Source organism: Candoia aspera, chromosome 2 (genome assembly GCF_035149785.1).
Source record: "Candoia aspera isolate rCanAsp1 chromosome 2, rCanAsp1.hap2, whole genome shotgun sequence".
In the NCBI taxonomy this organism is placed as follows: Eukaryota; Metazoa; Chordata; class Lepidosauria; order Squamata; family Boidae; genus Candoia; species Candoia aspera.
This window is the reverse complement of record NC_086154.1, coordinates 10,336,859-10,479,522: the sequence shown is the minus strand read 5'-3', so window position 1 is coordinate 10,479,522 and position 142,664 is coordinate 10,336,859. Positions and strand designations below refer to the sequence as shown.

The 142,664-nt window shown below is 46.2% G+C and overlaps 5 protein-coding genes across 5 annotated transcripts; 2 read left to right on the top strand and 3 right to left on the bottom strand.

Annotated features, from left to right (window-relative positions):
* Positions 1–66,336: 66,336 nt before the first annotated feature.
* Positions 66,337–77,218, bottom strand: LOC134492092 (zinc finger protein 397-like). Its single transcript, XM_063296234.1, has 3 exons — positions 76,220–77,218; positions 72,723–72,828; positions 66,337–71,390 (listed from the first exon to the last, which is right to left on the bottom strand). The coding sequence occupies exons 1-3, from the start codon at positions 77,012–77,014 to the stop codon at positions 70,372–70,374; spliced, it is 1,920 nt and encodes a 639-aa protein (XP_063152304.1). The 5' UTR covers positions 77,015–77,218; the 3' UTR covers positions 66,337–70,371.
* A 6,479-nt stretch (positions 77,219–83,697) lies between these two features.
* LOC134489854 (zinc finger protein 316-like) lies at positions 83,698–93,751 on the top strand. Its single transcript, XM_063292727.1, has 6 exons — positions 83,698–83,778; positions 85,694–85,778; positions 85,877–86,006; positions 89,366–89,479; positions 91,999–92,685; positions 93,555–93,751. Exons 2-6 carry the CDS (start codon positions 85,704–85,706, stop codon positions 93,749–93,751), a joined length of 1,203 nt encoding a protein of 400 aa, XP_063148797.1. The 5' UTR covers positions 83,698–83,778; positions 85,694–85,703.
* A 483-nt stretch (positions 93,752–94,234) lies between these two features.
* Positions 94,235–104,252, top strand: LOC134489853 (zinc finger protein 22-like). The gene is made up of 5 exons (XM_063292726.1): positions 94,235–94,316; positions 95,527–96,165; positions 99,431–99,655; positions 102,530–102,700; positions 103,477–104,252. Exons 1-4 carry the CDS (start codon positions 94,235–94,237, stop codon positions 102,673–102,675), a joined length of 1,092 nt encoding a protein of 363 aa, XP_063148796.1. The 3' UTR covers positions 102,676–102,700; positions 103,477–104,252.
* An 8,299-nt stretch (positions 104,253–112,551) lies between these two features.
* On the bottom strand, positions 112,552–118,866 carry LOC134492107 (zinc finger protein with KRAB and SCAN domains 1-like). The gene is made up of 3 exons (XM_063296267.1): positions 117,712–118,866; positions 114,450–114,711; positions 112,552–113,793 (listed from the first exon to the last, which is right to left on the bottom strand). Exons 1-3 carry the CDS (start codon positions 118,510–118,512, stop codon positions 113,111–113,113), a joined length of 1,746 nt encoding a protein of 581 aa, XP_063152337.1. The 5' UTR covers positions 118,513–118,866; the 3' UTR covers positions 112,552–113,110.
* Positions 118,867–129,544: 10,678 nt separating this feature from the next.
* LOC134492123 (zinc finger and SCAN domain-containing protein 16-like) lies at positions 129,545–136,267 on the bottom strand. Its single transcript, XM_063296290.1, has 4 exons — positions 136,067–136,267; positions 135,113–135,816; positions 132,907–133,009; positions 129,545–131,046 (listed from the first exon to the last, which is right to left on the bottom strand). Exons 2-4 carry the CDS (start codon positions 135,803–135,805, stop codon positions 130,358–130,360), a joined length of 1,485 nt encoding a protein of 494 aa, XP_063152360.1. The 5' UTR covers positions 135,806–135,816; positions 136,067–136,267; the 3' UTR covers positions 129,545–130,357.
* Positions 136,268–142,664: the final 6,397 nt, after the last annotated feature.

The following is a 142,664-nucleotide window of genomic DNA, read 5'->3' as shown; positions in this document are numbered from 1 at the left end:
ATCGGAGTACAGTTCCCATAATCAGCAGTTCTGAAGGTCAAGGATGATGTGAGTTGCAGTCTAACACAGTTGGAGGGCACCAGGTTGGGGAAGGCTGCCCATGATCATTTTAATTGCCCTTTCCTGCAGAAGTCCCTGCCTTTGCAGACGTGCACACGGTGGGGATTTAAAGCAAAGCTCAGAAAAGTTTATCTTTGGCAATATTTCAAATTAGACTGCAGGGGGAAAAAGCAGTGTTATTTTAGGAATATTTGTTGTGGTTACTTTTCAGGCATCAGAATAACTATAGCAATGTAAATAATATGAGCCAAACAGTCAACCCCTCCCCAGCCCAATAGGGACCTTCAGCAGCTTAAAGAATGCCCGTTTAATTCATTTATAATGATGCCTACTCAGACCAGATTAGAGGGGACAGAAGCAGCCTTCCCTTTTAATTCATGGCTTGGCACCGATCGTGTGTCAGACAAGAGGCAGAAGTCTGTTTCTTTAGTGGGTCTTGGTGAAGGGTGCTAAATTTCCCCTCTGCCTTGATGGCATGTCGAATCCCTGCAGGCGCTTTTTATCCATCCTGCGTCTGGGTGGACTGGGGGAGAACATGGCATGATGCAGATTTGGTATCTCTCCTTGGGGCCTTCAGCAGCGACTGGGATTGACATGCCCTGGCAGGCCCATTGGCCTAAGGAACTGCTGCCTTCTCCTCAAAAACTACCAGCAATTCCTCGCTGCTACTGAACCCACTGGTGCTGGAGATCACGCAATTTGACTGGGTTTATGCTACGGCAATAGACCAGACTAGGAAAATCTTGTAAATCAGGGACCATGTTTTACTCCAGGATGATATTGGGAAAGGAAATCAGAGTGGGGTCCATCCTCTGAAAGTCTGCTGTGACCCAAATTTGCTGTCAGCCCTACAAGGTAGGCCAGACTAAGAAACCCATGCCATGTAGGGCAGGACTACTTTTATTGTAACAACTATAGTAACAGAAACTTGCACGTCTGAATGTGTTTCCCCCCTCCCTTTATCTTTGTGTGAACTAGGAAAGGGCCTGTCTGAAATGTTTTCTCAAGTTACTTTCTTGGCCTGGGCTCAAGCCCCTCTTATCTGACCTTTGCCTTGGTACCAGGTCTTCCTCCTGTCCTTCAAAGCCATTCCCTCTTCCCTCTACATTTTCTGACCACTAGAATAAGAATTTAAAAAAAAGAAAGGAGAGCATAGTGGGTCCTCCCCCCGCTTAACTTGCTCCATCGCTTCAACAAATTGCTAAAGAGAATTGATGTTCATGAATCCTGGCCAAGATAAAGCTACTGGCATTTTTTTTAACCTCAAGTTATTTCCCTAAAGACAGTTCCTCTATAGAGGTGTGGAGTCCCCATCCCTGTCCCAGCACCTAGACAGGATACATTGGTAAAAAAGCAAGCTCCTGCCCCATGCCATTTGGAAAATAAATTGGACACCAGCCGTTTTTTAGAAGCCAAGTTTGTGTGTTCCTATGGGCCAGTTCTGGCCGTTATGGGGCTGGCCGAGTCTCTGCTTTCTGTAGGGCCAGGGTGAGGAGAAGAAAGGCCCAAGTGAGAAGGGAGAAATGGTTTCTCTGTCCCCAGCGGCAGCCTGGCAGGCTTTCCAAAAATTGCCCTTCACGGAATGTGACGTTTTCTTTGGCCAGAGAATGGGGTCAACACAGACATTTGGGGGCCTGTGAACCAGCAGTCTCCTAGACTCAGTCACCTTGTAAACTAGAGAAAAGGAAGGTACTATTAGTGGGCCAGTGATAATTATTAGGGAGCGGGGGGTGGTGCAAAAAGACCAGGGAACAAATTTGAAAAAGAAAATGCTGAAAGAATCCCGTATAATAACGTTCTTTCATTCTGTATTTCTCTCCCTCCTGAACGTTCTTAATTTTAAATCACCGACTTTGAGGGAACGCAAGTGTCCAGTTTCCCATTTCTCCCCTCTAAACCCTGAGGAGTTCCCAAAGATGCTGGTCCTATGGAGTCTCAGATCATATCTTAATCCCAGTCTTGGTGTGTTCTCCAGACTTCTCCCGTGCTCCCTGTCTCTTGATTCACTGACCTTCCCTCCCTTTCATCAGCGACACGGATCCAACTGGACTCCTGACAGTTGGACCCGGAATGCTTTCTCCTGCTCCAGATCCCAGGAATATACAACAGGAGCTGAGGTCATGGATAAAAATACGTCCACGAGTCCTCGGGGAAAAGGCAAGCAAGAAAACAAGTGTGAGAAAGGGAAAGTTCAGTTGCAGGCTGGAAATGGAAGTGGGGCATAAGAACTTGAAGAGGAGGAGTGGGGGTCTTGACCAAGCAGCAGAGAGCTGTGGTGAAGTTTAAGAAGGGACCAACGTTTCAGAATATGGTGGACTGTTTCTCTTCCTTGGAAACTCTGTCTCTAAACCTCAGATTTACAGTATCTCGATTAATTTTTGCAATAGGAAAAGTACTTTTCCTATTTTTTGTTCCTGATGCTGTAGACCTCTTTTTATTTATATTTTTAATGGAGAGAATTGTATGGTCACAGGGTGTAGAGGGCAAAGGGAATGGCCTTGAGCCCAGGCCAAGAAAGTAACTCGAAAAAAACCTCTCAGACAGGCCCCTCCCTAGTTCACACGAAAATAAAGGGAATGAGGGGAGAAGCACATTCAGACTTGTAGATTCTGTTACTAGAGCTTTACAACGAAAGTAGTGCTGACCTACATGACGCTGGTTTCGTAGTCTGGTCTAACTTGAAGAGCTGACACAGGGGAGCAGTTAGGTTGTTTTGCCTGTAGCCTCATCTTCTTATTTTCTGCTGGGCAGACAACTATTAAAGGAACAAGTTAGCTAATGTGAGGTGAGTTTTGGACAAGAAGCAGTGCCAGTCCTACCATTAGGCAGGCTGAGGTGGTGGTTAGTCTCAAGAAGATGATTCTTGGTGTCATTTAAGTGTAGAACATGGAAACTGAACTGTATCATTAATACCTGGAAGAGGGAATTATATTTAGGGGATTTTCTGCTTCAGGTGCCAAGATATCTTGGTTGGTTGTGGTTGGTTGGTGGGGAAGATGATGATTTGCAAACCCTTGGGTGCCAAACCCAACCAGGAATGAAGATCTTGCTTTCAACGTTTCCTTGAGTCATAAAGTTCTTCGGTGACCTTGGGCCAGTCATTGTCTCTCTCCTAGCCTACTTCACAGGACTATCGTGAGAAGAAAATGCTGTCCTTGAGGCTCCTTGAAGGAAAGACGGAAGAGATCCACCAAACAATGAAAATCAGAGGGGGATGTCCTCCCGAGGGTACCTCATATGCTAATAGGTTTTGAGGTGACCCTACAATCCCAGTTGTAGGATTTGCTCTTTATGCCATTATGGGTGGCACCAAGCTTTCTAAATCCCTAAAGTGATACCCCCAGGTTTAGGGCTAACCCTTTTCAGCTGTGCATTTCTGTCTGGATGATATTTTCCTTTGTTCATGGAGAACAGGATTATGGCAGTGGTTCTCAACCCTGGCCACTTTAAGATGGGTGGACGTCAACTCCCAGAATTCCCTAGCCAGCAAGGAGTTCTGGGAGTTGAAGTCCACACATCTTAAAGTGGCCAGAGTTGAGAAACACTGCATTACGATTTTGAATGTATGTTTTTACATACCTGTCATGCTCTTTGCTTTCGGGGTAGGCCACGTTTAGCAGAGTGTAAAAAAGGAGTAAGGAACAGCAAGCCAAAGAAAATAAAAGCAAGAGATAAGGAAAAGAAGCAGCAGCATAATTACAACCAGTTTATGCCAACTCCATTCACTATATCTTTCCTAATCTTTCTGTCTTTGCAAACCACTTTGACTTCAACCCCATCCATGCACTGCTTCATATGTTGCCTTAAAAAAACTTACCACCTTTCTCTCTCCTTAAGTATCTCATCAGCTTCATCTACTCAAGATGAAGTCCCTCTTTGGGGGGAGATGGGCGGCAGCAAAATTTGAATAATAAATAAGAATAAATAAATAAAGATGTGCTCAAGGTTGTCTCCATTCTCAGTGATCCTTCCACTGCTCCATCGTATACAGTATTTGTTTTGCAATTTGATCCTCATTCATTTTTTTAATATAACCAAACAGCCTCAACTCCTTTCTTTCATACTGGTCACTCAGTTTTGTATTCAGTCCACATTCATCTATCTTAGTGACCACGTAGATAGCTTTTCTCTCTCTGTCTATATGGTCTATCTAAGATCTATCTATCTATGTGGTTGCTAAGAGTCAGCAATGACTTGATGGCATGTCGTCGTCATCGTCATCATCATCCACATTCATTCATCGCCCATTCATTCTTGACACTATTTCTTCTTGTTTTACAATACATACTTCTTAAGAGACCCATTCTCACTTCATTCTGTTTATTTACGTTTCTCCTGCCATATCCAGTTCTCGTTTCCCAGAACAAACTGGGCAGAAGGATCTTCTTATATACAACCATTTTGGGCTGTTTGATGAACCACCAGTCTTCACAACAGACCACACATTTCCCACTACATTGCTACCAGCACTTGCACATGTCAACATTTCTCCATCCCGTTTCTCATCTTTAGTAAGCATTCCACCAAGGTATACAAATTCATCTAATTCCTCTATTTTATCTCCGTTTATGTATAACTCGCAATTGTTCTTCCCACTTCCCTTCTCAAATGCAACTAATGCGGTCTCTGATACGCTACTTTTCAGGTGCATATTCTTTGTTGCATTATACAGTCTGTCTAATATTTGCTGCAAATCATTCATGTTCTCAGCCAACAATGCACATTGTTTGCGGACAAATATGCGCATGTATTCACATATCTGTTCAAAAGGAGCACAGCTTGTGGTATCAGGGAGCAATGCTGCTTTTGCCAGGTTGATAACAGTGTTGGATCCTGCAGCCAGTTCTATGTTATACTGGATCTTTTTCTCCTTTTTCTTCTTTTTTTGCAGCAAACACACTTTTCATTCTTTTCATTTATCTTCTATCTTCTCTTTTTCATACTTCTCATTAATGTCACTCTACAAACTTCTTGGGATGTCATTAATTCTTTTAATTTATTTCTTGTATTCACAGACCCTCAGCAGTTTGCATTCTGCACCAAGCAGCTTTTGCATCCTCTCTCCTGCTTCTTCACTTCCCTGCAGATGGTCATGCATCAAAGATCAGACCAGCTTCCTCCAGATCTATTACCCCTTTCCCCTTTCTCCTTACATCTCAGGCCCACAAAGCATCCATGTTTCTTCCTGTCTTTTCATTCATTAATTTGTGCTGTTTACGCTTCTTACATTCCAACTTGCAGTCTTCCATAGAACTGAACTGAATTGAATTGAATTGAAACTTTAATTAATATTTAATTTGACTTGATTTGATTTAAATTTGATTTAATTCTGTAAGCTGCCCGGAGTCACCGTGTGTGAGTTGGGCGGCCATATACATTTGTCTAATAAATAAATGAATAGGCTGTGGTCATCACTAGCTGGGGCCATAGATACTCATGTTATTCTATGCAAGCTGAGACATCTGCACTACAGTCTACCAGGCAAGCCAACATCCTACTGCCTGCATGCCACCAACTAGGAGATATAGACAGTGTCCTGACACACTTGGTCCCAATATATCTTGTGGAGGTTTTTAAAATCGCATTAATTGTTTTCATGGTGATTTTTTAAAAACAATTGACCTGCATCTCTCCCCACCCCTTTGCGACTGTTAGTAAAGAATCAAAGGGTGGGATATCCAGTTTTTAAAGAAAGAGATATGATTAAATCCGTTCCAACCAGAAGGAGCAAAGACGGGGGAGGACCCTCATCAGAGCCAGCTTTGGGTCTAGGGGACCCCACTCTTCAAATGTCAGTAGCCAAAGCCCACAAGTTTCCAAGTTTGTTTCCATGGCAACAGAAAGGCCACCAGGTGGCATGGAAGCCGGCTGTTTTCTGTTCATCCAGACGGGTTGTTGCTGAGTGACCTTTTCCTTGCTCATCGTCAGCTTCTTGGAAGGCCCACGGTGTCCCCGTGGGAGCCTTGTCTGGGGAAAACATGAAGGGAAGGCTCATGTTTTATTGGTCTTGACTAGCCGTCTGACACTGTCTGAGGCCTCTCCTTTCAGAGGATACCTCCACAGTGGGGGGAATGGACTTTTAAGCCAGCATTCCTGGCTTGGATCTTTTGGGAGGTGTCCCAGCACGCATCTCGCCAGGAAGAGTCAAGAATTGGTGAAGCCAGCAGGATAATCCACCCAGGAGGCTGCAGAGTTGCCATTCATGCTGGCGGGGTCCCAAGGAAGGGAGAGAAGAAAAGTAGTCGAGCCACGGGAACTGGGAGAGTCTTCCAGCGCAGGAGGGGCTCCCTCTGGGGGTCACACTTGCAATCTGTTCAGCAAAGCTGCCTTCCAAGCTGCAAGGCAGCCGTTTCCCAAACATTTCGCCCTTCAGGGAATGTCTTTGGGGCTCCATTTGTCTTGGAAGTAGTTCTGGACAACTTCCTCACCGGAGAAAAAAGAAGCTATATATATACAGAAGGAGATCCCAACTGGAAATATTAAGAAATCTCTGGATCGGGAGAGCTCTTGAGCAACAGAACAGCTTGCCTCCCGAAGTCCATCCCTGGAAGTTTTCAGGGAAAGACTGGCCAGGCTGAGCCTGGAATGGTAGGAGGTTTCCTGCCCTGGCCAGCGGGTTGGACTAGATGACCTCTAAAATCCCCTAACCCTATCATTTCTGATGCTATGATTCGATAAGATTTACTGATTCTGTGATTCAGTCAGGTTTACTCATGAGCATGCATAGGATTGAATCTTAAAGTGGTTAGGTCCAAATGCTGTAACTGCTTGTAACCCTGGGGTTTTGTTGGCTTCACTAGAGAAGGCAGTCTAGTGCAAGGCACCTCTCTATACACCAGTGTTTCTCAACCTCAACCACCTTAAGATGTGTGGACTTCAACTCCCAGAATTCCCCAGCCAGCCATGCTGGCTGGGGAATTCTGGGAGTTGAAGTCCACACACCTTAAAGTGGTTGAGGTTGAGAAACACTGCTATACAGCCATAGGCCCTGCAGCTATAATGCCTTTTGAAATGGGCCCCATGTAGGCTAATAGCAGCTGGAAGAAGCCTTTTAAACAGGGAAGCAGCGGAGGAAATTATTTCTCCTTTCCGGCATATTAGTTGGATACTTTTTCGAAGACAAACTCCTTTTTGAAAGCATTCTCCATTTGAAAGACCACCCAGTCCAAGTGTAGTTTTGGTTTTTTTTAAAATCCCCACACCATTTTTTCTGGCTGGCTAGTGATGAAGGTGAACAAGCAATTCCTTGATTAAGGGTGAAGGTTCCTTTAAGGCCAACAGCTGAATGAATTTTTCTGGACATTTTCACAGGCGTTTGAAGGATCAACAGTTCTCTGTCTCTGCTGCCTTAATGGAATGTAGGGCTGCCTGCGTTTGAAAACAACACAAAGCAGGCTCATTTATCTCAACCTGCCTGCTTTTTAAATCACTTCTCATGTTGGGGAGAAATCTGTGGCTTTTCTGATTAAAATGAGGCCAAGGTGGAAGAGGCCAAATGCTGAAAATTGCCATGCCGAGGAACACAGAAAGGTCACCGAGAGTTGTATGAGTTTGTTGATTTAGGAAAAGGGAATGAAAACAACAAATCAGCTCAAATCAGAATGCTTGTGCAAAACTTTGGCCACATAATGAGAAGACAGGACACCCTGGAGAAGATGCTGATGCTGGGCAGAGTGGAGGGCAAAAGGAAGAGGGGCCGACCAAGGGCAAGGTGGATGGATGATATTCTAGAGGTGACGGACTCGTCCCTGGGGGAGCTGGGGGTGTTGACGACCGACAGGAAGCTCTGGCGTGGGCTGGTCCATGAAGTCACGAAGAGTCGGAAGCGACTGAACGAATAAACAACAACAACAGAATGCTTGCAGATTTTAGGCCTAAACAAGAATTGCACAGAGTTCTCTTGTGTGCTGGCCAGGCTGTTTTAGCTGCACCGGGCTCTGCCTTCTCATCAGGGGGAGGGTGAAAGACTGTTAAGGACCCTTTGACTGAACTATCTGCCATTAATTTATCTAATCCTTTAAAAAATCCATGTGGGATCACAGTGGCTTTACAGTGCATCCCTCCATGCTATATTATTTTTGAATAACGCCAGTATTTGCTGGAGTAATTTTTCTGTCATCCTGTTTATCCTGTAACATACAGAGATCATCGATCAAAATATCCCCAGAGTTGAACTATATCCTAAAAAGTCAAGAGTGGCAGGAAATTAAAACAAAAATCTTTACTTGTGTAATTTGTTCTGAGAACAACATTTGGCTCTTTGCAACTTCAGAAGAACCTGGCTGGATCCAAAGCTTGCCGTCAGTCATAAATTATGCAAGGAATATCATCCCCCCTCCCCAGAAGAAACAAAAAAGAAAAAAATATGTATACACATACATAATTTATTCTGACAACATTTGGCTGGAGATAGGCTGTGGGATTTGCTGCCAAAATTATAAAGGGCAACAAGGAAAAAATAAATGATTCAGAGAAAGGAGAGGGAAAAGAGGCTGCGGAGCAAAGATTGCAAAGACAAAACGGAGCTGCCCCTGTAGAACTAAGGGTGAAGAAGAACTCTAGAGAAGCTGCAGTCTGGGTTTCTGAATTTAATCCCTCTGCATTTCCCAGTATTGCTCCACAAACAATAAGTGGTAGAAATGTACCATCTGTTTGGAACCCAGCTTTATCTGCCTGTCTGTCTACTTGTCTGCCTGCCGGCCTGCCTGCCTGCCTCATCTCTCTCTCTCTCATCTATCTATCTATCTATCTATCTATCTATCTATCTATCTATCTATCTATCTATCTATCTATCTATCTATCTATCTATCTATCTATCTATCTCTCTATCATCTGCCTGCCTGCCTGCCTGCCTATCTTTATCAACAACTATCTATCATCTTTTAGCTTTACTTCCTCCTCCTGTCCAGTCTAAATCCTGACTGCAAGCATCTCATAGTTCGCGTTTTTTAGTCCGTGAAGTGCCATACACACATTCAGGGTGCAATATAAGCAACAGCAAAGTTTTCAGCATCTATGAATGAGGTTTCCACATTGTGAGGTGGGGGTGAGTTTCGCGAATGTTCAATCACCTTGGGAAGTGTTTGTTATCTTGCCAACTTGCAATCAGCTACACGCTCAACAGGCTCTGTCAGCCTGGATATCCATACTGCCCTTTCACCTCTCCTCCTGTGGTCAAAATTATTTCCTAAGGTTGTGGATTTTGGAACAGGCTTCTTCTGCTACCCCAAGAATACGAGTAAGATGATTGTGGATGCATAAATCAGCTTTATTATACCAAGTCAAGCCATGATCTAAAAGGCTAGAGAACATTTACTTTTACAAGAAGAGGAATTTCCTTTCTGTTTTGACTCCTAATCCCATCTTCACGGAGGCATCCCAAGGCACTCACAATAAAACAGCTCTATGGATTCATTTCTCCCTGTAAGGTCCCAGTTCAGGGGTCCCCACCCTCTTCAGCTCTTCTACCCCTTCATGAAGTTTCAGATTCTTCATCAACCCCCAAACATTTATTATATGAAAATAATTTAATAAGTACTACTTTAACTAATAGTACTATGAAGAAAAATAATAATAATAATAGCCACAACTGAAGGCCGCTCTCGCTGGTGGCTGACCATCCAACCCTGGGTCACACGCTGGCCACTAGCCACATCACCTTCAGGACTAAGGACAGGCATGGAGCTCTGCAGAGACCCCAAAGATGAATTGACCCCAATTGATCTTCCATCATCTATCAACTGCCTATTGACCCCAGACATTTACTGACCTCCTTTTGGCCCCCAGACATTTATCAACCCCTTGCCTAGTCCCATCAACCCTTGGTGGTCGATATTGACCATTTTGGGGGACCCTGGCCTAGTCTCAAGTTGGAGTTTGTCTATTATCAGGTCCTTTCAAACCCTTGACTATCTGCCCCAGTACCTACTATCTTAGAAGAGAAAACAGGTTTTCTTTTAGAAAACCGGTCCCTCACTGTGCCCATTCCAGCAAATCTTAGTTTTTTAATAAGAAAAAGGTAATTCTTCAGCCACATATCTCTGTGTTAGTGATAATAGTTGGTAACACAGAAATTGGCCCTCCCTGGATATCTGATGGGCCATCACCATATAGTGTTCTTCAGAAGGATCCTTGCTTCTTCATCCCAGACTTGGGGATCTAGATTTGAACTTCCAATTTATTTGCAGCAGTTGTGAACTGGATGACAGCAGCAATTCTCCCCTACTACAATTTCGACTTTGTGGGATCACTCCCTGAAACCCGCCACCTCACCAACAACCTTCTTGACAGAGTTCCCATTGCTAGATATTTTTTGAACAGCCACCCCATTTCAGCTTTCTGTGTTTGTCAGACATTATCGATTGGAACTTTAATCCTGGTCAGATGCCTTCTTTGGACAAGCCTTAATTCTACACCAGATCTAATCTGCTCATCTGCAGGTCAGAAGTGCTCATTAATCACATACAGGTGTCAATCAGACAGACCACAATGAAGAACTGGCTACCTACGCTTAACTGTGGTTCTTCAGATGGCCCACTCTGAATTTAAAAATCTGCGTGGATTTGAGGATAGAAACCTTGATGTTCAGGCTGTAGTAGTGGTCCCTGGAATTAAGGAAGCAACAGCTGGTTCCCAGACTGATAAAGATTCAGGAGACTGTTTTTTACACAACTGTCAACTGTCTCCTTGATGGATCATAGGCTGTTAGAGAGAATATCAAACACAGGGATTTATTGTTATTATTATTATTGTTATTATTATTTATTAAATTTATATCACCGCCAATCTCCCCCAGTGGGGGACTCTGGGCGGTTTACAATAAAATAGCACTAAAAACATAACCACATAAAAATTACCATTACATTATCAAAAAAAATTTACCAAAATTACCAAAAATTACCATATATTGACTCTAAAGGGGAAGTAGTTCACTTGCAGAAATCCTTGTGACCCCATCCCTTTCATCTCAGTAAATCTTGCCAAAGAGAATTCTAAGAATCTTACTTGGAAACAAATCACTTTTGATTTTAGGCAGCCACCACCAACAGAAGGATGTTGAGGGATCCCCAGCCTCATATAGGGTACTCTGAAGAAAGGCAGGTCTCCTGCCCAAAATCTAGACCTCTGCATAGACTCATAATCCATCTTTATAAATTCACCAGGAGTTCCATCATGATGCAGTCGGCAAGGAGGGGAGCCTCCCCCAACCTCAAGGCTCTCCAGAAATGTAGATTTCAGCAGACAGAATCCATCACAAAGACCACACTAGATGAGAAATGAGGGGAGCTGAAATCTTTACCTCTGAAGGCAGATGTGTTTTCTGGGAGCGGGATGAAAAAAATTAGCTGCCTGATCAAGGCCCTGCCCCTTTCATATGTACATCGACATTGCATTTATATAAAAAGAGACAGGGCTTGGCTTGCACCCTTATGACCATCATCTTGACATTTTTGACCATCATGGATATGTTGTCTGAAAAGTCCCAGGTTGGGGAAAATTGAAGTAGAGAATTCCTGATAGACAATTATCTAGTTTCCGCTTACAGTAAATGCCTCCACTCCCTGGAAACCGAGCAAGGCATCCGAGAACCCCTGGACCAAACTAACAAAATTTGCTTTCCCTTGAGAATTCCACCAGTGATTCTAAATGTCAGATCTGCAAAACTTTAAACAAAGCGGTCTGTCCTCCCCTGAAAACACAGTGTCCTGTGAGCTGGGCATCGGTCACACTAACTGAATGTAAATTCCTGGGAAATGAAAAACATCAGGGCAGAGGGTTGAATGATCTGCCTGGCCTCTTTTCTGAGATGAAGGTGATGGAATGGTTTCGGATGAAACAGGAGGGAGGTTTGCATGGGAATGACAGAGATACAGTATGTCGAAGGCTGGAATGTTGGCAGGGAAAACGGAGTGGAAAGTTGCAAGTTATGCATATGCGCAAAAAAAAAAAGAACCCACCAGGGCAACCAGATGAATTTGTGTATCTTGGCAGAAAGTTTACTAAGTATGAGGAAATGGAGGGAGAATTTTAAGACATGTAAGTGCTTGTCGAAAGGTATGTGGTAGCATTTGTTGAACGAAGCAAACTGGCTCCGTGTTACTGCCCACTTTGATCTATGGTGACCAAGAGTCGGGTATGTCAGAAACATGAGTGTAGGTAAGCAAGCGAGTTTGTTTGCTTGTTTATTTGTTGTTTGATTTTTTAACTTCTCAGCGGTTATGTCAGAGCAGAAACAACAACAGGATATAAACAAACGAAGGAGAGAAAAATAATTAGTTCAACAAGAGGTGTGGGTGATGTTATTCAAACGTTCTTTGGAAACACTCCATTTTTAATATCTTCCTAAAAGCTAGCAGGGAAGGGCCAGCCTGATCTCAGTGCAGAGCCCGCTCCGTAGTGTTGGTGCTGCCATGGAGAAGCAAAACCTTGCAGCTTCGGCTCCCTGACATCCAGGAGATGTGGCTCAGGGAGGGCCCCTGTAATGGCTGGCACACTCGACTTCCCATTTCATTACGACTCACAAGCTTTTGCTTAGAAATCTGTTTCAATGGTGCAAAGCATTCAGTACAGAGGAAGACAGTTGCACATGAAAATTCCCGCACACTTCTACAATTAAAATATCGCTGGAGTCAAATTCTCCCCCACTGCCCCCTTAGGTATGCGCCCCCTCCTTCTTGTGCCAGCAGATGGTTGTAACGGTTCTCCGTGATGCTGGAAGAGAGTCCAAACAAAATGCTTCCTACTCCAACCCAGCTCCCTCTCCCTGCTAATCGACACGCAGGTCGACACGCGTTGCACCAAAATGGATGCGAGTACAATAAGGTGTTCTGGGAACATTTGACTGGGGAGCATGACAGCCCCCTCCCTACATAACGTAACTCGCCAGACCAAATCCACTGGAGGAAACCATCCCATAAATATCTAGGTGCCAAGCCATGAACAACCTTATAGCACCAACTTTAAACTGTACTTGGTACTAACAGGGCCGCAACTAGGGTCTGTGTCACCCGGGGCAAACATGGATTCCGTGCCCGTTTTGGCACCCCACCAGCATGGCGCCTGGGGCACATGCCCCGGTTGCCCCCCAGTTGCGGCCCTGGGTACTAAACCAATAACCAGTGTAGCCCCACTAGGTAGACCAGACTAAGAAATCAATTCCACGGGAAGACTAAAAGTACTTTTGTTAAGATTGGCTAAAGTAACAGAATTTTACAAGTCTGATTGTGCTTTGCCTCCTCCCCCTCCTACACTCAAGTGAATTAGGGAGGTGTCTGTCTGAGATGTTTTTGCATATCTTCTGCATGTTTTGGGCTTAAGCCATGTTTTTCTCCTCATTGCAACGGATCTCACCTATCTCTGTCCAAGTCATGCTCCCAGATCAAATGTTCACAGAACATTCGATTGGACTCGCATGCATGTTTCAGTTAACACATGTATCATTCTTGCGAGTCAAAGGCACGGGAGGGGGAACATCGTTGGAGTGTGAAATCATCTTGTTTGGACTATCCCACAATACCAAGGTTGTTTGAGAGGAGCCGTTAGAGACAGCCGCAGATTCCTACAGTAACTGGCACGAGAGGGAGGGGCGCATACCTGAGATGGGGAGCGGGGGGGGGGGTTGAATTCACTGAAGATGCTTAATGGGGAAAAGCGCGGGATTTTTCCATTCACAATTTTTTCATCGTACTGAATGCTACACACCATTAAAAAGAATTCTAAGTAAATACTTATGAGTCGGATTTAATGGGAAGTTGAGTATTCCAGTCATCACAGTCCAGGTCATCCTTTTTACTCTCTACAGCCCACAACATAAACGAAAGAACCAGGTACAACACAAGCTGCTGCATTCTGCACCAATTTAGTTCCCAGATAGTCTTTAAAGGCAGCTACTGTCATGTTCATCATTTCAATGTTCGGTTAACATCGTAACGTTTCTCATGTCAAACCTGACAAACCTCTAATCCGTGTATTACATGCTTGCACGTTTGCGGGTATTTTCCATTTCTGCTGTGTTCTTTATCTTGCTACTTCGGAATGTATGTTTGGGTTAGTGACTCCTTTCAAGGTTATTTTCCCAGGCGCATGTAACGATTGCTAGCACCTGGGGGGGGGGTTGCTAACGAGCATTGGGGGCGGGACCGGTTCGGACGCAAGGCTTTTAAGTTTGTATTTGGTGGGCTTTTGCTCATTCTCAGCTTTCTCGGTATTTGCATACTATTCCTTTAATAAATCAGTTATCTTTAAGCCCGGGCTTGTGAGACTGAGTATTTGGGATTAGGCAACCATTACAGCTACTTAATTGTCTCTGCAAGTGGTGATGAGAGCATGCATTACTATTGCTAATTGAGGATGCAACTGGTGCACCAGCCAAAGCTGTGCAAAAGCCCCCTTAGCCATGACTTCTATCTGCTCTTCAAGCAGGGACCGCACATTCAGAAGCACCCCAAATCCTGAACCATCTCCTGGAGAGGTAGTGCCTGTCTGCCCAGGAATAACACTGGCCCTCTGTCCTTGCTAGGGACCAATCTGAATCTATTCTCTCCCGTCTAGACACTCATAGCCTCTAGGCACCAGGATAGAACATCAACAGCATCTCCCCCACAACCTGGGTTAGTGATGGGTTGTTAGCTGGGTTGTTAGCAATCATCAGCATACTGAAGACACTGCAACCCAGTCATCTGATGACCTCCCCCACAGGTTTTGTATACAGTTGCCCACCCTGCCCTCCCATGGACACCCACTTGTTTTGTTATATTGCCAGCAAATAGCTTATGATGTTGAGATGATTGGTTATTGGAACTGTCAATCAGAGCATGGTACACAGGGCACCTCCTACCAGTTTATATTCCAGAGGGAGGGAAGAACTGAGAGGGATTTGGGAGGTGAGGGGGGAAAGATGGGTCTCAGGGGAATTTTGGATTCCTAACCCAAGAAAATCTTCCATCAGTCACATGGAGGAGATTGACTGATTGATTGATTGATTGATTTGCCAGGAAAGGCTAGGATTGGCTGCCTAAGGATATGTTGTAATTTTAAGGAACAATATAATTTAACATAAAACATTCATTTGATTCCTGATTTGAAAGTTTAAAAAGTTGAAGCTGTTCTGTATCTTCTTTATGGTCAGTTAAGTCTTATTATGTCTGACATATATAAAGAAATTTGAGGAGAAAACCAAAGAATTTCCAAACCAGGTAAAAGTTCGGCAACAGTAGCAAAACCAATAGGAAAACCCTTCGAAATCTCCCAGGGTTAATGGGATTACATTTTGATTCAGCAGAAAGGAAGAAAAATAAGAAAACAACCCACACCACAGAGGGAGCATGTGACAGATGTTGACAGCTGGAGTCTGTTTCCTTGTCATTTGCCCTGTCCACATGCAACTTGGAAATAAGTCCCACCATACTCAGTGGGATTTTACTCCTTGCAGTCTGTAAAGGAGAGCAGCTTCAATCAAATTGTACGATTTAAGATTTCATTGGCTTCCCAAAGATCTCTGTTTGGCTTAATGTGCTAGAAAGTGCTGGATTGATCCAGAAGGAGTCTGTGAATTCTACAGTTCAGTTCATCTCCCCCGATCTGGAGCCCTCTAAGTATATTGGAAGAATAACAAGAATTCCGGCAGATCTGGAGGGAACCAGATCGTAGAGGGCTGCTAATGAAAGATGTTTGGGACTCAGATCAAAGTTACAGAGCTTATCTTATGCAATAAATCTAATGTAGAATCTAGAAAAAAAAATAGCGTGATTATTGAATTTCTTCCATCTGGCACCTATTCCACTTAACTGGAGGGTTGATGCTGCTTTATCAGTACCATTCATAAAGAATAAAAATGAATAAAGGCCTTAAAATATATGCCTTTTATTTGAACTTTGTTGCAGTGACACAATAAAGCAGTGTTTCTCAACCTCAGCAACTTGAAGATGCGTGGACTTCAACTCCCAGAGTTCCCCAGCTGGCTCGGGAATTCTGGGAGTTGAAGTCCATGCATCTTAAAGTTGTTAAAGTTGAGAAACGCTGCAAAAGAGAATATCTGTAAGAATGATAGGATCAGATCTGTGGCACCTGATGTAACCCGGTTCAATGGGAGGCGACTGAACAAAATTACCATCAAAACAATAATCCCCTAGTTTCCTTTTATTTCAGTTTTCCCACTTTACAACAAGAAAAATATTGACTAACAGTGTTGGTGTTCCTCCGTGATTGACCACATCTCCTTGTTTCTCCCCACTTAGAAACCAAATTGCTCTCCCAAACAGCTGAATTTGTATTTAAGAGAATTTGTATATTTGTATATAAGAGACAGTATGGATAAAAAAGAAGAATAGTAAATAGTGAAGGAAGAAAATAGAAAAAGAAATAGAAAAGGAAGGGAAGGGAAGGGAAGGGAAAAGAAAAGAAAGATTATGCAGAAGCGGCTTCCAATTTTCTTGATAGCAGTTATAGATACATTTATATTTTACCCTCTCTCTCTAAGGTTACATCATAGTTTCCTTCTTTCCATAAGCTACCCTTTCTAGTCGTCAAACCCATAAATCACAAGCTCACTTTTCTCCTCTTTAAGCAAAAAGTCCATAAGTTCTGGATGGGGTTGCACTGCCCCAGACAGACCCGGTGCGTAACTTGGGGGTCCTCTTGGACTCACAACACCTGCTCTTCGAGTAGTCGTGGCCAGAAGGGTCTTTGCGCAACTTCGTGTTGTGCACCAGTTACACCCCTTCCTGGAGCGAGAGGCCCTTCGGACAGTCACTCATGCCCTGGTCATCTCCCATATAGACTACTGTAATGCGCTCTACATGGGGCTACCCTTGAAGAGTATCCGGAAGCTACAGCTGGTCCAAAATGCGGCTGTGCTGATGATTTTAGGTGCTTCAAGATCAGCACATATAACTCCGCTGCTCTGAGAGCTGTATTGGGTGCCAGTTTGCTTCCGGGTCCAATTCAAGGTGTTGGTTACCACCTTTAAAGCCCTATATGGCACGGGTCCAGGCTACCTAAGGGACCATCTCATCCACACTACATCAACCCGTCCCACCCAGTCATGCAGAGAGGGCATGCTACGGACCCCGTCTGCAAGAGAACTCCACCTGGTGGGGTCCAGGAGGCGGGCCTTCTATGGAGCAGCTCCCGCCCTTTGGAATATCCTTCCCCAGGAGGTGAGGTTGGCCTCCTCCCTTCTGGACTTCAGAAAACAGTTGAAAACCTGGTTCTGTCATCATGCTTGGAGTAGGGAGAGGAAAAGCCATTCTTGGGGCTGGTTAGTTCCCTAGACCTGCAGGGACCAGCTTCATCCCTTTGTGGGCTGAATTTGATCTGCCCTTATTTGGATTTTATTGTATTTTATATTTATTGAAATATTGGTATGATTTATAATTTTATTGAATTTTAAATTGTTTTTACTGTGAACCGCCCAGGGTCCCCCATGTGGGGGAGATGGGCGGTGCTAAAAATACGATAGATAGATAGATAGATAGATAGATAGATAGATAGATAGATAGATAGATAGATAAAGGGCTCCCAGTCTTTCCATTCTTCTGCATACAATAGTCTTGCAGCAGTAATCATATATATAAAAAAATCATCTATAAAAATAATCTTCCATGGTTCTTTTCTAATTGGCCATCCATTAATCCCAGCAAGAAAAATTCTGGTTCTTTCTTATCTTTTTTCCAAAGGGATCTTTTTGACAAGATTGCTGGCTTTTGTATTCTCTGCGAATGTGCTTGATTCATTTTCAGATTGCAATTGAAATGGTCACTGTCAGCCTTGTCTCACATTTTCTCCCAGGTCAAAGTGCACCCAGTTCTCTCTCCCTTCCCATGTAAAAGCGATGTAGGTCATGTACACGGAGCATTGGGCAGACACAACAGTCCTGGGATCTAAAGCTGCGTCTGGTAGCAAAATAGGACCTGGGAATTGGCACAACCGACAGCCCTCGCAGGCGTGCCAACTCTTATGCACACGCCAGATGTGAGACTTGTACATCAGCATGTACAAAACAAAGGCTATGTTCAGGAATGATTGCCATAGCCAGTTCTTGCCTAATTTTAGATTGCACTTCTGGGTATACGTTGTAGGAAGAGCACTGTGGTAGCCAAAAATCAGAAGGAGCCTGGTAACATTTTCTCAGAGTAACACATTTTTATTAAAAGACCTAAGTTTTCTTGCAGCACAGCTCCCGTCATTAGAATCATGGACTATAATGAATGGTTGGTGTAAACTAGGTTTAATTAGATTTTTTTTTCTGTTTTCTCTCCCCTTGAATATTTTTGCCTAATGCTTCTCGCTCTTTATCTGTGCTTTGCATAATGTAGCTTACTCCAAAAGGAAAGATCATGATAAGTAGGCATGGATGTTGTGCTTCAAGTAGGCACGGATGCCATCCTTCTTCTAGTGCAGCCTTTCTCAACCTTTTGACCCTGGAGGAACCCTTGAAATATTTCCAGGCCTCAGGGAACCCCTGCACATTCAGGCTCAAATATAGGCCAAAAGTTACAAAATTATATTTGTTTCATGCGTAGGGCTGTATATATGCGTTAACAGTGTTCTTAAACTGAAAATAAAGCATGAAACTGACCTCTTTAATGTGAAGTTGCCTGAATTGGAAATCATTTTTTAAATAAATTGTGATCTCCCAAGAAACCCCTAGTGACCTCTTGCAGAATCCGAGGGTGCCACGGGACCCTGGTTGAGAAACCCTGGTCTAGTGTGTCTACAGTGGAGATCAAAAAAGTCAAGATGGTGTTTGCAAGCATACCATTGAAGATCCAGCCTTGTAAACTGTGCATTGGGTAAAGGGAGGGCTTCAACAGTCACAGCTATCGTCTTGACTTTTTTTAGTTTGTATTAGCTTTTATCTTGTTAATTGTAACATTTAATAAAATTATTATTTAAAAAAACAGCTGCCACCTTGACTTTTTCACACACACACACACACAGAGTCACCACTGCTCTTTTCTCAAAATGTTTTGGAAGTTATCAGATATCCCTCCTTTTTACTTATTTTAATTTTAATTGAGTTCTATAATCAGGTTTTCAAGAAAAGATTGGACAACCATTTGTCCAAGATAGTATGGGACTCCTGGCCTTGGGCAGGCGGTTGGACTGGAAGACCTCCGAGGTCCCTTCCAACCCTATGATTCTAAATAATCGTAACTGAAAGCAACATGTATTATTTTCATTCCAAACTGTTCAACAGCTATATATTGAAAAAAGAAAATGAAATAATACAAACCAAAAAGAAGAGGGGGGAAAAAGGAACAAAACATAGGAACAGTAAAAAGAAAAAGAACAATGCATTAGTATAATAAAATATTTCTACATTTCTACGGCAGTAAAAACAGTAATGTCATGATGATTGAAATCACGGCAATTCAGTTTGTAAGCCACAGAGTTAAACCTGGATATTCACCCAGTCCGATCCTCTACGGCAGGGTTCCTCAACCTTGGCAACTCTAAGCTGTGCAGACTTCAACTCCCAAAGCTGGCTGGGGAATTCTGGGAGTTGAAGTCCGCACAGCTTAGAGTCGCCAAGGTTGAGGAACCCTGCTCTATGGAAAAAGAGCCACTTCAAAGGCTCAGAGCTGACAAATAATGAAATTTGTCAGCCTAGCAGTCTTCTAGTAGCCTAGACAGGAAACAGTAGACTCTAGGAACAAGAATCTAAAAGCTCTGATAATTATTATTATTCCAAGGGTTACGCCCCTTCGTTTGTGAGCATTGCTGGGTTTTTCCTTTTATCTGTTATGACAACTAGTCTTGGCTGGCTCCCTGAACAGCAACTTAATAATAGCAATGGCAATTTAGCCGTCTTTTGTACAAATAGGGGACCTCTCCCGTCCCGCATTATGCCAAATAAGGACTGCTATGTGTGGGTAATTATGCATGGCTGCCTTAGCTCATCTTCAGTCTTTAGGGAGGTTTTAGTCTTTGGCCACCCAGAATGGTAGAAAACTTTTTAGCCAATGACAAACAGTTCTCATAGTTTCCTGGCCACGGAAGGGCAACAACGAAACATCATGGAAGAACTGGATTTCTTGCCACTTCTGCCCCAGGGAGTTCTGATGAAAACACAACAGAATTAGATCACAAGACAAGAATCTCCCCAGCTGGACAACAGTGAAACCCGCAACCTGGCAGGCGTGACTTGATGACAAGGTAGACCTGTATGGACAGAACGTGCCTTTCATTCTTCAGCCCCTGGGAACATCCAGCTCGCCAGGCTATCTGAGACAGCTTTGCAGGCAATCAAACTACTGGTCCGCCTAGCTCGGGACCAGCTGCCAGAACTGAGTTATCTCCCAGGAGAAGTTGGTTGGCTCTTTGGTGCAAAATTCAGACAGTAAATAAAGCACGTCTGTTTGTGTGGGTGTTGGGAATAATAGTTCTGCAGGAATCAAAATAAATGGCTGCCCGTTGTGAATGCAGCTCTAGGGGTAAGAGCTTCTGTTTGGACTGGGTGCTTTGAGGGTTACTTACTTCAACTTCGCAGATTTGTGCACCGCTCCGGACTCTTTCAGTAGGAAAGGTTGGATATAGAGAGGAGGAGGAGGATTGGGGAGGAGGAAGAGGATGGATAAGGATAGATAAGGAGGAGGAGGACGACACTCTGGCTGAGAGCACCTCTCCAGATTCTCTAGCAGAGACTCCTTCCCGTCACCCACCACCGGCCCATTTCAACTGGAGATAACAGGGATCAAATCAGGGACCTTCTGTGAGTAAACCACTGTGCTCTACCACTAAGCTGACAGACCCTTTTGAAAAACCCTGAAAGGATCAACCAGTCTTGCCCTGATCCAGGCATCCCAAATAGCTTTGTTTCGGGTTCTCAAGCCAGGACCTGTTAAATCCTAGAAGAAAAAGACATGTTAGATTGTCTCCTAATGTCACTTGCCTCTACTTGAGGTTGAAGTTCTTTTCTCTTTAGCTTTACCCATGTCCCTAGAAATTAGGCAGGCCATCTAGTATCACCTGGAGGTCTTAGACTAGCTTTCACAACCCTTTGTCTCTGGCCAGGCTGGCTGAAGCTGATGCGACATAAGCCCGAACCTTCTAGACCCCAAAACATGGGATTTTGTAACATTTTCCAGTCTGAAAGCTGAATTTGGCCTTTGAGTAGCCTGTTGGGGGCTGAACTCCAGACAGTAGTTCATGGAGCCAGGACAAAAATGATTGTGGCTTCATTAAATATGGTTATTCACTATCACATACTTAATTCATTCCCCATGCTGGCTGGGGAATTCTGGGAGTTGAAGTCCACACATCTTCAAGCTGCCAAGGTTGATAAACACTGCTCTAGAGAGAGAGGTTAATATATAATTGTACTAATACTGCTGAGAAGATTGGAAGCCACTTCTTTATACTTATTTTTTCCTTACTTTCTTTTGTTTTCCTTCTGCTTTGTCTTTTTTTTGTTTTTGTTTTCTTTTCCTGCACTTTTTAATCCTTATTTCTCTCTATCATTTGCTTTATTTCCCTTTTTTACTTTTTAATGTTGGTATTAGTTCTTATCGTACTTGTTAAGTTCTTAATAAATTTACTATTAAAAAAAGATAAATAAATAATCTCACAAGCTTCTTGTCCAGTTCATCAAGCTGGGGAATAATTTCAATAATCCGATCCCACCCCATCTGGCTAGATGGTGCCTTTAAGCAGTACGCTCAAAAGGAGTAACAAGAATTATGACACCGAATCTAGATCAAATGTGAGCAACTTTACCTTCAAAATGTACCACAAATTTATAGAAGCTGTTGCAATGGAGAGTGGAAGGCAAAAGGAAGAGGGGCCGACCAAGGGCAAGGTGGATGGATGATATTCCAGAGGTGACGGACTTGTCCCTGGGGGAGCTGGGGGTGTTGACAACCGACAGGAAGCTCTGGCGTGGGCTGGTCCATGAAGTTACGAAGAGTCGGAAGTGACTGAAGGAATAAACAACAGCAACAACAAGACTACTGAATGTTCAGCTGAGCCTGCTATAACACTAGCCCTGAGCAGCCTAGGCATCATCACAGAAAGCTCTGTTTGTTTGGGCAACCAAACATCTGCATTGTGCCTCCAGCTGTTGCAACATCCAGATCCCATAGCAATGGGATGAGGCAATGCGCACTGAGGTTACAATCATGGGGGAGAGGTAAGTCCTCTTCACTAGAACATCTTACACATGGGAGGCACGATTGAGGACTCTACCCTACGCTTGGTCAAACTCATGCTGAGATTTCTACTGTATGTGATCAAGTCACATTGTGGCCCACTTCACTGTCAAGGGTTGCTTGATACACCAAGGGCATTCTAAGCAACCTCCAACCAGACAATGCTCAAAGGGGTGGGGGTAATATCAGTGGCCTTTCCCAGGTCACTTTTCCAGACTGAGACTAAGACCTCCATAAAATTACCAATCATTACACTGGAATACCCTGCTGAGCATTTAGGAATCCCTTCAATTCCATTTATCTCTGTGGACAGACCATCCAAATTTTTACTGTAAACCACCCAGAGTCCCCCTTTTGGGGGGAGATGGGTGGTAATAGAAATTTGATAGATAGATGATAGATAGATAGATAGATAGATAGATAGATAGATAGATAGATAGATAGATAGATACCTGTAGATACCTTGCAGGGGAGATCATCTAAAGCCAGCTCCCAACTTCCCAAGAAGCGATTGGACCATGGCAATGGAATACCCCAACTCACGAATTTACAGATTCTCTGCCAACCCAACCTGTCCTATTGATTGAAACTGGCCAGATTTCCTTGCAATTTGTATTGGTGTGGAGCGTAAGGAAGATGGCTTTGATGGAGATCTGCAGGTGCTATTACCTAGGCAAAAGGGGCTGAACCATTTTTTAAGTCCAGAGCAACAAGATAACATTCGGTAGTAGCTCAGGCAGACGCTTCCCTGATTCACTGGAGAATAAGAAGGAGGAGGTACAGCTCAGTCAGACGTGTAAGATTCTGTTCTTATAGCCAATCTCAATAAAAAAAATAGTTTTAACCTTCCTGGGGAGTTTATTTCTTAGTCTGGTCTACCTTGTGGGGCTGACAGCTAGCTTCTTAACTGCTGGCATGCACTGAGCAAAGAGCTCAGAAGCTCTGCCTTCCAAAGGCTCCTTCTGGGTTGATTTTCAGTCCATCAGATCAAGAGTATTATTTATTGGTTTCTTTGTCTGTTTGTCATATTTGTCTACCGCCCATCTTGTATGCTCTGGGCAGCTTGTGAAGGTGTGAAAGGTCCCCTGTGCAAGCACCGAGTCGTGTCTGACCCTTTGGGGGGACGCCGCCTTCATGACGTTTTCTTGGCAGACTACAGTGGGGTGGTTTGCCATTGCCTTCCCCGGTTGTCACCTTCCCCAGCAAGCTGGGTGCTCATTTTACCGACCTCAGAAGGACAGTGTCCTGAGTGAGGATGGCGAGCAGGAGGCTCCCATCCAGGCTGTAAAGCGCATGCGTAGTACTGAGGAATTAGGTGGCCATTCAAAGAGACACAGATCGGGCCCGCCTTAGTCTTTGGGGTTTATATGTCTGGGTTTTCCCACGCTTCTTCAGTTTGTTAGGATTCTCTGTTATGTAGCAGCAATAAAACACTAGAGACCTACTCCTTGTCTCAGCGTGGTTCCTGGCTGTTAGGACATCAATCCTAACAAACTCCTACTCCCATCGAAAGAGGGAGGAACAAAGAATTTGAAGGGGAGACATTTGGAAATGTCTTCAGAAAACCAAGAAATTCGGCTCACCGTCCTCACTCATGACAGACGGAAGGCTGAGTCGTCCTGCGCCGGCTACCCGAGAGAGAATCCAGATTCCGCTGGGATTGAACCCGGGTCATGGGAAGAGTTTCGGTTGCAATACTGCCGCCTGCCACTCTGCGCCACACGAAGCTGGGCAGTTTACAGATAATAAAATGACAAATCACTAAAAACACTACAATATAAATATAAATACAGATAAATACAGATAAAAATATAATTTTTATAAAATAAAATATATTTTATATTTTTATATAATAAAAATATATTGGCTTTTACCTATATATTTTTTCAGCAGGCTCTCCCACCACTTGACAGCCAAGAGCCGTGCCGGGAAACAAGTTGGAGTTTGTTTTGCTCCAAAAGGACGGAAAGATGGTTAGGAAGGAAGGAAAAGTTTTCCCTGACGGTATTTATCAACGAGCAAGCCGGTTGCTGGGGCAACCAAACATCTGCATTGTGCCTCCAGCTGTTGCAACATCCAGATCCCATAGCAATGGGATGAGGCAATGCGCAGCAGAGTCCCGGAGTTCATTGTGATTTAATGAGCAGCACATGAAAAGCATGGGACAGGCAAGGGGGCAAAAGATAAAGTGGGGAGGTTGAGTGACCCATAACCATGCCTGGATCATTCTTCCTAATAGCAGAATCAGATTTTCCACCAGCCTCCAGCCTGCACCATGTGCATTATTTCTGAAATCTCCTCCCTGAGATTTCTCTAGGCTTAGGGCATATCATAAATAATGCTAACTGAATAGTGTATAAACATGCAAAGCACTGTTGGAGGAGAAGAACAGAGAAGGAAGGCCAGTTCTAAATGAAAAAAAAAAATGCTAGTAAACGTGTTGGTCCGCCAAGGGAGATATGTCCAAAAGTATCAACGGGCTACTTCAATTCTGTAAGATCATCTTAATGGCTAACCTTATTAACATGCTGGGGGCTGGTGGGGGAGGTGGGGACAGAGAGCTGCATTTTTATGTGGGGTATAAACGAGATGGCTTCCTTTTTCTAGTGTGATGCTGGACACAGTTTCCTGCCTGTGTCACCACCTCCTATAGGGAAGTCCCCTGCAAGCAGTTTCGAGGCCCACTAGGTGACCACTAAAGGTCCTCGACCTTATGAATCAGATGGTGATGGTGGTGATGGTGATGCTGTCCATTCAATAGAGTCTGATTCTTGGTGATTCTATACACCAGCTCTCTTCCACATTTTCTGATCTTGTACGGCTTCTTTTAGTTGTTTTATGCCCTGGCTGGTGTAGGCTTTGACGGTGTCTAGCCACCGTGTCTTTCAGCGGCCTTGTTTCCTTCTACCACTAACCGTTCCAAGCATAACTGCCTTTTCCAGCAAGTTTGATTGGATGACGTGGCCCAAATAAGTAAGGCAGAATTTTGTGATTTTGCCCTCCAGCAATACGTCTGGTTTTATACGCTCCAGTACTTAGTCCTCATGAATTTATTTAATTATTTATTTATTTGCTCTCTAGCCTTCCTTTGCTGATGCCTACGCTGAGCAACCCTGGGTGTGGAAGGGGCTATAAAGCTTGCCCAATGAAAGCAACCCCTTTGTGAGTTGAATCCCAGAGACCGTCCTTGCCGTTTGAGCTCACCCGGCAGATTAAGAAGGGACCCGCTAGCCCTGTGAGTATATTCAGGGACAATTTCTTAATAAATGTTCTTTGAAGTTTGTTGCCATCCTGGCATCTCCCTTGGTGCTCTCGTTCTTTGGTATCCGTCCTGCAAATCCTAAATTAAGCATTGATGCCCAAAATAGTGGCAAACAGCAGTGAATAAACTTCCTCTAAATAAGCAGTATTTAGCCAAGACATCACACTGACAACAAAGGTCCGCATAGTTAAAGCAATGGTGTTCCCCGTGGTAACATATGGCTGCGAGAGCTGGACCATAAGGAGGGCTGAGAGAAGGAAGATGGGCTGGTCCATGAAGTCACGAAGAGTTGGAAGCGACTGAATGAATAAACAAGCCAAGCTTCCAGGAATTCCCTTGCATTTTTATCTTTAGCTGGGTCTAGGATGCTCAGTTTCCCAGTTGAAACTATGGTTGAGTCTGTCAATCAAGGAACTACCTATTCAATCTAATTAAGGAACTACCCACTCAAGGAACTACCTACTACCTGTCCAATCATGGAACTACCAAATGCCAAGCTTTCAGACAAATCAGCCATCAATAGAGACATGGAAATAAACCACATTTAAACACTATTCAAAAAAGACAATAAAAAAAAGCTAAGAAGGAAACGAAAGCACCAGAACACATCTTCACCAGCAGCCAACACCCGGATAAGCAGGGATTAACACCAGACAAACAATCAAGCAGAAAACAGTGCCCCAATCCAGGCTCTGCCAAGGGGACAAACAACCAAACAGACAAACAATCAAGCGGAAAACAATACCTTGAATCAAGGCTCTACCGGGGGCAAACAATCAAGCAGACAAACAATCAAGTGGAAAACAGCGCCCCAACCAAGGCTCTACCAAGGGGGCAAACAATCAAACAGACAAACAAGCAAACGGAAAACAATACCTCGAGGCAAGGCTCTACCAAGCAGACAAACAATCAAACAGACAGTCAAGCAGAAAACAGCACCCCAGTCAAGGCTCTACCAAGGAGACAAACAATCAGACAAACAAGCGGAAAGCGGTATCCCAATCCAGGCTCTACCAAGGGGACAAACAATCAAACAGACAAACAATCAAGTGTAAAACAGCACGCCGGTCTGGGCTCTGCCAATGAGACAAACAATCAGACAAACAATCAAGTGGAAAGCGGCACCCCGGTCTAGGCTCTACCAAGGAGACAAACAATCAAACAGACAAAAAATCAAGTGGGAAAGAATACCCCAGTCAAGGCTCTTTTCTTTCTGATCTTCACCAGGACTTCAAAAAGATTTCTTCTGGCTTTTATCAAACTTTTATGCAAGATATCCAGGACATTGTGGAAAATATGGGAGCTAAAATGTGCCATCAGGTTGAGGATGTAGTGAATGAAACTGAGGAACCTAAGAGCAATAGAAAGGTTTCATTTAAGACTGAGATTGGGATTTCTATCGAGATGCTGGATGAAGATTGGATAATGGAGTTGGAGAAATCTAAGGGAGAGATTGATCTGCAAGCCATAAATAAAACCAATCTCCTGGTGGAATGCCATGTCAATGCCTAGGGTGCCATGGAACCCTGGTTGAGAAACCCTGTTCTAGGCAATGTGCAATACATTAAAACAATAAAGCAAGTAGAAACTGATCAACATTATCAACAACAACAACAGCAAAACCAAAGACACATTGGTTTCCATCAGGGAAGGAAACACCAAGTACCAAGGAATAAAATCCAAATATCAGTGTGGGTCACAAGTCAACAGCTTCAAGGCCTGCTAAAAGGGACATGTTTAAAGGGATTTCTTAAATGATAACAGAGTTGGGGCCCTGTGGACTTCGGGAAGGATCTATCTCACAGGCAGAGGTTGCCACCAAAATGGAACATTTTAGAGATCCCACAAGATGACAGTAGACCTAACTAGAGAGAGGCAGTCCTGCAGGTGGTGGTGGTGATGACGATGACGATGAAGATGGTGATGTGACGATCTATGTGAAGACTACATTGCAGGAAAATGGTTATGAAATCCCAATCTCAGTCTTAAATGAAACCTTTTAATACGTACCACCTGCATTTGGGGCCACATCAAATCACAACATGAGCGCTGCTGAAGGAGACAAAGGCCTACTTAAGCCAGCATCTTGCTCCTCATCTCATGATACCTCTGAATGAAGCCAAGAAAGAGGGAATGTAGCATGAGGAAGGAATATGATAGCCCTCTTCCAAAGCTTACAAGTCAAGACCTGTTTTTCATCATTCTGGAGAATAGGACAGAGAATAACGGATTAAATTTCAGGAAGGCAGGTCCTGATTGAATGTTAGGAAGAAAACAAGATGCCTAACGCTAAGGGAAGTTTGACAGAGGAAACACTGACTCAGATGTGTTCAAGTAGAGACTAAACAGTCATCTCTCAGGGATGCTTTAATGCAAATTCCTGCACAGAGCAGGAATTGAAAGATAGGCACTCTCTTCCAGCTCTGTGATTCCATGGTTCTGTGGATATAGTCTGCTTTTTAATGCAAATTATAGGAATTATTTTGTTCTTATATTCCTATAGTCATGTAATCCTCTTTCATTTTTTCCCCCTTCCAGCATAACATGGTATAAATGGCCATCGTGGTGAAACTGGATTTACTTATTTATATAGTTCAGATCATGCTACCACCATCTCAGCATAATCAATTTAATAATTTCGTTATCTCCTCTCTTACTGTACTGATTCTTCTCCTGGTAATGCAGTATCTTAGGCATGGGCAATGGGAGGGATATTAGATTCTCTCTCATTTACTCAGACAGCCTGTTGATTATTAGAATCAAAAATTTATTGTAAAAGAACATATATCAACAGAGAGTGTAAAATAATATTTTTGTTTGAAAGTCCATCAGCAAAACTCTGTTATATTTACTTAATTATTTCTTTTCCCTTTTCTTCCTTCCACTCCATTCCACTCAACTTCAACGATCCTCTTTTAACTTCTCCTTTCCTCTCAATTTCACTGTTCTTCTTTTCTCAGCTTCAATGACCTTCTCTTCTCTTTTCTTGTCTTCTCTTCTCTTCTGTCCTCTCCTCTCCTCTTCCTCTTCCTCTTCCTCTTTGGAAGTCCTGGCAAATCCAGCATGCCTCATTAGCATGTGAATTAGCATGTAAATTGAGTTGTCCCACAATGCAACTCTGAGGAAGCTGTTTGTTGCCACTCCCACTTCCTCTCTCTCTCTTCCTCCTCCTTCCACCCAGGGAGAAGCAAGCATGCTGCTCTGCTCTCCATTCATCAGGGCCATGTGCTCGGGCCTTGATGAAGGATTCTGCCCCTTTCTTCCACGCAGCTCTTGGCAGCTGTAGGGCTGAGAGTTTAGGGCAAACTAAGTATTTAGAAAGAAAAGAAGAACAAAGGAATTTCATCCTTTCCACCAAGATGGATGTAACAGAAGCAACAATAATGTCAGTGAGACATTCTTTTACTTATCTTAACCTAATCTGTCTAAGTGTGTGATTCTTTATGCGTGGGAGGGCTGAGAGTGTAAGACCAATAACCTGTATTTCTCTGGTATGCTCATTAAAGCTATCTAAGATAATATTCTTTTTCTGTGGAAAGCTTCGCAGCTGTGTTAAGCTCTGCTCCATTTTAGTGATTCTAGCAGGCCACTAAATTGGCTTCATTCCTCTTCCTTTCTCTTTCCTTGTTACATTCTCTCTCCATCTTTCCTTTCTCTTCATACTTTAGCTTTCTGTCCACCTTCCTTATAAAAAGTGCCCAGTTAAGCCTTCACTGGCTTTCTGCTAAACCAACACTCTATCATTTCATCCCAAGGACCATACAAGAAACACTCTTAAAATGTAAAACCACAGCCTATTAGCCTGGAAACTCATCATAGCTGGATTCTTAAAACATGTTTCTTATGTAGAATGCATTTGTGGATCTCATGTGATGTCTCCTCTGACTTGGCACCTTAACCTCATTTTTCCTTTTTTCTTCCTTCTGAAAGGTGTGGCATTCCACCTTCAGGATTTTTATCAGAGATTCCTATCTCCCATCCAAATGTCTGGAGGGTTATTCAACCAATACCATTGCCTATTTTCTTTCTTCAGGGCATGCTTATCTATATGGTTTGGAACATGTGGACTGTCAGTGATGGGCAGGATTGGGCACATGCCCATTCCGTTCTTCGGGTAGGAGAAAAATGCTGCCAATGCCAGGAGCCTCCTTCAGGAGTACAGCTCATTCAGTTCCTGTCTACTGTTTCAGAAAGAGCACAGACATAGAGCTTTAATTTCTGCCTTTGTCATCTCTTTCTCCCCCCCACCCCCAGTAGTAATGAGGATTTGGCCCAAAAGCAAGCAAAATAATAGCAACAACAGGAAGAAATGAGAAGCTGATATGCCCAGAGAGTAGAGCCATCAAGATTGTCTTGCCAAAGTCCCCTTCCAATGTGTACAACTGCAAATGGAATTTCAAGAAAGCTTTTGACAAGATGGAATGGGTCCAAAGGAGAGCAAACAAGATGGGGCTTAGAGGTTGTCCTTGGAAAAATGAAAAGTTCAGATCATTGCATCTCAATGAGGATGTGAATGATCTGGAAAAGAAGTAGAAAAGGACAACCAAAATTATTAAGGGGCTAGCACCTCTCCCTTCTGTATAAAGATTGGGCTGTGGTATGAAGATGGTCAAGGATACCCTGCAAATCAAATCAAATCTTTATTATGGTCATAGAGCAGCATAAGGATACTGTCATGAGTGAGGATGGCGAGCAGGGGGCTCCCATCCAGGCTGTAAAGTGCATGCGTAGTACTGAGGAATTAGGTGGCCATTCAAAGAGACACAGATCGGGCCCGCCTTAGTCTTTGGGGTTTATATGTCTGGGTTTTCTCACGCTTCTTCAGTTTGTTAGGATTCTCTGTTATGTAGCAGTAAATAAACACTAGAGACCTATTCCTTGTCTCAGCATGATTCCTGGCTGTTAGGACAGATACTCTGCAAGGATTTCATCTATGAGAAAGATAGATGAAATCACAGAGGGTATGGGAAATATGGACTAAGACTCAACACATTAGAATCTAGGTCATCTATTAAAATGAAATACTGAGAGTTTTACAGCAGATCAAAGGAAATAGTTAAGTTGGGATTCACAGCTACTACTGTAGATGTGATGGTATCTATTATAGAAGGGAGAAGCCACCAAATTAGATGGCTTTAAAAGGGGATTAGTCAAATTTATGGACAATAAAGCTAAAGTGGCTAGAGGTTTTGATGGCTGTATGTTATCTCAAGCCCTGGTCTGACCCTATCTGGATTACTATGTCCAGTTCTGGACACCTCTGGCCAAAAGGAATATTGAAAAATCAGAGCAAGGGCAAACGAAGGTGTAATGACTGTGTTACTCAATCTACCATTAAGTCTGATTCATACATGATTTTAGTAGAAATGTCTAATGGAAAGTAGCACACAGAATAGTGAAAAAAGTTGTGAATGAAAGTTCCCGTGTTTTCCCCAAGTTAAACAACCCAATGGGTACAAGCCCCCTCCCTCTCTCAGGCATGCAGTCCCCCTCTTCATGCTAGTCAGCTCAACTCCATGCAGATATCTCCAATGGCTTGGTAGCTTGACCTTGGATACCAGAGATAGTCCAAACAAGATGTTTTCACACTCCTTGCATGTTCCCCCTCCCAACTCTACTGACCCGTAAGTCCCAACACGTGTTAAGTCCATTCATGCATGCAAGTCCAATCAGATGTTCTGGGAACGTTTGATCAGGGAGCATGACAAAAGGCTATCAAGACAGTGAATGAAGGGTCTGAAGACCAAGCCCTGTGAGGAAACACTCAAGGATCTGGATATGTTAACCTGTAGAAAAGACAACTGAAGGAAGCCATGAAAGCAGTCTTCAACTATCTGAAGGGTTGTCACACAGAAGAGATAGTGGACTGATTCTCTGTTGACCCAGAAAGCAGAACCAAAACGAGTGGGTTAGAACCACAAAAGGAGGTTCAGGCTAGACATGAGGAAGAATTTTCTCAGTGATGAGTTGTCATCCAGACTGCCACATGAAGCAGTGAGTTCTTCACTGAAGATATTCAAACAGAGGTATGGTCCTCTGTAAGAGATCTTAGAACCACAGAGTTTGAGGAAACCTTTGGTGCTATGAACCATAGGCAGTATATCTTATATACCAGCTGCTGGGGGCGACGGTAGAAAAGGACGGTTGCATTGCGTTCATGCTTCTGAAATCCCTGGTTCAAACTCATTTGTTCTTGTGTTGCGCAGTGCCAAGACAGAGCCCGGCCTGACCCAGCAAGGTTCTTCAGATGTTCTTAAGAAAGGATGAAGGAACTGGGCATGTTTAGCCCATGACAGCCATCTTCAAATAATATTTGAAGGACTATGACATAGTTGTTGGGTTGTGGGGGGGCATTGTATGTATGCCTTTGAGTCACTGTTGACTCCTGGTGACTGTGTGGAGAAGTCCATGCAGTTTTCTTGACAAGATTTTCAGAAGTGGCTTGCCTTCCTCTTCTTAGGGCTGAGGGAGAGGGACTGGCCCAAAGTTTAGCACTATTTTCTCTTTTTAAAGGGTGATTAAACTGGAGCTCAACACAAAGTTGATTCTAAAGGAGTATTAAGCTTTTAAGGTAAAGGTAAAGGTTTCCCTTGACATTAAGTCCAGTAGTGTCCGACTCTAGGGGGCAGTGCTCATCTCTGTTTCAAAGCCGAAGAGCCGGCGTTTGCCCATAGACACTTCCTCCGTGGTCATGTGGCCAGCATGACTACACGGAATGCCGTTACCTGCCCGCCAAAGGGGTACCTATTAATCTACTCACATTTGCATGTTTTCGAACTGCTAGGTAGGCAGAAGCTGGGAGTAGCAACGGGAGATCACCCCATCATGCAGTTTCGAACCGCAGACCTTCCGATCGGCAACCTCAGCAGCTCAGCAGTTTAACCCTCAGCGCCACCGTGTCCACTGAAACTAAGAGAAAACAAGAACTAAGATCCCACCTCTGTCAAATCTGTGTTCTCTCATCTTTTAAAATGTAGAAATGTCACTGGGAAAATACAGAAAGATTGACAGTGGCCATTGACATTATAGGGCAGTGTTTTTCAACAGTGGCAACTTTAAGATGTGTGGACTTCAATTCCCAGAATTCCCCAGCCAGCATGGGATTCTGGGAGTTGAAGTCCACACATCTTAAAGTTGCCACTGTTGAGAAATACTGTTATAGGGACAGAACGGGAGTGACAGAGCCATGGTGATTCCAGAAGAAATTACCATCTGCAAGCAGCCAAAGTTTATGGATTTCTAAATATAATTGTTTTGCTACTTGGAGGAACTCAGGCCAACCAAGGAGGGCTTTCATACAGACATGTTCTGGATCTGGAGTCTGATTATTTTCAACAGTTCTGTGCTGTGCGATCCCATAAATTATAAACATGTGCCTGCTCCAGCTTTGTATCTCAACTGAATATTTTATTTCGGTTGGTTTCCAGTGTTTGTCTATCACCACCACCACATTTTGGAGTTTACACAAAAAGATATCTTTTTTTTTTACTTGGATTGCCAATTTGGTTCTCCCTCACCTTGTAGTGGCAGATTAGAACAACTGTAGTTCATTTTAGAGATATCAACACCAAATCCGTTCGGAACATGCTTGGAGTGAGCCAGGGACTTGCTCAATTCTCATCTCCTTCCCACCATCAGACCTTTCTGATGCTTTTATTCCCCCTTTCTGGTCTGTGGTAGACCATCTGTTATCATCTCCATGTAATGGCAAACTCTGATTTGCAACAAGCCAGAAATAGAAGGGGGAATTACAACCCCTTCTTGGGGACAGGAGGAAGAAGAGAGAGGGAAGAACTGCTAGACGTGTGTGAATGGATTTCCTAACCTGCATCTTTGGACTGGGAGACCCAACTTTTCACTGGAAATCCTTAGGTCCTGGGCTGGCTTTTGGGTCTTCTGGCTACTGGGTCCACAAGGAGTGGAAGGGACTTCCTGTTCCACCAAGCTGTGTCTTCCTGGGTGTTTCCCAGTTGTGCTAGATCACATCCCCAAGATCCCTCAAACACAGTTGCTCTGTGGCCATGTCTGTTTCCCTTCCAGGGAGAGGGGTGGGTGAAAAAGGTGGAATAATGAACAGTAGATGGGAAAAATGAGCCGTGGGTCAGTAGAGGAAGGAGGCCTCCAGAGAACTTGCGCGATGCCTTTCCAGTCTTGACATTGTTTCTGATCTTTTTTGTAGGGATAGACTAATCCCTACATTTCACTTTTGCCATTTCTCTCCCCCCTGCTTCTTTAGGTCTGATTGGACCCATTTCTGCCTATGAAATACATTCTCTCAAGCGTTCACTCTATTTTTGTGGACAGACACATTTCGGAGTTGCCCTTTTGTCTAAGCTAACTCTCCCCTCCTTGTTTTGCAAACAGTGTGCTGAAATGGAATGCATTTCTCGGTGTTGTTTCCAATAATGTACATTCTTGCTTTATTTATGCATTTTGGTATGCGAGTCTTGATGATGGAGAAGGCGAACAGCATTGCAATGGTTGGAGAAATATGCAGAAGCCAAAGTATGATTGGGTTTAGTTTTAGGTTAAATTATTGATCAACTTCTTCTACACTTTTTATATTGATTTTGCTCCTGTGTGTATTTCTTGTCATCCTTTCCTTCTGGACCCTGACTTGCTGCATGATCAGCACTCCTGGCTCTCAGCATCTGGTTTAACAAACATGTTGAACCGCACAATAGCCGTGGGTGAGCTTGTGATTTGTGACAAGTTCATTTGCCCAATCTGGTACTCTGTGTGTGAACTGAGCTACAGGTAGTCCTCACTTAACTACCACAACTGGGACCAGAATTTCGGTTGCTAACCGAAGTGGTCATTAAGTGAATCCAACCCGATTTTATGACCTTTTTTGCGGTGGCTGTTAAGCGAATCACCATGGCCATTAAGCGAACCACATGGTCATTAAGCAAATCATGCAGATCCCCATTGATTTTGCTTGCCGGAAGGCAGCCAGGAAGGTTGAAAATGGCAATCACGTGACCACTGGACACTGCGACAGTCATAAATGCAAACCGATTACCAAGCTCCGGAATCATGATCACGTGACTGCGGGAACGCTGCAACGGTCGCAAATGTGAGGACCAGTCATAAAGTCCATTTATCCAGCTGTCATGAGTCCAAACCATCACTAAACAAATGGTTGTTAAGTGAGGACTACCTGTATTGATAAACTCTTGGATAAAGCCACTTGGATTTTATTCATATTCTTATTTTTACTCTTATTTAAACCGCTGAGCTGCCGATCGGAAGGTCGGCGGTTCGAAACCGCGCGGCGGGGTGAGCTCCCGTTGCTCGTCCCAGCTCCTGCTCACCTAGCAGTTCGAAAACATGCAAATGTGAGTAGATCAATAGGTACCGCTTCGGCGGGAAGGTAACGGTGTTCCGAGTCGTCATGCTGGCCACATGACCCAGAAGTGTCTATGACAACGCCGGCTCCAAGGCTTAGAAACGGAGATGAGCACCGCCCCCTGGAGTCGGACACGACTGGACTTTACGTCAAGGGAAACCTTTACCTTTACCTTTATATTTATATATTGTATTTATATTGTATGTTCACTGTTTTAATGTACTATTTTACTGAGAACCGCCCAGAGTCCCTCGATGGGAGGAGATGGGTGGGGGCAAATTTAATTAAGAAATAAACAAACAAACTTACTAACTAACTCAAGGTCATCCTTGTGAATCTTTATGGTACACATTGCAGGAGGAGAGCTGTGGTCTATGGCTCAGAACAACAAGTCAGGTAGCACCTTTCCTGACTTGCAAATCTTATCAAAAGACAGAAATCTTCGTGAGTTGCAGCTCACTTTATTAGATGCAGAGAGTGGCTAAATCCTGGCTGGGGAATTCTGGGAGTTGAAGTCCACACATCTTAAAGTTGCCAAGTTTGAAAAACACCGGGCTAGACTGAGGCAGGATTTAAATTGGGGGGAGTTGGGTGGGGAAGGTGGGAAGAAGGTAGAGGGAGGCAGGGGAAGAGAGGCCGGATGTGCAGACGCAGGTTACATGCGAGGCAGATTGCCAGTGCCTTATCAATTAACGACCGCAACGTGTTGAACACCCATTGCGTTTGTTGAGACCCTCTGAGATGGCCTCTTTTGATTTCTGACATCTGGTTTTGAAAACTAACAGGCTTCCAATTTTGCCAGGGTCGTGGAGTCAACCCTGACTTGAAGGCACACACGTGAGCCCCGCTTAGCCTGGACGCGTGACCGCTCTGTTACGAAGGACAGGCCACCCCCACCGATAGGCCACCCCGGTTCCCCCCAGACAAGATCCACAGGCTGGTTCTCGAAGACCGTTCCGTCAGCTTCCATTTGCCCCCACCCCCTCCCAGATGGGTGTGGGATATTACTGCAGTCAAAACAAAAAAATCATGTCCTGCTAGATAGGCACATAAAGGGAGGCGGAGGCTCACAGAGATTTCCTGAGTAATTGTCTAGAGAGAGCTCTGTGAGATCACTTCCTCCTTCTTCACCAGGCATCCGATCTGAAAGCTCAGACTCCATTTTAGGCCTAGATATTCTACTATAGTAACTTAGTTAGTAAGGGTCGTGGTGGTGCTGCGGGTTAAACCGCTGAGCTTGCCAATCGGAAGGTTGGCAGTTCGAATCCGCGTGATGGGGTGAGCTCCCGTTGCTAGTCCCAGCTCCTGCCAACCTAGCAGTTTGAAAACATGCAAATGTGAGTCGATTCATAGGTACCGCTTCGGCGGGCAGGTAACGGCATTCCATGTAGTCATGCCGGCCACATGACCACGGAGGAAGTGTCTTCGGACAAACGCTGGCTCTTCGGCTTTGAAACGGAGATGAGCACCGCCCCCTAGAGTCGGACACGACTGGACATAATGTCAAGGGAAACCTTTACCTTTACTAACTTAGTTAGCACTTTAAATCTGCCTTGACTTTACTAGTGCAACTGCTGTTTTGAAACCTAGATTATGTGAGTAAATATTACTTTTCTTCACAGAACTGTGTGATTGTTATTTTAAGAGGGATAAAAGCGGCTATACCAGGAAAATCCAGTTTGCCTAAAAGCATCCTGGATTTTTGTTTTCTAGAAGGTTAAACCAACCTTGTCTTATGCTTCCAAGTCTATGCTGCAAAGGATGGTACTCTGCTAAGCTCACTCACGTGACCAAGAGAGGACGATGACTAAATAATATATCCTCTCTTAGTATCAAAATCCATTCCTTCAATGGGGGCTTACGTTGCCCTCCAAGGAAGAAAAATGGGTCTGGGGCAAACGGCTTGTACTGCCCGCTCTTTCTACAGTGACCCTCATGAAGAGATGCAGAGAGGGAGAGGAGTAGACTGGAATGGAATGGAGGGGCTGACTCATGAGTCAGTTCTTGGCAGGTTCCTCGCATGGTTCTCGCTTGCTTGTGTTTCCTCTAAGAACACAGACAAATTCCATGTGCCTTGAAGTTGCACTCTCGTTGCTGCCCCCCAAAATTAAGCCAGAATTCAAAAGAGGATTCCCAAGTCCTTTGCTAATGAGGGAACAGAGAGGGTGAGGCCAAAGCTGAGGAATGAAGGGTGACTGTGAAGGGAATCAAATCTCAGCATGTATGAGCTGTTGCGACAAGACCGCCTGCCAAGGCTCCTAGGCCAGTTTCAGAGGCACGCCGGGCCAACTTCCAACAGGTGTAGCTTGGCAGGTGTGCGCGCACACGCACACACACACACACACACCATGCCTTTGTTCTGACAGACATTTTCCTTGCTGAACTTCTGCCTGCAGAAGGCACACCATCTCCCACATGTTAGTTTTGAAAGGAAACATTTGTGTTAGGAAAGCAGCGCGGAGGACAAAGAAGAAAATAATCAAAAGGGGAAAAAAGGGGGGAAAAGGAAAGAGAGCAGCATGCCGAGAGGAAACAAGATTGATGGTTGCACGACAGCTTTAAAAAATCCAAACCGACATGAGTCGTCAGTTAATAAATTTAGTCTGCAGATTGGACTATGTTCTCCTGTCATCTGAGGAATTAGAATTTGGCAGAACGGCCCTCCGAAACAGCTGCTCTTCAACAAACCTGATTATCTCACTACACTGAAGTTAATTGCTAACATTCCCATCCCACGCTCCCCACGTTTTGTCACACTTTGGTGTAAGCTATAAGTAAAATGCAAAACGGTGCGTGTTCGATTCTTGACAGCTGTTCCCAGAATGAGAAGAGGTTCAGCTACTCTACTGATAGGTTAATACAACATCCTCTTATTTTCTGCTGTGTTAGCGAAGAGTTGTCATTCATTCCTTTGGGAAAATAAAATACCTGAATTCCAAATAAATGTGTTTGCTCTCCACCTTGGGAAGAAAGCGTGGGATGGAATTAGAACTTCCCGCCCCTGCCAGGACCACCATTTTGAAGACATGGGGGCTCTGTGGCTTCATTTGCCATCTGGAGAAGAGGGAAAACGGGATACCCAATTCTGGAGGTTGCGCTGCCATCTCTAGTTTGGTCACCCAAAAAATGTGACAGAAAGTTGGGAGGTGGGGTGGAATGTCAGGAATTTTTCTTTAATATGCTGGGAGTTAATGAGGTCCGTTGCTCTCAGCGATCCAAAAGCAAAGTTATACCAAAGTTTGCTTCTTGGAGAAAATAATGCGATCTGTATACTAAACATATTAACTGGCAGCCCACGCCCATTTCTCCTCTTGGCCGTACGTATGTTCTACTAATTGCAAGGCTGAGTTCATACTGTGGGTAAATATTCCTTTATGACAACCAGAAAAACAACCCACATCTGTCTAAAACTAAGGCAACAGATCAAAAGCTCCGTGGATTTGATCTTCAGTGGACTCATTTTCACTTTCCACTAATGTGCCTGGGAACCATCTGAAAAACAACTGGTGTGCAGTGGGAGAGGCATGGTGAAAGCAGCAAGGAAAATCCTGCTTTATCGCATGGCCCACCTCAGGGTCTGTCAACATGGGTTTAACACTCATTTAGAAAAGGGCTAAACCCATGTTTTAAAATAGTTCAAAAGACAGATGACAGCTGGAGGCCCGTTGTGAGATAAAATGGGAAGGAGCTCTCCCTTTCCACCAAGCAACTACCCTCTGTCAATTGTTAGGCTATTTTGAAACATGGGTTCAGGACGGTTTATACATTTTAAAAAGCTTCTCCCATTTTACTAGGTAGCCTCCACCACCCTGTGGATCAGCCGTAGGCCCAGCTGAAAGAAATTTAACTCTCTCTCTGCTCCCCCTGTCCAAAGCAGAATAGTCAGAGAGGGCATGCCCAGAATCAGAAGAGAGATGGCATGTGTGCAGCAGCCTAAGATGGCCAATAGAAGCTGGATGTTGTGGTATCAAAATGCCTGTTTGTGATGACTGCAACGCTCTACAACCATTAAATCCAATTCGTACATAAATACAGTAGAAATCTTTTAATGGAAGAAGTGTACAGAATGGCGAAAAAAGTTGCGAATGAATATTCCTGCGCTTTGTCTAACTTAAACAGCCTAATGAGTACAAGATTCCCCTCCCTCGCTCCGGTATGCAGCCCTACTTTCCCTCAGTTCGTGCCAGTCTCCTGCAGGTGTCTGCAACCGTTCAGCCAGATGACCTTGGGCATGAGAGATAGTCCAAACACGATGTCTTCTCACTCCTGACTGTTCCCCCTCCCCTCTACTGACTCGCAAGGTCTGACATGTGTTGACTTCATTCATGCGTGCGAGTCCAATCAGATGTTCTGGGAACGTTTGAACAGGGAGCATGACACTTTTGGGGATCTAGTCAGCCAGATCTATCTTTTTCCAAGTTTGTTTATGTATTTTTATTTATTTATTAAATTTTGCCATCTCCCCGCAAAGGGGGACTCTGGGGGGTTTACAACAAAGACAGAAGCATTGAAATACCATAAATAAATATAAATACAAATATAATATTGAGCATAAACAAAGTATAAAATCCAGATGATAATGATAGTTGGAATGTCACTCATGTATATCTAAAGGGCCGTTTTAGGGCACTAACCATCTCCAAGGGGGATTACTTCCCTTCCCGCCCCAAGTGAGGTGGTAAAACCAGGTCTTCAGTTGTTTTTGGAAGGCCACAAGAGACGGAATCTGTCGTATCTCTGGGGGGAGGATATTCCAGGTGGTGGGAGCTGCTGCAGAGAAGGCCCACTTCCTGGACCCCGCCAGATGGAATTCTCTTACAGATGTGGTCCATAACATGCCCGCTCTGCATGATCAGGTGGGACAGGTTGATGCAATGGGGTTACTTTTTTTCCCTTCTTTCTCCATGTTTTCTTTTACCCATGTTGCATTCTGTGAGCACTGAGGTAGATTGGTAGCAGCAGAGATGCTGTTTAAGTACTTGTCTCTCAGTTGCTGAGGATTTTATACACAAGTAATACCTTGAAATTGGGCTCAATAGCTTACAGACCGCAAAGCTTTAAGAATTCCATTGAGCTCCCTGGCTAAACAGTCCAGGAACTGCATCCTTTTACACCAGCTGCAACTTCTAAACTGTTTGCGTGCTTTCTGAAATAATCCACTTCAACGCTGTTTTCAGGATATAGAACATTATGGTAATACAGTTCTGAGATAATTAGGCTGTGGATAACTGAAGCCAAGTTATCGTAAGTCCAGAAAAGGTCATAGCTGAAGGACCAGCCAAAGCTTGGCACAAGTTACCTTCACTTTAATGACAGTTTTCAATGAAGGAAAATACTCAGACTATGTTTCCTCATCTTCAGCAAAGAATCATTACCTTGTCATGGTGCTGGAGCTTGAGCACCTCAATGATGCCATGAGCTAAACCATGAAGGGCCACCCAAGACGGGAAGGTCATGACAGAGAGGTCAGACTAAACACGATCCCTGGGGAAGGTCATGGCAACCCACCCCAGTATTCTTGCCGTGAAAACTAAATGGATCAGTACAACCAGAGATATGTCGGTATACCATCGGAAGATGAGACCCCCAGGTCGGAAGATGGTCAAAATGCTACTGGGGAGGAACAGAGTATGAGTTCAACTAGCCCCAGACGTGATGACGCAGCTAGCTCAAAGCCGAAAGGACGGCTAGCGGCCAACGGTGCTGGTGGTGAACGGCGAATCCGATGTTCTAAGGACCAACACACCACTGGAACCTGGAATGTAAGATCTATGAGCCAGGGCAAATTGGATGTGGTTACTGGTGAGATGTCAAGATTAAAGACAGACATTTTGGGCGTCAGTGAACTGAAATGGACTGGAATGGGCCACTTCACATCAAATGACCACTACTGGGGACAAGAGGACCACAGAAGAAATGGAGTAGCCTTCATAATTAATAGTAAAGTGGCTAAAGCAGTGCTTGGAAACAACCCAAAAAATGATAGAATGATCTCAATTTGAATTCAGGGCAAGCCATCTAACATCACAGTGATCCAAATATACACCCCAACCACAGATGCTGAAGAAGCTGAAGTAGAGCAGTTCTATGAGGATCTCCAGCACCTACCGGACAACACGCCTAAAAGAGATGTTATTTTCATCACGGGAGACTGGAATGCTAAGGTGGGCAGTCAAATGACACCTGGAATTACAGGTAAGCATGGCCTGGGAGAACAAAATGAAGCAGGACATAGGCTGATAGAATTTTGCCAAGACAACTCACTCTGCATAACAAACACTCTCTTCCAACAACCTAAGAGATGGCTTTATACGTGGACTTCACCAGATGGACAAAATCAAAATCACATTGACTACATCCTTTGCAGCCAAAGGTGGCGGACATCTATACAGTCGGTAAAAACAAGGCCTGGAGCTGACTGTAGTTCCGATCACAAACTTCTTCTTGCACAATTTAGGATCAGACTAAAGAGATTAGGGAAGACCCACAGATCAGCTAGATATGAGCTCACTAATATTCCTAAGGAATATGCAGTGGAGGTGAAGAATCGATTTAAGGGACTGGACTTAGTAGATAGGTCCCGGAAGGACTATGGACAGAGGTTCGCAACATTGTTTAGGAGGCGGCAACAAAATACATCCCAAAGAAAGAGAAAACCAAGAAGGCAAAATGGCTGTCTGCTGAGACACTAGAAGTAGCCCAAGAAAGAAGGAAAGCAAAAGGCAACAGTGATAGGGGGAGATATGCCCAATTAAATGCAAAATTCCAGAGGTTAGCCAGAAGAGGCAAGGAATTATTTTTAAACAAGCAATGCGCGGAAGTGAAGAAGACAATAAAATAGGAAGGACAAGAGACCTCTTCCAGGAAATTAGAAACATCGGAGGTAAATTCCAGGCAAAAATGGGTATGATCAAAAACAAAGATGGCAAGGACCTAACAGAAGAAGAAGAGATCAAGAAAAGGTGGCAAGAATATACAGAAGACCTGTATAGGAAGGATAACAATATCGGGGATAGCTTTGATGGTGTGGTCAGTGAGCTAGAGCCAGACATCCTGAAGAGTGAGGTTGAATGGGCTTTAAGAAGCATTGCTAATAACAAGGCAGCAAGAGACAATGGCATCCCAGCTGAACTGTTCAAAATCTTGCAAGATGATGCTGTCAAGGTAATGCATGCTATATGCCAGCAAATTTGGAAAACACAAGAATGGCCATCAGATTGGAAAAAATCAACTTATATCCCCATACCAAAAAAGGGAAGCACTAAAGAATGTTCAAACTATCGAACAGTGGCACTCATTTCACATGCCAGTAAGGTAATGCTCAAGATCCTGCAAGGTAGACTTCAGCAATTCATGGAGCGAGAATTGCCAGATGTACAAGCTGGGTTTAGAAAAGGCAGAGGAACTAGGGACCAAATTGCCAATAACCGCTGGATAATGGAAAAAGCCAGGGAGTTTCAGAAAAACATCTATTTCTGTTTTATTGACTATTCTAAAGCCTTTGACTGTGTGGGCCATAACAAACTGTGGCAAGTTCATAGTGGTATGGGGATACCAAGTCATCTTGTATGCCTCCTGAAGAATCTGTATAACAACCAAGTAGCAACAGTAAGAACAGACCATGGAACAATGGACTGGTTTAAGATTGGGAAAGGAGTACGGCAGGGCTGTATACTCTCACCCTACCTATTCAACTTGTACACAGAACACATCATGCGACATGCTGGGCTTGAGGAATCCAAGGCTGGAGTTAAAATCGCTGGAAGAAACATTAACAATCTCAGATATGCAGATGATACCACTTTGATGGCTGAAAGCGAAGAGGAACTGAGGAGCCTTATGATCAAGGTGAAAGAAGAAAGTGCAAAAGCTGGCTTGCAGCTAAACCTCAAAAAAACCAAGATTATGGCAACCAGCCTGATTGATAACTGGCAAATAGAGGGAGAAAATGTAGAAGCAGTGAAAGACTTTGTATTTCTAGGTGGGAAGATTACTGCAGATGCTGACTGCAGTCAGGAAATCAGAAGACGCTTAATCCTTGGGAGAAGAGCAATGACAAATCTCGATAAAATAGTTAAGAGCAGAGACATCACGCTGACAACAAAGGTCCGCATAGTTAAAGCAATGGTGTTCCTCGTAGTAACATATGGCTGCGAGAGCTGGACCATAAGGAAGGCTGAGCGAAGGAAGATCGATGCTTTGGAACTGTGGTGCTGGAGGAAAATTCTGAGAGTGCCTTGGACTGCCAGAAGATCAAACCAGTCCATCCTCCAGGAAATTAAGCCAAACTGCTCACTTGAGGGAATGATACTAAAAGCAAAACTGAAATACTTTGGCCACATCATGAGAAGACAGGACACCCTGGAGAAGATGCTGATGCTAGGGAGAGTGGAGGGCAAAAGGAAGAGGGGCCGACCAAGGGCAAGGTGGATGGATGATATTCTAGAGGTGACGGACTCGTCCCTGGGGGAGCTGGGGGTGTTGACAACCGACAGGAAGCTCTGGCGTGGGCTGGTCCATGAAGTCACAGAGAGTCGGAAGCGACTGAACGAATAAACAACAATGTTTCCTCATAGTTTTCTGCAATGTCAGCCAAAAAAGCCATTTATTTAATTTCTGATGATTTATTTATTATATTTCTATACCACCCTACTTTTCACAATTCATGGCATGTATACATGGCAATTATCCATGCTCCATCAGGTTATCTTGATAATATACAGTACATCGACATCACAAATGGCTTTATCGAGGTTTGCAAGCCGGTTACAACAATCGTACATTATTAACCCTGTAAGTTTCAGTTTATCAGTTAATTCATCTATGGATTAAGTTTGCTTATGAAGAATGTTTTTAAAAGAAGGGAGGTACTTTCCTTGTTTTTCAAAATAGTAGAAATCAAGGAGAACCTGTAGCTCTCCACATTTTGTTGGAAAAGAATTCCCATCAGCCTTCACATTTGGTTACATTGGTTGTGATCAATGGAGTTGACATCCTACATGATTACGAAGGGCCACATGTTCCCTATCACTGAATCAAATGTTACCACTCTAGTTTCAACAGCAGTTTAATTGACAACTGATACCCTATAATATCACTAATCCACACAATCCTGTATAATATTAATATCTGAACTTTAAAAAAAAGACTTAGCATATAAAGGAAGCCATAAACTAACAAAAGAATTCTCAGCTGATCAGCAATAGAGAAAAGACAAATCCTTCTCCCATTTGATTAAATTAGCTGATAACTTGGAAAGCTTTGCTGCATTTTCTTACAAGCATGTCTCATGGGTCATTGGCTCTGAAAGCATCTGGTTTTAAGGAGGAATTGCTGGATTATTAGGAGCCATATGGTTCATCTCTAGGTCAACAATGGCGTCTCAAGTCTTGTCTCCTGGTGGTTGAGCTGTTAAGGTAAGATTGAAAAGTGCCTGTCAGGGATGCAGAAGCATAGATCATCCTTTGCCAGGTGACCAGACTTCATACCGCATGCCAATTCCCTCTGGGGATCATAGAATTCTTAACTGGAAGGATCTTCTTGCTCAATGCAGGGAACTTAGAGCTGGCACACCTCCAAGAAATGGCTCTTCAACCTGTGCTTGAATGATCACCCCACAAAGTTAATTGGTTCTGCTATGAAACTGCTGTCAACATCAAGATACTTCTCTTAAAACTGAAATGTCCCCTCCTGTAATTGAAGTCTATGACGTATTGTTCCCTCTTATGTGGCAGCAGGGAACACATTTGTTTCTATATAATAATTGTGATTGAGGTATTGGACTGTACCAGAGAGACCCAGGGTGAAGTCCATCCACATCCCCATTTGGTGGCTTTGAGCCAGTTGTTCTCTCTCTCAGCCCAACCTACCTCCGTCTTGACAGGGAAGGGAGCACTATGGATGTTGCCTCAAAACTCCTGAGGGAAAAGTGGGTTACAAAACTAATAACTAAATAGATATGAAGCATGCAATAGAAGCATATTACAGGAAGGAACATTCCCATTCTTCTATGCTGGTCAGACTGCAGCCTGAATATTGTGCTCCATTCTAGACACCATATCTTAACTAGGATTCAGACAAATTGGAATAGGTTCAGAGAAAGGCAGTGAAGATGGTTGGAGACTGGTGCAGGGAACCGGATATGGTTAACCATGACAAGTCTGTGACATTATTCTTCAAATACCAGAAGGGGTATCACACAGAAGAAAGCCATGCCTTTTTATCTATTGTCTGAAAGGTCAAGAGACAGAACAATTATCTAAATTACAGGAAGGCAGATTCCAAGTGAATGCTAGGAAACTTTAACCATGCAGCCAATTTTCCAGAGAGATGGCAGCCTCTTCAATAGATGCATTCAAGCGGTGGCTGGACAACCATCTGTCTGGGATGCTTTCATTTGGGTTTCTGGACTGAAAGTTGGGTTGGACTGGATGGTCTCAACTGCCTTTCCAACTCTATGATGCTCACTTCAGTTTTCCCTCTGTTGAATGTAATGATTTATTCTACCTCCCCCCCCCTTTTTAACAAGAGTTGTTTTTTCCATTTTCACTGTTTCTCCTCTGAATCTGTTCCAGCTTGTCCATCATTCATGAGGTAGACCCAGTCTTCTGCACAGTACTCGCTGTCCTCTGCTTGTTTTCATAACAATCAAGTCAAATTGACACCCACCCAAAAAACAGCTAGCTTGTTTTTTTTATACTTCTTTCGGGGGGTGGAGTTGACAAAACTCCTTTGCTGGAAAAGGCTACTGATTCTGTTTAGGTTTTTTGCAGCAAGCACTAGCCTGAGGTGATTTTTTTTTCCAAGGTGGGGAGAACTTCAAAATGGCTGCCAACATAAATGGCTACTTCTTTGGCCACACTCTTGTTTACAATGATAGGGAACATAGTTTTTTACACAGTCAGCAACTAATTCTTTCCAACAGATTCTTTTATTGAGGAGGGGCAGTGGAAAATATCCCTGCCAATCATTCTCCTGCCTCAAGTGCCCCCGTTTCCAGTCACTGCATTCACTTGGGTTTCCATCATGGCAGAAGCAAGGGAGACAAAATGGCAGGTACAGCCACAGAACAAAGCTCCGCCCTCTTGTATGTGTATTGACATTGAATGTGGGTACAAAGAAGTGGGACTTCGATCCATGCTTATGCTTACTATTCCCGCCCCCCCAATGAACGAATGGGTGACAAAGCCTAAAAGATTTTGCATACTTGGACCTGCCCTAATACAGTGTCAGAAAAAAGGGGAACCATTACTTTCACATCAGGCCGGCTAAGGAGAACTTAAGCCTGTCTTCCTGATGGGCTGAGAGGGTCAGATGAAGGCAACATCATAGGGATATGACCAGGGGAGTTGCACACAGAAAAGGGCAAGGCTTTGATTGCATGGTGGCGACCTCCGTCTTGACTTGACATACACACCCCTGCAGCTGCCCCTGAGAAGATGACAAATGATCCATATTCCTATATAACCTGAAGAGTCTCAAAATCCTTCTCTGGGCCATAGACCTGATCCAAGGGCTATGGCCAGGAGAAGGATTTTGAAACTCTTCAGGTTATATAGAAATATCCTTCCTTCTGCAGATATACTCATACACACTACTGCAGGAAGGAACATCTCTCAGGTCCACATAAATCCTCTTGCATCAGTGTTAAAATGAAACTCAACATCTTGGGGAAATGCTCCACTTCTCTTTCACAGCATCATGTCTAAATTAATTCTAAAGCTAGTAGTCAACAGCTGACTTCAGGACAATTTGCTACCATGAAGAATTATCTTATGGTTAAAGATTAAGAGAGAAAGAGGGTTTTAATCACTAAACTGAGCCTTTTTGAAATAACTGCCTTCCCATCTTGCACTGGCTTATTTATTTATTGGCATATTTTTCTCATTTCTTTCCAGCACTGTTTTAATATCATATCCAGCCTGCTTCCCTTCCTTTCTTCTCCACCATCCAAGGACCCAAACTGGTGACGGACAAGCAAAATGAAAACATTTCAGTTTAAAAACCACTGGCCAACATGTGATTTTTAATTTTTTTTAATAATATACTTCCAACACACTTCTAAAAACTGGCTTTGAAATTTGGCTTTGACAGATCATCATAAAATGCTACTGTTTTTCCCAAGTCAGTGAATTTTAGTCCTGTTTACTTAAAATGCACCCTGCAAAAGTAATGGGACAACAATTCCCATAATGTCTACACAGAGGGACCAATGCTGGCTGAGGATTCTGGGAGTCGGAATCCCAATCTGCCTGGAGGGCTCTGCTCTGGAGAAGATTGTGTGAGGGGGTGTGAGGAACTTGATCTTTGCCAGAAGCTGAAGCTTACCTGCATTACGGAGAATAATGGTGCCTCCCTTGTGAGAAGTTACGCATCTTTTTTATTCCAGGTCTCAGAGTTGAGTTTAACCGGATCGTATTAAGCAGAGTCAATTCACCTCTTGCATCATGGTCTCTCCACAAAGGAACAGTCCAAGGAGGTTCACCCAGAGGTTGGGAGAGCCATGTGCCCTGGCATTACTGAATGAGATCCCCTGAGCTGGGTGATCTCCAAAGCTGATTCCAACTCCAGGTTTCTTCAGTCTGTTCTTCCTATAATGGTGGGATCTGATTTTTTTTCTTCAATGATACATGTAAAACTTGTTGGAATTATCAGGGGTCAACTCAACATTGTCTCATAAGCATAAGGGGGGGGGTCTTTCTCGTAAACACATCTCTATTGTACATCTGGGATGTCATGTGGGTCACCCGATTTCCACTCACTCTTTCATCTTGGGCTTGGGGATTAACAATCTCCATTACCTCGTGGGCAGACATGTAAGCAGGGGGGCTGAAGAATGCAGCTCCTCACCCTTTCTATTACACATAGAAAGTGTCTACAAAGAACCAGTGATGATTAAATGCTTTCTACTATGAACCTACCTGTGTCCAGACCTACTGAATAAAAGTAAGCTATCTCTATTTTTCTTCATCTAACTACTGTGTGAAGACTGAATTTCTTTTCTGAATGCAGTTAAGCTTAATGTGCAAGTTTTGGTTCACGCTTCTACTCTGCAAGATTGTTGTTAGCTGCTTGGAGTTCTTTTACTAACCTTTAAAAAGTCCATCAAAACTGATGGTGAAAAAAATAGCAGCTTTGAGGGTGTGAGTAGCTGAGCAAAGTGACACGGGAGGGAAAGGGTTAGCTTCTCCTTCACACCCTTGCCTCCCTCACATATACAAACACACACACACACACACACACACTGCAATCCCAATCCACAGCAGCTCTCTCTCCTGGTGACTCCTATTCACTTTTTTCAAATGTTTATCTTCTGCATCATCCTTGTTTGGTCCACAGAGGCCGAATGCCCTTTAGGAAGCTGTTGATCAAAGGAACCACCCCATCCTGAATGGAGTTGACTCATGCATTCTTTTAAGAAATCAGCTCAGCTCATAGTCATTGTCAGTCACCCCTGCAGTAATTAATTCCAACAGTTAATTGTGCATTACAGGACCAAGTATTTTCTTCACCTCCCTCCCTCCCTCCGCCGATGAGGGTCACCTTGACTGGTGACACCAGGTTCCAACGTTATGAGACAAGGAGAAAAACAACCCTCCTCCTCGTTCATAATTTTGGAAACCTCTGTCATGCTCCTTACTCCATTAGCTGTCTTCATTTACACATAAAAAAGTCACACTGAGCTAAAGAAGCTACAACTCCTTGACTCATCAAGAGGCTCTCCCATTTCTGTGATCGCACCACTCCTGCTCTGTTTTGACCTCTCTGGGGTGTATGAGGTCATTCTGGAGATGGGAAAACCAGAACTGCACATGATGTTCTAAAAGCGGCCACACAATAGCTTTATGCAACAGCACATTCCACCTGTTCTCCAGATGTGTGGGGCTTTACCTCCCATAATTCCCAGCCAGCAGCACAATGCTCTGTCCTCCTCTACCATCCCATTGTACAGTGGCGTTCTCAGAGTTGAGAAGGCCATGCACGCACGCACACACACACACACACAATCTGCCCACGACGGTCCCATTTCTTTCTCCCTTTCCAAACTTGCCATAGAGGAGTACAGAGGTGGCCTTGAAGAAGGTACTCAACAGCCCTTCAGCAAGCCCCAGCTTAGCTCTGGAAGGAAGAAGGAAGGAGTGAGAGCTCACGACTGCCCCACCTTGATGCTCTTGGGTATAAGGATGGGAGAGACAATCTGTCCGGCTTTCCAGATTCTGTTATAATACCCTATAACAATAAAATAGAGTTCCAGAGTGGATGCTTACACAAAGGTTGTTGAATTTCTTCTTCAAGGCCATCTCCATACTGCTCTACAACATCTCAATTGAAGAGAATATTTGTAGCTCAGGGGTGAACTGTGGACCCAGGACTCCAAGTTCTACAACATCTCATCCAATCCAGAGGTATCAGCTCAGGAGGTTGGGAGAAGTTGCTAGGAGTTGAGCTCCTACTCTGTGCATTGTTTGAGGAGATTGTCATTTTATCTACAGGTAGTCCCCGGTGGCGCTGCGGGTTAAACCGCTGAGCTGTCGATCGGAAGGTCGGCGGTTCGAAACCGCGCGGCGGGGTGAGCTCCCGTTGCTCGTCCCAGCTTCTGCACACCAAGCAGTTCGAAAACATGCAAATGTGAGTAGATTAATTGGTACCGCTTCGGCGGGAAGGTAACGGCGTTCCGTGAGTCATGCTGGCCACATGACCCGGAAGTGTCCTATGGACAACGCCGGCTCCAAGGCTTTGAAACGGAGATGAGCACCGCCCCCTAGAGTCGGACACGACTGGACTTTATGTCAAGGGAAACCTTTACCTTTACCTAGTCCTTGCTTAACGACCACAACTGGGACTGGAATTTCAGTTGCTAAGTGGTCATTAAGCAAATCTGACCCGATTTTACGACCTTTTTTCTGGTGGTCATTAAGCGAATCACCGCAATCATTAAGCGAGCCATGTAGTCATTAAGCAAATCATGTGGTTCTCCATTGATTTTGCTTGCCAGAAGCTGGCTGGGAAGAACGAAAATGGTGATCACACGACCACAGGACCCTGCAATGGTCGTAAACGCAAACCGGTTGCCAAGCGCCCAAATCATGATCACGTGACTGTGTGGACACTGCAATGGTCATAAGTACAAGGACCAGTTATAAGTTGGTTTTTCCAGCATTGTCCTAAGTCTGAACTGTCACTAAAGGAATGGCCATTAAGCAAGGACTACTTGTAATGGAGAGGGGAAGCTGGCGGTGAAATTAGTGAAAGGGAAATTAGTGAAAGTGAGCCAACCTGGGGAATGCACTTCAAAGGAGTGGGGGAGTGTGTAGGAAAAAGTCAAGATGGGGGCATTGTTCATGCCGTCATGGCTGCCATCTCAATGTTTTTGACCCTCTCTCTCCCATGGATGACTTGTTACTAAGGAAGGAGAAGGAACCATTTTCTGGCCCCAACACTTGTCTATATTGTTTCATTAAGCAGTTAACACACACTTCAGAGGCCAACTGCAGAGCGCCAGTTAGCTGGCATTCAGGTGTTCTCCTTGACTTTACCTTTTCACAGTGGGATTCTTGTCCCCTTTTCTAAATATTAAGGAACAGGGCTTTTAGCTTGCTTTTCAGCACCACAAAGGGAATTACCAGTTGTTGTTTTCTTCTGACACCCTCAGAGGACTGCAACATTTGGTGGGGGAAACCTCATTCCCTGAAAATAATGCAAAGAAAGAGGATCGGGTGCCTATCCGTCCATTCTTATTTGACAAGGATGAGGTCAGTGACTAGAAACATCGCTTTTTTTTCCCATTCAAATCCTGGGAGCTTTCTCTCACCCGCTGACTTACTTGCCCACCCTCTTCCATAATGGAACTCTTTGTATTTATTAAAAATCATAAATCCAAGAGTGTTCTGACCCTTTTGGGGCGGGGGGGATAACCGATGACCGTCACAGACAAGAATAAACAAGTCAGACACACAAGTATTCTCTCCCTTTACAATTTGCCCATTCCTCCTATTAATCAATCCATTAAACATTTCTTCACAGACACCAGCTGCATTTTGTAACAATCTGGGCTGGACAAAAACTGGACACGGGGGTCTGGAAAATGAGAAACCGTCTTCTACAGCCTCAGAGTTCTGGTTTATCTGTCTCAGGAGGGGCGACCTGACTCAACCCCCAGGGCCAAGGCCGTTCCAATGATTGACAATCAGCCACTTGGTTTTCTGCCGTTTCGAACTGGGAGTCGCACAAACCTGGGCAGTGAAAGGCCTTTAAAAAGAGCCCTTCCTCATATCGATTTCACCCATGGCCAAGGATGCCCACAGAGAGGGGCGGGGTCAAAAAGTCAAAATGGTGGCCACAACTGCATGATCAAAGCCCCACCACTTTCCTATACAGGTCATGTGCTCTGCTCTGGACCCATTCTAGCTTGTTTATGTCCTTCCTAAAACACAGTAGCTAAAACTGGATGCAATATTCCAGCTATGGGCGACCAACCTGGAATAGAGACTTTTGATCTTGATGCTGCACGTCTGTTGATAAACCTCCATATGAAGAGAAGGACTTAAGCAGTGCCCTGCTGGTCAGACCCCTGGCCCACCTAGCCAGCAGTCTTTTCTCCCAGTGGCCCACCGACCACCCAAGGAGCCCACTGCCATCCAGGCTAAAAGCCAGGGATCCCCACAACGTCCATGAATTGATTCAGCCTTCTTTTGAAGCCAGCCAAGCTGGTAGCCAGCCGGCACCGCATCTCACGGGAGCCAATTCCAAAGTTGACTTACTCCCTGTGTAAAAATATATTTGTATTCCTTTTGCCTGCCCTGATCGTTCCAGGACTCAATTTCATTGGGTTCTAGTATTCTGGGAAGGGGAAAATAACTTCTCCTTGTCCTAAAACTGCATTTGCTGTTTCTGCCGCTGCATCACGCTGCTGGCTGTGGTTCTGTTGAAAGAACCGTGTCCTCCATACCTCCACCAGCCCCAGGAGCTCTCTGTACTTCAGAGGTCATTCATAGCCTTGTCATTACAGGGGATAAGGAGTTGCAGGCAGGTGAATGAGAGGGCCGGCAGAAAAGAGTTGGGGTTCTTTCCGCCCTGAGGCCCAGCCTGGATACCAAGAGGGTGGGCTCCCATCCCCCAGACCCCAAGAGGGGAATTTAGGAGGCTGCCGCATGGGAGCGGACTAGAAACTGATTGACAAGGAGGAAATGCCAATCCCTTCAGGCTAGCACAGCCTTCTCCCAAAAGGGGTTCTCCAACTGTGTTGAACATCAACATCCATAATTCCCATCGTTAACCTGGAAAGCTCTGCTGACCTGGGGAAAACCCTCAGTATTGTCCACTGAGCTTTCGGGAAACCCCAGCAGGTATAGTCATTCTCTCCCACTGCAGCCTAACAGCCTTTTCAACTGAATCCAGGGCTTTCTGCTCTGGGCCAAGCAGGGGGCTGGTCCTGAGCAACGAGGCCGGTGCTTAGAAGGAGCTTTGCCCCCCCGCTCTGCACTCCAACCAACAGCAGTTGTTCCAGCTCTCCAGAAAAGAGGCTCTTCCATTATTTGTCCTCGATCCTTTTAGCTGCAGATGCTAGGATCTAGAACGGAGACCTTCTGCAGAGAGCAGAGGGGCCACATGATTGACTTCAGCCTCTTCTCAATGATGTCCAGCCCACAGGGGGCAAATGGCACACTGGCACAGTTGGCATGGCTCACTGAAGACTGATGGCATCTTCAGGCAGCTGTTGATCCTGCCCCTTGTTTTCCCCTTGACCTCCCTCATCAGATAAGGCATTGGGTTGTGGGGAGGAAAGGAAGAGGTGGACTAATGGACATTAGAGCCGCCATAATGGGAAGGTGAAGAAGGTGACTGGGGATCTAGGGACAAATCTCTGTTCAAGCATGGGATCGCTGGCTGATATTTGATTGATGTATTGACTGATTATGTGTCACCACGTCAGCATAGACCCTTAGCAACCAAACAGATTATCTCCATGAGGTTCTGTCTCCAACCTGGTCTTCCAGGTCTTCCAATTGTAATGGAGTCCGCCATCTTGCTGCTGGTCCTCCTCTTCTTCCCTTTCCTTCCACCTTTCCCAGCATCAGAGCCTCCTCCAGAGAGCGGGGTCTTCACATTGTGTGTCCGAAGTAGGATAATCTGAGCCTGGCCCTTTGTGCCTCAAGTGAGAACTCTGGGTTGATTTGTTCTGTGATCCATCGGTTTGTTTTCTTGGCTGTCCACGGTATCCTCAGGAGTCTTCTCCAACCCCAAAGTTCAAAGGCATCAAGACTCTTCCTATCCTGCTTCTTCCTGGCTGACATTAGATCAGTCATGATTTCTCAGCCTGATCTACCTTGCAGGGTTGTTGTTTGGGAGGTGAAATATAAGGACAGATACCCACGTCCCTTGCCGTAAAGCAGTCTTTCTCAGCCTTGGCAACTTTAAGATGTGTGGACTTCAACTCCCAGAATTCCCCAGCCAGCATGCTGGGAATTGAAGTCCACATTTATTTATTTGTTTGTTTGTTTGTTGGATTTCTCTGCCACCCATCTCGTACACAACAACTCTGGGCGGCTTAAAGTTGCCAAGGTTGAGAAACACTGCGCTAAGTAAAGCTGGGGCATACAATAGAAGGGAATGACAGCAAATAATAGTGAATAATCAATCATATCAGTAACCCTTTGGGTTTTTCCCTTGAATACAGCCTCCGGTACAACAGAGCGCAAGAGGATGGATGAGCATACAAAAACTAGTGTTTGATACTGAGAAAACTGCAGGGAAAAGAGAGAGAGAACTGGAGAACGGAAAAAGAATCCGCCCTCCGTTCTTTCAATTTACCCTCAGATTAGATTACAGGCAGAGTTGCGGCCCTCGGTCAGGGAGGTGCACAATTTTTGCAGGCTGAGCGCTGTGCACAGCCGCGAGCGATGCAACCCCCCAGCGAACGAAGCCTGCTTGGGATCACCACCTACCTGCACAAACCAAAAAGAGTGCCAGAATCAGCCTGACAGCCATAGCAGTACTGGCCCCTTGTTGGTAACGTCGCATTTAAACTGGAAAAGGAGAAAAGGGATCGAGCAGAATCGGAAGGAATCAAACGTGGCTCGCGCAATGCCTCTTTATGGACTGCAGGGCCAATGGCCCTCGGCCCCACTCAGCATTTCCATCTGGAACCCACTTTTGCAACGTCTCCAGAAAGCAGAAAGGCTGTGGGGTCTCAGACCGTGTGGCCCTTTCACAGGTGATCCCTTCATCCATTGGCCACACCAGCTCTTGACTGCCGCTCCTGTAACCACTAGGCTCCTCTCCCTATGCAGTCACAGAGCGGAGACTCCCAAACCTCATCCTGTGTTCAGCCTGGCAGTACGAGAGGGGAGGGAGGCCCCCGTTCATTGGGTTAGTCTGGCTGCAGGATCACTCTAGGAGTCAAGGGGCAAGAGGGAGAGAGCATTTCCGCCCTCCGGCCCCCGGGTCTCTGCCTCCTCCGTCCATCCGTCTCCATCCCCTGTCCATTCCGGGCGCCACATCTGGTTTGCATCGCAGGCTGCACAGCTGCAGGAATTCACAGCTCGCATCTGCTTCCAATCCTGACATTACATGACTTCACCCGATCTGGAGCCCAAGATCTTCCCGCTTGCTGAGTCACCACCGATGGCCGTCCCACCTGAATCCCTGCTGCTTTTATGGCATCTGAGTCTGGACACGGGGTCTGCCAAGGTCTGCCTCTCTGACTTGTATCGCGATGGGCTGGTGAAGGATGAGTTTCATGGAAGGACACGCTTGGCTGGCCTGTGCTGTGTGCCTCTTCCACATTGCTTACTTTTTTGAGAAAGCATTTCCTGACATAATGCATCGAGAGGGAACTTTGCCCAGCGGAGTCTATAACAAAGCATGACGGAATTTCTAAAACATGGGGGAATTAAAACCCCATCTCCCACCCCGAGACCCTGGCCTGTGTGAGGTTGAAATCCTGCCTTTTTGCTGAGTGGCTCTGACCAAATAAACAAGATTAAGATGCTGCACATAAAACACAATTAAAACATAACCTGAGAGGAACAGAAAGCAAAAATAGCAGAACGTTTTGATGGCCACCCGAAGTCAGAAGGGGTATCCACAGGATAGGTTCAAAAAGGCCAAGATGGTAGCCCCGCTGTGACCACCATCTTGATTTTTTTGACCTTACTTTGAAAACACCCCTGTAACAAACTAGAGTTTATACATGGGTGGCCTGATTTGAAGAAATGTATTTGAAGAAAGTCACTCCAAGGCAATGGCTCAAAATGGATTCTGTACAGCAGTTTTTAAAACAGAGCTAAACTCTTCCTGGATATGAGGCAGGGCTATGCTGTGCTTCCATCTTCATTTCCATATTTTCTTTCTTCAAGTTAATTAATGCCCACCTTTTCATGCAAAGCATCCTAACAGAAGTTTTATTTGAATATTCCTCTGCTCCTTGTTTCAAATGTTTAGCAATTTAGAATTGTTTCTGCTTGTTCTTTTTCCCTAATTTGATTTAGTTTCCTTCAGAATGGAAACAAATTTAAATTAAAAACCATTAAAGCACCAAGGATTAATCAGGTATCTTTTCTGAGAACCAAACTTCGCAATTTTGGCCTGACTGAAAGGAAAATACGAAGTTTAGGCCAGTTTTGAGCACCAAGTAATATATCTGTTTGTAGATCAGTAACGGATGTGTTATTCTCAGTTGTAACACTTGTAACTTCCCTTTAAAAAGGAAGAAAGGGAATAATAATAATAATAATAATAATAATAATAATAATACTTTGCTCCAACATTTAACTTAGGCTGATGAAAATGAGCCTGTGTTGGGATGGGAGATGGAAAACTAGGAACAGAATTTTATGAGTAATCAATTCTGAGAGCCATTTCATTTTTGTTCTGAAAGCAAATCCCTCAGCTCCAAATGCGATCCAAGACACCCTCTTTGCCAATTCTGAGTGAACCTCTTTTGCATGATGGACTCAGGGCCCAGAAGTGTTGATTATTTTCAGAAGATCTGGCAAGACTGACATGGCCTTAGAAAATTACAGGCAATGGATTTCACTCTCCTGACCAAGCAAAAAACACAAGGGAAAAAATCCGTGAAACATATATAGGATTTTGCCAATCCAGAGTCTTCCAAACAGTTAAGTCTTGGCCAATTAGAGATTTCTAATAGCCTGCATATAAATTAAGCAGGTACTCACAACCATCTTTGGACATGTCATCATAGGGCCCTTTGCACAATTAGATCTTGTGGATCAGTTGTGCCCATTCCTGGATCATGAGCCACTGCTCATGGTCGCTCATGTCTTAAGTCACTTCTTGACTGGACTACTGCGATGTGCTCTACCTGGGGCTGCCCTTGAAGAGCATCCAGAAGCTTCAGCTGGTCCAGAATGAGGCAGCACGGACAGTATTGGGTACCCAACAGCATGCCCATGTAACACTGCCCACGTAACACCACCAGTAGGGCTCCAGGTGCAATTCAAGGTGCTGTTGTCACCTTTAAAGCCCTACATGGCACAGGGCAAGGTTACCTGTGTGACTGCCTCTCCCCGAAGGTTTCTGCTCGTCCCACCAAATTGGGCAGAGCGGGCATGCTCCGGGTCCCCTTGGTGAAGCAGTGTCACTTGATGGGCCCTAAGAAGTATGCGTCATGGTGCCTGCTGTATGGAACGTCCTCTCCCGAGATACAGATGGCCCTGATTCTATTGGAGAGAGAGAGAGAGAGAGAGAATATTTTAAAAAATATATAAAAATATAAATATATAAGGCCATAAAGATTTGGCTCTTCCCTAGGCAATGGGGCCAGGGGGCTAATGGAGCTCCAACAGAGGTGCAGTCTATTTGTCATCTGTGGGATTTTTTAGGGGCCTGCATGTCTATTTCTTTTTATGTTTTGTTTTTTAGAGTTACAGAGTCTGATAGTGGCTTTTCTCCGTTGATCGCCCAGACTGCCTTGGTAGATGGGCAGCCATACAAATAGGTTACCTAAATAAATAAATCTCCCCCGGCACAGGAAAGAGACAGGCTTGATTTTTCTGTAGCTGCTTCCCCTCTTATTTTGGCACTGTCCCCCGGCAGTCTCAGAGTGTATAAAATCTGCACTCTCCCATTATCTCGGAGGGAAATCAGGTGGCTGCCGTGGCTGAGAACAGGCGGAAAAGAGGAATACAGTGAATTTCCTGCCTGTATACTTTTCTGCTGATTCAAGACTGAGTGGAGAACTCTTCAAGGGGGAAAGGGCCTTTCTTTTTCTTTTTTTAGCCTAAGGTTTGACCACATTTCACTCATCAAATTAGGGGTTTCACCCTGTGGTTTTTGTGGCTCCAGTCTAGCCCTGTATCCTCTGATGGTTGAATCTGCCACTATTAACCTTTCCAGTTTCACAAGCTGCGGAATTCTGGGAGTTGAACTCCACACATCTTAAAATTGCGGAGAAGCAATTGGGAAGCACTGTATTAAACTATTCTATACGTTTGTGTTTCAGAGAAATAAAAGAGGGAAATGGGACCAAGGATGTTGGCCTCCTCCTGCTTCTTAAAAATTACTACTACTAGTAGTATTAGTAGTGGTACACTGGGTGCCATACCCAAAAACCTTGGACGCCACTTAGAAATCTGCACATTGACAAAATTTCCATCTGTTAATTACAAAAGGCCACGCTGCTTGGATCCGTACATATACTACGCCTTCTTTATGACATCCGAGGTTCTTGGGAAGAACTTGATGTGAATGAAGGCCAACATCAGCTAAAGAACTGGCAGCTGTGATTTCACTTTTTTGTGTGTGATGGTGGTGATGATGATGTTGATGATGATAATAATAACAATAATATGCCTACTGGGAAAATGGTCTCCCATTCCAACTGGTTGACCATGTTTCTAATATAACACGATGCATGAACCCAGCCAATTGTGCTTACTAAACACCAACACCATGTTAAAGCAAGCCATGATTTAGGACCGTGTGTGTGAACCAGATCAAAATCTGTTTCCCACAGTGGCCAACTGGGGATCCCAGAAACAGGACAGGAGGATAGTCAGTCTGTCTGTCTGCCTCTCTCCAGCCAGTGGGCCTGAGAGGTTGAATTTCTTGAGGGACCTTTGTCCTTCGCTCCTAAGCCTCTAAAAGCAGGTCAGTGTTCTCACCTTATTCTTATTCAGCTTTCAGCTCATTCTGGTAAGGCTTTGGATACCTGCCCAGCTGCACAGCGTCATCTGGCTTGGCCCATAGGGGTGTCCAGCGAATAAGGTTTTCTGGCCATCTCCCACCATCAGCCGAAATCAAAGCATGGGAGTCACTTGCTGCCACCTGGTGGCTAGAATCCACATTGCATCCCGCCTGGTTTCAAAAGACTTGGAGGACCACCTCCTTCAAAGGCTCTTGAGGCAAGTCAACCATTGCCAGATAAGGAGGTTGGTCCCCTTGTAGATTGGTAACAGGTTCAGAATTAATGGGTGGAATTAATAAACCAACCTCACAAAGGAGGGGTATAAAACTGGAGGGGATCCCCTGAAAATCTATATTGGGAACTGTGCTGTTCAGGTGGGTGTTTTTTTCCCTATAAAGTGCCCTGTGACAGAGTATAAACTTAATTAATTATCCTCATCATCATCCAATCTATTTCCATGCATTTTCCAAGGCTTAGTCTCTTTGTCTACTTCCAAAGGCCTTGGATATGTATTGGACAATGGTAATAAATCTTTATCAAGGCAATTTTGAAGACCAATTGTTTTGATTTGTTTGCCGAATCCTTCCTTCCTTCCTTCCTTCCTTCCTTCCTTCCTTCCTTCCTTCCTTCCTTCCCCATAGCAATACTTCTGTGTCTAACTTAGACACAAGCATCAGAGGGAAGAGAGTATCCACCTTATTAGGATTCAGGTACCTTCAACTAAAGTTGCAACTCCATCAGCAGAAGAGAAAATATTAGGGCTACCTGTACACTTTTATTTCCTTCTCTCTGTTCAAGTAACATGCTAAGCCATTGTGCACAGGGCCGCAGCTAGGGGGGGCAAACAGGGCATATGCCCCAGGCACCACGCTGGGGGGGCACCAAGAGCACTGGTGGGGCGCCAAAATGGGCGTGGAATCCATGTTTGCCCTGGGTGACACAGAACCTAGTTGTGGGCCTGATTATGCAACTTGTCTGGTTTTGTTCTCACATGTTCTGTGAACCAGCCAGAACTGGATTAGGCGTAAGACAACCTACTATGGAACTGTTTCTGTGAGACACAGAAACTCATACATGATGCAAAGCCATGGTTGATTAAGCCATAGTTGGCTTGGTGCACACTGCACACTACGCCACAAACAAAGCTTACAAGATGGCAGTATTTGGTTCATGCTATACACGAACCCAGAAACAAAATAGTTGCAGTAGCTTAGCCTGAGGTATGAGCATAGTATAACGCTATCATGTTTAGTCGTGATTCAGCACGCACTATGCACTGTGGTTTATCTAGCAAACCGTGGTTTGAATGCAATGGACAGAGTTAAGCTTTCATAAAGGGCAGGCTTTTTCAAGAATTTCCTTGGGCAAGGGAACATAAAAACCAGGTCCCCTTCTTTATATGCTGGATTTCCATGATTGTACGTCCCATTCAATATATTCTTTGGTAGCTGTGAATTATGGGAATGGAAGGACATTAGATTTGGAATGCAACAGGTGGAGAAGGCTGACACATTCAGAAAAAGCAGGGTTCATTCAGGGCATCTAAAGGCCATATACAGAAATAACAAGGGTTCACATGGATCTGAGCTCACTATATTAATACAGACAGTCCTTCCTGTAAGGTTGGTGCAACCGGCAGGTTTCCACTCTATTCAATCTGATGCTCTCCCCGGGAACCATTTCTAGGGAAATAAGGTCACAAAGTCAGCGTGCCCTGGTTATCTCCCATATAGACTACTGCAGTGCGCTCTACATGGGGCTACCCTTGAAGAGTATCCGGAAGCTTCAGCTGGTCCAGAATGCGGCTGCGCGGGCTATTTTTGGCACCCCTAGAAGGGCGCACATAACACCTTTGCTACACAAGCTGCATTGGATCCAATGCTTCCGGGTCCAATTCAAGGTGTTGGTTATCGCCTTTAAAGCCGTACATGGCATGGGGCCAGGCTACCTAAGGGACCATCTCATTCCCGTAACATCAACCCGCCCCACCCAGTCAAGCAGGGAGGGCATGCTACGGACCCCGTCGATAAGAGAATTCCATCTGGCGGGGTCCAGGAGGCGGGCCTTCTCGGCAGTGGCGCCCGCCCTTTGGAACATCCTGCCCCCAGAGGTGAGGTTAGCCCCATCGCTCCTAGCCTTCCGGAGGAAGTTGAAGACCTGGCTCTGCCATCGGGCCTGGGGCAGGGAGGAGAATAGTCATACTTGGGGTTGGCTAGTGCCTTGAAGTGCCCCTCTTATGCAATGACTGAATAAAAGCCATCTGGATTTTATTATATTTGGTAGCTTTGTGAAATTGTTTTATAGTGGATTTTATATTGGAATTTTATTATATATTTATTGTTTTATATTGTAAACTGCCCAGAGTCCCTCTGGTCGGAGATGGGCGGTGACAGGTTTGACAGATAGATAGATAGATAGATAGATAGATAGATAGATAGATAGATAGATAGATAGATAGATAGATAGATAGATAGATAGATAAATGATTGGTGATGTACAGATGTATCTACGCACATGAGCAATCTATCCTTCCATGCGTGGAACCCAGCTTAGAAAGCAAGATGTGATTTCCCAGCTGTTGAGAGGGCAATTCCAAAATTAAGTAGCGATGTTTGTTTCATGGCCCAGGAGACTGCATATGTGGAATGGCATCATGGAATATTTGTGTGGTCTGCCCAGAATAAGCACCTGGGCCTGCTCTTTAATAGCTGAGTGGGAGATATGGAAATGTGGCCCCGTCGAAACGCCCAACTCAACATCCATACCATAATCAAATCCATCTGCAAGTCACTTAATGGATGTCTGAATAGAAACGGTAGAACCATTCTCTTTTTTGATTCAGATCCTGTCCAATCAGCTGGGCTTTAAGGAAATCAAAATGATGTCAGGAGGCAAGATAAAAGTCAAAGATTAGATACTAGAGCAGATTGAGTTCTTGTCTGAGAAAAAATAAATTCTTACCTGGACAAGAAAATCCTGGGCTGGGTGGGAGGCAGGAGGTTAATTCAGGCCTAATTCTCTGCTCATTGAAGAAAATCTTGGATTAGAGCAGCCTGGCCCAACTAAATGCCCTCCAAATGTGTGCACTTGAACCCAAAATTCCCCAGCCAACCTAACCATTTGCTGAGAATTCCAGAAATGGTATCTCCTCTTCTTAGCCTGTGCAGGAAGCCTCCCCTTGAAGATCCCCAGGGCTTGAAATCCCACCATTTGTTGGGGCTGAGAAGAAGTCAGATCTCTAGCTGCTTTGCAGTAGATTGGCACAGGTTTCTTATCCTGCACCCCCCACAACTGCAGCAACAAAGTGCTCCCATCCCTGGCGCAGAAATGGCAAGAGTCATCACTTCCTTCTTCCCACTGTTTGAGAAAGGAGATTCCTTTCTCCACCCAGAAGGAGCAAAGGAACACTTGCTCCTTCCTACTAAGCCAGACTTCCCTGGCCTGGATGCCCTCCAAGATCGCAACTCCAAGAATGTTCAACAATGGGTCAGGCTAGCTGAGGGACCACCTTGCCCAATCACTTCTACCCATCCCATTAGGTCCAACAGGAAGAGCATGCTCCAGGTCCCATCTATTAGGGAATGTCATCTGGTGGGACCCAGGAAGGCAACCTCTTCTGTTATGGCACCTGCCCTTTCAAACATCATTTCCCCTGAAATTAGATTGGCCCCAACTCTGTCGGCCTTTCACAAGGCCTTAAAGACATGGGTCTATCACAAGGTCTGGGATCCAGATATCTATCTGAACCCGTGCAATGGTTGAGCTGACTTGTGTTGTGCTTTTTATCTTGGCTGTATTTTTAATGTGTATGTTGTTGTGTTGTTTTATATTTTTATGGTTTTTTTAAAAAAAATATTGTTAGCTGGCCAGTCATGAATTTGAGATGGGCACCAGATAGACAGGCAGGCAGGCAGGCAGACACAGGCAACTGGGTGGCCATATAAATCAGATAGGATGGATGGATGGATGGATGGATGGATGGATGGACTGAAGTCCACACATCTGGAGCATTCCTATGTTGGAGAGCAGCTCTGAGCAAAGACAGGACAGCTGGAAAGAATGGGAAGGTTTGACCAAGGGGCAAGACTTCCTGAAGTCTTGCACACTGGCATCACCCAGCTCCCAGGTGCACACATGTAGTGAAGGGTCTGATCCCTGGGCCAGATGGAGCCTCCCATACTAAAGGCTTCAAAGCTTACAAACAATTCTACCCCAAACTCCAGAAACCAGAAAGGAAAATAGAGCAGGATAGAAAACAGCTGCTTAAAATTCCAGCACCAAGCACAGCTCTTAGTCACCTATGGAATCTGTTATATAAGCAAGGAAACATACCCTGGCTTGCTTCGTTGGAAATGTTGATACAGGCAGTGGCCCAAGTCCAGCTTAATGCTGGTTTTTGTTTTTTTTTAAAGTAGTTAACACATGAAGGTATGGATAATCCCAGTCTCCGTCCACAACAGAATAAAGTTGCTCACTTGTACTTTGCAGGTGTGCGCAGTGAGTCACCTGTGACCTTCTCCAGTTGGGGAAACAAGGCTCTGCTGCTGATCCTTGAAAATGACTTCTCACAGGAGCTGCCCTCAGATAAAACTGTGCTCTGTGGTCCTCATCTGGTCAATTCATTGACCCCCATACCCCAACAACCAACATTATTCTGAATGTTGTGAGCAAGTGCGGGTTTCGCAGGCTGGAACTTTCCCCCCATTAAGAGAGATTTTCAGCTGGCAGCCTTGGTGAAGTCAAAATTATGGGCCTAAGCATCTATTCCAGCAAGAGGGAAGAAAACAATACAGGTTAACAGGAAGTAATTTCCCAAAGATGGCTGGTTGTAGTTGGGCACATGAGCAGAGGAAATACAAAATCAGAACACACCACTATTGGGTCTTGGGAGGAAGCATAAGAGAATAATTTTGTTGCTTATTCGTTCAGTCGCTTCCAACTCTTTGTAGACTTCATGGACCAGCCCACACCAGAGCTTCCCGTCGGTCAACACCCCCAGCTCCCCCAGGGATGAGTCCATCACCTCTAGAATACCATCCATCCATCTTGCCCTTGGTCGGCCCCTCTTCCTTTTGCCCTCCACTCTCCCCAGCATCAGCATCTTCTCCAGGGTGTCCTGTCTTCTCATTATGTGGCCAAAGGATTTCAGTTTTGCCTTTAATATCATTCCCTCCAGTGAGCAGTCTGGCTTAATTTCCTGGAGGATGGACTGGTTTGATCTTCTTGCAGTCCAAGGCACTCTCAGAATTTTCCTCCAACACCACAGTTCAAAAGCATCTGTCTTCCTTCTCTCAGCCTTCCTTATGGTCCAGCTCTTGCAGCCAGATGTTACTCTGGGGAACACCATTGCTTTCACTATGCGGACCTTTGTTGTCAGTGTGATTAATACACTTGGTATATTTGGAAGGGAGATTGGAATTAGGCACAACATTCAAATTATTTTACCAGAGTCAATCAATATTCACAAAGAACATGAGTGTTCAAAAGCTACTGCCAGAAATGTCACGGCACAAGAAGTGGCTGACATAGGTCAGAGAAGGCAATAGGCCAGAAACAGTGAATGTTTTTGTCCAAAGGAGAAATGGACTAGAAAACTCCAAATTACTTCTGCAGGCTTTCACTGTGGGGGCATAATAAAAGAATGCAACCAAAGTACATACACCAGAATTTAAAAAATGAAATAAACAGGTAGCAACCTCAGAAATGCAACAGGTGGGCCTGGATATTGTGTCAAATGGAAGATATTGCAACAGGACTGCCCAAACATTTTTCAAGCCAAGAATCATAACTCGCCTTTTAGTGGCTCAGGAGGTCTGGACTTCCCCCAACACAGATAAAAGAAGCAGACAAGGCCAGGACAGAAACTAAATGTATTTTAATTTAAATGTAATCAAACTTAATTAAATACACATGGTAAGAGTACTTTGCCCCCTTCTGTTACACTAAAAAAATTACAATTCCATAATCATATCTGAGACTTTAGAGAGGCTGGGTTTGGCCCAGGGACTGCAGACTGTACCCCCCAGTGTAACACAAAAAGGGGGGGAGAGTGTGGAGGTGTCTGTGATAACTCTCTCTCCATCCCCAGTTCCAAAAGCCTTCCCCAATCTGAGGAAGCATCCCATAGATCAGTGTTTCTCAAACTTAGCACCTTTAAGACATGTAGACTTCAACTCCCAGAATTCCCCAGCCAGCATGCTGGCAGGGGAATTCTGGGAGTTGAAGTCACATGTCTTAAAGTTGACACGTTTGAGAAACGTTGCCATAAATGATTTGGAATGAGAATTCCTAGGATTCTCAGCCAGCAGGTCCAGGACCCTGTCAATGAATTCTGGAATTTATAGTCCAATATATCTGGAGGGAAACAGATTAAAGACAACAATCCTGTGAGATACAACATAAATTGTGTCTGGAGATTAGATGCATACATCCTGGAAAGAGTGGGGTAGGGATGGCTGCAAAGAACAGGTTGAACATTCCCAAGGGAAGCTGCCTCACTCTCAGAAGTGGAGAGAACCGGAGAAAATCAGTCACAAAGAAAACTGGTATTTAGAAATAAACTTTTCAACTTGGGGGCTCTGCAGATTTATCTTGACTAATTATCACTGCAGCTTTAGTCTTCAAAAACTTTTTTTCTATTCCCTATTTAATGACAAAAGCTAAGCCGGCATTTCTGGGTTTTGCTGCTCTATCGTGGGATATGGGCTTCTAACATTTCAGAACATTCAGAGTCCGGGACGAATTCTCGGTAACTCTTACAAAAATGTCCCTCTTAAGTAGAAATATGGAGGAGGAAAGGCTGAAGTTGAGAGAACAGTTTTTTGTTGGCTGGAAGATGCCGGCTGAATTTATGACCAAGTTGCAATCTGAACAGGGATTCCCCCATCCACCACTTATGCCCTAAATCAGTGTTTCTCAACCTCAGCAGCTTTAAGATGTGTGGACTTCAACTCCCAGAATTCCCCAGCCAGCCTTGCTGGCTGGGGAATTCTGGGAGTTGAAGTCCACACATCTTAAAGCTGCTGTGGTTGAGAAACACTGCTCTAAACTAGTAAGGGAATGACAAAAATGTAGAAGTGAAAGCAAAGAAACTGGGCATAGAATTGTGGGTATCAAAGATTGGGGGAGACTGGGAAAATCCCAGGAGGAAAGTGAGACATAAATAACCAACAGATAGGGGAGGGGTTTGTTGTTAGCTTATCTCATAAGTGGAAGTTCAATTCCAGCTGCAAAAAGCTCAGGAAGATAAGATTCAAAACCTTCAAAGAACCTCTGCCTAACTGTTAATAAAAGAGGAGTGGAGAATTCTTGTTTTTAGTTTTCAAGATTCTGTACCTTTAACCTTAGTCCTTGCATTCAAGTATCTTACTGAGGTCTGTGTAATTCTCACTTCCTGGATCATGGCCTGCTGTGAGGGGTGGGCAGTAGGCTGGGTTCACTTAACCCAGTTAGCCACTAACCCTGGCTTAGCTGCTTGACCTGTCCATACAAATCACACCAACCTGGTCATAAACTGTCTCCATCCACAAATCCTGGTTTTATGCCAAGCAAGCCGCTTGGGTGCTACCACCAACATTTGGGAGATCCTTTCATGCTGCCACATCTTGGCACGGAGGCTCATAAGGGAGTGCCTAACCCTGTCAGCCACTCTGCAGCTCTGGAGGATGGGTGGGCAAAGGTTGGCGAACCAATTAGCCACCTTTAGATGCCCACAATGTGGCCGACTGGGAGAAGACAGGTGGGTTCACAATGACCCCAGTGATTTGGGATTAAAACTCTTCCTCTTTTCTTCCCAAATCAACCTATTCCAACAGACCTTATCCCACAGATAAATTTTCCCAATACTTAGCCGACATCTACCTCCCAAGCATTTCCACTCCTCCATTCTAAATCCAGCTCCGTCTTCCACACAAAATCTTGCAGAGCAAAGCCAGTCTGGATGACCAAATTCCCTCGCATCCCGCAATATCCAAGGACACCACAATTTTTCTTTGGTTTTGAACTTAATTTGGACCTCAGGCCTGAATGTGTGTGAATGAAGCTGGGTTCACATACGGCTAAGCCTTAACACAGGTTGCCCAGCTTCAGCCTAGTGTGTTGTGTCAGCCTTCCCACTGCAGTTCATCACATGAACCATGGTTAAGGGAACTAACTCTAAGGGATACACTACTGGCTAAAATGTCAGACTAAAAGTGGGAAGACCCAGGGTTAAATCCCTAGTCAACAACAACACACAAAGTTGTCTGCCTATCATTTTCTCTCCTACTAGCCTACCTGACCATCTTGCCTTCAGGATAAAACCTGTGATGGGTGTCACGTCGGGAAAAGGATGCACCCGCAATGGTCGGTGGGAATATCCTTGAGAGGCCCAGCCAGGGCAACAGTCGGGTAAGAGAGACCTCAGCCCACAGAAGGAATGGGGTGTGGGAAGCGTCTCAGAAGGGACCCTGCCTAGTTCCCTGGAAAGTAAAGGCAAGGGGGAGAGACGTGCTTCAGACTTGCAAGATGCTGTTAGTGTAACCTTACAGAAAAGGTAGTGTTAGTACTCATAACTAACCAAACTCATTGGTTTCTTTTCTGGACTACTTTTGAATTTACTGCACTGAACTGAGAGGGCATTTCATACCCTCTCCATTTCGAAGTAGAAAGCACAGGAAAAAAAAATCTGTAAAACGGTATAACTGATAAGACAAAGTCCTCAACATTTCCCTTAACACTGTGGGGAGGGGGGTTGTTTTAAAATAAGCCTTGCCTTATTTTGAACGCTTACCCTGCTTACAGTGGCCCTCATTTTGCCCCCCTCCCCAACTTCTAAGCACAGGCCTGGCCACCAAGATTATCCACTGCTGTAGAAGAAGTCAGTGGAAAATCTTCCAACCTAAGATCTTCTCCATTACAGCAGAATCATAGTACAGGTAGTCCTCACCTTACAACCATTCATTTAGCAACTGTTCAAAGTTACAGCAGCACTGAAAAAAGTTACCTGCAACCGGTCCTCGCATTTATGACCCTCATAGCATCCCTGCGGTCGTGTGATCAAAATTCAGGGGTTTGGCAACCAATGTGTATTTACAACAGCTGCAGCATCCCAGGGTTACATGATCGCCATTTGCGACCTTCCCAGCTGGCTTCCAACAAGCAAAGTCATTGGGGGATGCTGGATTCACTTAATGACCACATGATTCACTTAGTGACTGCAGTGATTCACTTAATGACCATAGCAAAAAATGTAGCGACTCGCTTAACAATGACCTCACTTAGCGATGGAAATTCCAGTCCCAATTGTGGTCGTAAGGACTACCTGTAAACACCCTGAAACTTTTGCTTGTAGAGCTGTGCATAATGAGAATTCTTGGACTCCTGGGTCCTTCCTCTAGGATGGTGCTCTTTTACCTTAGTCAGAAACCCATCCCTCTGCCTGGTGAGAACAACACTCTACAGTTGCTGCTTCTAACCCTGTCTGCTGCCAAGTTCCCTATCCTAATTTTCTGCCTGCTCATTTCTTTCTACAGCATTTCGTAAGAACATGAGCGCGCCTGCTGGATCAGGCCACAGGCTCACCTAGTCCACGATCATGCATCCAGATGTGGCCAACTGGATCCCCTTGGAAAAAGTCCACCAGCAGCAGCTGAAAGCAGGAGCACACTCACCCTATTCTGCACCATCTGGAAGCCAGAAGCTTCCGTTCCCTATCTTTGCGACAAAACAGAGCCATGACAGCTGACCACGATCAATAGCTCAGCTCCATGAATTTAAAATCCCTCTAAGGTGGTGGCCGTGGCTCTATCACTGAGCTCCAAAACCTCCAGTTAGCTGTACACGATACCAACCAGCGCTTTTTTTGTCTGCTTTGAAGCTCTCCTCCTTCAACTCCTCCAGAGGAGCCCAGCTTATTCCACTTAGGGCAGGGGGCAAACCTGCCCCCTTCATCATTTTCTCTACTCTATGCATACATTTTATACAAACCTATCAAGTCTCTTTTCCCCTTGTGTGTTTTCTTAAACACACATGCATCTTAACCACTAGATGCCTAGCAACCAGGAAGCCTGTAATCCAAACCAATTTTCTCCTTTATTTTTTTAATCCGTTCAATCGTGTCCGATTCTCAGAGACTGCCTGAACAAGTCCCTGAAGTTTTCTTGGCAAGATTTCAAAAGTGATTTGCCCTTGCCTTCTTCCTGGGGCTGAGAGGGAGGGACTGGCCCAAGGTCACCCAGCTGGCTTTGTGCCCAAGGCGGGACTAGAACTCACCGTCTCCTGGTTTCTAGCCTGATGCCTTAACCACGACACCAAACTGGTTCTACTCTTTATTATTACTATTAATTAATTGACTAAATGATACAGTTTTCTGTCAAAAATCACACTCCTTTGAAAATAATTTGTCAGGGGCACCTGCTAACAGGGACTAGACCTATTAGAATGGGAAGAGAGCAGATCTCCCCCTCCTCCTCCTTTGCCACCCCTTCCTTCTCTTAGCACAGTGGGGACACGCAGGCCCTGCCATAATGATTTACCTTCAGATTTACCTTCTCAGACTGTGTGAATCAGTATGCCATGGTTCGCAAACCATGCTTTATGCCTTAGCACACTTTTGCAAATCCTGCCACTTAACTGTTGCTAGGCAAACCATGGTTTAGCAAAATGTGGCTCATTCACGCGGCTTCCCACCAAACAATGGCAGAATTGGCTAACTTTGGGCAAACTTGCAATCAGCGTGAGCTTTTGTGAATCACCCTGTGCATCAGATGAAGCCAGCCGCAGCTTACAAAAGCGTACGCTTTTATAAAATGTGCCAGTTGGAAAAGGCGCTACCAGATTCCTTCTGATTTTTTGCTACCGCTTCATAAGAACACCACCTTCTTGCCAGCAATCTTGTGAAGTTCTGCGTCATGTGAATGTGCATGCTTGCAAGGGCAGGTTGTTAAAGGTCGATTAAACCCATTCTCCGCGGGGACACCTTTGGGTCAGTCAAAACGGCATCCACCTAAAAGGGAGGTAGCAACGTGCTTGGGACGCCCAAAGCTTTAGAGAACAGTAAAACGTGCTCTCACAAAAAAGACCCCTAAATGGAAGGGGGAGGCCTAAAACAGCTCATAACTGAGCCAGTTATTCAGGTATGCCTGTTGGATGCAAATGTCTTTGGAAAAATGAAGGGCATGAAGCTAGAAGAAACAGAATGGAGTATGCTGGAAGAGGGCAAGGCTGGCTGGAATAACTTGCGATATTCTGTTCCAGACCCTTCTCTCTTTTGTAATCTACCATATATACTTGCAAATAAGCTGAGAATTTTAGGCTCGAAAACATGCCCCTCAAATCAAATTTGGCTTCTCAGTGAGTATATACAGTAATATTTTTTAAAGTGCCCATATATCCCGTATAAGCCCATCTGCGGCCAAGCAGACCCTTGAATTTTTAACCCAAATGCCATGAAAAATGTGGGTCAGCTTACCTGCAAGTGGCGCATTTTTCACAGTATTTTGGAAAAAAAATTGAGGGTCGGATGGGCTTACACACAAGTCTATACGGTGCTTCTACGTTCTCAAAACTCTAGAAGAGGCAGGCAACAGGCATCCCATCCAGAACACATTCCGGTCGCCTGAACCAGGTGCACCAGCATTCTAAACCGGGGATTACTGGACACAGTGCATAACCTGCAGTGACCACTAAGTGGCACATGGCTGCTGACCGGGCGGGCACCAGGCACGGTGCCCCACCAAAATGGAGAGCTACTTTAGGGTGTCACTCCAAACGTCACAAAACAACAGGCAAGTTTTTGACACTGTCTTCAAGTTGGATTTTAGCAATGCTGAGAATGGAGGGGAGGAGGGGAATTAAAGCCTACAAAATAGATTTTGCCCAATTCTGCATTTGGGGGGGTTGGTTTTCACAGACTAAGAAGGGTCCCTTTGCTTCTCAGCTGCTAAATCAGAGCCACCAATAACTCAGCCTTCCTCTTTCACAGAGCACAGAGACGCTTTTTCACCGATTACTTACAAGTGCCCAACACTCACAGATGTCCTGCTTCTGAACTGGGGGAGATCTACAGAGTTATCAGATAGCTAAATTACAGCAGGGGGGTGCACTAATAAGGGAAGGCTCAAAATTGGCTGGCTTGGGGTCTCGTGAGCAGCCAGCTTCGCAGCTCTCTCTTCTGCACCAGGCCCTGCTCTCTTCCTAAGACTAACTGACCATCTAAGCTTTCCTCCTTTGCACTACCCTATTTTTTTTTCAGCCTACCTCTACCTTCCAAAACCACCACACTAATTCTATAGCCTGGCATTCTCGATTCTCACATCCTGCCTGCACGACGCAGGCTGCCAAATTCCAATACCCTAGGGACGAGCACCCTTGCTAGCAGGATCACGAGGACAGGCTAAATCGTAAGGAAGAGACTCAGCGACGGTCACAGAGGGGACATTCTGCCCACAAAGTCGCTCGGACCCTGCTCAGCCCCCTCCCACAAGCCGCCCACGCCGTAACTCTTGGTAGAGTGGTTCTTCTGATGGGTGGTCAGGGCCGAGTGGGAACTGAAACTCCTCCCGCACTCGTTGCAGATGTAAGGCGTGTATATGGAATGTGTCCTCATGTGCCGGGTGAGTTTGGAACTCGAAATGAACCGCTTCCCGCACTCGGCACAGCCGTAGGGCCTCTCCCCCGTGTGGACCCGCTGGTGCGTGTTCCGGGTCGACAGATGGCTGAAGCTCTTCCCGCACACGTTGCAGCGGTACGGCTTCTCGCCCGTGTGGATCCGCTGGTGCTTGCTGAGGTTGGAACTGTAGCTGAAGCTCTTCCCGCACTCGGGGCAGCTGTACGGCTTCTCGCCCGTGTGGACCCGCAGGTGCTTCGTGAGGTCTGAATTCTGCTGGAAGCACTTCCCACAGTCCGGGCAGCCGTAGCCGTAGGGCATCTCTTCCATGTGGATCCTCTGGTGCGTGACGAGGCCCCGGTGCTGGCTGAAGCAGGCCCCGCACTCGGGACACACGTAGGGCATCTCCCCCGTGTGGGTCCGCTGGTGGATCAGGAGGTTCGAGCGCTGGGCAAAGCATTTGCTGCACTCTGGGCACTGGTGGGGCTTCTCGCCCGAGTGGATCCGCTGGTGTTTCAAGAGGTTGGAGCTCTGCCGGAAGCACTTCCCGCACTCGGGGCAGGGGTACGGCTTCTCCCCCGTGTGGATCCGCCGGTGGATCGTAAGGCTTGAGCGCTGCGTGAAGTGCTTCCCACAATCGGGGCACTGGTGCGGGCTCTCCGCTGCATGGACCCGCGGGTGCTTGAAGAAGGCCGGGCTGGGGCAGAAGGCGGTGCGGCTGTCGGGGCCCGGGAAGTTCCTCTGGCCCATCTGGGCTCTGCCGGGACTCTTCGATCCGTTTTTGGTACTTCGGTCCGCCGCCTTCTCAGCACGCTCCCCGTTGGGGCTCCCCAAGTCTGAAATGGAAGGGAGCAAGAGGCCTTACTCGGCCCAACAACATCTGTCGTCCCTCCACCTGCCCTCTGCGGTAGTTTCCTGGCTGGACTACTGCAGTGAGCTCTACCTGGGGCTGCCCTTGAAGAGCATTTGCAAGCTGCAGCTGGTCCAGAATGCAGTGGGGTGGGCAGTCTTGGGGGCTTCACAAAAAGCCCACGTGCCACCTCTCTTCTGCAAGCTGCACTAGGGGCAGGGATTCAAGGGGCTGGTTGCCACTTATAAAGCCCTACATGGCATGAGCTCAGGACACTTGCAGGAAATCCAGTCATTCCTGCTTGCCCGTCAGAACTCGCAGGGTTGGCATACTTCAGGTCCCTTCTGTTATAAATATCATCATCCTGCAGGACCTAGGAGTCACACCTTCTCTGTTATGGCAGCAGCCGCCCTATGGAACAGCCCGCCCACCAGATGTCCCCAGCCCTTGTGGCTTTTCCCAAGGCATTAAAGGTCTGGATATTAACCCAGGTCCTGGAGCCAAGAGGTTCAACCAGCCCTGTTGGTGGATTGTTGTTGGTCTGTAGGAATTCATGTTGGATTTTTAGGCCCCGTCATGTTAAGTATTATCAGATTTCTATTGGAGTATGTTTAAGTGGGTTTTAAGCCTCCATATGCTGCCCAGAGTCAATGCCATGAGGCTGGTGGCTATATAAATGCTTTAAATAAGTAAATACACTGGATAATTAAATGCTTTCACAGACAGAAATACAGGCAGCCCTCGATTTACGACCATTCATTTAGCGACCGTTCAAAGTTACAACGGCAGTGGGAGAAATGACTTACGACCTGTCCTCACACTTACATGCGTTCAATAAATAAAACGATTTACCATGTAGTTAGCAATTTGCCTTTTAAAATTGGTGTTTTAAAGTATTTAAAATGGCATTTTAATGGTATTTAAAATGGCAATCTGACACTAATTGTTGGAGGGGCTTGTGGATTTTTTTAAAAAAAATTAAATATATTTTGTTTTATTGTAGTGCAAGCCTCATGGTTTCTGGGGCAGTATCGTTGTCTGATTACGTCATTTGAGGTCCAACCTTGTGGATACTTGCCAAGCGGGTTTTACTTATTAAAGAAAAGCCAAGATTCGAAGCCAAGCGGGACCACAGAACCACCTTCCCCAATCAGGTGCCTGTTAGATATGTTGAGAATGCAGCTCCCAGAGTTATCAGCCCTCCCGCCCTTTGCTGGGAATTCCGGGTCTTGAAGTCCCCACAACCGTGGTGAGCAGCTGACCGATTGGGACAGGTGATCTTACAGCTTCCTAAGTACCAGGGGCACTAAATTCTTACCCAGGACTCTGGCGTGTTGCTTCATCTCTCTGTGGATCCGTTTCAGCCCAACACCCCCAGGAGGCGGCTTCATCTCAGCCCAGTTCCTCAATTGAGTTCCCCGAGTCTGAAAGAAGAGCAGAATGCAGGACCTTGAAAAGCCATCTTACACCTGGTCAGATCTTTCCAAGGTCTGTTGCTGAGCCTCCATCCGTCACCCGCCCCAGTGAAGGCCAGCGGATGTCCCACCAGAACAGCTAGCATCCATTGCATCCACTCCCCTCCACCTTCCCAGAATCCAACTGGCATCGTCACAGTTTCTTCACATGTATCTTCACAACCAGGTTGCATAACAGGAGAAGCAGGCTGGTTCCACTGCCTCCCCCAGCTGGCAGCCTTTCCATCATTTTGTAGGAATACCTTTCACCCACGCAGTCATGATGAAAAACTTTAAGAGGTGGGGGCTACGACTGGTTTTCCCACCTCTTTCTCCATTCTTTCATCCTTAATAACATGTTATGTGGTATAGGACAAGATCATAGGCCAGTTTGGTCTTGTGGTTAAGGCACCGGGCTAGAAACCAGGAGTCTGTGAGTTCTAGTTCCGCCATAGGTATGAAAGCCATCTGGGTGACCCCAAGCCAGTCACTCTCTCTCAGCCCAACCCACCTCACAGAGTGGTTGTTGTGGGGAAAATAGGAGGAGGAAGGAGTAATAGGTATGTTCGTCGCCTTGAGTTATTTATAAAAATAATAAAGCTGGGATAATAAATAAATTAAATAAAGAAATAAAAATTTTGCAGGACTACCTGCTCCCAAGGGTATCTGCCCATCTCCCAAGTTCCAACATGAAGGGCACACTCCAGATCCCCTTATGGGACCTAGCAGGCGTCCTTCTTGGTGATGGCCCCTACTTTCTGGAATGATCTGCCCCCGGTGTATGGTTGCCCCTGACCCTGCCAGCCTGTGGGGGTTCTTTGTTCTCCAAGGACTGGACACACCGCAGCAGATCTGGGCACAATGCTTTATTGCAGCACACACCTTCCCCAACTATAGGCCATTGCTCTGGGTTAACTCCACCCTTCTAGGCCTTGCAAGGTGATGTTGCCACGTCAATACATCTTTAATACCCAGCCTTTAGTCCTTTAATACTTGGTCCAAGCAGAAGTCTCAAAGTCTGTAAAGTGGCATGCAACCTTTGCCTCCTTCCAAAAGTTCTTACACTAGGTGGGATGAGGTGCTGCCTCAGCGTGGTCACTCCTTTTCTGGTGGCTGCTGAGCCCCAGGCCAAGCTCTGCTCTTAAGCAGTGGGGCTTTTGGGCACTCCAGCTGAGCTCCCAAGCCAAGCTCCAGGCAGGAACCCCACCAGGATAAGCTGCTTACCATAGCTTGCGGTCCTAGCAGTTGACGGATAGTCCTTTTGCCTGCGTGTAACAGCTGCCAGTCTCCAGACGTCCCCGTCTGCTTGCCGTTTTATCGTCTCCTTTTTTCCTACACACCTACCCACGCTCTTAGCATTTGTTTTTATAGGCTAAGGGCCTGGGTGGGATGAGGCTGCCTCTGGACATGGGCATGCCCTTGAAAATGCCAGGGTGTGGCTCAACGAGGCAGCAGAACGCCGGCGTGGACGCTTGTGAGTAAAGGAACGAATGAGGGAAATGGGGTGAGAAGCATTTCGGCCTGGCGGCTGCTGCTTTTCCCAAGTGCAGACAGCAACCCCAACTTCATTCCCTCACAAGGCCTTTAGAAAACCAAGACCTGGCTTTTTCCCCAAGCCTTGGGTCAGGATAAGTAGACTTCCCATAGTTTGAATTACAGTATATGTTACTTCTGGGTTCCGCGTTATAGTTTGAGTTGGTTTTTAATGCTAGGTGTTTGTTCGTTTGTTTGTTTATTTTTTATCCCGCCTTTATTATTTTTATAAATAACTCAAGGCGGCGAACATACCTAATACTCCTTCCTCCTCCTGTTTTCCCCACAACAACAACCCCGTGAGGTGAGTTGGGCTGAGAGAGAGGGACTGGCCCAAGGTCACCCAGCCGGCTTTCATGCCCAAGGCGGGACTAGAACTCACAGCCTCCTGGTTTCTAGCCCAGCACCTTAACCACTAAGCCAAATTGGCTCCTTTGTGATTTGTATCTCTTGATGATTTTTGTACGCTGCCCAGAGTCATGTTGCTTGAGTTGGGCAGCACTATCAATGCTCTAAATCAGGGTTTCTCAACCTTGGCAACTTGAAGATGGGTGGACTTCAACTCCCAGAATTCCCTAGCCAGCCATGCTGAATGAATTCTGGGAGTTGAAATCCACCCATCTTAAAGTTGCTATGGTTGAGAAACACTGTGTTAGAGGCTAGCACTCTCCTTTCTCAGCAAAACCCCTATCCCATTGATGGTCATTTTTAATTTAAATAATCTTCACAAAACTAAGCCATCTAGGACAGAGTGCCTCGTGGGGAACAAGGGAAGCTTCTGTAGGCCTGGAGGGGTCCACAGGCATCAATTTGCCTGGCCTTGGTGTGAAAAACCTCCTACTCCACAGAGTAGCACGGAAGCTCTTAAACAAGGCACAAAATTAATATTTCAAGGCTGAGAAACACTGCTCTAAATATATATAAATAAACAAAGAAGCAAATGTTGTGTAGATTCTTAACATGAAGGCAGGGATCCTCTTATTCATACGACATCTTGTGGGGAGGAGCTAAAAATGCTTTGGAAAAAGAACTCTTATGGGCTAGAAACCTGATCTTTAAAAGAAGAGGAAGGTGATCCTCAAGAATCAGATAATCTTTCTGATCCGTAACCCTGGCTAAAAGAGGAAGAACAAACCCAGCCCAAATGCTTACATAAACAGGTTAAACAACACACCAGAGTGAAAAAAAACCCATAGAACTGAAGGGGACGCCTCCTCTATTCAGGATTCTAAAATATTTTATTATTTAGAAAATCTGAGTGGCGCCCCCATCTTATATACATAACCCTAAATAGCTAATAACAACCCACCCCAAAATATAGTAAGACCTCTGTCAGCAAAATACAAAAAAGAAAATTAAAATCATCATCATAAAATCATCATGTGTAGTCCTCACCTAACAACCACAATTGAGACAAGAATTTCGGTTGCTAAGCAAAGTGGTCATTAAGTGAATCCGACCTTTTTTTGGCAGTCATTAAGCGAATTACTGCGATTGTTAAGTGAACCACATGGTCATTAAGCAAATTGCGCAGTTCCCCATTGATTTTGCTTGCCAGAAGCCGGCTGGGAAGGTCAAAAATGGCGATCATGTGACCACAGGATTCTGCGACAGTCATAAATGCGAACTGGTTACCAATAGCCCAAATCATGACCACATGACTGCAGGGATGCTGCAATGGTCATAAGGGTGAGCACCAGTTGTAAGTCAGTTTTTTTCAGCACCGTTGTAAGTCTGGACCGTCACTAAACGAACGGTTCTTAAGTGAGGACTACCTGTACAATCATTTGGTGCCAAGGACGAGGAAGCTCAGCGCTATTGAACATACCTGTCTTCCCTTTCTTTCAGCCTCTTGCTGCCTCAGCAGGAAGGCCTCTGCCAGGGGCACAGCTTGGGCACACGACTCGGGGCCACGTTCTCTGACCCAGCTCTGGATCTCCTGGGGCAGGAGTGTGAGGAACTGCTCCAGGACCAGGAGGTCTAAGATCTGCTCCTTGGTGTGCTTCTCCGGCTTCAGCCACCCCCGGCACAGCTCCCGAAGCTGGCTGCACACCTCCCGGGGGCCCCGGGCCTCGTGGTAGCGGAACTGCCGGAAGCGCTGGCGCTGGGCCTCCATCCGGAGGGCGTCCACTTTCAAGATGGCCGCCTTGACTTTGGCGTATTCACCTCGGTCTTGGAGGCTGAGGTTGCAGTAGGCCTCCTTGGCTTCCCCACCCAGGACGGGCAAGAGGCGGGCCAGCCACTCACGGCGGGGCAACTGGCAGGTTCCGGCCAGACGTTCAAAGGAGGCGAAGAAGGCCTTGTTGTCCCCCCAAGGGGCGGGTTCCTCGGCCAGCAGCTGGTGTCCCCTGTCCAGAGGAGAGGACCTGAGGGCAGTGAGGAACTCCTGCCATTGGGCTTCCCAGAGTTCGGGCAAGTCCTCCTCGGGCTCCTGCTTCACTTGCCGTGGGGCAGCCCAGTTCAGAAACTCTCGGATGGTCCCCACTTGGAGGACGCGAGGCAGTTTCCCTGCTCTGTCCCCTCCCTCCGCCCCTCTGGGGCCGGTGGTCTCACAGGCTTCCACTTTGACCCCCATGTGCCTGGGGAAGCCGCCGGCTGTTCTGGCCCTCTGCTCGGCTGCCATGGCCTCTCAGAAAGCAGAAGCAGGCCTTTCAGTCAACCTCGGGCTGGAAGCTTGCAGCACTATCTTCCAGAATTTGTCTTTGCTTCCCTCTCTCTCTAATATAGTCAGCAGATGAGACAGATTCCCCTTGGATCTTTGCCCAGGATGGGAAGGATTTTAAAGAAGCGACTGGCCATGCAATGTAATTCGGCAGCCAAGTAGCACTCTCTGAGGAGAAACACAGAAAACATGAGAAACTGTCAGCCCCACCAGGTAGACCAGACCAAGAATCAACTCCACAGGAAGGCTAAGACTGCTTTTATTGGGAGTGGCTGTGGGACCAGAACCTCGCAAGTCGGATTGGGCTGTGCCCCCTCCTCTTCTTATACCCATGTGAATTAGGGAGGTGTCTATCTGAGCCTCTTCCGCATATTTTCTGCTGGTTTTGGACTTAAGCAATGCTTTCCTCCTTGTTGTTTTGGTAACCTATCTGGCTTATCTCTGTCAAGATCAACTTCCTTACTCTCTACAGAACCCTTGTATAGATTATCTCAGACAGTTTTTCAGCCCAAGCATAGTCAGTTAGTTGACTGTTGAAAAAGCTAAGCAAGTGTAATGGAATTGTCAGGGCATGGGAAAGGGAATTCGAATTTGCAAAATACTGCAGGCCAGGAAGACGTGTGCCTTCCTTCCTTATGAGCAGGCAAGTGGGGAGCGCATCCCCAATGAACCAAGTGACAGTGAGAAAGGACACTTTAACTTACTTACTCGTAAATGGACTGCTAAAGAACACACATCCGGTTTCCAAGATACCATCACCTAATTCTTTTGATTCACTGATTATATGCCATCAAGTCAGTGTCGACTCTTAGCAACCACACAGACATTTTCTCCATGACAATCTATCCCCAGCCTTTCAGGTCTTCCAATGGTCCTAACTCCTTTATCTTTCCATAAAACTGACTAGTGAGACACTGTGAGAATTTAGCTTTCATGGGTGCAAGCAGTTATTAGGGTTAGACATGGTTATTTATTTTTCTATCCCGCTTTTATTATTTTTACAAATAACTCAAGGCGGCCAACATAGCTCATACTCCTTCCTCCTCCTATTTTCCCCACAACAACCACCCTGTGAGGTGGGTTGGGCTGAGAGCGCGGGACTGGCCCAAGGTCACCCAGCTGGCTTTCATGCTTAAGGCGGGACTAGAACTCACCATCTCCTGGTTTCTAGCCCAGTGCCATAACCACTAGACAAAACTGGTTACTACTCTGGGGGAGTGAAGAAAATCACAGGGCTGTAAGCTCGATTGGAAACTTGGCAAACTACTTCACTACTGTTGGTCAGCCGAAGCCATGCTCAGTCTGGAAGAGGCCAGATCCAGAGGCTCGTAATATTTGGCAACCTGCAGCATTTATGCACTGGTTTAACTAGTGAAGGTGTCACTAGTTCACAACCATATTAACAACTGTAAGCTGCTTATAAGCACGAGGCCGCACAGAAGTGCAGAAACAGCAAGATGACACTCCTGAAATATGGTACTGAAAACTGATGCCAAGCAAAAATAAGCACAAGAGGATACAGCTACAGAATAAAACACTCAGTGACAGGACAGAAGTTATAATTGCCACAAAGCACTTCGGGGAGATTTAAAGCACGTTCCTTATAATGAACCCATTGCACACTTTACAAAAATTGTGCAAGAGCAGTCTATATTATCACGATAGACCTGGCACAGGGTGGGAAAACAGGAGGGAAGAAGCAGCTGAGATTGATAGTTACCGATAAATAAAAGCTTATGTAGCTATATAGATGTGCATCTACATTAGCAACGGCCCTGCAACTTTAATAGTTTCATAATAAACAAAACTTCAAGGAATGCACTTTCCTCTCCCAGATGCTGCACCCTGCGATGCGATGTGGAAGGAAGGCGATGATAATCTGGCCTACCACTAAAGAGCTGTGGCTTTTACAGGACCTTTGATATGCAAATATTAAGCAGACAATAAACATAGAAAGTGTGCCAGCAAGGCCTGCTCCACCTGATTATCCCGGCAGATCAAAGCCACCCTCACAGACATAGCTGCAGGAGCCCATTCAAAGAGCTGGCAACCTGAACGCCCGGCATCTGCCTTTTCCAACCTGAAAAGAGGCACTGGGCTATAAACCCCATCCGTTATAATCCCCTGTCTGCAAGATGTTCCCCGCACGCTCCTTCTTACGCATACGCATTCCGACGGGGCAGGGAATGCGACTGCACAACCCGCCCTCCCTGGCCGGGCGGGCTTTTGCACGGATTGTGCACGGCGCAGGATTACGCTGCCCCGCGCTCGCTCCCCGGCCAGCAAGCGAGAAGATGGGAGCTGTAGTCCACCTTAGCCGCAAGCAGGGGCAGCCAACAGGCCCGGACTTCAAAGGCGTTGCAGCTACGCGGTTCTTGCCCGGGATTCCCCTCCTCTCAAGACGGGGCGGGGGGCGCCGCCGCCGCCGCCCCCCCCCCGCTTTCCCCCCTCGCAGCTGCCCGCGCCGGGCGCCCCCCGCTTTTGCAAACGCCGCTCACCTGCTGGCGCGTGCGCCTCGCCCCGGCCGCGCGCCGCCCACTCGCCCTGCTGCTCCGGAGGAGCCCCGACGCCACTTTCCCCACCCCCCCCAGGGCAGATAAACCAGCACAGGAAGGTGCATCGAGTATTTAAATCCCCCCAAACCCCTCTCCGCGCCTCTCTAGCAAGCGGCCGCTCTCGCTCTCTTTAACCCACTGAGTACCTCGCTCCGGAGAGGCTCTGCGGGAGCCCTTTCCTGCAAGCCCGAAATCGAGGCGCCAAGTTTCTCTCTTGCAAGGCGACCGCTCGGCTCCAGGAGGTTTCCTTGTTTTATTTTTGACTTATTCCCCTGTTGATCCTGCGACTGCCTTTCAGGGTGGTCGCGCTGAAGGCTGTGCGGGATGGCAGAGAAGAGCGTTGCGGGGCCGCGCGTGCCCATAGGCAGGTGGAGGAGGCAGAGGTGAAGTTCTTGCTCCTTGCGGTTCACAAATTCTGGGAGATATTTACGCGTTTCTCAACCTTGGCCACTTTAAGATGTGCGGACTTCAACTCCCAGAATTCCCCAGCCAGCTATGCTAGCTGGGGAATTCTGGGAGTTGAAGTCCGCACATCTTAAAGTGGCCAAGGTTGAGAAACGCTGATTAGACTTTAGGCAGGAGCCCCAAATCAGCAGATACTAGCAGATGTAGCTGAAACACAGCACACCCCAAGGAGCTTTCCACTGAGAGTTTGCTAAAAGCCACTGAGAAGGTCACTCAGGTGCACCAGCGAAGTCTTGGGAGAAAAGGTATCTGAACTGAGCACTCCCCACATGATTCCTCACACCTGCGTCTGATTCACGGGTGAATTTATAAACCCAAAAACCAAACGTGTATTCGCTAATCAGCCTGTTACCGCTTGCTCCAAATAAGAGAACACAGGACTCTGCGGATGATGTGCTTGCAAGCATCTTTGTTCTCCTGAGAAAAGCACGTGCAACCAACTTAATAAAAGGGCTTATTTGCTTGCAAACTTTTTGTCCTCTCTTGTGAATATCCTGTGATCATGGTAAAACAACTTTGGCCTGTGTTAATTAAAGGATTTCTTTAAAGGTGACCTTTCCATGCTTCCAAAGGTGCCCTAACCTATGTAGGTGAGGAGAAAGGGGAAAAACAAATTCCTTGTCTAGCCTTTTCCAGAGGAGTTATTTAAAGTTTAGGGGAAAAGTCATATAAATGGTGGAACAACAGAAAACTATAAAACACGTGTGGAAAAAGTACAGGGAGATTTTTAAAAAAAGTTTTTCTCTCCATAATTTTGTGAAATGAATGGATTCAGGGCAGATCACAGGAGTCTTCAACATAGATAGAATCAATCCATGAAACCCATAGCCACAGGGTGAAGCAATGGTAGTGAGCTTAGGGAATTTTAAAGGAAACAGAGACAAAAATACAGAGGATGTCTGTCCAGGATTAATCTTATACAGGAAATCTATCCAGGATTAATCTTAACGACCACAATTGGGACCAGAATTTCAGTTGCTAAGCAAAGCGGTCATTAAGCGAATCCAACCTAATGTTATTACCTTTTTGTGGCGGTCATTAAGCAAATCACCATGGGTATTAAGCAGACCACATGGTCGCTAAGCAAATCATGCGGTTCCCCTTTGTTTTTGCTTGCCAGAAGCCAGCCGGGGAGGTCGAAAATGGAGATCACATGACCATAGGACGCTGCGACGGTCATAAATGCGAACTGTTTGCCTAGTGCATGAACCGTGATCATGTGACTGTAGGGACGCTGTGACAGTCATAAATGTAAGGACCAGTCATAAGTTGTTATTTTCAGCACCTTCTTAAGTCCAAACTGTCACTAAAGGAATGGTTGTTAAGCGAGGACTACCTGTATTGCTATAAGCCACCCCCTTGGTCAGAAGCAGTATATCTCTGAAGTAGGAAACAATCAAGTTTGGTTTCGTTCACTTTTTTATTTTCCTGTTTGGTGTTTTTTCTTTTCTGATCAATTTATAACTTTCTAAAAAGTTATCATCATGCTGATGAATACATCCTATGGCTGGCTGTGGAATTCTGGGAGTTGAAGTCCTCACATCTTAAAAGTTGCCAAGTTTGAGAAACGCTGACTTAAAGCCTCCAGCGTGGGTCAGGAACGAATGGGTGCTGAAGGAATGTGGATCTACCACAAAAGGGAGTAACCAGTATGAAATAAATACACCAGGATGGTATGGAAAAGAAAGAATGAATGGGAATCAAATTGCAAAGTAAATATATGAAAAAAGAGTGAATGGGTTGAAAAGAAGGGGATGACTAAGGAAGTTGCCATTGATGAGATCCTTAAAAAGACAGAAGTAGGAGTTTAAAGTGGTGTTGGAGGAAAATTCTGAGAGTGCCTTGGACTGCAAGAAGATCAAACCAGTCCATCCTCCAGGAAATCAAGCCAGACTGCTCACTTGAGGGAATGATACTAAAGGCAAAACTGAAATACTTTGGCCACATAATGAGAAGACAGGACAGCCTGGAGAAGGTGCTGATGCTAGGGAGAGTGGAGGGCAAAAGGAAGAGGGGCCGACCAAGGGCAAGGTGGATGGACGATATTCTAGAGGTGACGGACTCGTCCCTGAGGGAGCTGGGGGTGTTGACGACCGACAGGAAGCTCTGGCATGGGCGGGTCCATGAAGTCACGAAGAGTCGGAAACAACCAAACGAATAAACAACAACAACAAAGGAGTTTAAAGAACAAAAGGCAGTGTATAAAGCAGCCTTTCTCAACCTTTTGACCACAGAGGAAACCTTGAAATATTTTCCAGGCCTCTGGGAACCCCTGCATATTCAGGCTCCAATACAGGCCAGAAGTTACAAAATTGTTATATTCATTTCATGGGTAGGCCTGTATAGATGCATTCACAGTGTTCTTAAACTAAAAATAAAGAATGAAACCTACCTCTTTAATGTGAAGTTGCCTGAATTTGAAATAATTTCTTAAATAAATCGTGATCTCCCAAGGAACATGGGGGAAAAAATGGAAAGAGCAGGGAAACACTGGAGTTTCTGTTTGCAAAATCCTGCAGGTGAAAAAAAAAATCTTCAGGGGAGAAGTCTAATTTGGGGTAGAAGAGAAGTTACTTTGTTGCTGTAATTAAACAACTGAAGGCAGGCCCTTTTAAGAATCTGGGCAGGCAGAGCACAAGACTGCATTTGCACACATGCAGCCGGGAATCTTCCAGCTGCATCTGAAATCAATGTCATTTTTTTCTGCACTTGTCTGCTGAAGTCAAAGGCTCAATCAACAGGAATAAATGGCAACCCCAAGGTGAGATGGGCTGCTATACAAATTAAACTAAACTAAACTAACTGACTAACTGAACAAGGGACTATGTTTTAATTCAGTGTTTCTCAACCCTGGCAACTTGTAGATGTGTGGACTTGCTGGCTGGGGGATTCTGGGAGTTGAAGTCCACACATCTTCAAGTTGCCAGGGTTGAGAAACACAGTTTTAACTCATCCCTTCGACTGCCTTGCTTGAAAAGCAATACTTTCTAGGGGACTATTTCCACGTTGCCCGCCTCCACCCCGCAAGTTCTTCAAAGGCTCTGAAGATACCCCGCCAGACCCCCTGCGCCCCTTCCCCCTGGCGCGTCCGTCCCCACCTCTCCAAAATCCCGAGCCAGCGCAAGGGCGCGCCACCGTGATGCGAAGGGCGCCAGGTTGGAGAGCGCAAGCCGCCTGCCCGGGACTCAGCCAGCACCCTCCAGATCCGGCAGCTGCGCAACGCCCACCAACCCCAACCAGCCTGCTGGCAGGGAATGGTGGGCGCTGGAGTCCAGCCCTCGCCCCCCGCCGGAGCGCGCGCAAGGGGCTCTGGTGCGCCGCCCGCCGCTTCTCCCTCTCCGCCGGCCTGTGCGGCCAGCAGATGGCTCCGGTTTCTCGCCTCGCCGCGGCCTCCCGAAAGAAGACTCCTCTTTTCTCCCTCTCTTCCCGCTCGGCGACCTCGGGGGGGCTGGCCTTCCTCGAGCCGAGGCTGCAAGATCCGGTCAGCGGCGTCTATGGGGCTCAGGAGTCCGCGCCTTCGGGGGCGGCTTTGGCACCCGGTCTGAGCCGGCGGGCCCGAGCAGAGCCGGGCTTGGCGGCGGGGAGGGGATTCAGCTGCAATCCCCCCCCTCCATTCTTCCCTCCCTCCCCCCTCCCCCCCCTTCCCCAGCCAAGGGGTCCTGCAACATTTAGGGAAGCGGAGAAGGGGCGTCCGAGTTGCAGAAGGTAACAGACAGCCTTGCGGGGATTTTGCACGGATGATGCGGATGCTGATGAAGATTGCGATTGCTTCTGTTGCATGCAACTCTCTTTCCCACGTGTCCTTCCAAGAAAAGGTTGGATTAAAAAAAAAACAGGTTCGACGGTTAAAATGTTCTTCCTCCAACCGGAGCGTTCTGGATGTGGGGCACTACAAGTCCCATCGTCCCCGCCAGCCTGCCCATTGCTGCCGCGGAAGTCCAGCGCGTTTGGAGGGCGTCAGATGGGGAAGCTGCTTTCAGAGATTGTGGGAGGAATCGGGCTGGGCCAACAGAGATCATGAGAGAGAGAGAAAGGCCGGGAGTGCGGTTGTTTGCTTCTGTTCAATTTGAGTGAGATGGGGGGGTGTTTGTCGGTGGGAAAAGCCAGAAAAATATTCGCTTTGATTAAAGCCAGAAAAGTTTGGGCAGTGCCAGGAAAAGCAAACTTTGAAGAAGGGTGCCACACTTTCAGGGCAGACCCTCAGAGTGTGGGGAAAATCCCTAAAATAGCCAGGAATATGGATTATATTCAAGGGAGGAGTGTGGGAATGAGTTTGGTGTGGTGGTTAAGGTGCTGGGCTAGAAACTGGGAAAATGTGATTTCTGGTCCTCCCTTAGGCAGGAAAACTGGCTGATTTGGGGCCTGTCACTCTTTCTCAGCCCAAACCACCTCCCAGGGTTATTGCAATGGGGGAAATAGGAGGAGGGAGTATTATGCATGCCACCTTGCATTGTCCAAAACGAAAGCAGAATATCAATGTAATAAATAAATATATCTGTGCATAATTAAGGAACCCCATGTATGCTGCAAAAATTTTTTTTATTGTAGATCCCATATATTTATACTCCCATCCCTGTGCTGACCTCCTCTGACTCCTTATATCTCAGATATTCAGCCACAGGCTTAGTAATGTGCTGCCCATAATTCATAGTAGAATTAGAAGGATTTCTTTTAAAAAAGCAGCCTACATGTTTGGAAGAGTTTGGGTTGCTCTATTTGTGTATTGGACAGCTGGGGAAAAAGCAATGGTGTTCCCCGTAGTAACCTATGGCTGCGAGAGCTGGACCATAAGGAAGGCTGAGCGAAGGAAGATCGATGCTTTGGAACTGTGGTGCTGGAGGAAAATTCTGAGAGTGCCTTGGACTGCCAGAAGATCAAACCAGTCCATCCTCCAGGAAATCAAGCCAGACTGCTCACTTGAGGAAATGATATTAAAGGCCAAACTGAAATACTTTGGCCACATAATGAGAAGACAGGACACCCTGGAGAAGATGCTGATGCTAGGGAGAGTGGAGGGCAAAAGGAAGAGGGGCCGACCAAGGGCAAGATGGATGGATGATATTCTAGAGGTGACGGATTTGTCCCTGGGGGAGCTGGGGGTGTTGACGACCGACAGGGAGCTCTGGCGTGGGCTGGTCCATGAAGTCACGAAGAGTCGGAAGCGACTGAACGAATAAATAACAACAACACTCTAAGTGAGCAATGGCATAACTCCAGAACTGCGTAAAGTCACTTTCTGGATTTGCACTGTGCACTAAACTAACCCGGTGTTTCTCAATCTTGGCAGCTTGAAGAGGTATGGACTTCAACTCCCAGAATTAAAGTTGAGAAACACTGATCTAGAAAGTTACAATTTCCTACCCCTGGCTGCTTTTAGATTTCCTACAGTTTTCCCACCAGCTTCTCGATGAGCAAATTTTAACCCCAGTATGTTTTTTCCTCCCTGCAATTGCAACTGGAGCATAAAGGGTGGAGGGCCGAGCACTGTCTGACTCAGACTGCCTTTGTATCTTTGCATGTGTGTATCCGGGGAAGAGAGCGACTGGTTTTTAAAAGAATGAGCAGCACCTCTCAACCAAGGCACCGCTTCTGACACCCCCCCCCCTTTTCTCCCTGACAGATTTGGCAAAATGATGTGTGTGTTTCTCTTTGGAACTTTCCCTCCTCCTGGGGGAACAGAGATGGTGGCGACGGAACCCTTCCAGGTAGCAGATGGGTTGGGGGGACTGAAATACGTCACGCTTAATAAAATATAGCCCACAAGGCGGAGCAGTTGCCCCAATCTCTTCTGTCCTCCTTGCAGGCACCCCCATTCTCGTTTGAAGAGGTGGCTGTGTATTTTGCAGAGGAAGAGTGGACTCTCCTGGACTCAGAGCAGAGAGACCTTTACTGGGACGTAATGCAAGAGAACTATGAGAATGTGGCTTCGCTGGGTAAGAACCCCCCTTCCTTTGCTCACCTGCAGTGAGGTGCAAACAGGAGCTGCGGCAAAATGTTGTGGCGCGAAGCAGTCAGCCAGCCAGCCAGCTAGCCGTGTCCTCATCTGGGCTACTCCGAAACCAACCTACAACAGATTACCTTTCGTGCAGTCCCATGTAAGAGTGGCAAAATCTTGGGAAAAAATGGGTAAATCTCATGGGTTTATAGCCGTGAAAAGCCCCTTTCTCTCTCTCCCTCTCATTTATGGGGTTCCACAGATTTGGGGTGTTGCATTTGCCCTAGTATTAAAAACATCTCATTCTAGGAATTTGAGGATAGATCTAAAAGCCCTCCTAGATACCTCCAGGTTGCCAACTCAGAGCTGTGTTGCATTATTTTGAAATTTCCCCAAATCTGTGGATGCCTTTTGATCAAAGGTTCTGAGATTTATTTGGTTGTTGTTTTTTTACACTAACAAGTTCCACAGCCTGAAAAGTGTGAAAATCCCTGGATTATTGGAATAAAAGTTCAGTGCCTCTGGAGGATACCTCATTGAGGAAGCAGGGCTAAATCATATATGAAAACTCCTGAACTCCAAGAGCCACAGGAATCAATAAACCCCAACAGACTGAGATCACTCTGTCCCTGATATAAATTGTATTTACGTAGTTTTTGCTTCCTTGCTCTTGCCTAGCTGCCTGGGGCTTTGCACTCCCCAAACCAGCACTTATCATAAGAATTTGGCAATCTCACCCTTCCAATATTTTGGGTTTTTATTTCACTGTGCTGTTTGACTGCCCCAATCAAACCAACCCGGGGCGGTGCACACCAGAATATCAGCGCAGTTTAAAAACAGCTGCTACAACAATCATTATGAGAAATATCAAGGTGACAACAAGGTCACCTGTTGTCCCAAAGGTCCACTGAAAAAGAATGATTTTAAGAGCCTTCCTGAAGGAGGAGAGGGGCCAGCACATTCCACAGTGTGGGGGCTACCACTGAGAAGGCTAGCCTTCTTTTCTCAACTCCCTTGACCGCATACAGAGGTGGGACCTTTAACAGAGTGTCCGTAGATGCCCAGATCAGATGGGCAGATCTGTGTTTGGACTCGAAAGGTGGTTCCTGATGTATCTAGGTGCCAGGCCATATTGTCAGACCTTTGAGGTAGACCGGACTAGGAAATCAAAGTTATGAATGCTAATACAGTAGACTCTCGGTTAACCAGAACTCAAGCAACTGGCACTCTCAAGCAACCGGCACAAAAATTGAACCGGAAAAAAACCAGCACTCTCAAGCAACCAGCAAAAAAACCGGCACTCTCAAGCAACCAGCAAAAAAAATCTATCTCTCTGCTGCCATCTAGTGGGTATTAGGGTTTAATAGTAACTCTCAAGCAGCCAGCAACTACATTTATCCGGCATCTACCAATCCCCATGGGTGCCGGTTAACTGAGAGTCTATTGTACTACTTTTATTGCAGGGTTAGAGTAACAGAAGCTTGCAGGTCTGAATGTGCTTCGTTCCTCTCTCCCTTTATCTTTGTGAGAATTAGGGAGGGTCAAATCTGAGATGCTTTCTCAAATTACATTTCCGCCCCAGACTCAAATTTCTTTTATCTGACTGTGGTCTTGGGTTCAGCTCTTCTCCTGTTCCTCAAAGTTATTCCCTCTGCCTGTTACGGAAATAGGGTTTTACAGGGAATAATTAGCACTTTGAATTGGCCTAGAAGCTTCCCGGGAGCCAGTGCAGTGAGTGAAGATGGGTGCAATTGTACAGTAATGGCTTTCCTTGACTAACAGTCTGGCAGTGAACTCTCCATTAGTTGTAACTCCGGAGTCATAGAACCCTAAACTTGAGAGGGGCCTCAGACGTCATCTAGTTCAGCTCCACGTTTGTGCAGGCCCCACTAGAGGATGTCTGAGAGGTGGCCATGCAGTCTCTGAAGATCTCCAGTGAAAGAGAGCTCACCACTTCATGTGGCAGCCTGTTCCACTGGCTGACAGCTCATCCTATGGTAGTAAAATTGAGCTGAGCGACTTCATGGATGCGTCGGTGTCATTTTCTTGGCAACAATGTAGAAATGGATTGCAACTGTTTTCTCCTAGGATTGGGGAGAGAATACCAGTAGGCTCTGTTGGGAGGGGATCTACCATGAAGCAGCAGAGGAAATCTGCTTTTGTAGACTGATAGAGCTAGGAAGGAGTTGGAGATCATCTAGCACAACCCCCTGCTCAGTGCAGGATCCACTGTAGATCTCTGACAGCTGACCATCCAGCTTTGGTCTGAAGACGTCCAGTGACGAAGGACACCACTTCATGCAGCAGCCCATTCCACTGGCTGAAAGCTCATATAGTCAGAAAGTTCTTCCTGATGTCCAGGCGTTTTAACCTATTGGCTGTGGCCCTGCAGCAAGAGCGAATAAGCCCACTACCTCTTCTTGGTGACAGCCCTTCAGCTGTTGGAAGATGCAGTCAGTTTTAAGTAGGCTAAACATACTGAGATCCTTCAGTTCTTCTTCTTCAAGGGCAGCCCCATGTAGAGCACATTGCAGTAGTCCAGTCATGCGGAGATCAGGGCGTGAGTCAGCATCACAAGGATCCCCCACTTCAGGTCAGGCTGGATCTGGTGCACCAGCTGAAACCAAGCCAAGAATCTTCTGGTCCCTATTTCCACCTGCAATTCAAGCAGGACCTCCAAGTTATGGACCAGCTCCTTCAGGGGAAGCACAACTCCATCAAATACAGCCACCAGGACTGGTGTGAGCAGGCAGTCTGCTGTTTACAATCATATGGTAACTCCATCTTGTTGGGGTATTTGTGCACCTGAAATCTTAGAACGTCTGTGAGAGCCAGTTTGGTGTAGTGGTGAAGGTGGTGGCCTAGAAAGCAGGAGACCATGAGTTCTAGTGCCGCCTTAGGCACAAAAGTCAGCTGGGTGACTTTGGGCCAGTCATTCTCTTTCAGCCCAATCCACCTCACAGGGTTGTTGTTCTGAGGAAAATAGGAGGCAGGAGCATTAGGTACATTTGCTGGAGAGAGAGACGGGGGGAGAGAGATTTAAAAAAGGGATAGAAAATCCAATCATCATCATCTCTGGCTTGGTGTTCCTCAAGATTTCAACCATTTTTTAAAATCCAGAATTCACCTTAACTTGTGGGGTATCCATAGTTGCCTCAGAACTGGCAAGTGTTTACTGTTTACCTGCCCCAAAAAACATTTTGTTTTGCATTATTTTTAGGAATCTGTCTCTTCCAACGTTCTTACACTCCGGGACATTCACTGCTATTTGTGTCGATTGCAGGCTGCCACGCATTTAACCGACTTCATCATTTTCTCCCTCTTTCGTGTATGCTTGTGTGTGTGCATGCAACGCAGCGGTTCCAATCCCGAAACCTGAGTTGATCTCTCGTCTGGAACGGGGAGAAGAGCCGTGGATCCCCGCCCAAGCAGCTCCAGAGGAGAAAAAAATCCCCCTCAACATTTATGAAGGTGAGAGAAGAGGAAGTGATGAGCTTTCGGGCTGAATGGCCGTGGTCTAGTCTTCCGTTGTCCTGACGTTTCACCAGGAGCTCTGGCTGGCATCTTCAGAGGCACCGCCTGGCAGCCCACAGGCAACTGAACTGGGCTGACTGGGCTCTTGTATTTGAAGCTGGCCAGCTGATCTCTGATTGGCCCATGTCACAGAAGTCCAAGAAAGCTGGTTCCTGATTGGTTCCTTGTCTAGGTAGACCTCCAATTGGTCCCTTTTGAAGAAGTTCCAAGAGGACTGGTTCCTGATTGGTCTGCCATTGAAAGCCCACGTAAGAGGAGGTGGGCTTAAGGAACAGACCAGAATGTAGTTTCTCTACCCTACTTCATCATTTGTTCAAGGTCGGGGTGTCCACAACAGTGTGTGTGTGTGAAAAAAGACAAAATGGCAGCCAGGATTGTGCGATCAAAGACCTGTCCCTTTTTTTTCCACACAGCACACATTAAAAAGGGGTGGGACTTCAGTCATGCACCCACAGCTACCATCTTGATTTTTTTTATCCCCCCCACCGGACACCTCTGAGTTTAGGCTTCCTATTTCTAGCTGAACTTGAATGTTCAACCAGAACAATGTTCAACATTGGGGCCAGAGAATGCCATAGATCTACTCAGGGCAGAGAGGACATTGCAGGAGGAGAGCTGTGTTGGGTTTATGCTAGCCAAAAAGCAGGTATCTGATAGCACCTTTTTCCAGCTGAAAAATGTTATTAAAGGCCCAAGCTTTTGCAGGCTACTTCAGTGAAGCCTCTCCATGCTTCTAATAAAGTGAGCTGTGGCTAAGGAAAGCTTAAGCCTTTTAATAAAATTTGTTAGAATGGAATAGTAGACATTGTTTTCCTGCAGATGTTTTATTACGAGGTTGGGTAACATCATCAGTGTAAGGGGGAGGTGGAGTTTGCTGCTTGTTTATCTATGGTAGTTCACCCTGCCAGTCTTGGCTGCTGTGTGTTTTCTCCCTTGATGATGTTACCAGGCCAGATAATGGAATATCTGGCTAAGTAATTTGGTTAAGGCACAAAAGAGGAGTAAGGACACATAGAATGAATTCAAATATTGCATATCCCTAATAACTTAGCCAGGATCTTGGTGGGATTCTCCTGCAAGGGAATGGGTGCAGGCAGGGGGGATGCCTCTGGCTGGCCTCAGGGAGAAACAAAAGCCTTGACCAAATGTACCTTACCAGATCCAGCAGGCTCTTCTTAGCTTCTTAGGGTGGCATGTTGTCTGGTTGTTTAGAGAAGTGTTATCTAGTTGTTAGAGCAGCATTGTCTAGTTGTCGGCAGAGCACAAGCTTGCTGAATTTAAGGCAGTGAGAGAGAAGGTATCATTCTGTCAATTTTGGAAAAGACTCTTTCTGCAACCTTACCCAATATGAGGCCCACATGAAAAATTAAATCTAGGGTTCCTATTCACTCTTGTCTATTCCAAGGTCTTCTGGGTTCTAGAGATCTTTCCCATTCTTATTTGGAGATGCCAAAGATTTAGATCATTTGCCTGCCAACCTGATGCTTTTCTATCAAGCTATACAGGTAGTCTTGACTTAGGACCATTTGTTTAGTGACTATTTGAGGTTACGACAGAGCTGAAAAAAGTGACTTGTGACCTGTCCTCGCACTTATGACCGTTGCAGCATCCCCACAGTCACATGGTCAAAATTTGGGTGCTTGGCAACCAGTATGTATTTACAACTGTTGCAGTGTCTCAGGGTCACATGATCACCATTTGTGACCTTCCCAACCAGCTTCCAACAAGCAAAATCAATGGGGGAAGCTGGATTCGCATAATGACCTCATGATGTGCTTAATGATCATGTGATTCGCTTAATGGCCATGATGATTCACTTAATGAGTGGCAAAGAAGGTTGTAAAATCAGGTGTGACCCACTTAATGACCACCTCACTTAGTGACCAAAGTTCCAGTCCCAATTTTGGTCATAAGTTGAGGACTACCTGTAGAATTCATTACACAAGACGTATGCTCAGTCACTCAGTTATGGCTCCAAATGTTGGCCTACAGTTCCAGCTTCCCCAGTCAATGAGGCCACTGATTGTGGATTTTCATCTAAGGAATGTTAGTCTAAGAACAGGTTGGGACAAGCTAATGGAGATTTCAGAGGAATGATTTACCGAAAGAGCACTGATTCATTCAGAGCTACTACAAGCAGTCTCTTCTGATAAGCGTGTTGCAGCTCTGTTCGGAAAGTGCCAGATAGCTAGTCTTTCCATTCTGCTGCAGCAGAATTACAAGTGTAAATTCAACTATCCGCAGATAAAGAAGAAAAACAGGAACAGCGACCCATTCAGAGTTGCAGTAGGTAACCTCCTCAAGGGTGAGAAATTCTAATGGGCCTCTCTCTACTGTGATTCAGGGATGGGCCCTAAAACTGCATGCCATTGAGCCTAACTAGTCTGGAGCTGGGAATCACAGAGGGAACCTCTTCTCCTACCTGTCTCTCCCATCCTCCCCCTTCTCTTTTCCAGGAAATAACTTTGCCTTGACTTCCCCCACCACCCCAGCAAGCGAGGTGATCGTGAGGGAGATCAAGGAAGAGATTGCGGAACCCGAAGTTCTGGATCCAGCGGATCCCCAGTGGACTCTGCTGGGGGCACCCCCGGAGGACGCTTCCCTGGTGGCAGAGGCCCGGCGCGGCCTGCAGAGGCCGTGGGAGCTGCAGGCGGGGCACGTCTGGCGGGAGCCCTCCAGGCACGTGAGGGCGGCCAGTTCCAAGCGCAGCATGTTCCACGTGGGGCGGAAGAAGCTCATGTGCCCCGAGTGCGACCGGTGGTTCCACTGCAAGTCGGAGTTCTTGCTGCACTGGCGGACCCACACGGGCGAGAAGCCCTACCAGTGCCTGGCCTGTGGCAAGCGCTTCATCCAGAGCTCCCACCTCAGTGCCCACCGGCGCATCCACACGGGTGAGAAGCCCTATGAGTGCCCCCGGTGCGGGCGGAGCTTCAACCGGCGCTCCACCCTGACGGAGCACCTGAGGATCCACACCGGGGAGAAGCCGTACAAGTGCCTGCAGTGCGGGGAGAGCTTCCGCTGGAGGCCCTACCTGACCAAGCACCAGCGGGCCCACCTGGGCAGCACTGCCTACAGAGGCCTCAGCAACAGAGAAGCCATCTTTGAAGACGCGGCCCGTCCCGAGCCGCAGGGAAGACTCTCAGGCAAGTCTAGTTTTATTCTCTGCTTTTACAGGTAGACCTCAGTTAATGACTGCCCTGTTTAGCAACTGTTCAAAGTTACCATGGCGATGAAAAAGTAACTCTACGACCAGTCCTCGCATTTACAACCAGCTCAGTGTCCCACAGTCATGGGACCAAGATTTGGGCACTTCACAACTGATGGGTGTTTATCACCGTTGCAGTGTCCCACGGTCACATGGTCATCGTTTGCACACTTCACAGCCGGCTTCCAACAAGCGGAGTCAACGGGGAAGCCAGAATAAAATCGCAAGGCACGGTCATGCGATGTCTCGCTTAACAACCATGTCGTTTTGCAATGGAGTTGCTGGTCCCAATTGTGGTTGTTAAGCGAGGACTGCCTGTATTTATTTTACCCGTTCCTCCTTCTGAACCTGGGCTGTGAAAGCTACCTACAGAATATAAGATCATTGGTCGTTATGCAAAGTCAGATTGCAAGGGGGAAGCATATGTTTTGCATCCTTCCTTCTCCCCTTTATTAGGAGAAGATGTTGGAGCATAACTTCTCCAAAAGGGAAAGGACCCTCTTCTAAGATGGGCCTGGCCTGGATCACAAATCACACCAGCACCTTCTTGGTGTTCCTTTGCTCTTTAAAAGAAAGAGGATGCCTCTTCTTAGTTAGTGTTTCTATATTGGCCCGGCGTCTAAAATCCAGTATATTTCTGTATTTGCAGGAGTGTCCATGGGGGAGGTAAAAAAACGTCAAGATGGTGGTCGTGAGACTGTGATTCAAGCCCCACCCCTTTTTTCATGTGTTGTGACATGCGTTAAAAGGGTTTGGGGCATCAGTTGCACTCACAGCTGCCATCTTGACTTGACACACCCTCCGCAGATGCCCCTGCCTACTGGCATAGCATCCAAAAACCAAAGCAAAGGGCTATTAACATGATTAATATCAATGAGATTATTATGACTGTCGATCATGGGTCCAAGAGAGATGATTTCTTACGGAATGAAACTGCTGTAAGCAAAGATCCAACTGCAGAAGATATCTCAGCCGTTCGAAACAACTCCATCTGTGGCGATTAACCAGAGTAAGGGGGTCAAATTGCCAAAACAGGCAAGAAAGAAAAAAGGCATAGACAGGACCAAAACGTGGTTTCTTTTTCCCCCAGCTTAGTTTGGAAAGCTTTGCCCGTTGAGGAGAAAAGCTGGGTCAGGTGGGTCTGTCTTGATTTAACGATCCCTTGATCTCATTTATGGACAGCGATCCTGGGCGCAACGCCCGTGGTCTCCACTGAAAATAGATAATCCTCTGGGGAAGACCCATGTCCTCTTTGATTTCAGAGAGATGATGTGCTGGACTCCCTAGAGCGGCTCTTCCAAACATCGACGCAGGGGAGCCGTGGGGTGCCTCCCCTTCCCACTTTCCAGACTGGTCCCCCACAGCTTCCTGTGGTTGACCAAGAGGGTCAGGTGGTGAAGCTTCAGTTGATGTCAGGGCCTGGCTCACCACCTCTTGGCTCCCAAGCTAAGCAGAGTCAGGCCTGGTTAGTCCTTGGAGGGGAGACCATGAGTAATCTCAAGAGCGTGGGCCAGAGTGGGAAGTCGAAAAATGGACCAGAAGAAGAGAAGGGCAAACCACTTCTGTTCGGTTGTCAAGAAAACAGTCTGTGAAATCCCCAAGACTCCAGGTTTACTCAAAGGAGACTTTAGATCTAATGTGGTGAGGTAAGGTTCCAGGTAACCAATGATTCGAATTCTAGGGCAGTGTTTCTCAACCTCAGCAACTTTAAGATGTGTGGACCTCAACTCCCAGCATTCCCCAGCCAGCTGGCTGTGGAATGCTGGGAGTTGAAGTCCACACATCTTAAAGTTGCTGAGGTTGAGAAACACTGCTCTGGGGATTTGAAACCCTGAGAACCCTACTGGAAGGGGTCAAGTTAAGACCTGGAGCCCCACAGCTGATAGTAGCCACATAGCTCAGAGCAGGCCTGGTGGACCCATTGACTGGCATATATCATCTTTCCAGAAATTGGTACTCCTTTTTGGATCAGAAATAGATTATTCAGGCTGGTGACTTTCCTGGATTTGAAAGCATGGTTTGTCCACACTTCGTTGTTTTGTTTTTATTATTTTATGTGGGTTTTGTACTGAATGTTTTCTTCCTGTCACCTACCTGCCCCAGTCTGTCACGATACAGTAATAAAATAAATATTTAAATAAATAAATAAATATGTTTCTTAAAAACAAAAACAAAAACAAATTAAAATAAATAAATAACATAAATATACAAAAGCGTTACAGGACAAAAACCCAACTGGGTGGGAATAGAAACCTTGGGACAACAATAAAATAAATATTTTTTAAAGTATAAACAAAAAGATAAAATAAAGATAAAAATAAATAAAACAATGCAAATTAAAATAAATAAAAAATAAATGTATAAAAGTGTTAGAGGAAAAAATAAACCAATTGGGGTGGGAATAGAAAAATTGGGACACACACATGCTCTCTCTCAATATATATAATTAAATATATAAATAAAATAAAATAGAGATAAATATAAAAATGAAACAAAATTAAAATAAATAATATATAAATATATAAAAGTGTTGGGGGAAAAAACAACTGGGATGGCAATAGAAACCTTCGGATACAAATAAAATGTGTATGTGTGTGTATAAAATGAAAATAAATATAAAAACAAAAGAAAACCAATTAAAATAAATAAAATATCCATATACATGCATAAAAGTGTTAAGAGAAAAAAAAACGATTGGGGTGGCAATAGAAACCTTGCGATAGAAACACATTTAAATCAGCTGCTCTCTCCCCCTTGCCCTTCCCCTCTCTTCCAGCAGGTGGCGCCATCGAGAGTGGCGCCCCAGAGGCAGATGCCCTGCATACTGCCTCTGCGTTGTCGAAACCGCGTAGCGGGGTGAAACCTTGCCCTGAGATCTACGGGCTCAGGCAAGGCTCGGGCGGGCAGCCGCTCGGGCGGCCCATCAAGACTGAGTCAGAGCCCCTCCCGGGGGGAAATGACGTCACCGATGTCAGTCAAATCAAGATCGTTCAGGTCGAGAAAAAGCATGTGTGCCATGAGTGCGGCAAAGCCTTCCAGTACAAATTCGAGCTGGTGAAGCACCACCGGACCCACACGGGCGAGAAGCCCTACCAGTGCCTGGCCTGCGGGAAGCGCTTCTTCCAGAGCACCCACCTCAACGCCCACCTGCGCATCCACACGGGCGAGAAGCCCTATGAGTGCCCCCGGTGCGGGCGGAGCTTCAACCGGCGCTCCACCCTGACGGAGCACCTGAGGATCCACACCGGGGAGAAGCCGTACAAGTGCCTGCAGTGCGGGGAGAGCTTCCGCTGGAGGCCCTACCTGACCAAGCACCAGCGGGCCCACCTGGGAGAAGACACCTACAGGTACTTCGAGGGCGGGGACGGCCTTTATGACGGCGCATCCTTCTCTGAGCATCCGGAGGAAAGCCAGCCAGGTAAGCAGGCGTTAGACCCTCGGTGCAGTCCAGGCAAGATGTCCTCCCTGAGAGGCAGAACCTGATCAGGGTTTCTCAGTGTGTTTTGGCTTGGAAAATTAAATAAAGGTAGTCCTCAACTTACAACCACAGTTGGGACTGGAATTTCCATCGCAAGTCATTGTGGTCATAAGTCAATTCACCACGGGACCAGACCCAATTCTATGACCATTTTTATGGCAGTAATTAAGCAAATCCAGCTTTCCCAATGGGTTGTTTTTTATTTATTCTATTTATTTATTATTTTTTCTACCCCACCCTTGAAGGTGAAAGGTCCCCTGTGCAAGCACCGAGTCGTGTCTGACCCTTTGGAGGGACACTGCTTTCGTGACGTTTTCTTGGCAGACTATAGCGGGGTGGTCTGCCATGGCCTTCCCCAGTCGTCACCTTCCCCAGCAAGCTGGGTACTCATTTTACCAACCTCGGAAGGATGGAAGGCTGAGTCGACCTGAGCCGGCTACCCAAGAGAGAATCCAGCTTCCGCTGGGATCGAACTCGGGTCGTGGGGAGAGTTTTCAGTTGCAATACTGCTGCCTGCCACTCTGCGCCACATGAGGCTGTATCCCGCCCTTAATATTTTTATTTTGAGAAATAAGGCGACGAACATACCTAATATTCCTTCCTCCTCCTCTTTTCCCCACAACAACAACCCTGTGAGGTGGGTTGAGCTGAGAGAGGGGGACTGGCCCAAGGTCACCCAGCCGGCTTTCATGCCTAAGGCGGGACTAGAACTCTCCGTCTCCTGGTTTCTAGGCCAGCACCTTCTCCACTAGACCAAACTGGCAAAAAAAGGTCACAAAATGTGATCATGTGACCACAGGACGCTGCAACCAGTCGTAAAAGTGCTCGAAATGCGATCATGTGACCGTGGGGGGAGGTGTGACATTTTCCGACACTCAGAAGTGCTTTACAGGCTGTCATATCTTTGGACCGTCGTTAAACGAACGATTGTAAGTCAAGAGCTACCTGTAACCGGGCTCTAAAACAGGTTCTTGAGACGGCCAGCAGATCAGGTGCATCTGCTTTACTTTCATGCAGAAAATTCTACTCCCTTGTTTGCCAGTGACAGGAGTAGTCCTGTTTCTACCCTGCCATGGTGCACAAAGCCTGAAAAAGGTACTTAAAAAGTGCGCAGGCCCAGCCAGAAAAGCAGTTGTCTGTTTTGGAGCTTAGGGTGAATATTTATTTTTTTAACTCATATCCACTTCCATGATGTTTTACTGCAGAGGAAAGGGCAGATTTCTGCACTGAGGGCTTCATTCTGGGGAAATGAAGACAGAGGCAAGTGTAATGTCGAAGTGGAGGTGTTCGTCTGAAACCGGGGAGACCCAGGTTCTAGTTCCCCCTCAGACATGGAAGATCCCCCCTCTTTCAGCCCCAGAGGCTGTATGGGGTGAAGATGAAGGCGATGGACTAGGAGCAGGGAGGTCCAGATTTTGGTGCCTCCTTTTTAAAAAACACCCATTTTAATTAAAATTAATGGGGAAGTTGGTATTGTCCTGTAGATTAGGCACCTGGATAGCAGCAGTCTAGTTTGCCTTCTGCTAAATAGTCTTTCGGCACTGGCCCACCAAAGCACCTATTTTGTGACCGCCTCAGCCACATACAGATAGTGCTTGACATACGATCCTTCGTTTAACGCCCGTTCAAAGTTATGACAGCACTGAAAGAAGTGACTTATGACTGGTCCTTGCTCTTAAGGCCGTTGCAGCGTCCCTGCAGTCACGTGATCAAAATTTGGGCGCTTGGCAACTGGCATGTATTTATGACAATTGCAGTGTCCTGGGGTCACATGATTGCCATTTGTGACCTTCCCAGCCGGCTCCCCGCAAGCAAAATCAATGGGGAACTGTGTGGTTCACTTAACCACTATGGTGATTCATTAAATGACCACAGCAAAAATGGTCATAAAATCAGGCGCGGCTCACTTAACGACCGCATTGCTTAGCAATGGAAATTCTGGTCCCAATTGTGGTCGTAAGTTGAGGACTACCTGTACTGTCAAGTTTCTACATTTACCCCAGCCGAAGCAATTTGGCTTTCCCCATCTTGGATAAAAAGTGATGTGGAAAAGGTTAACTTAACCTTCTATTAAAGCTTGTGGGTTGGGGTGCCATCTGTACTGCAAAATCTGTACTGGAAATGACCATTAGATGGCAGCAAAGCATTAAGAGTCTTCTGTGTCTCCTCACTGCCATCTAGTGGTCATCTAGAACCACTCAGCTTGCACTTCTGATCTGGTAGCACTGGAGAAGAAACATGCGCTTCAGTACTTACCATGGTTTACCTGAACATTCATTTTTTAAAAAAAAAAACATATATGAGTCTTACCCATGTTCTGGGTTCTTGGGAAAATCTTGGTAAGACATTGACCAAAGACTTTTAGTGTAATGATTGCCTATTCTAATGTACATCACACTCATGAGCAGGAATTCAAAGATATCTGATTTATTAAAGAATAGTGTGCAGCATCACAAAGAAAGCTGAGAATGATAAAAGCGCGCCAAATACAAATTAAAAACCCTTGGTGCAAATGAGATCCCTCCCCCCGTAGAATCTTCTCAAGTCCACAATCCCAGGTGCTCCTAACGGCTTCTGCTGGTCCGCGGGAAAAGTCCTTGAGCAGAGCACAGAACCCAAACACATTCCATTGTAATGAACATAGATACAGAGCTTGGCACAAGGTCTCTCAGCAGCTCCCTCCCAAATGTGAAACGTTACCATGTTTGCAATACATTGAAACAGTGAACATGACACTTAGGTGAAACCAGATTCTAAGGATTCAAGGGTTTAATTTTCATTCACCCGCTTTCTCCACCCTGGTGCCTGCCCAGTGTCTGAACTTAAAGAGTATCCAAAATGCTCAACCATTGGAGGTCCAAAACATCTGGAGGATACCAGATGGGTGATGATAAACCTGCACAAATAATAAAATCATTTTCCGATGACCGGGCATGACCGATGGAATCATGGAGGAACGCTCCCCTTGCCAAACCCCCAAGTGCTTTGTGAGGACAGAATAGTAAAACTGTGGAGGAAATTGGAAAACTGGGGTGAGGGAAGAAATAGAGCATTTCAGGAAAGGGCTTGGCCATCTGACTTGCCGGAAATCTGAGCAGCAGCCTTCCACCGTTGCACCGTTTTCTTGCTTTGCCTTTTTTTTTTTTTTTTTGGCGATGCTCTTCTCTTCTTGCTGCATTCATTCTCTATTTGCCCTCCTTGCCAGAATATTTAACATCCACCCCCGATTTAATCTCCCATGTGGGTTCCCAACGAGAGCCATGGCTGCCGTGGGTCCAGCACTCGGAGGAACGGGAGAACCAAGGGAGTCGCGGCAGAGGCAAGGATCGAGTTGAACCGTCTCGGGTCCTCTCTGAGGGAGAAGCTGAAGGGCAGGATTCACCCACAGGCCCTGCTCCCATTTACAATGGGACAGGATCCAGTGATGCTTGTGAGTTGCTCTTTTATCCTTCCAACCAAGAGACAGATCCTAATTGTGTCTGGAATCTGGACTGCTTCACTTTAGGACAGTGTTTCTCAACCTTAGCTGCTTTAAGATGCGTGGACTTCAACTCCCAGAATTCCCCAGCCAGCATGGCTTGCTGGGGAATTCTGGGAGTTGAAGTCCACACATCTTAAAGTGGCCAAGGTTGAGAAACTCTGCTTTAGGATGTGAAGGGGTTCACCAGAACAAAGATACCTATTGATATGGCCCCACCTGAGAACCCAGAGAAAGAAGAGATGGATTTCAGGATGGCCTTTCTCTCACAAGCCTTCTGCTCTGTTCGTAAGTGTCAGCACCTGATCGTTTGAGCATTCACACAATCACAGTCAGGAGGCTGGGATTCCTTTAACTGTTTTAATGAAGTGTAATGAACAATACAGAAGGCAAGCTACAAATAAAGATTTCCCGCTCAAACCTAACTTAATAACTACATTCTCTTAGTTAGTCCCCTTTCCCATGAAACCATGTCATCCCCCCTCCCATCCAGATGGTATTCCTGGCATATCTCAACCCCGTGTCCTTGATGTGCTCCATAGCCATAATAAACCACTTCACACTCCAACTTCACACCCCTCCCATCTGGCAACACGGGAGAAGGAAATGATGGGAGATGCTCCGGTAAGGGTTTCTGTGAAACCTTTGATCGGGGGGATCTGACAGTAAGCTTTTTTGGCCGATGTGCTTGGGCTCTGTCTTCAGAAAAGGGCTTCCTCTTCATCCAAACCTTTTGCGCCAGATCTGAGGTTGACAGGAGCAAAATCCCCAAAAGTCTCTCTTGATACCCTTCGAGCACGGTGCCAAAACCTTGGCTAAATGGCACTGAACCACCCCCCTCAATGGGCGCACATCAGTGGCTCTGCAGGGTCCTGGAGCGAAGTATTGAATGGGATTTCCGGGGCTCCCTCCTTGGCCTGATCTTTATAAATGACCTACGGTATGGTATAGTTATTAGATTTGTAGCTGACACCAAGCCAAGTAATAATACTGTAGAGGTCAAATCACCGCTCAGAACGACCTTGACTTTGTGTGTGTATGTGTCTGTGTGCCTTCAAGTCATTGTTGACTCCTGGCAGCTGCCTGGACTAGTCCGTGAAGTTTTCTTGGCAAGATTTTTGGAAATGGTTTGCCCTTGCCGTCTTCTTCCTAGGGCTGAGAGAGGGTGACTGGCCCAAGGTCACCCAGCTGGCTTCGTGCCTAAGGCAGGACTAGAACTCTCGGTCTCCCAGTTTCTAGCCTGATGACTTAACCAGTACACCAAACTGGTTCTCTTGACAATGCTTAGTATTTTAAAAATATCTTTTATTTGGTATGTGCAGGCACTTATATGTAAGCACAGTAGAAGTCATGTTTTTCCCCACAACCACAACCCTGTGAGATGGGTTGAGATGAGGGAGAGGGATTGGCCTGAGAACCCCGAGGGGCTTCCATGGCTGATGGGGATCTAGAACCTGGGTCTCGCCACTCCTAGCCCTTTCTATGTCATCCTGCTGTTGGAGCTACGGGGGACCACTCCAAAGTGCCTAGGGCTCCCCACTGGATTTGTTTGTTTGTTTGTTTGTTTGTTTAATTAATTAATTTATAGGGCTGCCGATCTCGCAACAGTGACTCTGGGCAGCGTAGAAAGGTTAAAACCCAATGATTAGTAGAATAAGCCTTGGTGCCCCAAGTAAATGAGCCAGTTTGGTCTAGTGGTTAAGGCTCCGGGCTAGAAACCAGGAGACTGTGAGTTCTAGTTCTGCCTTAGGCCTGAAAGCTGGCTGGGTGACCCTGGGCCAGTCCCTCCCTCTCAGCCCAACTCACCTCACAGGGATGTTGTTGTGGGGAAAACAGGAGGAGGAAGGAGTATTGGGTATGTTCCCTGCCTTGAGTTATTTGTAAGAATAATAAAGGCAAGATAGAAAATAAAATGAAATTAATAAATAAATAAAGTGACCCCTTCCAAACATTAGGAAAAAAACCCACGCATCAACAACAGGGCTAGCCTGACCTCCTGGCTCAAACACCAGGAGGCAGCCAGGTCTCCAGAGCCTTACAAAAGGCCAACAGGGCCAGGGCCATCTGGATCCCCAGTGGGATGTTGTTCCACAAGGCAGGTGGTGCTACAGCAGGCACAGCTCCTAAGTTCCACAAGGTGACATTGTTTAATGGAGGGGACCTGGAGCCTGGCCTCTCTGCTAGGTCTGGTGGGTCAAGCAGAAACGATGGGAGAAGGCCGGTCCCACAGACAGACTGACCCCATGCCATCTTCACCACTAGGTTGCCATAGCTCTTGGGCTGAACTAACAGTTGGGCAATGGAGGCTGTACCCACATACAGGCAGTCCTCGCTTACTGACCACCTTCTATAGTGACCATCCAAAGTTACGAAGGCATTGAAAAAAATAACTTAATGACCAGTTCTTGCATTTACAACCCGTGCAGCATCCTTGTGGTCATGTGATCAACATTGGGCACTTTGCAACCAGCAGGCATTTATGACCATCACAGCGTCCCATGGTCACGTGACTGCCATTCGTGTGCTTTGCAAATGGCTTGCAACGAGCAGTCAACGGAGGAGCTGACAGTAAAATCAGAAGTCGTGGTCATGTGGTGTCTCACTTAATGACCACAGTGATTCGCTTAACGGCCGCAGCACAAGTGAGATCATAAGTCTGTCATGGTCATGTGATGTTTCGCTTAACAGCCACAACATTTAGCAACGGAGTTTCCAGTCCCAATTGTGGTCGCTAAGCGAGGGCTACTTGTAATGGACAGTAAGTTCCTACCTGAGATGATCCATCCGTTCAAGACACTTAAACATCTAAATGTTCTTTCTTGCTAGGTGACAACATGACAACGGAAGATCCGGCAGAAGATCCACCATGGAGTGGCCTTGAGATAGGAGAAGTCAGTGACGTGTTACCATGCAGCTCTAATGGAGATGCTCCCGTACGGCCTGGGGCGGTTTCTAAAAGCAGGAACGCTTGAGGAGAGAATGGAATGAATGAATCCGGTAAGTAGGATCGGTGGCCTTCACTTAAAAACCCAAACCACGCTATTAGCCTTGATAGCTGCTTTCCCCAAGACGGGGGCCTTCCAGCCGGACGCCAGTTCACTCAGAATTCTCGTGAGTGGCCCGTGTCTGAGGAAGAGGAGTCATATTGTGCGCTCGTGAGGGGGACAAATGGGTCTCTGACTCTCCACCCCTTGCATTATGTTCCTAAACCATTCCAGAATCATCAAATATATGAGCTGGAAAGGACCACAGAGATCATCCGGCCAACCCCACTTCTCAGTGAAGGAATCCACCACTCCATCCCTTACAGGGGGTCATCCAACCCCAGGTTTGGAAACCTCTGGGTTAGGCGGCTCCACCGCTATTTTAAGCAGGCTCAGCCACCGCTTAACAAAAAATGTCTCCTGCTATCCAGCCTGAATTTCCTTTTTTTTAAAAATTTCAGCCTGTTGGTCTACGGCAGTGTTTCTCAACCTTGGCAACTCTAAGATATATGGACTTCAACTCCCAGAATTCCCTAGCCAGCACGGAATTCTGGGAATTGAAGTCCACATATCTTAGAGTTGCCAAAGTTGAGAAACACTGCTCTATGTCCTGCTCTCCATTGCAACCGAGCACATCTGTGCCCCCCTGTGAAACATGGCAGACTTTCTCTTGGCCAGCAACCTAAACTCTGTATCATCCAGATGGTCCTCTGTATCATCCAGATGCTTCTCACATGTTGTGCTTTCGTTCTGCTAGGCTTCCTTTCTTTTCTCTTTTCCTACAGACAGCCGAACCTAAAGTCGTCCCTGTCCCTCAGCTCCTGATTTCGTCTCTGGAGAAGGTGACCGTGGGGATGCAGAAGCAGCCTGGTGGCTGGAAGACGACAGCACCCATTGCAAAACCCTTTTGTCCAGAAGAAAGAAAACGGGGGCCTTTAGAGGCCCGAGGCATCTTGCAACGTTTTCCCTTGAAAAAAACTCAAAAAACTCAACAGTGTTCTTTCTTTCTCCTCCAGTATTAATGGCATCATCCAGTATGTATAACTCTGGGGGGCAGGGGGAGGGGGTGCCTTTAACCAGATAAAATAATATAATTTTATTACTCTCAGAAAGACCAGCATACAGACATTTCTGATAGAAACCCCATATTTCTCAGCATAACAAAACCAAGATATCCCAATTTTTTTGTTCAGGTCTCTGCATTCCTGGATGTAGCGATTTGCATTTCCCAGCGTATGATACACAGAATAAGCAAGGACATAAAACTTACCAACAGTGGCCTAATTTTGGTCTGGTGGCAATCAGTGTACCTAATATTCAGGCTTACTCCCTGGCGAATGTAAAAACAGTATGATCGGGGAAAAAGAGGCTTGTGAAGAATGTGCTCCCCCATTTCTGCTTTTCCTGTCCCATTCACAAGGTGTCCTTAACTAAGATATTAATCTTTTGAGGTCCATGTTGATCTCTTTGGTTTGCATTGATTAATTCAGGAGCATGTTTTATAACCCAGGGATATGCTAATGTTTGTGACCAGAGATAAAACTTTTTAAAAGAGTGAATTGCAAGCAAGGTCAGCTATGAAGGTGTCATTAAGAACAAGGATTTTAAGGTGGTGTTTGCGCTGTTTAAGCCAACGGATCTGTCAAGGCCCGGATTGCACATGCTGAAAACCAGACTTGATGGGTTTCTAGCCCTTAAGCCATAAAGAGGGAGGGATAACACAGGAAAATATGTGGTCAGAAGATGGGCATCCCTGCCCAGACAACTACTTCCCAACAGCGAGCAAACAGGAAGAAAACACAATAAATTCTGCAAAACATGCAAGTAGATAAATGTTTGTCAACCATAAGCAGGATCCAGAATTCAGCTGTTAGGGCAGAATGCCACTTGACTACAAAGATCTCGATTGTGAGGTTCAAAAATCAACGTGTTCTGACCCTGTGGGTGGATTACCTCCAATCCCACCCCACCCCACTCCACTTTTGAACGTTTCCCCCTTTTTCTTCTGTCTTCCCCAAGGAGTTTTGCTGTCACGTTTCACACGGTCAAAATCACCTGCTTGGCAACCCCCTTGGAAATTCCTTTCTTAGCTTTTCTTTCATAATTGTGCTCTTATTGGGGACAGAACTGAAAGTGACACTGCACTAAAAATTGTAAAGTAACTTGGGAGTCAGATTTCACTTCTATGGACCCCACATTTTTCTTGATGAGATACAGAAACCGTTTGTGGTTGCATTTTTCTGGGATCTTTCTACAGCTCTGGCTGTCCTGGTGGTCTCCTGTCCAAATATTAACAAGGCTCTGCCCTGCTTAGCTTTTAAGCCCAGATGTTCAGCCAGGTCCTACTCTATTTTGGCTATTTTTCTATGAAGTATCAGTTCTAGGACTTCCCCATGACTGGTGGAGGTGGGGGGGTGCGTTTGAAAGACATGACTGCAGAAATGAAAGGTCATCCCTTGCTGAATTTACTGTGTCAGACAAGAATGAGTGAAACATGAGCATTGGGGATTGAGTTACTTTGCAATATAGGTAGTCCTAGCTTAACCACCACAATTGGGACCAGAATTTTGGTTGCTAAGCGAAGCGGTCATTAAGCCAATCTGACCCAATTGTATGACCTTTTTTGCAGTGGTGGTGAAGCGAATCACCATGGGTGTTAAGGGAACCATATGGGCATTAAGTGAATCCTGGGGTTCCTCATTGATTTTGTTTGCGAGAAGCCAGCTGGGAAGGTTGAAAATGGCGATTATGTGACCATGCGATACCAGTGTTCATAAATGTGAACCAGTTGCCAAGCACCCAAATTGTGAACGTGGGGATGCTGCGATGGTCATAAGTGTGAGGACTGGTTGTAAGTCAGTTTTTCCAGCACTGTTGTGAGTCTGAACCGTCACTAAATGAATGGTCATTAAGCAAGGACTACCTGTAGCAAACAGTGTAATAGATTTTTTTTTTCCATTGGAAAAAGCTAACAATAATATAACTGAGTGACAGTTGCAATGAGGGCTGCATTTTCTTCTGTACTGATCTCTTCTGTTGTCAGCTCTGTATGTACTGGGGCGGGTGTACATACGTATGTACACACTAATTTTAAGAACATCTAGCAGCCAGCATTTAAACAGGAAAAATAAAAAGATCTAACAAGCCCATCCAACTGCTGCCTTTTCCGATTGTAGGGAATAGAAGATCCTGAACGTTTGGTTAAAACTTAAAGCAAACTCTTTGTTCAAGGGTCAACAGTCCTATTGTTTTACCACCCTGATCTCAATACTCGCTCTGTAGAGTTAGGTGGTATCAGCATCAGCATCATCCTGCTTCTGTTTGTTTCCAAACCGCCAAAGCTGTTCTCCAGTGTCAAAACATCAGAAATGGGAAGCTTCATTTTAAGGGTCGAGAACAAAGGGCTTACAGACTTCCCAGTGTGGTGGCTATATTCAAATAGTAATGAAAGTGAAGTAGTTACAGCATCTTACCTCTTGCACACCGCAGAACCACTTCCACAAGTGGATTTCCTACGTGATTTGTCATTAAGAAGGATTTAACTGCATTAAGATAACTGGAAAATACTACCAGGGAAGGCTGCCTTTGGCGCAGATCAGACAGTCTACCCAATCGAGCACTGCCAATGCTTTGGGCTGGCAACCTGCTGCCCTACACCGCATCCGGCATAGGGTTTTCTTCCATTCTTCCCTCCGCTTTATTTCAAGAACCAGTTGCTGTCCATCGGATCACAAACACTGCCCCAAAGACATTTGGGGTAATAATAGAAAATCGATGCTCTTTGTTTGTTTTTACCGCATCATAGCTGTTTTCAAAAGTTGCTCTGCTTCGGTTGTACGTGTTACAAACGCTAAATTTGGGGCACTGTTTAGTTTCAGGATGGGAGAGAGTAACAGGATTGGGAACTTTGGGGGAGGGGGAGGCTGATCCCCATCTTCATGTGCTAAATAGCGTAGAGCAGCTTTTAAGATGTGTGGACTTCAACTCCCAGAATTCCCTCACCAGCATGTTGCTTTTTCAAGGCTTTCATTTCTACCCTACGAAGTGCTGATCGTACAGTAAATCCTTTATTTTTTGGTGGTTTCAAGGCAGTTTTTGACTCCTGGTGACTGCCTGGAGAGATCCCTGCAGCTTTCTTGGCAAGATTTTGGAAGTGGTTTGTCCTTGCCTCCTTCCTAGGGCCGAGAGGGACTGGCTGTCTCACGGTCAACCCAGCTGGTTTTGTGCCCAAGGCAGGACTAGAACTCACGGTCTCCCAGTTTCTAGCCTGGGGCCTTAACCACTACACCAAACTGGCTCTCCTGTTAAATACTTAATATTTAAGTCACATTATTTAAATGATACAGTATTTGCTTTAAGAGCATTTTACTTCCGTTCATACTGTTGCTCTTCGAAGTCGTACATTATACTGAAGGTGCACAGAAAACTTTTGGAAATACTTTTTAATACTAAGAAACTAGTCCTCATGGGGTAACTTTGAGTCCATCCTCAGTGCTCTTCCTCAGCCTATTCTTCCACTGTTATAGCAACCCTTCCCCATTTCAAAAATTGCCCCAGCTGCTTCTCAGGAAGGAGAAGGGACATCCATTTGGAAAGGCTGGTCTTAAGCTTCAGGGGAAATAGAACGACACAAATAATAACCTTTGAGTGAGATGGGTGGTGACGAAATTTGAACTACAAATATAAATAAATAAATAGATATAGAAGACGACAGCTAGACCGCATCCAAAAAAATTTACAAACTTTATTGGATATTTTCAAAGCTTAAGAGAAAAAAAAACCATCCAAGAGAGATCCTGCATATTAAAAAACCTGTTAAAACCACCTTCCACACTGCAAAGATATAAGGGCGGAGGCCCAGGTGGAGGAATAAAATAATCAGGGTCAGGTAAACTCTGTCACTTTGGATGAATCTTGGTTAAAGAGATGGCAACACTTCAGAAGGTACTTTTCCTTAAGACTGCCAGGACGTGAGAAAGGACATCACCCTTTCTCACCCAAGATCCTGACTTTCACTCTTTCTGCCTCCGAGCGAACTATTTCCACAGAAGAACGTCTGCGGGCAAACTCCGGAGCGTCTCTTGCAGAAGTGATGGGTGCTGCAGAGGATGCTGGGAAATGATCCACTGCAGAGGATTCTGGGGAAATGATTCATGCATACGCCATTAGCGTGCACCAATTCCCTGCTAAACAATCCAAGGCCTCGTCCAGGATCCTTCCAGGAGGGGCTGTCCTTGGGGTGGCAAGAAACCCAGGCCTTTGAGGCCTCAACCAGCTCAGAGCGCAGATGGGGTCTCACAGGACAGAATACGCACATTCGTGTGTGTAGAAAGCGAGGGTGTCAGGGAGAAGGCTGAGCCAGGGTCATTCTACCATATTAGCTTTTTATATGCAGAGGGATTTCGATGGAAGCAGCCTATATCCCAACAGAGGAAAGTATGCTGGAGGACGACCCCTGAGATATTAAACCCAGCAGCTTGCTAGGACTGGGCTTGGCTTGGGAATGCAGAGCAGCTGCAGCAGAAAATGGTCTTTTTCCCCCCAATTAATCTGTTCATCGCACTTCTCTCTTCTGCTTTAATTTAAAGAACACAGGTCTTTATTTTTACTGCTATAAGACATTTCCCACAGTGGAATTGTTAAGCGTAAAATCTGTTCCAGATTTGGGGGGAGGAGGCAAAAACCAAGGGGTCCTCTTCTGCCATCCACATTTCCTCCAGGCCCAATCTGCGCCAAGGAGACTGGGGTGCAGACGCTGCAGCTCCTTCCCTTGCAGAGAATAAGCAGCAACGAAGAAGAGCCATCTGGTCCTTCCAGTAGATGCAAGGGCCTATTGAAACAAGAATCCTGGCAGGTGCCCAGCCTCTCTTATTTCTATCCCTGGTGCTGGACAGATGCACACCCCTGGACCAGTGTTTCTCAACCTTGGCAGCTTGAAGATGTGTGGACTTCAACTCCCAGAATTCTCCAGCCAGCCTTGCTGGGGAATTCTGGGAGTTGTAGTCCACATCTTCAAGCTGCCAAGGTTGAGAAACCCTGCCCTGGCCCATCTCATCTAGACTGAATGTTTCTAACCAATGACGTTCCTTTGCAGTTTTTCTGTCCAACTTCCTTCTCCATGTTTGGAAGCCAAAGCAGATGGTTAGATTGCCATCAGTGCAAGGGTTTAAAGATGGGACCATTCCTTGGCCTCCCTTGCCCTTTTATCCCATGCTAGCAGGAAGGATTCCCCCCAGATCCCACCCTGGCCATTCTTCCTCCCCATTGTACCATTTTCTGGATTCTTCACACTTACCACCCAAATACACTGACCAATAAGTACATTCTCTTCAGATATATGCAGACCTCTTCACTTGTCTGTTTAAGAGTGCATTAAAAACAAAAGTAAACGACTTGTTCTAGGAAGAGAATCGGGGAAAGGAAATGGGGAATTTGACAACAGATGTCTCAAAGGAGGCTGCTTCAATCAAGTTCCAGCTCTCAACACATTTTCCTAAGAAATCCTGTATGAATGGAAGTATGAAGGGTTCTTTGTTAGCAAAAAAAGATGCCCTCTGGCAGAGGTAAGCAACTTTCTCAGTGTGATAGGGCCCCCACCTTTTCTTTTTTCAAATTAAAACACTGTTTCCTAAAAAATTAAGATTTTTCAAATTAAAAATGGCCAAATGTCATAAGATCACCCATGAGAACACATCAATCTTGCAAGACTCAGTGTAGCCTTCCATTTTATTTACATTTCTAAAGTTCTTGAGCATCATCTATCTGCCCTGGTGAGCACTGCATGGCCAACCCCCACCCCAGGATTTTAAAAGCAGCCCATGAAATGTTTCACAGACCAGGATTATAAAACGTATTAATAGCTTGGTGCTGCAGTTAAAGGCTCCAGAGAAGGGTTGGCAAACTATCTTGGTCACCAGAAGTCATCTAAGTCCTGCTTGTGCTGGGAATTCCCAGTTGATTTAAAGCAAAAGAGATAAAATCACTCAGGAATGTACCACTCTGGGCAGGTGCTGGTAGGAAAGGGCATCTGTCTGTACAGGTAGTCCTCAACTTATGACTGTTCTTTTAACGACGGTCCGGTTACAACGGCCTCAGAATGAGTGCTTTATGGTCTCACTTTCCAATGTCACAAACGTCGCCCCCCCGTAGTCAGATGATAACAATTCGGGCATTTGGCAACCAGCTCACCTTTATGACTGGTTGCAGCATTCCAAGGTCATGTGATTGCGTTTTGTGACATTTTTTGCCCTTTTCCAGCAAAAAACGCCCATTGGGGAATCTGGATTTTTTTAATGGCCACCATAAAAATAGTCATAAAATTGGGTCTGGTCACATGGTGACTCGACTTACAACCGCAATGACCTATGATGGAAATTCGGGTCCCAACTGTGATCATAAGTTGAGGACTATCTGTACTCTTCTCTCCCCCACACCCCGCAATATAGAAAAATTAGCTGCCTTTGGGAAGCCAGTATATTATTACATCCCACTGCAGTAGTTCAGCAAAAAAACAACAACAACCCACTGATTTTCAGCAGTGATTTTTTTTTAAAGTATCCATTGAGTAGAAATATCTCCACCGCACTCAAACTCCATAGCACTAGACTAAAAGTTTTGGCTCTTCTGTCATAATTCAAGGGAAAAAGGGCGAACAATCCTTTTATAACATAGCTTCCTGCTACTAATATTGTCCCTCCCTGTCAAGTTAATTCATGCAGATGTGGGCTGGCAGGGGAAAGATGTGTTATGAAGCCAGGTTGGCAACAGAACAGTCTCTTTCCCATGACAAGCAGGGAAATACAGGTGCAGAAACATCTAAGGGACACCGTCCAGGTGTGTTGTGGACTTCAACTCCCAGAATTCTCAGAAACGGCCAGGGAGCTGGGGAACAAATCAAAGTGACTATTTGTAGCTCAGGGTTGAACTGTGGAGTCCTTGGTGCTCTCTGAGCCTTGTTTTCTTGCAGACGTTTCATTGCCAGACTAGGCACCATCTTCAGTGCAAAGAGGGAGTGGGCCTTGCTCTCAGTTTATATACCGTGGCTTGCCCTGCTTGTGTTGGTGGGGGTGGTGTTCTCTCCTTGGGAGTTCTGGGGATTGAAGTCTATACAGCTGCATGTTGCCCAGCAACTGTTCTAGCCCTTCACTCAAAGACATTCTGTTTTTCCTATTTTGGCCACAAATTTAGCTTTTTGTTTCCTTCTTACCTTTTTATTGTCTCTTTTGAATGGTGTGTAAATATGGTTCATTTCTATGTATCTACTGATGGCTGATTTGCCTGAAAGCCTCCCATTTCCTGATCAAGGCACTACCAAGGAGAAAACCACACCCCACCAACATGGGCAGGGCAAGCTACGGCATATAAACAGGGAGCAAACCCCATCCTCCTTCACACTGATGTTGTTGCCTAGTTGGACTACAAAATGTCTGTAAGCAAACTGACAAGCTCAGAGAGCACCGAGGACTCCATAAATATGCAGGCTACCAGCCTCCCTGGCCACCCTTGGGGAAACTTCACTTTCCTCAAATGCTGGCTTTCCCCACGCAACCCAGTATACCCTTCTTCCACTTAAAGGCTAAAGTGGGACCAACTGCTGCTTTGGAAAATGTGAATCCAGGCTTATGTAGTCTAACCTGCCCAAACCACTAAAATCCAGGCAGAAATGGAGCTCTTTCGTGTTCCCAGTTGTTTTGAGGACAGAAGGCAACCTGCAGCATTCCTCTTTGGAAGGCAAACGGTGGAGCCCTGATGCCTCAAGGGGATGACTGCACCACAGAGGCAAGGGGCCAGCCTTGGACGTGTTATCTTGTTTGTTCGTTTATTTGTTTTGCACATATAAACATGGGCACTCCAGCACTATTGAAGACAGCTAACTAAAGAGCAGGAAATGACCTAATTGGACACACACTGTGAGATCCTCCAATACAGCTGGCATTGTGGTTTGGGCTACCTGATCCAGACCAGCCGTTCATCCCCACCTTAATCCCCCACTGTGCTAAGAAGGACTTCACCTGCAACAGAGGAGGCCGTCTGAGATCAGGAAATTACTGGCGTTGCCATCAGCTCCATTTTAAGTCTCCCCACCCAGCACGTTGGGGACAAGTGAGTTAAAAGCGCACACACACACAAATAGGGAAGATGCAGACCAGGAAAGCCTTGGCTCTTTGGCCTCCTGTTTCAACAGGAGGTGTAAAATTCTATACCCAGAATCAGGGTGACAAGATAACCTAATCTTAAATTTGCTGGATTTTATGAAGCAGGAAGTGGAGAAAAACCCTAATTTCTCAACAAAAGCAGTAAAAACAGGGCTGGGAAGTCTGTACGTTGGAAAATATAAAATTATCCTGCTAGAAACAGCCACTTGTTTCGAGATGCCCCCTCCACTATAGAACAAGACAACTCTGCCCATTTTTTAAAAGTATCAGAGTCTGGAGTAGCAAACAGCCCAACACAAAATGAGTCTCAGGAGAGGAATGTTCAATGTTTTCAGAAACCCAGCCTGATTTATGACCTCCCAGAAGCGTTCGGACCTTCACAGGACTATTCCAAACAGAGGTCACAAGGATCTGCTCCAAAGTGAGAATATTCCCCATGAAGTCAGAACACCATTTTTGAGGTCAAGATGGGACATTCCCAGGCTTGAGATGTTTTGACTTGAAACCACCTGGCATACCTCGAGTCCTCAGCCTCAGTCCCTCCTCTCCCATCTGCAAAATGGGTACGAAAAATCTCGCTCAAAGCAGCAGCTCAGTAAACATTGTACTTTTTTGTATCACTGTTTTAACTTTGCAAGCTTGTGTTTTGATTGTTGGAACCAACTTGGGCATTCAGTATTAGCAGGCAGTGTGTGCGTGTGTGTGTATAAGAAATATAATATATATTTAATATATTATATTTATTATATATACACACACAAATATATATATAAATATATATATATAAATATAATAAATAAACTGTAACTGAGAAATAGTAAGAAGAATAGTGCCTTTTACAGTCAGATGCAGCTTCATTTGAACAGCTTACAATTTCCACCTCCTGCACTTTAAATTACTCAGAAAGTAAAACGACCTTCGCGCTGTGTATATTTAAGTGACTGGGTAAATGTAGGTTGATTATTCCCATTTTGCAGATGGGCAGATACAACTTGCCCCAAAGCTGCATGGCTAATCCATCCCACCACCAAGAGATCAAGCTCTTTGCTGCTTTCTTTTGTAATCCGCAACCAGGTGGGCTTGGAAGCCCATGGCAAATCCTGCCTCGTGGCCTGGAGCTCTGACTCGCTCTTTCTTGCATAGATAGATGGGCTGTCCTCTTAACACACTAGGGGTAGGGAGACACAGTGGGGCCTGCCGGACTGGGAACGGGGTATCAAATTGGCCTAAGATCTACCACTGGGTTTTTTGGAGCGAGCTCTGGGTCCTCATTCCCACGTCTTCCTTTTGGTTCCCCTGCTGGGCCTCGCATCAAGACTACGGGAAGTGGCATCCGAGGTGGAAGGCTTCGGGGAGTCTGGCGCAGCAGCCTCGCTTGGTCCATCGGTAGGAGCTGGCTCTAGGACCGGGTCCCCAGTGCCACCAGGCGTGGCCACTGGAGGCACCGGGCATGGAATGACTGGGCCGGCTATGGGCTCGGAAGGCATACCAGGCACGTGACCGGACGGTACCGGAGCTCCCGGCTCTGGGGGACCCCAGGGTGGGTTGCTGTACCCTGGGTAAGAGCTGTAGCTGGCATAGGCCCCCTGGGCAGGAGACCTCTGGCCCGTAAACACTTCTGCAATGGCTGCCATGGTGGAGGTCTGCCTGCCCAGGAACTCCCCCAGGTCGCCGTGGGAGCGTTCGATGGCGTCGACCATCAGCTGCGCCGTGGCTCGGTCCTGCCGCCTCTCCTGCTTGCGGTGCTGCCTCTCCTCCTGCCTGGCCCTGTCGAAGGCCTTCAGATCGTGGCAGTGCAGGCCCCGCATGGCGTCCAGCAGCATTGAGGGGGCCCGGGAGGCCGACTCCACCAGCTGCATGCTGGTTTCCAGCCTCTGTTTTCGGTTCCTCATCCTACGGTTCCGCATCCGCTCGGCGTTGGTGAGGGGCCTCCGGAACTCCTGGATGGGCCCTGAGGGGGAGGATTGGGACGGGGCAGGTGGGGGGGGGGTTCAGAAGGGTGCCCGAGGGGAGAAAGAGGTGAGATTTCTGCTGGAGACGTGAGTTTTACAGCGGGGTAAGTTGCTCCTCCCCAACCCCACCCAAAAAATAGCATTAAACATGCAATTTTGGCTTTTTTAGTTCAGAAACTGAAAGATGTTCTCACTAGGAGTTCCTGGGAGCTGGGCAGTACAGAAATTCAAATAATAATAATAATAATAATAAAATTATCATTGCCATTAATGAAAAACCGGTGGGAACATATGGTTGAAAGAGTAGTTGAAAATGAGCAGGTTACAATATTGGGGGATTCCCAAATACAAACTGACAGTCTTGGCACATGACACTAGATTCAACTGTGATTGAAAAGAAGGAAGTGTGGATAATTGATGGGGCAGTACCAGGGGACAGTAGAATAGAAGACAAAGAATTGGAGAAGGTCACAAAGGATCAAGATCTGAAAATCACAGTTGAAAGATCAGGGCGTGAACCGGCTGCGTTGGTCCCAGCTGGAGATGGAGCTCCAACCCCATGACCCTCAGCCTGCACAGCCCTGCTGGTGGGGAGTTATGGGACCTGGGGTCCCAGCAATACAGGGGCCGCAGCTCCCTTAGAAGATCACCTTACCGTAAGGTCGGAGGGTGGCACCATCGTCCGCCGCAGCCTTCCTGCAGATCACCCGCTGCACGGCATCCGCTGGCACTCGCTCCGCCACAATGGGATGGGGGGCCGGTTGTCCGACAGCAGGGTATTGGGCCTGTGGTGCCAGGGGTGAGTACTGCACTGGCAGTGCCACCGTGGGGTAACGGACCTGCTGCGTCACGGCAGGATACTGAACGGGTGGCGGCAGAGGAGGATTCACCACCACCTCCTCAAAGGTCCACATCACCTGGAAAGTGCAGCGGGGAGGTTAAATCCAGGCAGGGACAGAACAAAGACATGGCAGACCCGCTGTGCACCTGCTGGCCTGTGGCTCAGCCTTAGTAAAATGAACCTTGGCTGGGCCAGGTAGCAGAGGAACTCGGCTCCCTTCTCAAAGAAATTCTTGAGCAAAACACCTCAGCCGTCTTCCCATGTGCTGCACATCCCCATCCAGGAGCAGTGGCAAGAACAGTGGCTCCTATGAACGGGTCCTCCCCCTTGGAAAGGGTGAATTTCTTGCTCGGAATGGAAATCTCGGGTCCCCAGAAGGCTGCCATACCCCAGATCAGTCCTTTTAACTGTCTGTCCCAGCAGGAGGGGACACGGGGCCTTTCAGTTTTCAGATACATCTCCCCTTGTTTTATTTATTTATGAAGATTTCTAAGCCAAAGCTCTCTGGGCAATTTACAATAAAGCACCCTAAAGATACAATTTGAATAAAAAATATACACAATGAAATCAAATAAAAAGCCAAATGAGAACACCATATAAACTAGGCAGCAGCAAGCCAGTCATCTGAAACAATTTCTCAACCTGAGCCGCTTTAAGATGTGTGGACTTCAACTCCCAGAATTCACCAGTCAGCAAAGCTGGCTGAGGAATTCTGGGAGTTGAAGTCCACACATCTTAAAGCGGCCCAGGTTGAGAAACACTGATCTAGAATCTAAAACCATACCTCCTCCAGCACTGGATTGATGGGAATGTGGGTGCCAGTCAATCCTGTCTAGGGAGGGAATGGTCTGGGTAGGTGGGAATGGTCTACAACCTCTGCAGATGAAGGAGTGGGCTCCCACAGGTCAGGATTTAAGCAACCGATGTTAAAACAACCCAGTTATCAGGGAAGAGTTGAATCGCCTCTCCAGCCTGTTGTAAGGCTGGGGAAAAGACTCAGGAAGTTCTCACCCTGAGGTACACATAGCTGTATTGGTTCAATGTTGAAAATAGTTCACTTGCTGGAATTCACGTCTCACTTCTACTTCCATCTTAACAAACCTTGCTAAAGAGAACTCTGTCTGGAAAAAAACACTTTCGGCTCAGGTTCCAAAATAGTTCCGGTCACTGCTACTTCCCTACAACGGTCTCTACGAAGACCGCCAACTTTAGCACGGTTCCACGCTCTCCCCACAGCAGTTTTGGAGGGCCGATACCAAAGAGTCTCCTATGGGCTGAGACTGGGCCCCTGCGGACAAGAGGCCGTTGAAACTACAAATCGTGTCCTGTTACGCTGTACCCTCTGTAAGGGTCCTCGGACCTGCTTTGTAAGTCCTTACCTGGTAAAACACCAGGTAATTCTGATATTTTTTAATGTACAGTTGCTGTTACCAGATCAGTATGATTTACCCTCCTTGAACTTAGCTACCTTTTGTTATACTGCTTGTAAAATCAGACAGGCTTTGATTGCCCATTGATGAACCCACCACCAGTTGTAATATTTTTATCCTCCTCCTCTTCCTCCTCTTCCTGGTAAAGGCTATTAGAGTGCCAGGCAGGGAACCTCTCCAGTATCCACATGCTGATGCTGGGGGTCGATCATCTCCATGGCAAAACTTGCCCTCCTACCTGAGCTCTGACCCTTCCCTCCAAGAGAGCGGTTCCCAACCTTTTTGGCACCAGGGACCAGTTTCGTGGAAGACAATATTTCCATGGACGGGGGTGGGGTGGGGTAGAGGATGGTTTCGGGATGATTCAAGCGCTTCCTCTTTTTCCCGACCTTTTATTCTTTTTTCTTTGTGCAATTTGGAGATAGCAGCCAATGGGCTTGCTTTCTCGGACAGGAGGTGGAGCTCAGGCGGTGATGCGAGCAATGGGGAGCAGCTGTAAATACAGATGAAGTTTTGCTCGCTCACCCACTGCTCACCTCCTGCTGTGCGGCCCGGTTCCTAACAGGCCACGGACCGCTACCGGTTCACGGCCCGGGGGTTGGGGACCCCTGCTCCAAGAGACAACAGCACCCCTGAAGAAAACCTGGTTCTTCTGAAGGCCTGGTTATTTCCCCAGGCCTTGGGATGGGATGGTCGGTGAGCCCCTATAAGATGTGCCGCTGTTTTGTATGGTTTTAATTTCTCTAGACACCTTTTGCTTGTCCTTTTCCTTTCTTATGCTGCTTTTTAATAATGTAATGCACCCGGTTGTGCGGAGTCAGGTGTTTTTTTTAAACCGAGGTAACAAAATAAATATACCTAAGAAGAGACTTAAGGCTCACCGAGTATACCATGGGAGAAGCCCACAAGCAGGACACAGAAAGCAAAATCTGCAGATTATGGTTCAGGTCAGGGGCAGTCTCTCTTTAAGCTTTAACGATGGGTTTTCCTACCCCCCCTTAAAACAGTGCATTTAGACTATACAACAGTCTTCAGTCACCTTAACTTCCACAAATTACAGGCAGTCCTCTCTTAACAACCACAACTGGGACTGGAATTTTGGTTGCTAAGCGAAGCAGTCATTACACGAATCTGACCCAATTTTATGACCTTTTTGCAGCAGTCATTAAGCAAATCACCATGGTTGTTAAGCGAACCATGTGGTCATTAAGCGAATCACGTGGTTCCCCATTGATTTTGCTTGCCAGAAGCCATTTGGGAAGGTTGGAAATGGCGATCGGGGGACAGCGGGATGCTGTGACAGTCATAAATGCGAACCAGCAGCCAAGCACCCAAATCGTGATCACGTGACCACAGGGATTTTGAGATGGCCGTAAGTGCAAGGACCAGTCGTAAGTTGTTTTTTTTCAGCAGCATCCTAAGTCCAAACTGTTGCTAAACCAATGGTTGTTAAACAAGGACTACCTGTAGCCTAATCCTGCTTTAAAGTAATATAAATTGGGTTAATAGCTACGTCTGTTTTACTCCTGGCACCCTGTCTTAACTGTTTCCTTGCTTGTGGTGGCTTTGATGTTTTACACCACCCTGTCAGTTACCCAGGGAACAGGTTGTTTGAGCAGATGAACAATATTAACGCTGTTTGTTACCTGTTGCTCTTTCCTTTGGGTCTCTCTCTGCCGCATCAGGAAATCTTCTGAAAAGCCCACAGCTTGGGCGCAGCTCTCCGGCCCGCGTTCCCGGACCCAGCTCTGCATCTCTTGGGGGAGGACGGTCAGGAACTGCTCCAGGACCAGCAGCTCCAGGATCTGCTCCTTGGTGCATCTCTCCGGCCTCAGCCACTGGTGGCAGAGCTCCTGCAGCTGCCTGCAGACTTCTCTGGGGCCCTCGGCCTCCTGGTAGCGATGCTGCCGGAAGCGCTGGCGCCTGACCTCCATGTTGATCGTCCCTTCATTCAGCGCCTCCTCCTTGAGATCCCCGTAGTTCCTTCGCTCTCGGTGCTCCTGCCCACCGTAGACCGGCTGAGTCTCTCTGCTCAGGCTGGGCAGAGGTTGGCCTGCCCATCCTCCGGAGGGCCAGGGACTTGGGCTGGCTGGAGCCTCGTAGGGGGCCTGGAAGGAGCTACTGTCCCAGGGCAGGGGTTTGGGCAGGGCTGGTTTTCTCCACCCTGACGGAGGATACTGCGCAGCCTTAGAAAACTCCTGCCTGGGGGGAGCCCAGTGGTGTGGTGGAAGGACCTCGTCCGGCTCCTGTTTCACCCGGTGGGGAGCCTCTCCGGATAAGAACTCCCGCGTGGACCCAATCTGAAGGAAACGCGAGACTCCCCCCCGCCCCAGCTCCTGCACGGCCACGTCCTGCATCTCCATCTTCATGGCCGGCCGCGGGCCTGGCTCAGCCACCCCCTGAAGCTGGAGGTGAAGGGCAGCGGTCTCTCCTCTCCCCGACGCCATGCTGCTTCCCGCGAGGGAGGCCTGCGCCTCACCTCGAGACGAGCGAGGCGAGGCCCCCGGGCCCTGGCAGGACAGGTGGCTGGCCCTGCCCGGCGGCCAGTGAGGAGTGCAGTGAGGACTGCAGGGCAAGGAGAAGATTTTGCCTATGGGTTCCTTCTGGAAGGGAGGGGAGGGAGAGCCACTGAGGCTCGCCCACCCCCTCCGCCTTCTCAACACAGGAAAAGCAGCTGGACCCCCACCGCGTGGGCTGCCTTTCAGCTTGGCCCTGCCTTACGACAGAGGCAGGCAGGGCATCAGTGGATGGGTCAAAACGGATGGCATCGTTCCCAGGCAGAACCTCATGATCTTCTGGACGCAGCAGCCCGCTGAGACTTTTGGCTCCCTAAAAACCTAAGGGACATAAAATGTTGGAGAAAAGACTTTTATTTCTTCGGTTTTAATTTCAGCTGCTTCCATCCCACCGTTCTGGGGAAAGGTATGTATGAGGGCTGCCTGGCCATCTGGATCCCAAGGGCAAAATGTTTAACAGGAACCAGGTAAAGCAGATGCCATTTTTCCTGCGTTGGTGTGGCTGCCCAACACAACTGCTCCCTGATTTTGGGAAAGATACATTTGGTTTAAAGCAGTATTTTTCAACCTCATGCTGGCTGGGGAAGTCTCAGAGTCGAAGTCCACACTGGCTGGGGAATTCTGGGAGTTGAAGTCCACACATCTTAAAGTTGCTGAGGTTGAGAAACACTGCTTTGAAGTGTTCCTGACAAGTGTTTCATGCAGACTCCAAATCCTATTTTGCCCTTCAAACCTGGGCCACAGCCCTTCCCTGACATATATAAATATCCACACTCATTCAGCTACTTCCCACCTATTAACCCTGTAAAAACATAACATTAATAAAACATTGTCATTTAAAAACCCAACCAAACAGTAACATCAAGCTCCTTTAAACATGATGTAAAAGCAGCAACAGCCACCAACAATCTAAAATACGCCCACGTTCTTAAATGGGGAAAAAAAGTGCAAACCCATGCGACACAAAAAAAATCTCTTTGATCAAACATCCCTTGGCAGGGAGTGCAAGGAATAGAGGGAAAATTCTAAGAGGATTCGCTCTCTAATTCCTGCCAATCTCACTCAATTCAAGTGACATCAAGCCAGGCCTGATGTTGACCTTAAGGCCAGAGCACATTCATCTGAGAGAAAATGGCTCTTTCAGTACTCTACTCCAAACCTTACATCTTCATACATGCAGCAGGTAGGCCAAGTCAGGAAACAGACTCCACCAAGACTACAGGTAGTCCTTGCTTAATGACCATTTGTTTAGCAATGGTTCAGACTTACAACAGAGCTAAACTCAGCTTGCGACCAGTCCTCGCACTTATGACCATAGCAACATCCCCACAGTCATGTGATCCTGATTCGGGCACTTGGCAACCGGTTCACATTTATGACCATCACGTGACTGCCGTTTTCGACCTTCCCAGCCAGCTCCCAGCAAGCAAAATCAGTGGGGAACTGCGTGATTCACTTAATGACCATGTGGTTCACTTAATGGCCATGTGATTTGCTTAACAGCCACTTTCTCAACCAGGGTTGAGAAACACTGGTCTACTGCCTTTCAACACACCATGGAGAGAGAAGACCAGCTAACAGTAAGCAGAAAACACTGAATATTGCTGAATCATTTAATGGCTTGCAGAGTCCAGCCATTACCATTTGGCCAAACAGCAGCAAGATGGTCTTCCAGCCACTGGTTATCAATGGAAAAAACCATCCATGGAAAATGGATGTACTTCTAAAAAAATGGATCCAGTAAACCTTGCAGAGAGAAAGGTTTCTGTCTCTCCAGCGAAAAATGGGAAGGACTATGATTTCCACTGGTGATCTCATTCAGTTATTGCCACTCCCTGCACCCCCCACTATCCTTAACTGCTCCAACCCCAGCAAAATGTCTTCCAAAGTCAGGGGCATCACTGGAGGCTTTCAAGCCAAGTTGGACAGCCATTTGTCTGAGATGGCCTGAGGATTCCTGCACTGGGCAGGGAGTCAGACTAGATGACCTCCAAGGTCCCTTCCCTTCCAACACTGATTCTATGAAAATTTAACCCCCTCCCCCCAAATGTACAGTTGCTGGCTATCCAAAAAAGAAAAGAAAAGGGTCCATCCCCACAAACAAACTCAACTCTCGGCAACATCTCTTCCTCGGCCTTCTAGGAGCAAATTTCCAGCAGAATCCCAATCTGGATCTGCACAGAGAGTACGATTTGGTCTCAAACAGGACGCTCAGCTCTTGCAAAGCACACCGGCTGTTCTTCCACAGCACACACAACGTGGATGGTTACGCCGGGGCTCTGTCCGTGCACGTATGCGTCCCTCCCGGACTGAACCCACAAACTACCTGCACACCAGAGCTGAATCACAGCAGCAAGTCCTTGCTCGCCCCTGTAGTGACTGACTGATGATCAGGTCCGTGTGGGCTCACCCCGTTCGTCTGAGCTGGACCTTTCGTGAGGAGGGACAGATGGTCAGGATGGGATCACCCATAATACTTCCAAGCCAACAGCTGTGTGCCAGCCAAACACAGTTCATTCCACAATAAGGGAAGGGAAGCACTGAGCGGGGATCTGGACCTCACAACCTGGGCTGAGATGCGTCAGCGATGGAAAACGGGGACTTCCATGACTATCTAGCCCTGCAAATCGGGCAAACTCAGGAAACTTGGACTTCTGGAAAGATCTTTACTGCTAGTCGGGCAGTGTAACAGAATCTTGAAAGCAGAGTTACTATGAGTCCTTTTCTCAGAGTTACCCCCAATCAACCTTGGCTGGTCTTAAAAGAGGCAAAGCAGGGTCAGATTAGATTTTTTTTTAATCCTGCCTTTATTATTTTTATAAATGACTCAAGGCGGCTAACATACCTAATCCTCCTTCCTCCTCCTATTTTCCCCATAACAACAACCCTGTGAGGTGAGCTGGGCTGAGAGAGAATGGCTAGCCCAAAGTCACCCAGCCTCCTTTCATGCCTGAGGCGGGACTAAAACTCACAGTCTCCTGGTTTCTAGCCTGGAGCCTTAACCACTAGGCCAAACTGGCTCTCAGATCTCTTAGGATGGGAGACCGGGAAATTACAGAGATCTGAGCTAGACTAGGACACTAAGGAAAATCATCCTGGATGAAGGCAGGGCAAACCACTTTTGTTCCGCTGCCAAGAAGCAACATGAATGTGTCCAAGGAGTCACCAGGAATTGAGCTCAGCTAGAAAGAAATGTGACTATTACCCAGATTACATGGAATGCTAAGGTGGGCAGTCAGATGACACCTGGAATTACAGGTAAGCATGGCCTGGGAGAACAAAACGAAGCAGGACATAGGCTGATAGAATTTTGCCAAGACAACTCACTCTGCATCACAAACACTCTCTTCCAACAACCTAAGAGACGGCTTTATACATGGACTTCACCAGATGGACAAAACCAAAATCAGATTGACTACATCCTTTGCAGCCAAAGGTGGCGGACATCTGTACAGTCGGTAAAAACAAGGCCTGGAGCTGACTGTAGTTCCGATCACGAACTTCTTACTGCACAATTTAGGATCAGAGTAAAGAGATTAGGGAAGACCCACAGATCAGCTAGATATGAGCTCACTAATATTCCTAAGGAATATGCAGTGGAGGTGAAGAATAGATTTGAGGGACTGGACTTAGTAGATAGGGTCCCGGAAGAACTCTGGACAGAAGTTGGCAGCATTGTTCAGGAGGCGGCAACAAAATACATCCCAAAGAAAGAGAAAGCCAAGAAGGCAAAATGGCTGTCTGCTGAGACACTAGAAGTAGCCCAAGAAAGAAGGAAAGCAAAAGGCAACAGTGATAGGGGGAGATACGCCCAATTAAATGCAAAATTCCAGAGGTTAGCCAGAAGAGATAAGGAATTATTTTTAAACAAGCAATGTGTGGAAGTGGAAGAAGACAATAGAATAGGAAGGACAAGAGACCTCTTCCAGAAAATTAGAAACATAGGAGGTAAATTCCAGGCAAAAATGGGTATGATCAAAAACAAAGATGGCAAGGACCTAACAGAAGAAGAAGAGATCAAGAAAAGGTGGCAAGAATATACGGAAGACCTGTATAGGAAGGATAACAATATCGGGGATAGCTTTGACGGTGTGGTCAGTGAGCTAGAGCCAGACATCCTGAAGAGCGAGGTTGAATGGGCCTTAAGAAGCATTGCTAATAACAAGGCAGCAGGAGATGACGGCATCCCAGCTGAATTGTCCAAAATCTCGCAAGATGATGCTGTCAAGGTAATGCATGCTATATGCCAGCAAATTTGGAAAACACAAGAATGGCCATCAGATTGGAAAAGATCAACTTATATCCCCATACCAAAAAAGGGAAACACTAAAGAATGTTCAAACTATCGAACAGTGGCACTCATTTCACATGCCAGTAAGGTAATGCTCTAGATCCTGCAAGGTAGACTTCAGCAATTCATGGAGCGAGAACTGCCAGATGTACAAGCTGGGTTTAGAAAAGGCAGAGGAACTAGGGACCAAATTGCCAATATCCACTGGATAATGGAAAAAGCCAGGGAGTTTCAGAAAAACATCTATTTCTGTTTTGTTGACTATTCTAAAGCCTTTGACTGTGTGGACCATAACAAATTGTGGCAAGTTCTTAGTGGTATGGGGATACCAAGTCATCTTGTATGCCTCCTGAAGAATCTGTATAACGACCAAGTAGCAACAGTAAGAACAGACCACGGAACAACGGACTGGTTTAAGATTGGGAAAGGAGTACGGCAGGGCTGTATACTCTCACCCTACCTATTCAACTTGTATGCAGAACACATCATGAGACGTGCTGGGCTTGAGGAATCCAAGGCTGCAGTTAAAATCGCTGGAAGAAACATTAACGATCTCAGATATGCAGATGATACCACTTTGATGGCTGAAAGCGAAGAGGAACTGAGGAACCTTATGATGATGGTGAAAGAAGAAAGTGCAAAAGCTGGCTTGCAGCTAAACCTCAAAAAAACCAAGATTATGGCAACCAGCTTGATTGATAACTGGCAAATAGAGGGAGAAAATGTAGAAGCAGTCAGACTTTCTATTTCTAGGTGCGAAGATTACTGCAGATGCTGACTGCAGTCAGGAAATCAGAAGACGCTTAATCCTTGGGAGAAGAGCAATGACAAATCTCGATAAAATAGTTAAGAGCAGAGACATCACACTGACCACAAAGGCCCGCATAGTTAAAGCAATGGTGTTCCCCGTAGTAACATATGGCTGTGAGAGCTGGACCATAAGGAAGGTTGAGAGAAGGAAGATCGATGCTTTGGAACTGTGGTGTTGGAGGAAAATTCTGAGAGTGCCTTGGACTGCCAGAAGATCAAACCAGTCCATCCTCCAGGAAATCAAGCCAGACTGCTCACTTGAGGGAATGATACTAAAGGCAAAACTGAAATACTTTGGCCACATAATGAGAAGACAGGACAGCCTGGAGAAGATGCTGATGCTAGGGAGAGTGGAAGGCAAAAGGAAGAGGGGAGCCCAAGGGCAAGGTGGATAGGTGATATTCTAGAGGTGACGGACTCGTCCCTGGGGGAGCTAGGGGTGTTCACGACCAACAGGAAGCTCTGGCGTGGGCTGGTCCATGAAGTCACGAAGAGTCAGAAGCGACTCAACGAATAAACAACAACACCCAGATTACAATGTGTTCCAGAATGGGGAACACTCCCTCCCCCTTTACTTTATGAGATATTTCAATGGACAACAATGTGTTACATTTACAGGTAGTCCTCCTTTAGCGACTGCCTTGTTTAGCAACCATTCGCAGTTATGATGGCGATGAAAAACTAACTTTACAACCAGTCCTTGCATTTACGATCTTTGTAGTTCTGTAAAGCAAAGGAAAGCTGAAGTAAGATCATACGCACAGTCAGGGTTTCATTAGTGACCACTTGCTGGTCCCCATTGTGGTCACTAAACAAGGACTTCCTGTACTTTTGCTCAGATGTGACTAATAGGGATTTGGGCTTCCTCATCCATGCTGGAGTGTGGACATGTGTGTCCCCACTTTCACTGTGGTACCAAGATGAAGGAAATACAGCCCCCTTTGCTCTTATGATGATAAATCTTGATCAGAAAAGGGTGGGAGAAATTTGGAGCTCTACATCTGAATGATGCAGTGTTCTCAAGATGAAAGAAACATTTGAATGAAAGAACTGCCTCACAGACCAACATTTTTATTTCCAAGCCAGGCCCGCCAAATGTTGCTGCAAACTCTAAACTAAGCCCAAAGGGAATGGCTTTTAACACCTTGTCTGAAGAACCTTTGACACCCTGGGCAGCCTCCTGATGTGCAGAGCCTTTGCCAATGGTCTTGTTAGTTGGGGATCCAAGCAGCTGTAGGGCACCAAGCTCAGGAAGTCCGGTTTAGAGCAATTCCCTTGCAAGGAAATGCGATACTGCTCGGGATTTTTTAGCTTGCCTTTACTGAAGTATCACCAAATCTTGGTTGTGAACAAAGAATTTTTTTGCCCTCTCCCTGCACATTGAAACACACAAGGTGGGCTCACACCGCACATTTTAATTAGGCTGCATTCACACCGCAAGCTAAATTTGATCTGCTGAAGCTTCTGGTTGGTTTTTGGCCATTTAATATATTGTATATTGTACAAATCCATCCAGTTCAATTAACTGACAAGTCCATGTGTACTGCAAACCCGGGTTTTGCAGAATTACCGAGTTACAGTATGTGCATTGTGTGAACCCAGCCATGGAGAGGTTTAATAGAACTGGCACAACATCTGCATTCTACCATGGCAGCCAATAACCCACAAAAGCCAGGAAGCTCACAAGAAGGGCATGAAAACAATAACCCATCCATGTTGGTGCCCTTGTAGCAATACACATTAGAAAGTGTGCTGCTATTCAAATATCCAGATTTATAGGAGCAGAAAGATGACCTTTTTTCTCTAATAACCCCTAATCCTGTTTAGAAGCCTTACATAAATGCCAGTCGCCTAGGAATTCAGATCACATGGTGAGGGAATGCAGAACTATTAACAGCTTCACTCCCTTTGCTGTCACATCCTATACCGCTCTCTTCCCAAAACTGTCCATAGATCAGAGTCTGAAGACTCCAGGGGAAAATCTCTGCTATATTATTCCCCCAATCAATGGCCTCGGTCAGTCTCCCCTAGCTGTAGTGACAGCTCTTTTAATTTCCTACAGTACTGAAGATCAGCACTTAGTTGTTGGATTTGTAGGAAATTAATAGGCAATACGGTCATTGCTCCTGGCACTACACCGTATGCTGTGCTAGAACAAAAATTAAGGAGGATCTGAGGATGCATTAGCAGGAGTCAAGGTGGGTACGCAAAGATGCTATGCAGGCCTGTCTTGACCAACAAAATGCTACGAATGTTAACTCGAGGACAGGGAAAATCATTGCCGTATAGCACAGGATCTCTCTCGTACCCTGGGGAGTCATAACTCAAGACCAACTGCAGAAGCAACATCGTGGAAAGGCGACAGGAAAGGTACATACCCCAAGATGGCATGAAATGACCAAAGGAAATTATGGCAGGAAGCAGATGGTATTGGGAGGGAGGTAGCAGAGGGTGCTGGGAGGGGGTCACGCCGCAAGAAAGGCTGGGGTGGGTGCCAAAAGGATGGCAGTACAGAGGCTCACAGAAATGGGGAAGAGTGCAGCAGAAATGCCACAGGAGCTTTTCTGCCAAGTAGAGCAAGCCAGCTGTAAAGAAATAATGACACTTTCTCCTTATTCGGCTGCCCAGAGGCTTTAGGCAATAGCATCACTGCATAATTTTGATGTTGGGGCATGTGACCAAAAGACTCTTAAAGGCACTGGACAGCTCTCCTTTCACAGCAGTTAAAGTCACCTTCCCCTCACGCACCCAAGCCCTTCCTTTGTTCCTCACATATTATTCCCACCTTTCCCCTCGCCTTGCCGCCCACCCGCTTCTGCTTTTATTATGTCGCTCGCGTGGCAGCATGGACCTTGCTAGAACCGGCCAGCCGACAGACAGACAGACAAAGATACAGCTTGCCTGGCTGCCGAGTGTTTTATTTTTATAGTCTGCATTTTATCTATTTCATTGTAAGCCGCCTAGAGTCTGGTAGGTGAGATGGGCGACTGTATATATCGAATTTATTCACTTGTTCATTCATTCATTCGTTCAATTGGTATGCTGCCCACATCAGCAAGAGACTCTGAGCAGCGACCAATCTGAAAATAAATGAAAAACGAATTCCCATCATAAAGACCAAAACAAAAAAAATGTAAAATACTCAGCAGCCGAGGAGATGATGATGATCATCATCATCATCTCTTCTTGACCAGGGTGGGGCTTTCTTTCTTGGGGGTGGGCGATCCTCACCCTTCAACACTCCCACTTCAGCCGGCGCCGTCAGGATTGGGGGAGCTGGACTACAAAACCCATCACCCCCAGCCAGCAGGGCTGGGAAGGATGGGCGCTGCGTCCTACAGAACTGGAGGGCACCAGATTGGGGGGGGGGTTGCAAGCGAGCCCCGCCTCCTCCCTGCAGGCCCGTCCCGCCCGGCCGCCTCCCGTTTCGCCGCACGCTGAAACTCACCTCCTGCCAACCGGAGGCCTCCAAACGGGCCGCCCACTCCCCGCTGCCCAGCGCCCAACTTCGGACAATCCGACAGGCTTTTGCGGCTGCCACTTCCTCCCAGCCTAGAGGAAAGGACAGGAAAGGGAAATACACGCCGCCGCCCGCACTTCCGGGCTGTTCTAGGCGATGCCACTCTGTGGTTTTAACTCCTTCAAAAGCGAAGCCAAGAGGAAGAAAACTGTTTTTATTGCTTCCGTTCCCCCTTTTTTTTAATTTCCGGAAATGGAGTCCTACTTTTTAAAGTTTAGTATCCCTGCCTTTTTTAAAGGGTGAAATGTGTAGATTGCTTTTCTGGCCTTAACCTGCATTAGGTGGGGGAAGCGTTTGTTTTGGCGTAAGCACTCAGCCCATGTTCAGGAGCACCCTTGGTGGGGGGAGTTCTAAGAATGCATCCCTATCAGGACCGTAGGGCCTATGATCAGGCACACTCACCAACTGCGCTCCTCGAAGGGGGTGCTAGGCAAGGCGTTCTGCACTTGTTCAATGGCAGTCTTGGTGCGCTTCAAAGAATCAGAATTACGAGCGGCAATTTAGGCTATTGAATTCGGGAGTCCAAATTAAAGCATCACAAAGATATTTATTTATTTATTTATCTATCCATTCATTCAAATTTATTATAGCCGCCCACTCCAATAGATTCTTGAACGCATCTGGGGAAGGAGAAGCCACTGTCCGTTTGGGTCATCGGTTCCACCGTCTGCATGCTGTTACAGTCAGGAAGATTTTCTTGACGTTCACAGGAATCTGCCTTCCTGTTACTTGAATCCTTTAATCTGTATTCTGCACTGTGGGGGGAAGGAAAATGGGTCTTGGCTTTTTCTTTCTGACATTCTAGCCGGGCTTTGAAGAGGACTAATCACGTCCAGGGCGTCCGCATTCAAGAGGGTGGCTGCAACTGTGCAATCGAAGCCCCTTTTTTACATGCACTGCACAGGGTCTCAGCCATCTTGACTTTTTTGACCCCTCAACACCCCTGATCGCATCCTCTCCTCGATCATCTCTCTGCAAGGCTAAACACACTTGGCTCCTTCAGCTTCTCATTGTAGGAGTAACTTCCTAGGATAGCCATGCAGACTTCCCAGAAGGGCAGGGCTCCTCTGCTCTTGACTGGGCCCCAATTCTTCCAGATTTCCACAGGTCAGAAAAAAAAGAGGCAGCCGCTTTAAGGATCAATCAGAAGTCCTCCTCCTCCGGCTCCATGAACCACTTGCTCTTCTCACAGCTGCTCTTTGCTCTTGCTCCAATTTGGAGCCGCAAAGCAGAGGATGCAAGCGTTGTTTCTAATCTTAGACATCGTCTAGTCCAGCCCACGGCCCAGTCCAGAATCCACCTCTCCAGCATCCCCAGCAGATGGTCATTTAGCCTCCGCTGAAGGAGTTCATTCTCTCCCTGGGCAGACACTTCCACTGTTAAACAGCTCTCACTAGTAGAAATGTTGCCTGCTACAGAAGGCAGTGGAAGGGAAAGGATGGAAGGGACTTGAGAGAGCATCTAGTCCAACTCTCTGCCCAGTGGAGGAATCCATAAGAGATGGCCATCTCCCACCCTTGTTAAATAAAGACCTCCAGTGAAGGAGGGTCCAAACCAGGGCAGGGTTTTCATCGCGTGGTTGTGGCCACCACCTTGCCTTTTTTGACACACACACAAACACACACACACCCCTGCAAGGATATATGAGAACAAGTGTAATTACCCCAAATGTTGGCACCACGAGACCCATAGACTCCTGGATGATATTAAATGTAGTATTTTTAAAAAAATAATAAAACAGTCCAAGATGGCTGAAATCTTTTTGAGATTTTCATGATGAAAACATTAAACCAGTGTTTCTCAGCCTTAGCAACTTAAGATGTGTGGACGTCAGCTCTCAGAATGCCCCAGCCAGCACCCCCGAAGCATGTGTCTGAAAGCATTTGAGTTAATCACAATTGTGTTGGTACTGTGAATGAAAGCCCTCCCAGCCTTACTTGCAGTTGACGTGTGCAGAGAACCTTGGCAACCCCCAAATTATACTGGGGACCTCAGGCTTGCTTTGAAGCTTACGGAGCAGTCAGCTTGGCCCAGAGGGCTTCCTCAATAAACCCCTTAATTCAGAAACCAGTGTTCAACATCGCTATGCTACTTCTACCTGAACCCAAGACAGCCCAGCCATCTGGAGTCACCTGGTGTCTCTCCTCCTTCCATTTTGCCATGGCCCCTTGTTCACTGAACGCTCTATGGCCAGAGACCTACAGTATATACAAATTGCCCACTATGGCACTTACTTGACTTTCCCCTTGCCCAACAAAAACGTCTTTGAGAGTTGAATTCTGGAGACTGTCCCTGCTGTTGGGGCTCACGGTGGCAAATTTAGACAAATAACATGGAGGGAGTGCTAATAAGCTGGTTTTATTTTTATGGAAGGGGAATGAGGATTTTTGTTATTTAACTCGTTGGAGTGCTGAGGGAAGGGGGTGGCTATGAAAAAGTTCAAACCACACTCTGCATTGGCTGAGCTGGAGGCAACAAAGTGTGGATGTGGGATGGTATGTGGGAAAGACCTTGGGAGACTGGGCCTAGAGATGCCAAGAGAACAGCCAATGAAGAGACAGCATGGCCTGCAGCTGGATAGTGGGCGGGGCAAGCGGCTCAGAAGGGACCCTCCCTAGTTTCTTGGGCTGTAAAGGAAATGGGGTGGGGGGGAGAGTATTGTACTTTCATACTTGCAAGGTCCTGACAATGTAGCTTTACAGTAAAGTAGAAGTAACTCATCTGGTTGTGATTCCTGTCTGGTTTACCCCGCAAGGCCAGTATCGATCTTGCAAGTCTGAAAATACAATTCTCTCCCCCCACCATCTCTTTTACAGCCTGAGAAACTAGGGAAGGTCCCTTCTGAGCCTCTTGCCCCGCCCAACGCAGGCTGTGCTGTCTCTTAACTGACCGTTCCCTAGGCAGCGTTTCTTGGCCCAGTCTCCCAAGGTCATTCCCACAGACCATTACAAGATGTTGGTTGGAGTTTTCCACAAGCTGAAGACACATAAAATATAGACAGAGTTCTAGGAAAGTCTGCAGAAGGGGGAAGACAACCAGCAACCTTCTGAATGAATTGAAGCATGAGTTATAAAAGCTTGGGAAGCGGCTGGGCTGCTGGATTGCCAAGAGGAGGAAAGCTAACAGCAGCCGTTTCCCCTGGACTGGGCAAGTTTTCATAATTTTTTCTCATCCATGTGGGTTTCCTCGTGAATCACAAGCATGAGTCTCCGACTGAAGCTCTGAGGGCAGTAGGTGCACTGGAAGGGTTTCTCCCCCGTGTGGACCCTCTCGTGCCGCAAAAGGTTACACCGGATACTGAAGCTCTTCCCACATGCAGAGCATGCGTAGGGCTTCTCCCCTGTGTGGGTCCTCTTGTGCCTGACCAGGGTAGATTTCCGGCTGAAGCTTTTGCTGCAAGTTAGGCAGCTGTAAGGCTTCTCCCCGGTATGGATTCTCTCGTGCACAACAATGTTTGCTCGGATGTTAGACGTGGCTCTGCAGTAGGAGCATTTGAACTTCTGGAGGCGCTTCTTCTGATTCTTGAGGGCCTCCAGGCTCTGGAGGAAGTTTCTCCCAAAATCAGCTCCAGTGCTGTCGGCTCGCTTGCATTTTTCAGGCCTGTGTTGGAAGAGGCCCTCACGCTCGGCATCCTCGCAGAGGAAAGCCTGCTCAGCCAGCTTCCAGAGGTAGCTATCCCGGGGCATTCCAGATGCCTGCTGACTTCCAGGAATCTCTTCTAGCTCCGGGCCTGGGAAAAACCTCACCGTGGCACTTTCCGAGGACTTGGCGCCAGCTCCCATTTGTTCCAAATCAGGCCTTCCCAGTTGAAGAGGTTCCTCTTCCTTCTCCAGATCATCATTTTCTATGGGGAAAGACGGGAGCATCATAGTCAGCAGGCAAGAGGCAGAATTTTATTTATTTATTCATTCATTCATTCAATTTCTATAGCCGCCCGGCAAGCGATTCTGGCTGACTTACAACAATAAAAACCATAAAACAGCCTGAACAATCGCAAATAAAACAATTAATTATTCATTAAAAATACATAATAAAATACAGGTATACAATATAATAAAAACACTAAAAAATATAAAATACAAAATTAAAATCCAAGGTGGTAGAATGTTAAAAATGCTTGTAAACCAGCTTGGTAGCTTATGTCAGCCCTCTACAGTAGACCAAACTTGGAAACCAGACACACAAACAAGCGAATGCTACTTTTATTATAAGGTTATAGTAACAGTCTTGCAAGTCTGAATGTGCTTCCCCCCTCCCTTCCTTTTTCTTCAGGAGAAATAGGGTGAGCCATGTCTTAGACGCTTTTTCAGATTACATTTCTGCCCCAGACTCAGATTTCTTTTATCTGACTGTGGTCTTGGTTGCTGCTCTTCCTCACAGTTATTCATTCTTCCCATTACAGCTTAAGACTGAATCTTAAGAAGCTGACAGAAAAATGGAATTACAAGTCCCCTTTATAGACTTCTGCAAAATATCCTTTTATTTGATAGGTTATAATAAAACTACAGATAGTTATTAGTCATGCAATAAAACGTAGTAATCAGTGTAACCAATAAGGTTAATGTTACTGATTGGATTAATTCATAAGCTTATCGGAACACTTAATAAAGGGTGGATCCTTTGGATTAAACAGAATTAATTAACCTCACTTTCTAACCTGTTTTTTGGTTCAAACACACCCTTAAAAAATTATTCACTGTTTCACTGTATTTTGTTGTAAGCCACCAGGAGTCGGAATGATTTGGTGGCATGCAAATTTAATAAATAATGATAATAACACCACCACTACTGCTACCCACAGACCAGAATTTCACCAGGTCTGTAAAACATGACTTTCAAGAACATAACAAGGATTTTGCTGAGGGAAGAAAAAACAAAGGAAGTGAGGGCGGCTCTCCCCATGGAGGATGGAGGGCGTGACACACTCCTGCGAAGGGAGTTTAGTTAATTAAAGGAAAAAATAAGAAGCAAGGAGATTCTGCAGACAGTAGCAGTAACTAGGTAGCTTTCAAGAAATGTTTTCTCCTGGAAGTAAACTCTAGGTGGGCTGATGGATTGGTATGACCACCTTAGTCTCTAAGTCAGTATTTCTCATCCTTGGCAACTTCAGATGTGTGGACTTCAACTCCCAGAATTCCCCAGCCAACATGGCTGGCTGGGGAATTCTGGGAGTTGAAGTCCACACATCTTAAAAGTTGCCAAGGTCGAGAAACACTGCTCTAACTAGTCAAAACCAATTCTTATTTGCTCACACGGTCAAAATCTTTACAGTATACAGGTGTAAGGAAACATGTCAAAGAACTGGTGCACGTGTGTTTATGGTGTAACAATTGTTTGGTTCTTCCTTTATAAATTGCCAGAAAAATTAGCTCAATGGATATGTATGCTGGACACATACTTATTCTGCTCTTGTTTCAGTCCACGCAGCCTTTTTCGTTTCTGGAGGGGTGTCTGATGATCCGTGTTCTTTTTTACGGAATAACGAACATTCTCGTTTGTCGTTTCACTTGGAACTTTTTCCCAACCCTATTTCATCCCACGCCAGTCAACTCTCTTACCTGCTTTATTTTGAACCAAGGATTCTTAAAACCCAACAGTGATTTCCTGGCAATGTAAAATGGGCTAAGAGCAAAGAACAGGCCAGCTTTTAAATAGCAGAAAGAAGAACGATTAAATTCTGTAATGCAGGCATATCCATCCTTACCCAGCCAGCTGGCTTCCACAGAGAACTGCATCTCTAAAGGGCTTGCTGATTCTTGCTCCGACTTGGGGACGTTTGTAACATCTTCCTCTGGGGTCCCTTGGTCCTAGGGAGGGAGTGGAGAAGAAGACAGTGAGAGGATGTTTCTTAAGGGTATTTGGGGACCTGTGTGCCTTTCCACTCGCATCCCTTTTGATGTGCAAACAAAGAACAAATAAAGCCATAACTCAAAGTGCAGATGGAAAACGCAACCAACCACATCTGGATTTCCACAAAGGATTCTGGGATGGATCGGGATGAGCACACTTTGGGGGAACAAGCCTTTCATTTGCGGGGGAGAGGGCTGCAAAGCACAAGGATCCACATCATACTAAGGAGCCAGAAGTAATGGAGGAATGGGAGCTTGGCTTCAAAGGGGTAGAAGGGGCTTTGGGGAACCAGAAGGTGAGACTGGATATGAGTTCCAGCAACAGGCATCTGCCCATCCACTGCTTCAAAGGAAACACTGCAAAACTGGGACCAAATTATGCGCAGGACTACCTATCCCCAATGGTTTCTGCTCATCCCACCAGATCTGGTAGAGTGGGTCATCCTCCTTTCTGTCTACTGACAGCTAGAGATCTAGAGATCTCTAGACAGCTAGAGATCTCAGGGAACCCCCAGACCAGGAAGGGCTGGGCAGAAGACCCAGGGAGGTGCATCACCACGTCAATGTCAACGAGGTCCAAAAAAGCAGGAAAAAGAAAGGCTTTAAGCACAGTCCAAAGTAAATCAGCCAATTCTCTCTCTCTCACTGAAACGCTGAGCTGGGGGGCGGGGAGTTCGTAGCTAAGCAGGACCAAGTTGAATCTCTCCCTAACAAAATCCTTTAAGGATGCAGCTAGCAGACTTTTTTGTCTATCAAAATGCTCCTTCTCTGCGAAGGCCTGCTGAGCCCCTTCCGTCTTTCAGAAGCCAGAAAGGTCTGCCCTATTTTGGCAGGTCTTCAACACGCAACAACGGCATTCCCCAATCAACAGAGCAGCCTAACCATGGTTCAGATAGACTGCTGAACAACCATGAAGCTCGGTTTTGATTTTAGGTGATGTGTAAACCCACTCATGATGGTTTAATGTCATGGGATACCCAGGCCACTGCATCTTGTTTAAGAAAATATGATTTGAAAAATCACCTGGCTAAGCCTGATCTAACTGGGCTGATTGCCATTTCCCAAAAAATGGTACAAAAGGAACAAAGATCCATCCTGTTCCCTGGAAAACTTCGAAGCAATCACCCCATAAACCTGGGATCCAGAATTCAGCAACAGAGCCATCAAGGCTAATAACCACTGATAGCTTATCTTCTGAGCTCTCATTTATTTATTTGATTTATTTTCTGGCTTTTGAGCAGAAACTCAAGGTGATCTCTCTATATATAATGCTCCCTCCTCTAATTTTTCCCTCCAACAACAACAACCCTTAAGATATGTTGGATTAAGAGGGAGGAAGAGATGCAGAGTCCCCCAGAGAGTTTCTGTGGCTAAGGAGGGATTAGAACCTGGGTCTCCCCACTCCTAGTCCAGCATCTCCACCCCTAGACCATCCTGGTTCTTGGGCTGAGAGAGAGGAAGTGGCTCAGAGCCCTCCAGGGAGCTTCTGTTGCTATGGGTGGAATAAAACCTGGGTCTCCGCTCTCCTAGTCCAACACCATTACCACTACATCACACTGCCGTGCCAACAGTGGCTTCCTTCCCGCCCCCAGAGTGTCCTACAAATGCAGAAAATACCTCTTCATGCACACTGAGACAATCTCTTTCTGGGACTCCTGGATTTCTTGTGAAGAACTGCATACAAGTAATCCTCACTTAACAACCATTCATTTAGTGATGGTTCAGACTTACAATGGTGTTGGAAAAAAACAACTTACAACCGGTTCTCACACTTAGGACCGTTGCACCATCCCCATGGTCACGTGATCACGATTTGGGCGCTTGGCAACCAGTTTGCATTTATGACCATTGCAGCGTCCTGTGGTCACCTGATCGCCATTTTCTACCTTCCCGGCCGGCTTCTGGTAAGCAAAATCAATGGGGAACCATGTGATTTGCTTAATGCCTGCGGCGATTCACTTAATGACCTCTGCAAAAAGGTCATAAAATCGGGTTGGATTCGCTTCACTTAGCAACTGAAATTATGGTCCCAATCATTAAGCGAGGACTACCTGTGCTTACCTTCTGTTTCTCAGGCTCTTGCAGGAGCAAGAGAAAATCCTCAGCCAGAACGACAGCTTCCGCACAGGTCTCTGGACCCCGCTCCCGGACCCAATTTTGCATGTCCCGGGGCAGGATGGTCAAGAACTGCTCCAAGATCAGCAGCTCCACAATCCGCTCCTTGGTGTGCTTCTCTGGCCTCAGCCACTGGCAGCAAAGTTCTTGGAGCCGCCGGCAAATCTCTCGAGGCCCCTTGGCCTCCTGGTAGGAGAGTTGCCGGAAATGTTGGCGCCACTTCTCAAAGCTGGCTGTGTCTTCTTCATCCAGAACTTCCACCTTCACCGGCTGAGACGAACCCAGAGGTCTGCAGGCTCGATGGCTGTCCCCAGGGAGGTCAGGCAGGGCCTGAGCCAGCCCCTCTCTGCTGGACCCCTTTAAGGAAACCTGGGCAGTCTCCGAACTTCCTCCTGAAGTCAGGTTGGACAACTGCAGGGGCCACCATACTTCTTGAGGGGACTTGATCACCTCCAAGGCCTTCTGCCACTGAGCTCCCCAGCGCTGTTCTAACCCTTCATCCACTTCTTGTTTGATTTGTTCAGGAGCAACCCACCTCAGAAGTTCTCCAGCGGCCTTTGCTTGGACAACACCGGGATCGTGTCCTCTGCCTTCCTGGTTTCTTCCCAGTTCGGATCTCAAGGGGTTTTGCGTTTCCATTCTGAGTCCACCTGTCCTAACAGCCAGGAACCACGCTGAGACAAGGAATAGGTCTCTAGTGTTTTATTACTGCTACATTAGACAGAAAATCCTAACAAACTGAAGAAGCGTGGGAAAAACCCAGACAGATAAACCCCAAAAGTTAAGGCGGGTCTGATCTGTGTCTCTTTGAATGGCTGCTCAACTCCTCACTACTAAGCATGCGTTTTCCCCCCTGGATAGGGGCCCCCTCCTGCTCACCATCAGTGCTCATGACACCACCCTCTGCTTCTGGGATTAAGAGTCAAAAGTCAGTCACCTCCTGTCAGCCCTTCCAGGTAGACCAGACCGGAAACACAACTAGAGGAACTGATTCTACTTTATTGTAAGGCTACATTAACAGAATCTTGCAAGTCTGAAAGTACAAATCTCCCACCCCTCCCTATTTATTGCTTGAGTGTTCGGGGAGGGTCTTTCCTAAATTTCTTCTCTAGACCGTCACCCTCTCTCAGACTCCCTTTCCTTTTATCCGATCGTGCCCTAGCATCTCGTCCCTCTGTTCCCAAGGTCACCCTCACATTCCATCACACCTACAAACAAAAGTAGGGAAACAATAAAAAATTGTCTGTTTCCCACCACACCATAATTCTCACAGAGTTGTACGCTTTTATTTTCTTTTGTACGCTGCCCAGAGTCACTCTATTTTGAGTTGTCAGCCATACACATGCTATCAATCAATCAAGTAATGATACTGAGGACAGCCTTTCCTAACCAAATCTTAATATCTGGTGATGGGCATGTAGGAAAAGGCATTCCCTGAAATACTGAGGTTCACATCAGCTCATCTTAAGGTTTCCTTTCCTCACCATTAGTGTTAAGCATTAATAATTAAGTAATAATTAAGTGAGAGCCAGTTCCTGTAGTGGTTAAGGCATCAGGCTAGAAACTGGGAGACCGAGAGTTCTAGTCCCGCCTTAGGCACGAAGCCAGCTGGGTGACCTTGGGCCAGTCCCTCTCTCTCAGCCCTAGGAAGCAGGCAAGGGCAAACCACTTCTGAAAAAACTTTGCCAAGAAAACTGCAGGGATTTGTCCAGGCAGTCTCTGAGAATAGGACATGATTGAATGGATGATGATGATGATGATGATAATAATAATAATAATAATAATAATAGTATTAAGCATTATCTTCAGGCTGTTCTCTGGCTCCTCCATCTATATATTCTGAAATGTTTTGCCCTGCATTTGATTTGAAAGCAAAGAGGCTGCAGTTTTGTCTGGTTGCCATAGAGGGGAAATAAAACATGTGGTTTAAGTGTTCAGACTGAATCCAAGTTGTTGGAATATGCAAAAATAACTGAACAGCTTTAACATCCCTCCTTGACACAATGAACAGCCACGATGAATGGGTAGAAAAGTGAGACAGAAATAGATTAAATAAAAATAAATAAGATACGCCCAACTCCCCATGCAGATAATTAAATCCCAGAGACCAGGCAAGATAAATGTTAGCTCTAATCTAACTTACATTAACAAATTTTAAAATATATATTCCACAGGGTTCCTAAAGGCAGAAAAGTGAGCAAAATAAAACACACCAAAAAAATCCTGCCTGATCTGAAGGCAAAGTAGTCGCCCTTTAAACATCAGTAGGCCCCAAAGCCCATCAGTTTCATTCTGGCCAGTAGTCAGAGATTACAGGGGTTGAAGCTCATCCATTTTTAGATTTAGATTTTTGTCCTGAAATCTAACGGAGGGAAGGTCGATCTGAGGTTGTGGGCCTCTGCCTTTCTGGCTGCCCCAAAATCATAGCATCAAAATTCAGCAATGCAATCATTCTCTTATAGTTGCACTGGTACTAAAGCACACATTTTCCTTTAAAAACAAACAAATCAATCTGTAAGAGTTTTGGGGTGAAAAAAAGAAAGAAAATCTGCCCCTAACTCAAAAAACAAAAGAATGCTTGTAGCAGAAACCCTTACAGTCCCAAAGCCTCTAGCATCTACCACAGAACGATCAACTCCCAATCCACAGAGAAGTCACAGGTAATCGGTTTTTGAGTCCTTTCACCCATCATTAAGATGAGTTTGTGCTTATATTACCTATTTACTTAAATTTATTAGCCACCCAACTACAATGGACGCTATTGTATATGGCATGTACTTGATCTATTTTCATTGTTAGCCACCTAGAGTCACATATGGGAGATGGGCAGCTAGATAAATCAACTCGATAAATAAAATACCTTTTTTAGAAAAATCTATTCTGAATGCAAAATGGTTCAAGAATACGGTGGCCATATTTTCATGGAAAAAATAAAGGAGAAATCTGAAAAAGGGGCAAATCTGAAAGAGGTTCCTAAGGATCAAAACATTTTAATTGTTTCTGTTTATAGCTTTGCTTTACAAAGGAGAATTCCAGAGCAAAAGCAAGAAAAACTTTACAAAAACACATATTCTCATGAAAACAGCTAAAATCAAACCGTGTATGTGCATTTATTTTAAAAAGACAATTTGATTTCCGTTATTACTCCCGTGAATGCGAAAGACTGTGTCTTAAGTGGTACCATTTGTAGGGTAAAAGTTAAATGACCGAAATAATGGACAAAAGTGAGTTTTTGAAAAATAAATAAATAAACCTTAAGGAAAGCATTCTGAAATAAAGGACGTATGATCATTGTATCATTGAATGAGGGAGTCCTAACACCCCACGCTGAGTTTAATGCATTTTGAACTTTGCAAAGCCTATCTAGAGCAGGGTTTCTCAACCTTGGCAACTTGAAGACGCGTGGACTTCAACTCCCAGAATTCCCCAGCCAGCACGCTGGCTGAGGAATTCGGGGAGTTGGAGTCCACACATCTTCAAGCTGCCAAGGTTGAGAAACACTGATCTAGAGACTTCCCTTGTCTGATTTTCCATTATCCCCAGAGGATAAAATGATCTGGCTGCGTTATTGAATTACTGTATTCCCTGCAAAGCAAATGGTTTACATTTTGAGAAGGAAGAGGCTCGTCCTTTTTCTTCCCCCCCCCTTGGAGAAGAGAAACCTGGTGCAAAAGACACCCCTGTTTGCCACCTTACTGCCCGGCCACCCTCTGATGGTTCGCCTCCCTCCCTCCGCCTCGGCACTCGCCTGCTCCGTGCGCCTTCCGCCTGGCAAATCCGCAGAGCTCAAGGCTGCGCCGCGGCCGGCAAACGAGCGGGCGCGCGCCGGAGGGGAACTTTTCTCGCTAGGAAGGAAACATCCAAGGAAGGACAGGAAGGTGGCTGGATTTGACAAAACTCCCTTGCCGGTCTCCTCTAGGCAAGGGAGCTCTCTGGTTTTAACCCCGGAGCGGATTGGCGGCTGCGGGAAAACTTCTGGATGCTGGACTTAGTCCAGTGTTTCTCCAACTCAGCAACTTTAAAGTGTGTCCCAATCGAAGCGAGTATTTGTAGCTCAGGGTTGAACTGTGGAGTCCTTGGTGCTCTCTGGGCCTTGTTTAAGATGTGTGGACTTCAATTCCCAGAATTCCCTAGCCAGCATTCTCTTCTCCTCCTCCTCCTCCTCCTCCTCCTCCCCCTCTTTCTTCTTCCTCCTCCTCCCGCTCTTTCTTCATCTTCCTCCTCCTCCTCTTCTTCCTCCTCCCCTCCTCCTCCTCTTTCTTCTCCGCCTCCTCCCCCCCCCCCCCCGCTCATATCCATCCATCCATCTTTTGATCAGCTCTAGGCAGTGAGCATATCTAATACCCCTGCCTTCTATTTCCTGCACCACGACCCTGCGAGGTCTTGTCTGATGCTGATTTTCTGAAGTTGAGTGCCACCCAAAGTCCTCTGGAATTGGGGCAGGGTATAAATACTATGAAATAAATAAATCAAGCAAGTTTGCAAGCCTTGTTCTCTTCCTGCACATCAGTTGACATCCTTGAAAATGGTCTCTCTCCCACAGAGATGCCTTGGTGGACTCCCCTCCCCTTGATGATTGAACAGCTTCTAAAAAAATCCACTGATGCCTTTAAAACTGGGATTGTCCAGTTATAAATGTTGGATTTTTTTTCCCTCTGACTTCGAGCCAGATTGCTATGAGGGGGAATCAGATAGCACTCTCAAAAATTGCAGGTACCAAAAGCGCATGTTGGGGGAAAATTCTGAGAGTGCCTTGGACTGCAAGAAGATCCAACCAGTCCATCCTCCAGGAAATAAAGCCAGACTGCTCACTTGAGGAATGATATTAAAGGCAAAACTGAAATACGTTGGCCACATAATGAGAAGACAGGACAGCCTGGAGAAGATGCTGATGCTGGGGAGAGTGGAGGGCAAAAGGAAGAGGGGCCGCCCAAGGGCAAGGTGGATGGATGATATTCTAGAGGTGACGGACTCGTCCCTGGGGGAGCTGGGGGTGTTGACGACCGACAGGAGGCTCTGGCGTGGGCTGGTCCATGAAGTCACGAAGAGTCGGAAGCAACTGAACGAATAAACAACAAAACCAAAAGCGCAGGGTTAGCGGAAAATAGGTGTACCTTCAGAAATGTGGATTCTAATTTAATATTGCAGGGGTGGGGGGGAACTAGCAGTAAAAACAGCTTGACAGCAGGATCGATTACCAAAAAGTGTTTGTGTGTGAGATCTTTTTAGTCAGATGTGTTCAAGCAGAGGCTGGACAACCATCTCTCAGAGACGCTGTAAGTCCTACACTGAGTGTTAAGTTGGATTCAATGGCCAATTTTATTTATTTTTTCAGCTGAAGTGGCACAGAAGCCCCAGGATAAATAAATCAATACATAAATAAATGCTCCCATCGACCTCTGTGATTCCCGGATTCTGGACACATCCCCTAAACTCACAAAAAACGGTAGGATGTAAATCTAACACATGAGAAATACATAGAAGTGAGGGGGTGGTCTTTTTTCCCCTCTCCTGTGATTTTCTTCAATTCTCACCCCCAGCTATCTCTCTGAGGCTTTTACAATCCATAGTCCTGTTGCAACCTTACACCAGTGTTTTTCAAACTCAGCAAGTTTAAGATGTGTGGACTTCAACTCCCAGAATTCCCCAGCCAGCCATGCTGGCTGGGGAATTCTGGGAGTTGAAGTCCACACACCTTAAACTTGCTAAGTTTGAAAAATACTGATTTACACAGTTGAGCTTTGTGTAAATAGGAATCTCTGCCCACCCCATCTTTTTTTATTTTCAAGAGGAGGAACCTAAATAGCAAAGCACCCCACTGCACCCCCAATTTCCACACCGGCCCAGGAATGGTCGACTTGTCCCTTGAACCTCTGGCGTGTCTGATGGGGCTTGCATTAAAAGGGCGGAAGGGGGGAAAAAAATCAAGAAGAGACCCTCCTCACTTGTTGCAATCGGAAAGCGAATATATATTGAGGGAGGAGGCCTGCTGCGTTCCGGGCCACCGGTCGTCCGAAAAACGGCAAAATTAGAGGCAGGAACTCCGGTCCTTGAACGGTTAAAATTCAGTTTAGTTTGCTAGAGAGGAAGGGCCTCGGGGAAAGGGGCGGAGAGACTTTCTTGCTATCGAGCCCGCCGTCCTGTTCTTCAGCAAATTTGCAAGCGGATTCTCTCGCTTGCAATTGCAATCCTAGATTATCTAGAAATAAAGTTGCCGCGTGGGGGGCGTCCTTCCACGAGCGCGGCTTTGTTCGCGGCCTGGATTCGCATTGGAAGAAAGAGCAGTCAGGCCTTCCCCGGGATCCGTAAGTGAAGCGGGGGAGCAATTGGGAAGCGCCGAAAGAAAAGGGGGGCGCCCCCCCCCCCGGGCGACCTTTGATGGCGTGCCCGGGACTGTGTGAATGGGCAAAGGCGTGTTGCCTGTAATTGCTTCTCACTGCATACTTGGCAGCCATGTATATTTATTTGTTTATTGTAATTGTTTTAATTGTAATTGTAATTGTTTGATCGTGTTATGGTTTTTATTGTTGTAAGCCGCCCAGAGTCACTTGTTGAGATGGGTGGCTATAGAAATTGAATGGATAAATAAGCAAACAAACCAAGGATCGGGAGGAACCCAACGCAACGAAGGCTAAGCAGGAGCAAGCGAGAAGGCAGCTTTGACTCGAACGCAAGCCCTGGCATAAGAGAGTTACAATCGCAGCATCTATTGCAATTAGTTCTGTTTGTGGGTGGGTGTTTTCCCCCCTCGGGGAGGTCTGAATGGTGCACTTGGGATTCTGCCCTCGGTTTTGCCCACCGCCACAACCCTGCAAGGGAGGTGAGAGAGGAAGGCTGGCCCACGCTTAACCGGGTGAGCACCACTGGCAAGGGACAATCTGAATTAATTCAGATATTCATTCCACTCATCGCTTTCTTTGCGGGCTGTCTAATGTGGAGGGGGGGTCACTGAGAGCAAGCGTAAAGTGCCCTTCAACAGTAGAGGGGGAAAAAAGCAAGGGTAAAATTGCTTTCAGGAGAAAACGGCATTGGAGGATTTTAAAAATGGAGAATTTTGCAGAAGCAGGTGTGTTTGGAGTGCAAGGCTCCGTGGCTTCATCCTGCAGCAGCGCGTTGCTGCCCTGAACCAGGAGATTACTAGTCTATGCCAGAGATGCTTGATTCAAGTTATTTTGGGGACCATCTCCCACGATCCCTTGCCATTAGCCCTGCTGGCTGGGCATGATGAGGATTGAAACCTAGAACATCTGGATGGCACCTTTTTGGTACAGGTAGTCCTCACTTAACAACCATTCGTTTAGTGACAGTTCAGACTTACAACAGTGCTGAAAAAAAGACTTACAACTGGTCCTCACACTTAGAACCATCGCAGCGTCCCCACAGTCACATGATCATGATTTGTGCACTTGGCAACTGGTTCGCATTTACAACCATTGCTGCATCCTGCGGTCACATGATCACCATTTTCAACCTTCCCAGCTGGTTTGCAGCAAGCAAA

Bases quoted from the DNA above. Each gene is read 5' to 3' on its own strand.
- LOC134489854 (XM_063292727.1), top strand. From the start codon at position 85,704: ATGATGTGTGTGTTTCTCTTTGGAACTTTCCCTCCTCCTGGGGGAACA. The intron at 86,007-89,365 runs GTAAGAACCCCC...CATGCAACGCAG, and splicing joins TGAGAATGTGGCTTCGCTGG to CGGTTCCAATCCCGAAACCT. The intron at 92,686-93,554 runs GCAAGTCTAGTT...CACCCTCCGCAG, and splicing joins GCCGCAGGGAAGACTCTCAG to ATGCCCCTGCCTACTGGCAT.
- LOC134489853 (XM_063292726.1), top strand. From the start codon at position 94,235: ATGAGTAATCTCAAGAGCGTGGGCCAGAGTGGGAAGTCGAAAAATGGA. The intron at 94,317-95,526 runs GTTGTCAAGAAA...CTCTTCCAGCAG, and splicing joins GGGCAAACCACTTCTGTTCG to GTGGCGCCATCGAGAGTGGC. The intron at 99,656-102,529 runs GTGAGTTGCTCT...CTTTCTTGCTAG, and splicing joins GACAGGATCCAGTGATGCTT to GTGACAACATGACAACGGAA.
- LOC134492123 (XM_063296290.1), bottom strand. From the start codon at position 135,805: ATGGAAACGCAAAACCCCTTGAGATCCGAACTGGGAAGAAACCAGGAA. The intron at 133,010-135,112 runs GTAAGCACAGGT...CTCCCTCCCTAG, and splicing joins AAGAGCCTGAGAAACAGAAG to GACCAAGGGACCCCAGAGGA. The intron at 131,047-132,906 runs GTAAGGATGGAT...CTTTCCCCATAG, and splicing joins TGTGGAAGCCAGCTGGCTGG to AAAATGATGATCTGGAGAAG.
- LOC134492107 (XM_063296267.1), bottom strand. From the start codon at position 118,512: ATGGCGTCGGGGAGAGGAGAGACCGCTGCCCTTCACCTCCAGCTTCAG. The intron at 114,712-117,711 runs GTAACAAACAGC...TGCACTTTCCAG, and splicing joins CCCAAAGGAAAGAGCAACAG to GTGATGTGGACCTTTGAGGA. The intron at 113,794-114,449 runs GTAAGGTGATCT...CCTCCCCCTCAG, and splicing joins TGCCACCCTCCGACCTTACG to GGCCCATCCAGGAGTTCCGG.
- LOC134492092 (XM_063296234.1), bottom strand. From the start codon at position 77,014: ATGGCAGCCGAGCAGAGGGCCAGAACAGCCGGCGGCTTCCCCAGGCAC. The intron at 72,829-76,219 runs GTATGTTCAATA...CTCTTCTTTCAG, and splicing joins CTGAAAGAAAGGGAAGACAG to ACTCGGGGAACTCAATTGAG. The intron at 71,391-72,722 runs GTAAGAATTTAG...CTTCCATTTCAG, and splicing joins GCAACACGCCAGAGTCCTGG to ACTTGGGGAGCCCCAACGGG.